We start from the raw sequence: 121,896 nt of genomic DNA, 5'->3' as shown, positions 1-121,896 counted from the left end.
TTCTTTATTTTTATTTGTTTCTACATTGTAGATTAATATTGAAGACATCCAAACTATGAAGGAACACATATGGAATTATGTGGTAAACAACCAAATGCTCAACAAACCAGAATATGTTTTATATTTTACATTCTTCAGAGTAGTTGAATGAGAAGGTGTGTCCAAACTTTTGACTGGTACTGTATAAATATATATATATATATATATATATATATATATATATATATATATATATATATATATATATATATATATATATACATACAAAAAAAAATATGCAGGTTCCTCCTCTTTTTTCACTCTAAGAAGTCAAATTAGGTCAGAACAAAAAGCTCAAAATGGATTGGTAAAATTTTTTTTTTTTTTAAATACTAATTAATTGAACATTCTTCAACATGGTAGGTCTCTTCAAAGCCTTATAAGATTTAAATTATGAAGGCCCTTCACAGCTTCCATACATTTTGAGACCACTTACTGAGTAACAAGGACGTTTCCTTCTAGATAATCACTTTTACTTTGCCCAGAAATACAATAACAAAGTGGTCATTAGCTGTGAACCTTTTAAGATGCAAACCACCATTATATCTCACTGAACAGGAGCGTGCAGCGCAGTACTCTGTGTGTGTGTGTGTGTGTGTGTGTGTGTGTGTGTGTGTGTGTGTGGGGAGTGGGAGTCGACTCTCCACACTGTAGGAGGGTTGGACCCGGCCCAGCGCGTCTACTCCGCGGATCCGGTAAGTCGTAACTCCGCCCCCCCCCCTGCTCCTCCGTGGAGCTTGCTCTCAAGGATGTTGGGAGAGAGAGAGAGAGAGAGAGAGAGAGACACAGGGAAGTGGTACACAGTAGCGTACAGTATCGCTGTACTTCGGACGTATGCGCTCTGCCAATGAATAACGACACACTTGTTTCTTCCTGGAGGTGAGTGGAAAACACTATTTGCACCTTTTTTTAAAAAAATTATTTTGAATGGTTAAAAGTCAAACTTAAAAGTATTTGAGTGAACGACCATTATAGAAGTTTTTAAAAAAAATAAAAACATATTAAATGAAGTGTCAGTATTTTAGTGTGAACTCGAGCTTTGTTTGGAGGAAGAAACGCGCATTTGGTGACAGCGCGCACGGCGGGCGCGTTCTCGTCCGACAGAGAGCGTGCCTCGACAAGCCCTTTGTTGCGCTGCCCGCCGGGACAAATATACACGAATACCAAGATCCATCTCAAGTTTCACCTCTTGTTATCCCTGCGAAGTTTAATTATAGTCCCCATGTGCATACGAATTCATTTGTTGTGTGTGTGTGTGTGTGTGTGTGTGTGTGTGTGTGTTCCCCCCCCTCTACCCTCCCATTTGTTTTCCAAAGAATGTAGGAGGGTGCGTTCACGCACACGAGGAACTACCCGAACCGAAACCGACGTCTACGTCTGGAACGGGAACAGGTCACCCAATTAGAAAGAAGGTACATGTTATTCAAATTCTGGTGCAGGTATGCTTATCTTTATGACAGTTGTATCTTTTTTTTTTTTTTTTAATATAGTGGAGAGACTATATAAGTCAGTCATTAAAAATGCTGCTTTATAAAAAGTTAGTGCAGGTAGAAAATGTATAACTGAGTGTTGCATCTCTTCCTGCAGAGAGTAGAGATACGTCAGTCATCATTGTCTTTCAGCAGATCTTCACAAACCTCATCAGATGTTTTGATCTGACTCAGGAATATGTGTTGGATAAAACCTTTTTTTTTTTTTTTTTTTTTTAAATAAACAATCTCATTAGATTATTGGAATTGTCTGTTCATTTCCTAACAGAGTACATTGGGTGTCAAATGTAGGTCAGTGTAGCTCAGTGTGTGGGTTTGTCAGTTTACCTCTCTTGTAGTTACATGTGATTGCGGAAGTGTTGGATAATGTCTTGTAGTTAAACTCAGTAGTGCACATCAGTTTAGGTGCCAATGCTGAGAACTGGCAGTTTTCAACCACCACTGATGTATAGATAGTTGCTTTTATGAGCATGTGGTTATTACCAAAAACCATGCGGTACTGCAGGCCCTCAGAGAAGTGGATGACGTAGACACATTCTTTATTTATTGCAATAACTATCGCAGCGTTTCTCCAGTGTTTGTCCTTTTATTCCAGTTACTCTCGGGAAACACAAATGGAGAGGCAGACTGAAGGTGCCACTCATACGTTGCCAGTGAATAGAGCCATGTCTTGTTATATAACTGCATCATGGGAAACATAGAGTGTGTACAAAGGCAGTATTGTGTATACAGATCAGTTAATACACTACATTACATTTTGGGGGGGGAAAAAAACTGCTTTTAAGAGAACATTAACATTTATGTATTTAGTAACACTTTTTATACTTCTTTTTACATTTATTAAGCTGTTGTTTTGTTTACAAGGTGATCATTTTATACTTTATATTAAAAAGTACTTCAGAAGCCCTGTCTGCACACTCGGTTTTGCTGTTATAATTGCACTATGCTGTAGTATTCATGAGGATTGCAGTGCAGAAAAAATGTAAATATATATCGTCTGAGCATAGAAGGCATGCTGTTTGCTGTACAGCAAGCAGCTAAGCAACAGCTGCATCTGCATGGTTGAGCTGGAACGGCGGTCACACCACCTGCGCACCTGTCAGTTACTGAGTAAACGAAAACTGTGACCTAGTGCGAATAAGAAAGTTTACACTTCGAGGAAACATGAGTTCAGGTCACACACGTCGTTAGAATCAGCACCCAAGCTCTGTCTTTTATTTTAAACAAGCCATGTGACATAGATATATTTGGGCAGCCTGTTTGTTGATCTTCTGGAAATTGGATGTGGTTTGTTGTTGAAGCTTGTTTTAAACAGATGTAGTAGATTTCTCCAGTGGTTTAGAAATGGGGCATCTTCAGGGTTCTTGAGTGAAGTGGTTAACATTCACAAGCAGTAACGGAGAACGCATCTGCTCATAGGTTTCCATTGCTTCATTGTAACTTCCTCATCCACACTGCACCACTGTCCATTTTAAACTAACAAGAATGTTATTCATGAAGAATGTCTTATGCCCCATGCTCTAATAATTTGGAGTTTGGAAAAAAAAACTTGGCTTTTCCACTTGCGTTCAGGGTCTTCACAGTCTATCACAGTGCCACAACCAAATCCTGTCATCGCTTCCCTCTAGGGGCTTTCATTCCATGATCTTATCTGTTTTTAGCAGCTGGGCCTTAACACAGCAAGTAAACAGTGTGCCTTTTCCCCCTCTTTTTTTATAATAACAACCCACTAAAATAACAGGAGTGTTGAGCTGCTGGATAGGCTGTTGGAATTCTTTCCCGCACTCCCGTGCCAACATTATCTCAAAATATGAGGACACTCCGTAAATGCTGTGAAACCCTAAGACTCATAACCTTTAAAAGGATTATTTGGATACTCTGGCTTTGCTATAAAGCTCTCAGCCGTGCAGATAGGCTAAATCAACCATTTGCACAGGAACTGCTCATTTCCCTCTGTTTCTCGTGAGATCCACAAGCAGGCTAAATGTCTTCGCTCACATTCTTTCTGGCACCCCAGCTTTGTGACAGCGAGTGAGAGTACACTACTTTGTCCTTCTCAGTTTTCACAGCCATGCTTTCTCTGACAAAACCCTCAGAAGTTAGCTGTTTTTGGGTGACTCATTGCAACATACACAAGTTTGAACACACTGGGTGCAGCGATGACAGAGAGAAAAACACGACAGGGTAGCAATACCTTGTTTTTATGTGTACACCCGCTGTTTGAACACTAGTCCAGTTATGTCGGTTACATCTTAAGGGTTGTGAGGAGCTCTTTCACTGGCAACCAGGCTGAGGCATTGCATAGCATGCAGGTTTGAACATGCAGACTCTTGTAAAATGGTGCAATGTTTTAAACTGTCTCTGGAACGGCTAAGGTGAAGCCGAGGTCCTTTTCCAAACTGAACGCCTCGATGGTGAACTTCTAATAGCTTTTGAAATGGAACTATTGATTTGCGTGAGGCACTAAAGTGTTCTTGTTATCAGCCAAAGATGAGTGTAATTTGATACGTAAACCAAGGTGTTGTATACAAAGGCATCATCATGAGATATTGTGGTTGGAAGTGAAGAATGAGTGGGCAGTTTCGATTGTTGCTGTGTTTGGCAGCACACGCACACACACACACACACACACACACACACACACACACACACACACAGACGCCACTGAAACTCACACACTCTCCTACGCCTTGAGTAGCGTTCAACTAATTGGTGTTTGCTCAGAAATGATGAGAACTTCACACACATAGCAACGGGGCAGGCAGACCAAACCAAGCAGGTTGTATGTATGAAGTTAAATCAGTATGACGTCATTCCATTGCTGCCTGCCATCTTAAAAAGGTCTTGTTAGAGTCGAGCACTCCTCTTCTTTTCCGTGGCATTGTGCCAGCTGGCTGCTGGCCAATGTTCACTTTAGGCACCTTTACACTCGGTCCTTTCTGGTCATCCATTTACAGCATGGGACTTGTCCAAAAGGTCAGTTTGTTAAGATGGATAGGCTACATTAGGAAAAAATTGGTTTGTTGAACATGGAAACGGGAGAGAACGTTTGTTGCTGTTTGCGTGGATTCATATTTGAAAATTCAGAGAACCTCATAGCCACTATGGCTGATTGTTTTTTTTACAGTAACGCACTGTTCACATAAACAGATGCAGTTTTACATACATTGCTGGTCAAAATAGATTGACCACTTTAGGTTGTAGCTTTGTGACAGATGAGAAAGAAATGACTGTTGGTAATGTTATGAATTTAATCGACAATGAATGCTATCTTATCTCAGGTTTGGCGCCTTCCGCAGACAACCCACACAGTTCTCCCTCTAACTCTTCCTGTTTCACCATCAATCTGAGGTGGCATTCAAAAAAGAGGAATAATTGGGGTAATGCAAAAATAACTACAGCATGATTTGTACGCCTCAAGACAAAGCGGACGTTAGAATGGAGACCAGAACTTGAAAATGAAAATTGAGAACTTACAATGTTGAACTGGTGATGGCAAGATAAGGGTCAGTGAATCAACAAGATATTATAATTCATCGTTTTGTATAGAACATTTTGACCTGACAGTGGTCTTACTCTTGAATCATCCTCTGGAGATGATGAATATCTATACCTAATTTAATGGCAGCCTGGCCAGTGTTTGTTCCAGAGAAGATGTCTCTAGATATGTCAATAGATATCTAGATATGGGTAAAAAATTCTCATTGTACAATATCTTGGCACTAGATAAGTGTTAGATCGGGCATATACACCAAGGCCATTGTTCACCAACATTTCTAGATGACCTTTAAAAAGTTCCTTTTTTATATTCCTTTTCTTTCTTTTTTTCTTTAATTTGCAACTGTTTGATATTGGTTCACTTTTGGGAAATTGACCGGCAGTGTAAATACACAATATCTCCTCATGCTACTATTCTAGCTCACACTGTTAGTGTAGTGAAGTCCCACACACAAATTAGCACTTGACGCAGTTGTCCACACACTTACTGACTGTGTCAGACGTGGAATCTGTGGGAAGATGTGAACGTTGTCTGAACATCATCACTCGTACTCCATGCTGTCCTCAGTCTTAATAATGAAATAATTACAAATCCCACAAATATTCGTCCCCCAGTCCTCGTTCATTTTAATCACACTTGTTCTATATACGCCTCTGAGTAATTACATGTGTGAAGTTATCTTTAATGGTTTTCTGGATTTAAAAATGTGCTTTTTTGGTGTTTTGAGCACTTGCAGCATTTAAAAAGCTTTACAGGACTTAATGCAGCTTAAAGTTTATGGCGGAATATGAAATTAACACTTCCGATAAAGAAACTGTTCAGGAACTAAAATGAAAACTTGGTTGGTTTTAACAAGATAAAGTGAAAAGGCAGTTTTCTGAAGATCAGTTCCTCATTTAGGCCCCAAAGAGTTTCATAATCATTCCAATAACAGCACCGGCCACAGCAGCTATTTCTGCGCTGTCCATGTATACTGTAGTTTGAGAATGTGTAAATATGCAAAGCCTCAAGTTTCTGCCACAAAAGGAAGGATGTAGTTATGCAACGTTGTCTGGAGTCCAGATCTCCGTTATCACACATTTACACCTGTGTCGGAAAAGGGCCACCAAAGGATCACTGCCTGACTCGACGTTATTATTGCTTTTATTACCTCTGACGACGATAGATCGTTCTGCTAATGCTAACACTTGTTAATATCGTCTTCTTTCACCCCGTGAAATAGATCCAAAGTTTTCTGGACTACTACAAGTTGCTCTGGCGAGTCATCTGAATGCTTAAAATGGAAAAGTAGAAAAAAAACACAAGCCTTTAGTTCAGTGAGACTCTCTTTTCCCCACACAGTGAGCAGCATCAACAAGATTTATTTTTTCTGCGGAGGCACATGGTGTATTTTCTCAACAATTCCCCTTGGCTCAGATGTCAGAAGAATGCCAAAAATATACAGCGAGTGAAAGAGTTTGGTTGCTTTCTAAGTAGGCATCATGTTTTCATGTGATGAACTGAAATGAATGAGGTTGTAGCTCAACCTGCAGCTTCTATGATATTAATAGTTTCAAACCCCGGAAGAAATATCTGATCATGGTGTTTTAAAGTCAGCACATGTTTCTACACTATATACTACATAACTTTGTAAATTGTTAGACAATACAACTGCATTTTAAGCTCATTTTAATAAGCTTATGAATCGTGTATACCCTCGTCAAGGGCTGCCTATACTTCACATAAGTCATCATATATGCGTTTTGACAAGTGGAGTAGTTCAGCTGCTGCGTGTAGTGAGTCCGGCAGAGAATGAAACATGATATCGTTCCTACACCCCTGCGTGCGGGTCGACTCATGTGAGCGGTTTATAAGATATGTGACTGTTTGTCCCGACATGTGACACGTGCATCCAGAACTACAGCGCTCTGAGCCCGTCTCCATGTTTCACGGGGATAACACCGCCTCGAGCATCAGTCAAACGGGAATACTATCAAACAAAGAAACACTGATACACACAGGGGGAAGGGACTGAACCATGGTGACACACACTCAAGGGGAACACGTGGTTTCACCGCACACACACACTGACGGTACAGTCTGACTAATTAATAACGGCCACGTCATGCACCGCTGAGATGAACCAGCGAATTGTTAGACGCACAGACAACAAGGATGTGGTACTTTCCCTGTCATGTGATGACATTAGCAATAGTCCATGTCATCATGGACATTCTCCTTGCTCTTGGGATCTGAGACAGCAGTGCTGACAGGTTCATCCGGCATATCTGAGGATTGGGGATCTCTCATTGAATTGTTTTTCCTAAACCTTTAAATACTTTATTGAAACTTTTCCTTGTCTTCTTCTCAGCAAGCCTGAACTTGACTTTGGTGTTCATCTTTCATTTTTTGTCATACCATCCATGGTTGTAGAAACACAGGTGGAGCGTTACATACTGTATGTAACTTGCCCTAAAATCACATTGGTTCATTTTTGAAAATGAAACCTCACACGAGCAAGGGGGTGGAGAGTACGTGAAAGAGTGTGCACTAATGGTTAATGTTTAGAGAAACCATCCATGTTTATTTAGCAAACATGCCCTTATGGTGCCACTGTCTGCTGACGTTCCACCATTCCCAGACTCGGCTGGGGGGAAAATGATGGTTATGGATTCAGTAAAAATAAACAAATTCTTAAGATATTTTTTTCTTTCTGGCGTTATCAAGAATCTGTCAGAACAGGTTTTCTGCTTTATTTTTATTGATTTATTTATTCTGCCTGTGTTGTGAAGCCTTTTAATAATTGTTGTCTCATTTGTCAACACCTCCGTGTTCATTGAGCAAATCAGAATATAAAAGTAGCTCAACGAGAACTAGTCCTCAGTGAAATTAACTTAGAGTGGTGCCATATACCAGTAGATTCTATTTATACACACTCATAATGGAGATTCATGCTGTTTATTGAATTCACCTCCATGCTCTGTATCAGCAGTCTCAAACTCAATTTGCTGGAGGCCACATCATTCTCTCCTTGGGGGACCGCTTGAACACTCTGAGAAAATCAAACCTCGTTGTTTTTGTTTGTGCCTTTCAACAATTAATTTTAACGTTTGAAACGCAGCAGGAAGAGCTACTCATGGTTCCCTCTCTCCTCCCTCTTACCTAGCTCTGTATGTTTGGTAGAGCAAAGCCACTTGAGATTGTATTCCTACAGAACGGCAGCTTTCTGCTTGCAGATAAGACCGGATGCAGGCTGTTTAAACTTGCTGAAAAATAAACAATTGTCCAGCTAATTTTATGCTAAATGTCAAATAAAAGAAGAAGAGTATAATGCCATCTAAGCATGGTTGGATGTTATAAGATGGTGTTTCAGGGATCTGGGCCCTGGGTCTGGTAGTTTGAGACCCATAATTCATACCATGCCTCTTGTTATTGTAATTTTCTTAGAAAAAAAAAAATAACTCTTAGGTTGCCCTGATATTGTATCAAAATGTATAACTTCTAAATGGCTAAGTATTAATATATTTACATCTGTTGTTAAAATCTTGTCAAACAATATCATGAAAATATCCCCTGTCCCAGGTTGCCTCATATCCTGTAGGTTTCTATCTCTGTTATCTTTCCTCTAGAGATAAAAGTTGTTGTCCATTGACTGTCTACATTCATAGCCTTTGGTCAGCAGCAGTCTCTCCGCCACTGCGGCACTCTGTCCATTAGTGTAATTCTTAGCTATTTCATTATCTAAGTGGGTGGGTTTCATCCCGATGCCCGCCACTCCATGAAACCACAGGCTTGATGGTCTGCAGCCTCCTCTCAGTCTCAAGAGGACTGAATTAGGCTTTCTGCCCGAGCTTGAAATATTCATCACACATAATTGAAGAATTGAAATATATACACCCCTATTACATTAAAGGCATTATAGAAAATGTGTTTTTTCTTTGGGGGGGGGGGTGGTGGCAGAGTAAGTGACATGAACAATATGTAAAGCCCTGTCTAACTGTGTCCTGGCTCTGTAGTGGAAACTAAGCTATTGACTGAGCTGGTGTCAGATTTCCCTGCTGCTGCCATTCCTGCCGCAGACACCGAGGGTCTCGCATTGATTTTTTTTTATAAACCAGGGTTCCAGGACAACTTCAAGGCTTTCAGGACCATAATGACATAATGGATGTGTTGGCCAAGGCTTGTAACAACACAAGCAATGGGTTTATGTCTGGAATGCCTTTGCTTTCTCTGTAAATATCCAGTGTAATGCTTCGAGACATTCTGAGCGCCAGGAATAGACTGGCTGCCTGTTTCGCTGTTGGCTGTGATTGGTAAAGACTGGAAGACAGAGATAAGTAAGTTTAAGGTTGTTATTTAGTTTAGTTTAGTTTAGTTTACTATTAATTATCAGAAAGAGAGACTGGTTATGAATCTTATTACATCAACTCAAGTGACAAGTCTGCAGATGTGATTCATGTGTCATTTTTGTAGTTGAAGTGTGCAGCATTTGCACACATGCGATGTAGTTTATATGTTTTGTTTGTACACACTGACTGAAAGACGGTGATCTTGATGTGCGAGACAACAACTGATGATCTCATTCAGAGCAACTCATAATGATTATTGAAGTAGAAGAAGCTCCAACGACTACGTCACCATTATTTCATGCAATCAATGAATAGGATTTTTAAGGCGGTTTTCGGTTCAAGCCTACAGAAGGATCTGTATTACCAAGCACCTGGAGGATGCACGAGGATTTGAGAGCACTATTGATCGCTGTCATCTGATGTCATCGGGTTTAGCTCCCAACAGCTCAACAGCTGGTGTATCAGTTGCTTTTTCATTAGTGGTCCGAGTACGTCGATAGGTGCTGCAGAATTGATTTCTGATTTATTTAGTTGGCGGACAATGTCCCTTGAATTCATTTTGAATTTGAAATTGTGAAGTGAGTGAAACATCTCTTTTCCTTTCCTCCCGCCTCTTCCTTTATATTTACTTAAATCAATTAAACTAAGCGCTGTGTAGCAAGACACGCTCGCTATCCTTCATGTTACACCATTTCTCATATGCTGGAAGTGATTGCGGAGCTTTTTAAGGATCACTTAAGAAATTGCCTGTGAAGGTAATCACACAGCAAGGGAAGTTGTCAATAATCTTTAGAGCATATTGAACTGGAGGGGAGCCAGCTGCAGCTAAGTAGACTGTTTGAATAGACTGTGGGTGAATTATTGTTGGCCTATAAGTACAGCTGTAATGCACACATTCGCCACAAGAAAGACTTGATGCACACATATTAAATTATCCAAAGCTGAACATTTTGTGCTTTCTTTTTTGGCTCTTATTTCTTGAGTTTGTTTAAAAATGTCCACCCTGCCCCAGAGATGCAGTTCACATAGCATAGGTTATACCATATCATCATGCAATCACTATTAGAGATAGGCTGCATTTAAGCAATGGTTTCTGAGGTCATATTTATTTGTAGAATATTTAATGCCATCCGCTATCATAATAGATTATAGTCACAGCTTTTGTCTCATCTTCCAAAAGGTTGTGTATGGATATGCTGTATTTTGTCTTATAATTGACATATTGGTTATGTGTGTTTCAATTATGTTTTTAAATGACATCCATTATGATTTTCTCATCTCCAGCACTCTGACAGGATGGAACCACAGGAGGGGGAGGAGTCTCCTCTAAACGGAGGTCAGTCAGATAGCCGTCTAAAGAGCAAGAAGCCGCCCAGCCTTGTCATAGCCATCCCTCCACCTGAGGAGATGATGGCCCACAATCCTGCAAAACAGGTAGGCTGACCTCTTGGGGAAGATTGTCACTTAGAAGATGTGTTATCCCAAAGACTGACCACTTCCTCTAGTAGCCTGTGTGTTGAATTCATAAAATAGTTTCCATAAGTAACCCAAGGCTGCAATCTCTATTAGACAAGGTACTATTTGCTGTCAAATATTGTGAATTAACAAGAAGAATAGTGTTTTATTTACATTGATTTCCCCAAAGAGCTGCACCCTTTTCTTTTTTCTTTCACCTCTGCAAGACAGTTTAGAAGGCATTGCTTTGGTGTACAGTGTAGTGCTTTTTTGTTGTTATTCAAAACCAAAAAGGTTGAAATCCATTGGGGTCCTAATAAGCTGGAGAAAGTCTCAGTATGTTGATTTAGGGGACAATCAGAAGGTTGAATTTGGATTAAAACATGCTTAGTCAGCAGTGATTGCGGGAACTTCAGTTCTGTTTTATTGGAGACTACCGTAATCTCCACAAGGCTTTTGATATTCCCCTACATCCTTACCGCAGTAATTGCCAGTCATTAAGGTCACTCAGGTTGACTGACTCTTTTGAGGGAGATGCCATGCCCAATTATTTGACTCAGACTTTTTATATATAAATGGAAAGGACAAAAAAGACTTGTGTACTTTATTTTTAAAAGTTCAAAGGGATTAAACAACCCTAATGACGGTAGAATGCTCTCCCTCTTTTCAAATTCAGAGGAACAGAGGAACAGCTGTCTTGTAAATTCTAGGCACAAAGCCATACATTTCCCCCTGTGGACCCCATGCCTGGAATACAAACGATGGCATTGCAGCTACACAGAGTAGTAGGCAGTTAGAGTTTAATTGTGCATGCTACCGTTAAACTGTTCCCAAAATGTGTAATATACATGCAAATAAAGTGTGAAACTCGTTCACCATTAAATAGAACTTTGTTTTTGCAAGACAAAAAAGAAGAAGTAGAAAGAGGCCACTTGCTCTAAATGCGGATATTTCCATTACTAAGACACATTTGAGCAATAGCTCATTAGAAATGCTTTGACATTTGAAAACCTGGGTCATGAGGTCATTACACATTACATTTAGATTCATTATCTGTTCAACCTTAGACATAAAACCTTGTTCTATGTCTACTGTTATTGTCAGTTGTTGACAACAAGTCAGTCTACCGCACCAAATACTCATAATTAACTGATAATAATATATATTGTTAATCCTGGCTCTTTTCTGCCAGACCTGTAGAGAGATTTAGATGCACAATTCCTGCATAAAGTGTCCGAGAATCGTAGCAACTCTTGTTTTCTCTGATAGTGGCTCTACAGGCCATAAAACCGTGTATCCCCCTATCTCACCAAGCTGAGCCTCAACCCAAACACACTGCCCGCTTACAGCTTGCCCCGAGCCCCATTAACTCTCAGAATGACAACACCATTAGCCTCAGAGTCGCTGCTGGTTAAGATAATGGACTCTGACTGCACCCAACATGGTTGAAGAACACTATAAACAGCATACGCAAGTAGGCGTTCAAGAAAGCAGGGCCCTTTTAGCAATACCCGACCGTACAAAATATTGACTGTGTCCACAGTAAATGTGCACTTAATCCAAATGTGTCATTACTGGGATCTAGTCATTACAGGGTCCACTGACCTGATTATTGTAGTCGTTACAATAAGACCTTATTACTTTCTTAACAAACTTATGATTTAAAAATGATTCCATATGAGGGGTTCCCTGCAGTCTTGCGATAATTAATTGTGTTTTTATTCTGTTTATTGGCCACTAAAGCACTGTTGTCTTTCATGGTTATTCCCGCTGCTGCTTTATTAAGGTTATTGTGATGATACAACTGTAATTGTAACACTAATTATTTTTCTCAATTTTCCACTGTATGTAGGCATTATTTATACGTTTTGTAGCATAACAACATTACTGTATTACTGTACTGTAACCGCGTTTCTCATTTCCTCTGGTCAGCCACTGCGGTCGTCCCTGAAAAAAAGCGTCAGCGGTCAAGCACCCGTTTCTGTGTCCGAGAGCATCGGTGGAGCCAGAGATGGAGCAGGAGATGGAGGCTTCTCATTCAGAGACAGGAGGGCAAAGTTTGGAAGACAAGCGTCGCTCTCGCAAAGCATCCGCAGGCAAGATAAAGAGTTTGTGGTTTGGGTCATGTGGATGCGTTAACAGTCAGCCAGGTCATGAGCCCAAGAGCTCTTCCCCAAAGTGTGTTATATAAGAAATGCAAGCGCTGTTCCCTTACAGGTCATTCACCCTGAAGAGTCACAACGTGCATGTTCTGGTCCCCAATGCTCATTCAGCAAAAAAAACAATCCTCTTCAGGATTCCTCTAATTATTAAATAACAGACAATCATTTTTTTTTTAGCATTCATCAGCAACATATCCCAAAAGTCCCCGTGGTGGAGTGAACCACGAACAGATGAACGGATGCTATTCAATTGTACTCTGTGATACTAAAGCCGACCCTCTTCTTTCTGCACCCGTAGGAACACAGCGCAGTGGTTCGGGGTGGGGGAGGACTGTGAGACCAAGCAGCAGGTATGGCACAGGAAGAGCCTGCGCCACTGCAGCCAGCGCTACGGCAAGCTGAAGGCCCAGTACAGAGAGCCAGACACGGCCACCAGCATGGACCAGGGCCTGGACTCACCAGCAGCACACAGGATGCCCAAGGTATTCTACCAGCATAAAGACATGTGATCACTGAGGGCCTTCACACGCTAAGCCAGACGGTAATTCACATCCTGATAAAGGTTTAGTTCTAATTCATTTGTTTAGAAACATATGAATATCCTGACTCTATTACGTGAATAAACCAATGTATCCTACCATGGAAGTAAGTTACAAAGACAGCAAAAAGAAACAGAAAGAGACACACCATACTCTGAGTCATGTGGTCTTTTTTTAATCTCCACTGAATTTCACAAGAAGCAAACGAGTAATCATTTATAGTAATCATTTTCCAACCTGTATGATGACACTGAGAGGCTTCTCCGGAAGGACAGGAGATGGTGAGGGAAAGGGATTGTGAGGAGAGAGGGAAAAATGTGTCTGACTTTGATAAAGCAGAGTGCTGCGCAGTGACAGACGTGGACCATCTGTGCCCCAGATGACTCGTGTGACTCCCTTCAGTCCGTGTTAGACAGCTCTACTCCTCTACCCGCCATCCAGTATTTTGTTCATCTTCTTTTGCTATCTAATCTGGAGGACAAGTCATTCAAACGTCCATCTAGCAGCAATGTTTTTTTTAATTTACACACAGAAAACTCAAAGTGTCAAACGCAGATATTAAGAAAGTTATTTTGCCACGTTTGTTTTAATGCCATGGTAAAAATATTTGTCTGGTTGACCGTAATCTCTGTTTCTGCTAGATTGTGGATCCCCTGGCCCGGGGGCGAGCCTTCCGTTGCCCAGATGAGGTGGACATGCGCTCCCCCAGGACGCCACACACCACTGACGGGGGGCCCGTCACCCCGGGCGTCACCTCGCTCAGCTCCTTCACCAGCCAACGCTCCGGGTACAGCCGCTTCCCCCGGCGCAAGAGGGAGTCTGTCGCCCGCATGAGCATCCGAGCGGCATCCAACCTGCTGAAGGTGGGTCTGGTACCAGAACACCTCTGTGTGTGTCAGGATGTATTCTAGAAAGGGAGGGGACAGTTGTTTTACTTATTCTGAAGCCACAACTTTACCTTTTTAATGCTTTAAAAATGGTATCTTATTTCTTAGTAGAGCAGAACTGATCTTAGAAACATTTTGAATGTGTAAAATAACCTATCGTGTTCTACTTTTGTTGTTCAGGGTCGCAGCGGCTTGGCAGGGTCCCAGACAGGTCGCAGTTTCCCCAAGAGGAGCTTTGCCAGGCCCAGCTGGATGGACGAGGACACCGTGGACTCAGCGGACACGTCCAAGTCGCTCTTCTTCAGCAAGGTCAGCTGTCACTCCCTCTACCTCCCTGTCAGTTCTTTGGCAGCAACTTCAACTCTTTGCTGCAACTTTCTTTTTTTTTTGTTTGTTACATTTCTAAATCTTACTTCCTTTCCTTCCCTGCGTGTGTCAGCAGTCACACTTCCACGTTCACTGCTAATCTCTCATCAGGCTCCTTTCTTCAGCAACCACTAGCTTCTTCATTAAACATCCTTTCCTTCCTTCCACACACCCATATCTAATACGCATGTATTTGTCAAGCTTTCTATAACCTTCTACATGTAAAACTTACTTAATGTGGTTTGATGTTTGGCAGATTTATCTATATCCATCATACATCATCTCAGCTGTATCTGTACATCAGGATCCTATTGTCTAAACACATATGAGGCCTGGCAGTTAATAATGACCTTCCTCCATTTTCCCTCCATTTCCTCCTCTGTGACCTCTACTACCTCTTCTGTGTAGGTTGATGCCCATGATGAGATGTACTCTATGGCTGATGACGTTTTTGAATCGCCTCCCATGTCTGCAGCTTTCGCTCCCTGCGAGCAGCCGGACCAGAAGTTCCCAAGCCTGTGAGTAAATACGCAACCAAAAGCATTTAAAACACTTTTAGAAAGTCACTGAACTGGTGCCACTGATGTTCCTGTAGTCCTGAGAGGAAGAACATTCAATAATCCTTATTTTTTTCTCCACAGAATCCATCATTAAATAGGCTTTCTTAATTTCCTTTTATATTAATCGTCTCATTTTTATACACCTTCATTGTTCTTTATCTGTCCTAACTCGCACCTTTCTGCTTCCTCCACCACTCTTGCCTCTCCTGCCCTCTCACCCTTTCTCCATTTCTTTCATGCCTTTCACCCGAACCCCAGTAAGGACGTATCTCGAACGCCACGGACACCAACAGTGGGCCCTGAAAAGAGCAATCCTCGTCGGGGTGGTCGCATCGCCTCCCAAGTCAAGCACTTTGCATTCGACAAACGCAAGCGCCAGTACGGCATGGGCGTTGTGGGGAAGTGGCTGAACCGGCACTACAGACGCAGCCTCAGCAGCAACATCCAGAAGAAGCTGGACAACTTCCACAGCCACAGGTCAGGAATGAGTAGATGCTTCTGTGTACGGACTTGACCCCAGGACTGACTGTATTTGTTGGCTGGTCATGATTTTCATCTGATTTACAGTGGTTCTCTGCTGTGTATTTTAGGCCCTACTTTGCCTACTGGATCACGTTTGTTCATGTCGTAATCACTCTGCTGGCCTGTTGCACGTACGGTTTTGCCCCCGTGGGGTTCGCACAACATTCTATGTCTGAACTGGTGAGTGAAGCCCAAAACTTACTGACTGAATTAGATATTTTTTTTTACAGGATTGGTTGCACTTATTGTAAGTCGCTTTGGATAAAAGCGTCTGCCAAATGACTGTAATGTAATTTTACTACCAAGAGGACATAAACATCTATCTGCTCTATGTAGTTTATTGTTTTTTGTGTAGGAATCTATGCTTTCGGGATGCACTTACATAATCAGCTCAATCAATACATGGCCGAAAGCATGAGAAGTTGAAAGCGACATTTATTTATCCAAGCAAAGAATTTTTAAATGACCCCTCACTCAGAAATCTTTGGCATATTTTACACTCAGCAGATCATTTCCAAACTGTGTCCCTCTGTCTCCCTCTGTAGGTGCTGAAGAACAAAGGTATTTATGAGAGTGTCAAGTTCATCCAACAGGAGAACTTCTGGATTGGTCCTAGCTCGGTGAGTCACTTGCTGTGTTTCACCACTCTATGTTTTGCACTTTCAACGGTGATGGAAACTCGCAACAGATGTTTGTCTTGGTTTATAAAACGTAGGTGAACTGTTCCCTAACATGAAGTACACAGATCCTAAAATGAACGGAGCTGGATTGTGAATGTTAATACAGGATATTCACCTTTCTCTACTATCTCACAGCCTGACATATCATTGGGTGTCACCAGACACTTTTTGCCTCGGCCTCGGCCTCGTTTGTGACTTTAACACTTACTGCATTTCCTGTGAACTACTGGTGCTCTCATCAAGCTCTATATAGCAAGTTCCTTCCATAAAAATGTGAGATAGATTCACACTTGTCAAAGTGTCAGTATTTTGAACACACATGTACAACTTGTTGAAAGACAAGGAAACACAATCTACATCCAGAAATAAGGCATGTGAGGTATAGATTTTGAGTTTTTCTTCTCCGTAGACCACTTCACTATGTGTGGGTAGCCAGGTTTCTTGTATCTTAACAATTATTTCCTCCACTTTTCAGGATGACTTAATCCATCTGGGGGCCAAGTTCTCACCGTGCATCCGTAAGGACACACAGATAGTCAGTCTGATCCAGAGGGCCAAAGACCTGGAGAGAGGGTCCGGCTGCTGCGTTCAGAATGACAACTCCGGATGTGTGCAGACCCACAGCTCCGACTGCTCCGTAAGCCATTTATCCTGCACCTTCATGCTTAGTTTATTATCTTATCATCATAAGAAACCGTGCTTAAATTTGAGAAAGAAGTCAAGCAAAGACACTTCGATAAATATGCACCAGAAATTGCAACTGAAAACCTCATATGGCGATTCAATCTGCTTAAGTTACAAACACCTATAGCCACAAACTAGAAACAGCACACACGCCTACACAAATACTCCCATGTGAGATTATAATCTGTAAACATATAATCACCGTTTTTACGCATACTTGCACATTCTTGCGAATACTTTCGCATAGTTGTTGCCATTACAATTACATTTGTCAAGGAAGAGTAAATTCAACAAGATTAAAATGTAAGAAATGCAAAGATATGTTTTGGATTAACATTCTTAAAATCATTTGACTGAATTTTCTATATTTTTTGTGTGTTCAAGATGCACACTTTGTACTAATTTGTTTATTTTTCAATTGCCTTGTTATTCTAAGAAACAAATACTAAAATTGAATGCAAAAATAACTGTAAATGCAGGAGACGCTGGCCACCTTTATTAAATGGAAGAATGAGTCCGTGGACATCATCAGGTCCTCTGGTTCTGTCTGTCACCAGGATCCCCGGTGAGAATGTGCATGTGATCATTGTGCCACATGACATGTAGAACACCAAGAAGTATCAAGTTGTCATTATGGATTTGTAAGTGAATTAAGTGCCCAAATTTGCTTTGTCATTTCAAATCTTCTTTTCTCCGTGTGTTGCATGTTTTGACCAGAGTGTGTGAAGAGCCTGCCTCTGCAGAGCCTCATATATGGAATGATGACATCACCCAGTGGCCGGTAAGGGTTTTTCATTAAATGTTACCACGAGGAACTTTTAACTGGTTATGAAACAGTATCAATGTATTATGGATGTCTCTATATGACCTCCTGGCAGCCAACAGGGACGCCACGCTGGAGGGAAGGGAGGCACGGGAGAACCAGAACCAGGACTGAGTGGGTTAAACTGTCAGACCATGCTTTTAAAGCTAGTCTGCCACCTACAGATCTTTAATACACGGGCTCACATAAACACTACCACTTTTGTCCACGGGGGGGGGGAGGCGCCAAAATCATAACAACAAGAAAGTTCCTCGTAGTAACTAAACAAAGTATTTTTCTCTGTGCTACTCTCTGTGTCTAAGATCGACAACAGGAAATAAAGTTAAGGCAAAGATTATTGTACAGAGTGTCTGTGTAACGGCTCATTGCTTGTCCTTCCCCAGGTGTGTACCTTTCCCAAGAAGTGGAACCACACAGGCTACAGACACATGGACTGTAACATCAAGGGACGACCTTGCTGCATAGGAACTAAGGGCAGGTGAGACATGTGTGCTGTCTTCTGACTTCTAGACATGCCAATATCAACTTGATCTACGCTTCCACTTCTTAAGCAGCTACATTGTCAGGTCATCTGCAGAAGATTTGATTTGGGTTTTGCTTGTCCCTCCTGTAGATGTGAGATCACGACCAGAGAGTACTGCTCTTTCATGCATGGTTACTTCCACGAGGAGGCCACACTCTGCTCACAGGTATTGTGTGTGTGTGTGTGTGTGCGCAAAACTTGTGTGTGTGTGTATTTCTGTCATTGTGTGAGTACATTTCTGAAACCATGCACTGCTCTTACACAGATCCACTGTCTGGATGATGTGTGCGGCTTGCTGCCCTTCCTCAACCCCGATGTTCCTGATCAGTTCTACCGTCTCTGGCTCTCTCTCTTCCTCCATGCTGGGTAAGCAATCACAAACCTCCTACGAAAACGATTTAGTTCTTCCTAAAGTAAACATTTAAAAATATATACTTCATTTAATATATCTTAATTTTCACATTTTTCTTCCTTCTTCTTTTGCTTGTTTTCTGGGTTCCAGCTGAGTCAGCTATCCAAGAACAGATGTAGCTACTGCAAAAGTAACACTTCATATCTGCTAAATAGCATTGAGAGAGTGTTTAATGTGCTTTAGTAAAGTGTTAAGCCTATTACGCTGAGTCAATCAGCCGTTCCAGTCGTTTGCTATGAATGATGACTGAGCGTGGTTTCATTGTCAGCATCCTTATGGGATTGAATCTTAATGACATATTTCCAAATGAGGCCCCAGTGCTCGTGAGCTGCTCACTCACATGAATACTGATACTTAGTGCTAATACTAGGCACATGGGAAATCTCTTGGGTCTGCTTTTTGACACAAACAAGCCAACGAGGCTAAATGGAAAAAGTGCAGATGTTTGCAGATGTTTGCATTTATGATACAATGCACTGGTTGAAATACCAGAAGACTGCACATATGCATCATTCTCTGACTGGTGTGTGTGTGCGTGTGTGTGTTGGTGTAGGTTGTTGCACTGCTTGGTGTCGGTGGTGTTCCAGATGACCATACTGAGAGACCTGGAGAAGCTGGCTGGTTGGGTCCGCATCTCCATCATCTATGTCCTCAGTGGTATCACTGGAAACCTGGCGTCCGCCCTGTTCCTGCCCTACAGAGCTGAGGTGAGTTCTTCACATAAACACAGGCATGAAGAGACATAAAATGCACATAGAGTGAACTCGTATACAACAGACTCGGTGGGACTACTTTTTTCTGAGAGATTTCCAAGGGAAGCTGATTTATTTCTTGTACTTAGGCACTCACACGTGCCATGCACAGACACACTCACGTATTCACTCAGTCAAATACACACATGTCATGTTGTTCTCTGAGGTGGAGAGTGTGTGACAGATGTGAGATATGGACCTATGGTCTTTATCTCCAAAATCATTTAACATTCCCTGAATGAATTAAAGACCCAGAGCTGCTGCCCTCAGCAATTTGTCACACTGTTGTACTTGATGCATTGTTCTCTGCCTCCTCCTTTGGGCCACCTCTATATTTAGACCTAATAGCTGCTAAATATGGTCTGAATGTGAACTAAGAAAGCTTTTACTGTTCATGTAGCAGCAGTTTTTGATGCTATTGTAAAATATTTATCGGAAGGTCAAAACCCCCATTGTAACCATAGTTTGTTTGTCTGATATTACCACTCACTGGCTTACCTCAGCTCACCCTCGCTCACTTACTGGAGGGGGGTTTCTCATACTGGGGATTATCAGAGCAGACCGGACTGCCCCCATCTAGAGAGGTCTGCAGGTGGGGGGGGGGGGGGCACAGGAAACACTTCATGGTGTTAACTGTGCAAGTGCCTGGAGAAACTGAGTTTAGTGTAAGTGGATAACACCATATGAGACTGCTGTACTGTGGCTGAGTCATTCCTATGAAGAGATCAGTGCCATCCAACCAAGTGTCAGAGTACTGCTCATCATGTGTTGTTGGATTTAGGCTTCAGCAAGTCTCTAATCATCTCTTAAAAAATAAAACATGTGTTTCAGAAATATGTGGATCATCTAAAGAAAAACCTGTACTGACATTTACAAAGACAGACCAAAGCTTTGAAGTTGAGCGTGTTGAGAAGGGTTAATCAAAAATACAAATAGATATTTTAACCCTAATTTTGGGGCAACAGGTGAAAGTTGCATATTGTTAATTGGATACACCTGTCCCCAGTAAAAAGACAATTCCTAAAGAGACAAAGATAACGTGCTCAATATACATCGAAAAGGTAAAAACATGAAAAGTGGTGACTTTGTGAAGTTCAAGTGTTGACTTTTTAATGTTGGAGGCGTCACACACATGATGATTATCGCTGGCACACACCTGCAGGATGAGGCTTCATCTGTTGTTACTGTACTTAATCCACACCATAGTGTCCTGTCCGATGTGCTGATGGAAGGTTGAAGCAATCCTCTTGGCACACGAGTTAAAGTTGGTGTGTCTCTGAGAGAGAGAGAGAGAGAGAGAGAAAGAGAGGTTGCTGAGTCAACGTCCACTAATTAGGTGATGTGTGCAAACACTTTTTATGCCACACACAGGGAGAAATATGAGCATGAACCAGGATATCTGATATTTAAAACACACACATATTTATTTGCAGTCATTTCCAAAAGCACAGCAAGAAACTGCAACAATGCCTCCCTCTCTCTTTTTTTTGGAGTAGTTCTACTCTTATAGAAGTTGGTAAATCTTTGCAAAAACAAAGTGCTGATCCGTGCAAATCACTCTGTGTGTGTGAAAAGAACACAGTCCGGATGACCTACATTTTACTGGCACGTCTGTTCTCTTCGGTGTGTCTGTAAAGCCCACTTTCCCCTTTAACAGATTAGTCTAATGCCATTGTGTGGGTGCTGCAGTACTTAGTGAATGGGATCACATTTTTGTCTTTCAAACCAAAACAATTGTTGCAAAAGGCTTGACTTGTCTGGTGACGATTCACAAAAGCTTCCTCCTGGCTTGCTCCTTGTCCTTTGTAATTATAAAGTCTGTTATCGTCTTCATAAGCCGACTCCAGTTGCTCTCACCTGATATTTGCGTGGCTCGACATGAGGTGACTCTCGGTATGACGTAGCGTGACGTGAGAGACAAAAATCCCACCGTCCAGCTCACAGGTCTTCACACACCAGGAATAACCAGAGGAAGCACATGCAAGGCACAACTCAGGACGGCCAAGACGCTTAAGGAGGCAGTTTAAGTGGATTATCCCTTAACTGTTGAGTTCAGGAGACCCTGTGGCAGCTGTGACTGGAATAATGAGAATTCTCACAAGCTCAGCTGATCTAAAGAATTGGGAAAGTTCAACAACTTTAGCTGCTACTCCTTAAACTCTGCAGAGAGATGAGAAAAAGACAACATCAGTTTCCTCTTATCAGATAGCTTTACTGCCTCACTATATGGAAAGTTATAATTTGCAGCTTTAACCTATGAAAAAAATGGTATTTTTTTTTATCTGCCTTTAATTAGATAAGGTGTTACACTTGACATTGTGATGGCTGAATGCATTAAGTCCAGACATGATCAGCTTTAAAAGGTTTGAAAGGATCCAACTGACAAACAATGCACATATTACAATATACACACATAGTGTTGTAGTTGACTTTTTGCTGATCAGATCTGTAATCCTGTACCTTCACCTGGAAGTGTAGATGGAGATTATACATGTGTCACTTGCCAGGAAGAATTAGGATGATGAGGACAGTCAGTCTGGTTTTAGTGTTGTGAGCTGATCCTGGGGCCTGAACCACGAAACAAGTTCAACATACCCAGGGTGTCTGTTGGTTATCTGTCTTAACTAACCCTAACAACAGTGATCCCGCTAAGCGCTCCCACAAAGCTGGTTATGAACTAGTTAAATCAACCCAGGGTTTCTCAATCTGGCTGTGAAGGCATTCACAGAAAGAGGCGGTGCTTACGACCAATCGCAACTATGGATTAACTGATTTATAATATCACTGCTTCATATAGGGCACGATAGATCCGACTATAATTACATGTGTGTATTCTACTATGTGAATGTGATACCTAGATGTGTTCTTATGGGCGGCGCCATGCTCCTTTTCCTGTTAGTGGAAGTTTAACGTCTTCACAGATTAGCCATCTGCCTGTGACCGGGCCAAGCCTTCAGACTCTGCTCTGACGTCACTCTAATCTGCTCACCTTTACTGCCTGACCCGGGGCTCGAACTGCTGCTCTACCACAGAACTAGACCTAAAACTAAGAGAGAGCTTGACCCTCCTAGAGATGGTCACAGTGAGTCTGCAGCAGTGTGCAAACAACATAAGCACACATCAAAGTTATATCGTCTTCTGCTGACGGGAAACTAGTATATAACATCACAAACATGATCTGTTGTACATTATTGATAACTCGAGGAACAAAATCCTGTGTAACACATTTTAGCTTCAATCTATGCAACCCACTTGTATGACGCTCTGTTACCAAATAGTAGTTCAGTACTCACTGTTTAAAAGACAAATTGCTGTTATTTGAATCAAATCTAAATGCTGTAAACTAACGTCCACGTCATTTAAAATCCCGGCGCCACCAGTGAGCAAGATGTAAGCGTTTCATCTCGGTACACATCAGAGATGATGCTAGTAGATGATGCTAGTATCCAGTGCTCAGTCATACAAGCATACGAAGTGCTGTTTTTTTCCTATGTGAGTAGGAGTATAGAGGACCTCTTTCCTCTTTGTGTCGGAACTAAACCTTCCTTTGTTTGGTTTTAACTGAATTGTGGGATAGTTTTTTTTACTTGTCCTCCTCTCTTGTCCTCTCCCTCCAGGTGGGTCCAGCAGGGTCTCAGTTCGGACTCCTCGCCTGCCTGTTTGTCGAGCTGTTTCAAGGTTGGCAGATACTGGAGAAGCCGTGGAAGGCCTTCCTCAAGCTGGTGTGCATCGTCCTCTTCCTCTTCCTGTGCGGCCTCCTGCCGTGGATCGACAACATCGCCCACATCTTCGGCTTCCTCAGCGGCTTGCTGCTCTCCTTCGCCTTCCTGCCCTACATCACCTTCGGGACCTTCGACAAGTACCGCAAGCGCATCCTCATCGCCGTCTCCATGGTGACCTACATCGGGCTGTTCTCCTCGCTCATCGTTTGGTTCTACATTTACCCGATTAACTGGCACTGGCTGGAGCATCTCACCTGCCTGCCCTTCACAAACAAGTTCTGTGAGCGGTACGACATAGACCATGACATTAACGATGTGGTGCACTGATCTCTGGGCTACTGATGATGTAACTCTGAAACTGATCCACTATCTTCTGGCCAATGGCCGGGTCAGCTGTTTCCAGGTCAACTTCAGCGGCCTTTTAAGAACGAGTCAAACATGTTTTTTTATTATTCGCTCATCAAAGGAACTGATCAAAGTCCATGTGAAGGGAATTGAATAACTCTCTATTTGTCAGCTTTCACCTCCCTGTACTTTTTAGTCCTCAGTCAAGTCTGGCGCTAGCTAGCATGTTATTGTGCTAATGGGCTAGTAATCGGAGGACACAGAAAGATACTCAGGACATCAAAACTCCTGGGAGCTGGGTTGGACATAAAGAAAAAGATCTACAGAGCGAGAGACTGTCTGAGTCCTTCAGCTCAGAGTCAGATGAATCTAAAGAAGCCAAATGAATCACCTCGGGCTTACAGTGACGTTTCCCTTTATCCCTACGGACGACAAGCAGCTGAGATGAAGAGGAGGCCTGATGTGATGGTGGGTCATCAGGTCTCTTGTGGCCCAGTGAACTGAGACACATCAGATGCCGCCTGCCGTTTAATTCATAATGCCAGTCACACTGGGTTTAACACTACAAACGCTGCCATTCTGTCCGGCTCCTTCTTTATGTTTTAACAGTCGTGGGTGTCGAGGCATGTCGATATTGTTTGGAGCAGTGAAATGTTGTGCTAAAGGTGTTCCAAGTATTAACTGTGCAGCTGGAAGAGTTCACGTGAAATGTCAGTGGTCAGCTAAGGTAAGATTTCTATCTGAAAACCACTTGTTGCCTTAAACAGACTATGCCATTTTTTTCAAAGATGCCTCATTTTGCTTTTGCATACCACTCGTGATCACCTCGCAGAATGCTGATGAACACATCACGAAAGCAACTACGTGTGCTGCATATATATGCATGTTGTTCACCCCAACCACCCTGTTTTTTTATGCACGTCACTGCTACGAACTCAAAGTCCTCAGTCAAGCTTAAATTATGAAGTCTCATATTTGGTCATATTTGTCCGCTACCACAGTGGTGCCTAAACCGTTTTTTGTAGATTTACTCAGAAAACAATCTTGACAAAATGATTTTTTTTCCAAGAGCGATAATCTAAACCGGCATTTTTGTTATATCAAAGTATGTTTTGTACTGTATTTGTTTGTCTCTGTGAACCAAACAGTCATAGAATCACAAGATGTCATTTACGTTCCACCGGAGCCTTAATGTGTTTGTGAAATATACCGGAAGAGGCGTTCTGTTTACCATTCACCGTTGACAAAAACAATGGAGGAACGTCCCCTAGGTATTCACTGTGTGTCACACATTTCTGTTTGTCTTGACATTAGCAGCTGAGTGACCCACAAGTCATTGCACCTGAGGTGAAAGATATCTCCAGTCTTTTGTCTCTGATCTAGTTTGTTGTTGTCTGTGATTGTGGCATGTCTTGACCCCAGCTGATAGGAAAGCCACCGTGAAGCCTGTTGTGTGGAGGATTATGCGAGTTACTAAGTGAGTTAGGAGATTACGTCAGGTTGTCAGTGGGGCTGACTCACTGATAATCTGCTGTTGTTGAGAAAATGAGCTGTCACACGCAATCTGTTTTTCAAACATACTGTAACGTCAGTGTGAGCTCTTTTTAGGAAACCTCTTCACTGTGCCTTCTGACATGTGAGTGTTTTGATCTGAACCCACAACAACCCACGTCTTCAGTCAGGACCGTATGCTGCAGATTCACTGCTGTGTGTTTGCTTTGGGACCAAATACTTTCACTTTTTTTCTATTTATTGGAATAAAAAGGGAATGTTTCAAATAAATTTCAGGTCGAGGTATTGTTCTGTTTTGCGTCAATTTTACATGTGAAAATCTACTTAATCCATGACTAACACAGTCGTGTCAAAATGAATGAGACACTAATAATAATGAGGTTCTGTGTGTTAGAGGAGGTTTGTATCTGTCATCAATTACTCTACATCATCTGTACTTCTGGCGCCACACCAGTGAGAGCTTTCAGAGAACTTATTTACATTTTTATTTTTTTTACATCAAAGTGAGAATAACTGCAAATTATATTTTCATGGATCTAAAGTACATTTAGCAATATCAAAAATTCCTGGAACACAACTATTAAAAATCCTGCGATGTCATCGAAAGCTCCAGAACTGTTAAAATGAATGATAGACCTCAAAGCGGACGTGCTAGAAAATCTAACTTTAATTATTTGAAGAACAAACGCTGTAAGAAAAACAACGTATTTGTCTTGATTCAAGACTTTGGGAGGCAGAGGTGGTGATTTTCTACAAGGTGAAGGGTGAGAAGAGACATTTCGAAACCCCATATATTTAGGAAACATACTGACGTACTAAATATACATCTGTGATTTTCTGTGTTCACACAACAATCACTGATTGAGACAGACGGGTCAACTCAAATCTTAATATGAAACAACAGATATGCATGTTCATGTTAACACATTAAATTATTATCTGATGTTTGATTGCTGATTTCCCCTCACTTTGTGTTTTTATTCCACAGTCCTTAAAGGTTAGCTGTTTACTTTGGCATATTACTTTATAGTCGTACCGTCATCATAGTTAAACAAAGTGTCACATTAACAGTAATCTTCTAAGGCAAACTGTTTATACAAAACTAAACAAGTCAGACAAGACTGTGACTCTGACTAACAAATCAGCTTCATAGAGAGCCAGACACAATGTTAGATTGGCTAAAAAAGAAAGAAGGCAGCTGCGTTCTATCGAATACAGTAATGTTTTAAAAATCAGTTTTATACAAAAGTTGATTTGAAATAAGTGCTTACATTCTTTCAGTACTTGGCTCTAATGATTTGCTTTTAAACTACAGATCAATATATTTGTAGTTTCCGACCACTTTTCCAAGCAGCTGTTGCTGACAGCTGGATGGCGGCTCTTTGTTCTGGGCCGTCTGCAGACTCGCAGTCAGAACGCTGTCCTCGCCCCCCCCCGCTGACCGGGTCTCTCCCACAGTGATGCTCACAAACACTGCGCTGGTGGCTGGCGTTCCACAGAGCTGCTCACACGCCCTCTCATTCTGTTTCCAAGAAGGGGAGGCGTCCCGTCCCCGCTGAAAGCCAGGGACATAGTCCCTCTGTCCTCAAACGCCGCTGTTCCGACGCATGAAGGCGTGGCCCCGGACCGGGTACAGCATCTCGATGAAGGCGAGGGGCCCCACTGTGATCTGGCTGGGGCCCTGCACCTTGAAACCCGACTTCCGGTAGAAGGGAACCAGGAAGTCCTCGCACATGAGCACTGCGCGGCGGACGTAGGGCAGGCAGCGGAGGTACTGCAGGTAGCGCCACATCAGGATGGAGCCTTTGCCCTGCTGGCGGAAGGTCCGGTGGACGGCCAGGACGTGGATGTGGACGGTGGTCCCGTGAGGCTTATGGAGAGTGAGGGCATCCTGGGAAACGGAGAGGGAGGGGAGAGGTGTGAGAACAGGTACATGCTGCCCTGTTGAGAAACCTGCTGGGCTTCAGATGGCAACGTTTTAACTTTAAAAAAAAAAAAAGTCCATGTTTAATCCAGCTGTCTTTATGCTGTTTGTGGAGTCAGATGGTTTTTCATTAGTCTGCTGACTTTATTTATGATTCTTCTCTATTGTTACACTAGCATTCTCTGTCATCCTAAAGTTACTCCACTTCAGCGGCCGCTGTTCAGCAAAGTTTTCACTTTCTGCTCTGGTTCATGATTTCCTGTGAGAAGTCCAGTGTCGGTGCTGGCCAGCAAAATCACATTTGGGAAATTGGGGCAAATAAAGTTGACACACAGATCTTTGGAGCTTCAAGGATTGAGTCAAAAAACCTGGTCCTAACAATAAAAAAGTAGAATTTTAATTTGATATACTGTCAAACCTCTATATCATTGGCTTCATTGTCTTCAGAGCTCTATATGGTTCAGCTTGTCTTCTTCTAATCCTTTGTATTGTTCTGAACATTTGTATGTTTGCTCTTGAGTATGTTCACATTTTCATTGCACAGTTTGCCTTACAACTGTGACATTAAGATTTGTGTTTACTGAAAAAGTTCACCACATTTTAATGCTTAATTGCATGTGTTTATAATGATCTATATCAAAAGAAATTCTATTTGTAATTCATGCTTTGAACACTTATTTCTAAGTATTATTCTTTATTGCTCATACACTTGAATGATATTGAAGGAGCATGTTAGAAATCCAACTTTTGAATCTATCAACCATTTTCAGATCAGTAGAATTATAAAATGCAGAAACATTTTTCATGAGGGCTCTTCATCCCGCTTCAGGTGGTATTTAAATGTGAGGCCATGATCATGCTGAAGCTTGGGCTACTCCCATACATGTGCAGTATTTATCTTCAGACACTGAATTTCCCAAAGAAATCCCACAATAAATATGCCTTTAAAATCTTTTCTGTTAATCTGTTTTGAACCTTGTTTTGCAGTCAGCCTGACGTAAATCACTGTCCAGGTGTCCTCCGCTCTGTCTTACCGTGGTAAGCCTGTCCTGGTCCCACAGTGAGCCGATGATGAAAGCCACCAGACGTCCCTCCTCGAACCAGCCAAGAGACAGCTCAGGGCACAGGGTGAGGAAGTGACGCACCTCGTCCAGGTGAAGAGGACACTCACCGGAGACAGAGATGAAGGCTGTGGGGAGGAGGAGGAGGAGGAGGAGGAAGAGAGGAAGAGGAAGAAGGAGGAGGAGGAGGAGGAGGAGGAGGAAATTAGATATCAGGACACCTTGATGACAGAATAGACATAATGCTCTCTACTGTACTGACTATTGTGATGAGGAGATACTGTATCACAATCTGTAGAGTTATGCAGGTTAAAGACACCTGAACTCACATCACCTGCATAGAGTTAAATCACCATGGTAACTTCATTTTGTAGTGGGTCACACATAAAAAAAATAGTAAAGTATTATCTTCTGTAAATGTAATATGTGTTAAAAAATGGAAGTTATTCTTCCCATAGAGTTATCATCAGAGTGAAAACATGAACCCAGGCTGCTGCTGCTGCTCCTGTTTTCCCTTTACATGAAGAAAAACAACCTTCCTGTGCGTAACTGTGCCGTCCTGAAACCATTAAGACAGCTTTAATAAGTGCTGTAGGCCTGTTTCAGTTGAGCATTAAGAGCCTGCTTACCTTCTCTCTCGATCTCGAACACGCTGATGGCGTCCTCCGGGCTCAGGGAGCGGAACTCGCTGGCCGGCAGCGTGTGTCTGCGGCCCTGCGGCCCCGGAGAGCGCGCAGGGAGCGGCCTCATGAACGGCACTGCGCTCCCCACCGGCATGCTCTCCTGGCTCCTGGCTTCTTTTTAAGACAACCTTTTTTTTTTTTTTGCAAAGTAAAGCAAAGCAAAGCAGGCTGTCTGACTTGTATGCTGCCTGTCTAAGAAGCCTGATCCGTGCGTAAAGGGACTGCGCGTAAAGACTGCGTAAAGTGCGGCGCGCCTGCTGTATTTATACCCTCGGGGTGGTGGGGGCAGGGGCGCCGCTAGGGATTTTGGGCCCCATGAAAAGAATCTTTACAGGGCCCCCAACACAGCGGCAAATTTTTTTGATGCTATTTTACATACAATTATGCATTTTAATGGTATTTTTGTTATATGTTAGTTAATAACTTAGTGTCATTATTTTTTCTGTATTATAATTTCATCATCATTAGGGGCCTCTCTGGGCCCCCTCCATCATGGGCCCCTAGAATCCGTCTCCTTTACCCCCCTTTTCGGCGCCCCTGGGTGGGGGGGGGGTTATAATCCTGAAGCGGGATGGATGACCAAACCCCTCCAATCACCCGTGATCAAGATCAACAACAAACATATTTAGTCGGGATCAGGAGGGAGAATGATCCTCGTCATGCCACCGACCATCAGACCCGCTGCAGATTTGGATTTCACTGATCATGTGTTGGAGGCAGGGGCGCCGCTAGGGATTTTGGGCCCCATGAAAAGAATCTTTACAGGGCCCCCAACACAGCGGCAAAATTTTTTGATGCTATTTTACATACAATTATGCATTTTAATGGTATTTTTGACTATCATTACCATATTTGTGAAAGAAGAACAGCATGACAGTTGACATGTACAGTTTAGGGGGGGGAAGAAGAAAACTGAGCACCTGAATAAAACTAACTCAGTTAACTCTGAATTTTTTTTCTGTATTATAATTTCATCATCATTAGGGGCCTCTCTGGGCCCCCCTCCATCATGGGCCCCTAGAATCCGTCTCCTTTACCCCCCCTTTTCGGCGCCCCTGGTTGGAGGTCTCATACCGACATGTTACCAAGCCACTAACAGCTCAGGAGTAACAGTCACTCACCTGTGGGACAGAGTGGAAGACAGTCCCACAGACTGAAAAAGTTTTTAATGCTTAATTGCATGTGTTTATAATGATCTATATCAAAAAAATCTATTTGTAATTCATGCTTTGAACACTTATTTCTAAGTATTATTCTTTATTGCTCATACACTCGAATGATATTGAAGGAGCATGTTAGAAATCCAACTTTTGAATCTATCAACCATTTTCAGATCAGTAGAATTATAAAATGCAGAAACATTTTTCATGAGGGCTCTTCATCCCGCTTCAGGTGGTATTTAAATGTGAGGCCATGATCATGCTGAAGCTTGGGCTACTCCCACACATGTGCAGTATTTATCTTTCCCAAAGAAATCCCACAATAAATATGCCTTTAAAATATTTTCTGTTAATCTGTTTTGAACCTTGTTTTTGCATTTCCCTAGCCAGTCAGCCTGACGTAAGATGAATAAAGGTATGATCCATTCTGATTGGTTAACCATTCATGTCGGTGTCGTGTAGTGTTGTCGCACTGGGAGGATGGAGTTCTTCCTGTGGATTAGACCATCTTAAGGACTCGGTTTACCACTCTTCATGTGATTTCTCGGAGGCAGACTTTCCATTGTCCCTTTAAGTCGAGCTCACGGTTTTTTCCACGCTGTATTTTCCAGATCCGTAAGAGGATTATGGGCAGTGTAGTTTGTTTGTCACCTCTTCAGCGTTAATCAAGCTGTGTATGTGAAGAATCCAGCAGGAGCGGTCCTCCCTCTCCTCCCTCTCCTCCCTCTCCTCCACGGGACTTTCCCACAATGTGGAACCGCACGTTTGGTAATCACACACAGCTTAGCAGCAGAGCTTTTCAATGCTTTACAGTCAAATGTTATTTTGAATTTGGGAAAGGTTTTAATGAACACAAACTGACACACAGAGCAGATGTACTCCCTGTTAGGGTCACATGGCTGAGAGTCATCTCCATCTCCAGATAAACATCGAGCTTAAAAGGTATGCACTGTTTTATATTTTAAGGTATGAGAGGTTTCAAATATTGTTGGGATTAATGTTTAATCAGGAGTCCAAACATGTTGCCCTCAAGAATTCTGATTCTCATGTTTTCTTGGTGGGGCCTAAAATATATATATATATATATATATATATAAAAATGTTTAGCTTAAATCCACTGTTCATGAGATTAAAGTTAAATTGTTGAATTTCGTATTATCACCTTTGTGTTTACCACCTTTTTGTTGTCACTTATTTTAGCTGTTAGTGTAAACAGCAGCTGTGTGTAGATACATAATAAAGTAAAAGATTGCCGCATTTTTTTCTTTATGAATCAGAGAGTGTGAAAGAAGATGATGTTTAAAGTCTCCCTAAATGTAAAGAATGTATTCCTTTAAAACAGTACACTTTAAATATAGATAGATAGATATAGATGGATAAACATATTAACCCAAGGAGATATATATATATATCTTTTAAGAATACGCAGCATACAGAATATATTACTATACACTGTAAATATACCAAACTACTACAACTAAAATATAAAATATAGGATTTTTTATTTTGGGGTGGGGACTTCCCTTTAAACACACACACACACACACACACACACACACACACACACACACACACACACACACACACACACACACACACACACACACACGCTGCTCAGTTGTTGTTTTTTTCTTCCATTTATTTCACATTATCAACATACATTACTGGGCAAAAAAAACCTAATTCAAATAAACAGTATATATGAGGGATAAGACACATAAACATAACATATATATTTAATGTAATAAAAAACAACAATAAACTAAATAAAAATCGTTTTTTTTTTAACCAATAAAAGGAGATTAATAACAAAACAATGAGTTACAAATAAACATAAACTTGTTTATAATTGCTCAGGGGACTCAGCTAATAACTCTTCATAATACATTCATGTACAGTACCAGTCAAAAGTTTGGACACACCTTCTCATTCAATGGTTTTTCTTTATTTTTATTTTTTCTACATTGTAGATTAATATTGAATGAACACATATGGAATTATGTGGTAAACAAACAAATGCTCAACAAACCAGAATATGTTTTATATTTTACATTCTTCAGAGTAGTTGAATGAGAAGGTGTGTCCACACTTATGACTGCTACTGTACACATTCTTTGTTTGTGGTAAGTTTTAATGAAAGTATGTGAAAAACCTAAACACGTCCATTAATCCTCCTCTTATATAAACTTACTGACCCGCGGCCTCACAGCGCCGCCCCGCGGTGACAGAGCGCGCTGCGCGGCGACGCGTCCCCGCCGCGCTCGTTTACGCAGCGCTGCGTAATGACGTCACACGTGCGCTCCGCCGCTTCCAGGTTACATTTTTTTCCACTCCACCGTCATCCTCGCGCTCTAGCATCACTCCCTGATAACAGCAGCGATGGCGGAGCCCGGAGCAGCCACGACGGACGCAGCGGGAGAGGAGGCGTCCCCGTCCCCGAACCCGACCCCGAACCCGAACCCGAACCCGGGCCTCTCGCCCTTAGCCAGCCCGGGCTCGGAGCCTCCATCCATGGCTCTGTCCCCCACGGCGGACGGCTCCCAGCGGCTGCTCTTCTCCCACGACCTGGTGTCCGGACGGTACCGCGGCTCGGTCCGGTTTGGCCTCGTGCGGATGATCCACGGAGAGGAGGAGTTCAACTCGGACTCGGACCTCGACGATGGCGGAGGGAGAGGAGGAGGTGGTGGAGGAGGAGGAGGAGGTGGAGGACGGGTTGGGTCGGACACGGAGAGCGCAGTGGACACCCCGAGTCGGCCTCTCTGTCGGGGGTTCGTCCGCGTGCAGTGGTACCCTGAAGGAGGCAAGCAGGACATCAAGGAGACAAAGGTACCTCCGCCGGGTCACGTGTTGATGTTGACACTGAGGCCGGGCCCGACACGAGGGCTGCTCGTCCATTACGCACGCGATGGGCAGCCCACCGCCTCATGGCTCTCTGGTCCCACCTGGCTGCACCCAGCCGTGAATAAATCAAACGCACCGGCCAGGTAGAGCGCGTCTGTGTGACCACACAGGTGTTTGCAGGTGCAGGAGCCTCACACCTATTGATTATTGATTATCCCCCCCATGGCTCCATGCAGATCCTCACTGCAGGGTGTGACTTGTGGCCACAGAGCAGGCGTTGTCCCACACTGTAAGAACAGAGGTGTTTCAGATCTGTCTCACCTGCTGCTGAGGAGGAGAACAGCTCTCATGGGATTCACTGTCAACTCGATACACCACTAGTGTCCACATCTGAGCTGAAGCTGTCGACTTATAAGATCATTGATTAGTCAATCAGCAACAACAAAAAAAACAAAAACAAATAATTGGCCACTATTTTGCTAGTTGATTAATCTGTGTTGTCATTTTAAGTTGCTTGCTCCCTTCTCATCAGCTGCAGGAAGTGGCCTCTTGTCTCTGTCATTGTCATTTGAATATGTTTGAATATGGGGCTGTTGGTCAGATGAACTACGGATCATCCGTTGCAGTCCTAATCCAGATAATATCTTCACCCTGTCCCAGTTTAGGGTCTTGTGTTCTTTTATGTTTTCCAGAGCTGCAACTAATTAATATTTGTATAAATTAAGTCCAAATGCATTGATTTTTACTTTAACAGCAGACTTGCAAAAACAGCAAATATTCACATTTAAGGAGCTGGAACCAGTGAATGTTTTTCGGCATGTTTTCTTCACACATTGCAGGTGATGGTGGTGGTGGTGGTGGTAGTATATGTAAGCTGCACACACCGCTAGTTATTAAGGTAACTGAGTAAAACCAGAAGCCCCTTAAGTCTGGACTATAGACATGATGTTTAAAGAGCCATCCAGGGTTTTACTGTATTATAGAGATACTTGGTTAACCTGCCTCTTGGATCAGTCTTCAGATGGAGCACGTTCTGCCAGTGCAATCTCAGCGACTTTGATTTACTTCACAAACGAACACCACAGGCATCAATAATTAAGACCGTGTTAAAAGGGAGTGTCGAGGTTTTAAGGGTGATTGCTGGTAGAAGACATCATCACCATCATCCGGCCTCAGTCCACTTATGGACACAGTTTGGTGAACATCTGTTGTCCATGGACGTTTCATTTAGCACCACACCTCGTGTTATAGCTGTTTTTTTCTTTTTACATTCTTCAACCAAATAATTGAATGTCGAATTAATAAAGAGGTGGAGAAATCTGCCGTCATCTATATTCTCCAGGGCGTCTCTAGATTTCTCCTGGGCTTTGTGAAAAAGGGTCAGAGGGTTTAAAAGAGGACTGATCTGGAATCAGCTCATACAGGCTTGTTTCAGAGAGACAGGATGGGACCAGAGGAAACCTATTTTAGGGCCTGCTGTTGCCTTGCTTTTGTCTTTTGTGCTAAATGAGTAAAGTTCTGGTCTGAGTGTCATTCTGCCTCCACAAAGGCTCAGTTTAACAATGACACCGATGTTCACCCAACTCATAGACTGGTAACGCTGTGTCATTCGGGGTCAACGTCCCCCAAAGGATCCAGTGTGTGCTGGTGTTTACGTGTATGGATTTCTCTTGTTTATGTTCGATGTAGCCTCGTTGTTGATTTCTCGTTGGGTTATCTGCATCCAGCACATGTACAGTCTCAGCGGGCTCCGTCCTGGTTGAGCGTATCCTTCGAGCGTGAATCAATAATTTATGATAATTTCCTGCTGGAATGCAAAGTTGAACATCTTCAAGATTATATTATTAAAGAATGTTTTGACTTGTATTTATTCAACACTTGAATAAATCAGTAGAGGGGAAAACTGGTGCATCAAATCTGGCACTCTTTACCTGAGATAGAGAATAGAATCTTAAATTTTACAGTTAAAATGTCTCCCTCCCTTCTAATGTTTTATTTTACCTTTTCACATTTCATTGTCTTTATGTCTCCCTGGCACCAGAAGGATTTGTGAACAAACGTACTCATAAAGTCGCCTTTTGTATTTCATAACAACGCGGACCGTTTGACCAGATTTTCTAGAAGCGGTACGAGAATAGAGCGAGAAGCTTCATGATGCCTCATCAGCATGTTTGGTGCTGAGGCGACCTCGTTCAAAAGGTGTGTGACCAAGCGTTGCTGACAAAGACGTTTATCTGCATCTTGCATTCTCCCCAAAAACACCTCCATCAGTACATTACACCACAATCACACTACACTCACCCCCTTTTTTTAGATAGTCTGTACCTGAAAGGCAGTGGACATGATGATCTGCAAAATGTGTTGCATGAAAGTTTTAATGTAAAATCTCACTACTGCGAAAGGAAAAATGTTGCTAAATGAGCAGCTATAAGTAATGTAAACAAATGAGATTATGCTTTAGCAGACTAAGAGAATAATCGTCCCCGTAATGTATTTTAACCTATTTTTCAGGTAGCTTATTGTTGTGTTTTGAAACCTTTTTTTTTTTTTTTTTTTTTTTTTTTTTTTTTTTAGAATGACGGAGGCCATTTTGAAAACCCTGCTAGGAGCAAAGACACTCCCATTGGTATAACTCTTTCTGACTGTTTCTCTATTGATTTTCCAGTAAACGTAGTATTAAAGGGGGCTTTGTTGACACGAAAGTTTCAAGAAACCGTGTTGCAAAAGCATCAAAATACAGTTTGTCAAAAATACTTTGGACAGAACAGAATAGTAATCCATCCCAATAAATATCGCCAGCATATTGTAAATTAACTCCAGAACTACTTCTGTGATCAAATGGAGTACTTTAAATGAAATCTCTGGTCACTTCCTATGGATTCAGTCGTCGACTCTCAGACCAGCTTCCATCAGCAGCCTGTAAAGTGTGAGAGGCTGGAGTTCCACCAGTAGCCTTGGAACACGTCTGCAGCTCACTACTTCCTCCCAACACATCGCATTTTTTCTGCACCCTATGAAATCTTAATACCGCTCTCCAGAGGAGGTCCTGGGGCTTAGATTGTGTATCTCGGTGCAGGTATGAACAGGGACACCTCGGGTTGTTGTCAGCACTGCCTGTAGTTTCACTGTGAGTCAGTCAGGAGCACGGCTGACTTATTTCCATAGCCTGAAAGGCTTCAAAGTGGAAGCAGAGCGAGTCTGAACCAGCATACAGAGTGGTTCCCTTTTCTTTTTTACCACTGTGGTGCACTTGCAGTATATTGTCTGATTTACTTGAGTGATTTGCAGACGATTCGCCTTAACTTTCTGCTGCAAAGGCAACCAGATGATCAATAGATCTGAGCCTCTTTTGTTTTTAATATGAAGGTGCATGAATAGATAAATAAGGACACAGGCTGTGCTTTATGAGCAGTTCAGTGCTTTGACTGTATTTCAGATGATTATTACAACTATAGTTACAGTGGGTGCAGGTTACTGGAGGGTCTGTTACTGTTGTTGACTTCACACTGACCCCAATTTACACCTTTTTACTAGATAGCGGAGAAACAGGAAATGTGATGTGTTTGATTACGCTCTCTTGCAGTGAAATGCCTGAAAGTTTAAGAATCGGTTAATCATCAGATGAGCATGCAGGTTTTGTAGCTTTAACATCTGGAGGTGTTGATGAACTTGACATTGTGGCCAGATGTGTTTGTGCTACATGCTCATGTAGGTAGCAGGAGTTCTTTAACATGCAGCATGTGTAGCGAAGGATTTTCTTCACTTTTTGAGCATCGCAGGGCTTTGGTTACCACGGCAACCGATTTTAGATTTTCTTTTTTCTCGCTGGGGATTTTGATGCTCATTTACAGTCAGTTATCTTGATTCAAAGGGGGTTCATTTTGTTATTGTTTAATAAGTCCACAGTCTGCACACACACACACACACACACACACACACACACACACACACACACACACACACACACACACACACACATACACACACACACACACACAGCCCTGTTGCTGCAGCGCAACCTTGAAATTTCCATCCAAGGACAGAAGTGCACCGCAGCAGCAGGTATCTATCGGAGGGAACAGCAGTGCAGCGCGTGTCTGAGACGTCCGCGAATCCATCAATGATTTGGTAATCGAGACCTTCTTCTCTGAGACCCCCAAAAGTGTTGCAAGAGTAACTCCCGCCATGCACGGTTTTGGTGAAGCAGCAAGCCTCCTCCGCTGGTCTGTTTGAGGGTAATTAATGCTCGCAGACCGACCTGACTGTGGGGGTGGAGGCGGTGGAGCGCAAGAAGGGGTCAGGTGGGGTCATTTGTCGACCTCAGATGACAGGGAGGGTGCAGCATGGCTGACTGGCTGCTGACTGTACTGCAGAGAGAGACATGGTGAATGGAGCGAGGAAAAAGTGAGGAAGCAGGGGAAAGAATGTAAAAGTTGATGGAGACGATGTGGGGGGGGAGGGGGAGTATTGAATACCAATTGGAAAAACGTCACATTATGATCAAAACCATAAGGTGAAAATGACATGAAATTGGGCACAAAATCTTGACAGGAATGGATGTAAAGGGACAGACGGACAGCTTGGTACCAGATGGCTGTTAGTGGTAATGTGAAGGGTTTTAGACCCTTGGAATGGTGCGACCCCACCTTCTGCTCTCTGAGCCGTTTCAAACTGCCAGCCTCCTCTGGCGTGCGGTCTGAGGCAGAGCACCAGAACTATTTCATCCTGTTGCCCCATACCCGACTGTATCATTTGAGGAAAAAGCTTAAAAAACCCCCCCACTAAGTTTTGTACTCATTCAGTTGCAACTGACACAGGAAGTCATGGACAGGTGGTTTTATTTGGTTGCATGATTTTATACTTGAGGGTTTAAAAATATGACATTATGAAACCTATTGAGTCTAGCACTTTATGAAGTGAACAAGGACACTCCTGGGCTTTCTGTTGCTTTTTGTCTTTCTCTTTTATTGTGCTGATGTCTTTGATTTTGTTTTAGCGACACCAGCTCAGCTAGTCGGATGTAAATGCATCATTGAGGGAAGCTTGTATGTATATATAGAGTGTGTGTGTGCACAACCAAAGAACTAGAAAACATTAAATGTCGGTGGCCGGTTTCTTTTTACGCTGGGGTCAAATCTTTGCTCGAGCTAAAACAAAACTTTATTGCTCTTGCAGCAGTTACATGGTTAGTTTTCCTGATTATCTGCTGATAATTAAAGGGAGGGGTTGAGACAACTCCTACCCAGGCATCCCCAAGCACTTAGTAAATGAATTGATTATAATAGTTAATTATTGTAGGCATGGAGTTGCCTTTAAAGTACCATAAGGAAAATAACACTATTACCATGAATATACAATGGCTTTTTAATTACAACAGGAATGTGTATCATTAGCCTGCATCCTGTAGCTCTTCATCTCCACTCAGATATCGCCTCCATGTGTAGCTTACAAATGAGCCACCACAGTTGGCGTGCGGTTTGAAATGGCCTGCAGCGGTGTGCAGTAGCTCCAGCCGTTCTCTACTGAGCAGACTGCAGTGATCACATTAGCTATTTCTATATATTAAGTTTAAGCACGCTAATTACCTCGGCGCCTAAACCGTTTACTGTGTTCGATTCAATCTGCAAACTATTCTCTTTTTTTATAATAATCATATTTATCTTTTGTATGGTTTTGGTAACTTCCAGGCTGTGCCGTCGGATCAGAATGAGTTCTAAAATGAACCTGACCCGAGTGGCTGAGAGTCAAAAACAAAGTCACCCATAGATATTTAAAACTGTGCATTCTGCTCTACGTTTTCCACGCTGACGCCCTCCGATAAGGGTACATTTGTTCACGCGCATCCTTCGGGCGCCGTTTGCTCGGGAGCCGTCTGCAGGTGCTCGAGGTAGGCTGGCAGACGTTGGTGTAATCTGGGACACGAGGCTGCTGCCAAGGCCCACCCAACAGAGCACAGCCATAGTTATGGGTTTCAGCAGGTGCCAGGCAGGAAGAAACACACACACACACACACACACACACACACACACACACACACACACACACACACACACACACACACACACACACACACACACACACACACACACCAGGTTTTGTCATCGAACACTGAGGTTCTGTATGCTTCCTCTAAAAAAAAAAAACCTGCTCTGGTGCTGCATTACTTTTGTTTTCTCATATCTGATGGAAGAGTCAGATTGTTTTCATGGCTTATATTGAATCGGTGTATATCAGGACTTTTTCCAGAAACTCTCATTAGTGGCTCAAAGACATTGACATGCATTTTGACATCCAGGTCTCCTCATGTGTTTGTTTTATTAATATGTATTACGGATTATTGGTCCCTGGTTGGTTCTGGGCCCCTGACAGTGGACTCCATGATGGCTGCATGTGTTGATTGATACACATCTGCAGCATCATGTCGGACAAATCCGAGGGTGCGAGATAAATTCCCAGTAGCACCCCTTCTAGTTACAACATGGTGGATGATGTCAGCAGCTTGTATTTACAGGAAATCTGATACGACACTGACACAGCATGACCCTCCACAGTCTCCACCCTTTAGGTTTCTCTCTCCGCTCTCTCCTCATCATCTCCCCCCCCCCCGTCCTCCTTTCCTACCCTGCTTTCTCTCTTTTCTCCCCCTCCCCCACTCTTCCACTCCTCCCCTCCTAACTCATCCTGTTCGCCTCCTCCTCCCCCCCTGCCTTCACCTCCTTCCTCTCCTCCCCTTCAGCGTCCCAGCAGACCCGTGTTGGAGAATGTTGACGTAATGTGGATGGTGGTCCAGCTCCTGCCCTGAGATAATGGATCTAATTTGATCCTCTCTTTCTCTGCATAGACCACACACACACACACACACACACACACACACACACACACACACACACACACACACACACACACACACACACACACACACACACACACACAGAGATTCTGAAGTGACTTGCCTAGCTGCATCCATCCCACCAGCCCTCTTTCCTCCCATCTCTTATTTCTCTCTCTCGCTCTCTTCCTCCCTCATCTTCTCATCCTCCCTTTTTTCCTCTGCAGTATTGGCCCTGCCCAGTGGGGAGACTGTTTCCCTCCCTCCCTCCCTCCCTCCCTCCTCCCTCACCGCTGTGTTTGCTGTGCTCTCGTCTATTTCTGGCTCTCGCTTTTTCTTGTTTCCTCACTCTTTCTTGCCTCTCCCCTGGGATCCGTCTCGATCCCCCACTTGTTGGGCTGACTCTTCCTCCTCTGTGCCTCGTTCACCGCTCGTCTTCAATTTTCGCCCCGACGCACCCGGCCCGCCACTCCCTGCACCCTCCTCCCCTCCCCATCTTCCCCATCCGACTTTTTTTCTCCATCCGTTTCCTCATCTCCGTGATCGACTCGAGTATTCTCCGTCCCATCCTTCACCTCCCACTCTGCCTCCATCCTACAGTCTCTCCCCCTCTGTGACTGTCTCTCCCTTTTCAGATTCTGCTTACTTGCGCTCATTTCCTTCCTTCTAATGTACAGTTCTGTGTCCTTCCGCCCTCAGTGCCTCCCCCCTTTCTGCATCTCTTATTGTCTTCCTGTTCTTGGTGCTTTTTTTAAATTTTTTTTACTTCATCTGTGAAACTACAGCGTAAGAAGATTGCTCTGTGATAGCTACTGTGTGCCATTAGTCTGCTTGTCATTCCCTTGTGGTCTCCGTGGGTAAAAAGGCCCTGTATCTGCTCTCTTTTTAATAGAGCTGTGCACCCTTCCTGTGTGTCTCAATCAATAGTCAGACAGCACTGTCCGGCAGCGAGGAGGGCGTGAGGATTGATCGATGATTCAGTCGTTTATTGCCATCTCATCCGAGGTTGAAAGGACTTGTTGTTATTGTTTTGTTTGCCTCATCTCATCGAAGCCTATATATGTTTTTCTTATACTTTTGGTCAAATTGAGATGGATATGTAGCAAAACAGGACATCTGGCTTATTTTGCAAATTTATCCTCCATATAAATAATCATAAAGATCTCTGTCCTTGCTTCAGTAAGTCACTTTGCAGTGTGACAACTTCATGCTTTATTTTGTTCAGGAAGTGCAGCGTGAGGAAGTTGTGACAGAGCAGATCTTTTGACCAATGGGAGAGCAGGAGTTTGGTGCTCTTAACATGCGCAAACCAACCAGAAACCCTGAGATGTTTTGTGAATATAAATAAATAAATGAAATGGCAGCTCGGTATTTAAACATATTGCTTTGAATGTGTGGAGCGTAGTGAGCAAACAGATGGACCACAGAGAAGATTATTCATTTTCTATTGTTTTTTTAACGTCTGCGTTCACATCACGTGTGACTGCGAGTATTTCGATTGCCTCTCCACGTGGCTACGCCCGAGCCGGCGACTCGCTGCTAACAGTGCGAACGACAGCAGAAGTGCTGACGGAGCTAACAGTGTTCACATGAGGGCAAACCCAAGGGAGGGTCATTGACTTTGGCGACAAGGCTGTGGTCGGTGTAATCCGCTGTGACCGCTGTATGACGGCAGTGCAGAGAGGCAACTGTGAGCGATCCGGAGGGCCATGTAGACATTACCCCTCTACAGCTTCACATAGACGATAGTTCTTTGCTGCTCTGCTCTGAATACCATGTGCATTGCATATTTAAGCTACCGCCCTGCTTTTCGCTCAATCTCCTGTTCACTTCAATTAGAGATTGCACAACAAATTACCCGGTACATCACCACGTGTAATACACACCCTAAACTACCAGACTACAAGCTGCAGCTGCAGCATCACTCAGAGTGTGTGTGCGTGTGTGTGTGTGTGTGTGTGTGATAGACACATCAAAACAACACAATGACCACCAAAATCATTACACAGTGTTATAATAATTGCAGGAGAGCAGGCAGCAATTAGGGGGGGGGGGGGACACAAAAGGCTCCACAGAATAAAGGATGTGGATCCATAAGAGTCTGTTCACCTCCTCCTGGAGAACGCTGAATTACATTTAACTCTAATGATGGAGCAGAACGGTGTTTGTCCTGAGGCTGAAGGTTGAGGTGGAGGATGCAGCGCTGTGTGATGATGGCTGCACCTTCGTTTTTCACAGATCAATATTTAACGGAATCTGGGTGTTATTTCAGTTCAGGCAGATGTGTTTGTGGAGAGAAATACAGAACATGCACCTGTTGTAACTACTACTACTACTACTACTACTACAACCTGTGTTCATTCGTGTCTTGTGGATCAGATGGCTTGTTGGTGTGGAGATGAAACTGAAATACGAGATAGCGTGGCGTAGAAGACTGTCCGTCAAAGTGGAGAGAACAGGCGTGGCCCCGAGCTGCAGTCCTCTGCAGTGTCTCCCCCCCTCCTCCTCCTTGTACGGCACCTGAATAATGACTTGTGTTAATTAGGCCGGGAAGTCAAAGCAAATACGGTCCTCCATCGATCTCTGTAATCAATCCGGTCCCTTCTACCTCATCAGCCTGGACGGAGAGGCAGCCAAGGTTGTCCTCTATTCAGAGCCACTCGCACGTTTCTCCATTGGTGCAAATGAGCATGTCTTTTTCTTTTGTTGTCTGGGTCCACCACCACCACCACCACCACCACCACCACGGTCCCGCCTCACTTCTCATCATCGCTGCACGAGCCATAGCAACAGTCAGCTGCTTTGTTGTAACCTGGCGGTCTAGTGTTCTGCAGAACGTGTTTGCATTAATGCAGTGAATATCTGCGACTTGGTATATATGGGAAGGGAAAGGGTTTTTAATTGGTGCCATGGATATAAAATATATATCATATTAATAATGATATGTATTGGGTTTGCCTGTATCTGAAACCAAACATGCAAGAATCACTACTGCAGGTATACAGGACTGTATGCTCGTCTGTTATTGTTAAAGGATTCAAATGTGGGTCAAAGAAACAACTTTCTCATTGTGGTGTAGCGTCATGTGACCTGAGTGACATCGAGAAGCCCCCCCCCTCCCCTGCAGAGAGCAGCCATCTGCTTCATTTGCAGACTTTACAAAGTGATAACTTAAAGTAGTTTGGTATTTGCTTGACCTCCAAACAAACCACAAAGTCGCAGAACCCTGCCTGTTTATGTAAAACGGTATCAGTCGTGATGTATGGTAGTTAGTTTTAAGCAAATAAAGGCAGAATTGTGTGAGACTCGAGTAAACAAATAACAATTAAAAACACACAAATGTTTAATTTTTCCCCAGAACAATTTGCACTGTCTAAGCCTGAGTCGTTGCTTAACTAAACTAACACTGACCCTACGGGAAAACAATGATTTTTATCACTGACTTTTTGGCATGCTGCCATATTATTAGGCTTGATGAACAACTGTCTTAACACCATCCTAACTTCAGTAAATAATGAAAAAAGCTGCATAAATAGTCAACAGTACAATTGCAAATTTAAAAAAAAAAATGTATTGACCAGAAATGTAGAATCTGAATCCTCTCTTTTCCCCGGCTCGAGGTTTAATATCAGTGTATTCTTGTATAAGATATTTTAATAATTTACAGATTTTTTGTTATAGCTCAATGGACTTTCTTTTTTGCATTTATTTAAGCTTTTCTTCCGACCATTTAAAGCGCTTTACACTAAATGGCAGCATTTACCCGTCTCACTCACTCACTCACTCACTCACTCACTCACTCACTCACTCACTCACTCACTCACTCACTCACTCACTCACTCACTCACACAACAGCAACAGAGACTGCCATTCACGTTACCACCATCAGGATCTCCTCTTAATGCTCTTTCTAACAGACGCAGACTGGAGGAGCCCGGGATCGAACCCCTGGTTGTATGTCTGTGCATGTAAGCATAACAGAAACACATACGCCCTCCCCAAACACCGTAGAATGTAGACTCTTGATTCAGATTTCTGTTCATTGTCTACCATGTTGGCAAGTGCTCAGCTGGAGTTACATTTGTATTTAGTCAACATTTAGTATGGTGAGTCTAAAGTAGGACTCTAGTGTGCATGTTAACACACTCACTCACTCCTGTCGTCATTTGTTCAAGCATCATATCAGGGAATCATGTTTCTATTCTTCTCCTTAACACAACGAAACAGTGAGATAGCATTATCCTCTCTACCTTCTCTGGTTTCTTCCTGGAAAACAAATCCCTCCCAGTGCAGGGAAGTGATGATCTGGAGCAGATATTGGGAGCAGAGGTGTCTCTTACGACAAAGGTGTTTATACCTTTGTCAACCAGTTGCTTCATAATTACTGGTTGATTAGAGAATTGACATGCTGGTCATCATTGGTAATGGGAGCAAAGGTCTTCAGTAGACAGTGGGCAGTGTGACCTACGGTGTTGTGTTGCTGTCTCTCTCACTGGGCTAAATGGTATTGATTTTTAAACAGTGTTTTTAAAACTGGGGAGGAAATCGGTTGCTACAGTAGCGCACTGCAGCATGATGCACTGAGAGAATATTAATGAAGAAGAGCTGTGTATGTGTGTCTGTCTCAAAAAGATGTGTTTTGTACTTGAGCTTCTCTCAGCTGAAAGGTTTAGAGATGTGTGCGTGTGCGTGTGTGTGTGTGTGTGCGTGTGTGTGTGTGTGCGTGTGTGTGTCAGGCTGCTGTTTAACAGATTACAAGGGAACATTGCGACCCAGCGATCGTATCCCCTCCGCAAACGCACAGCAAATAAAAGGGAAATTCTGTTATATTTCAACTTTCCTCTTATTTTAATTTGGTAAATGATGGCCCCCTTTGTCTTTGGGTCATGCTAACTTTACACTCGTCACCTCTGTTGCCATGGAAATATAAGCTCTATGCAGTTACCTACCAAAGCTCACCTGTTGGCTCCCTCTCTGTGGTTACTTTTGGTTGCTGTCAGAGACGATAGGTAAAATATTAGTTGATTTCACAGTTTTATGAGGCAAAATACGCATGACCAATAGCCAGAACGACCACAGTTATGAGAATAAGACTCAGGTTGAAAAATCATTCAAATCAAAAGATGGATTGGATATTTTGGTTGATATTTAATAAAAAAAAAAAATAGTGGAAAGTGAATTTAATTGATTGCCCTCACAAGTATATTAAGTACAGTTCAATATTCCCCTTCTTATGTATTCTGTTCATGAAGCGGTATTATTGATCTGTATTTAAGCATCTGACCTATTTATGCAAATCAAGTTATGCACCTAAACGCAGGTATTTTCTCTGATTTAATAGGTCACAAGCTGTCGGTCAATAAATACTCAAGTAACAGTACAGTAATACTATAATGCTTATAATCATTAATAAACACATCTGAAGCATTAAAGTGTTGCATAAACTTGGAAACACAGGAATTAGATTTCCTCACGTTGGTTCTAATGAAACAGGATGACTATCTCCAAAACTGTCCAATTAACAAGTTGCCTTTCAGTCTGTATACCTTCATGTTTACTCCCCTTTGTTCAATTTAAAAAAGTAAGTGTGAAGAGGAAAAGGATCAGAACTCAAATGCAACAATATATCACTTTTTCCCCCAAATGAACCACACTACAGCTTTAAACCGCTCTGAGATAACGGCCCTCCCTCCAGTCAATACTTAACATGCAGCAGGCCTCCGCGTTTTTAAATTTCTTTGCCCTCTTTACTCCTAATTGCTTTTTCCTTCTCTACTTCCATCTGTCTCTGCCCAAACTCAGAGGCTCTGTCTGGTGGTTTGCTGCCACTTTGCTGTGTCCTTACTGCCAGTAGAGCAGCTGGTGTTGTAGCTTGTCAACTATGAGACAAGACTTTTTCATAAGCAAAGTTTGTTTTCCTAACTTTCTGCCACACAGATGTGTTGTGGCTTCATTCAGATCAGCATATGTTACATAGGCACACACTAGGATTCGCTGATTTGACATTTTGTCAGTTTGACGATGCTTTCTCAGTTCACAGTCGATGACGTGAAGTGGAAATCCAAACTTTTCTGTTTTAACAGTTTCAGAAGAAGAAGTTTCAGTTTCTTCAGTTGTGGTTTGAAAGTTACCAAGTTAACAAAAAAAGTAACTTGTGTTATTTCCAGGTGGCCGTGTCTGAAAAGTGACGCCAATGAGGAAGTGCCTTAAATCTGCATTTCTAACAGCCATCAGGGGGCGCTCCTCTGGTTTTTAAATGGAAGTCTATATGAAAATAATAACCCTACTTCTAACTAGATTTATTACCTAAGTAAACACTGTAAACATGAGTGCATCGTCTCTATTGCTAGTTTCAAGTCTTCTTCAATACAGCATGATGGTCATTTAATAAATGATTGAGAGTAAATTTGACCATAAAACAGGGTATGATTTGGGCGGGGCCGGTCTGGGTGTTATCTGTGTTTTTGTCTTAGAACTTAAACCCTTTAACAGTTTGTTTTCAGTTCGTAAAAGTTAATTGTAACATTTTGGTTGCCCAAAAAATGTCTAATTCAGCGTTCTGTTGTACTTGCTCCACCCTGTCGAGTCACTTCTGGTTGCTTAAAAGAAGATGGAGACAACCAAAATGTCAAACTTAAAGCTTCAAAATCCAATGTGGGACATCACGGTTACACATTGTGTTACTCTAAGCCCACAAAAGTCAATTTCACTACTTTTTATTTCCCTTCGGTAAAAGTAAAGAAAACACCCACACACTGTTTTGCTTCCTCCTGGTCTATTTAGCAATTGTTTTGTATACTTTTTGTTATTTTCTTGAATCCACAGTGTAGATGATGAAGGCTGAGGAGCTGCAGAGATGCTGTGAGGAATAGAGAGCAGCAGCTACTCGCCCTGAATAGTTAATGGATCATATTGGTGCAAATGTTGGCGGATTGATTGTCTGTCTGTGTTGTAGTGCAGAGTGCTTCATAAAACTTTGAGCTGTTCTTTGTAAGGATAAATCCTGCAGTTCATAAAAAATCATATTTATACCTCACAACATTTTATCTAATGGTGTAAGAAAGACTTTAGACCCGGGGCTCCATTTTTTTTTTTATTGCCTGACTCATTGTTTGAGAATCGAAGCTGTGGTGTGAAATTCTGCCCACACTCTGTCTTAATTTCAACGAGGTCAAGTTAAGTAGACGGGGGTGCATTCATCATACTGTTTCCTCAGTTTGAGAGATGATACAGATGAAGGCACAGAGGAGGAGGAAGGCAGGATTGCTGCGCTGATTCATGGTTTTGGAAGGTAACCGTACTAAAGTAGCATTTAGTTAAGTCTTCTATAGATCCGAGCAAAGTATGAAAAACAGTATTTTATAGCTTTATTTATTAGATGACCATGAAAGTTAATTCTTGACTTTGGAAACGGAGGTTTCAGATAGTTCAGTTGTCATCACATGACCCGAAGCCCCTAAATGAACAGGGTTTCTCTAAAATATGAGATACCAACCACATATCCACTACCTGCTAGTTCCAGGTCGATTGCTTTGTAACTCTATCCCAGATTTCTGATGTTCATATGGGGAATGTTGCACGATGGATAAAATGCTAATTGTTGTAAAATCTGCTTTTATTCTGTAGTTATAAAACACTGTTTTGCTCTCTGATGAGCCTCCAATTTCATGGATCTGTTACTCAAACTGGCCTTCCTGGATCAGATTGAATCATCTCACCTCTCAGCCCTTTAATTCAGGGCTATTTTCGGTCTGAAAACCCGTTAACAGGCATAGAGTGACACGGCGAGATGTAGCCCAAGGGAACAAGGTTTCCCACTGCGACTCTGGGAGCTGAGCTTGTGCCAAGTTTAGACCAGCAGCTCCTGTTTTCCTAACCCGGTTCTCTCCGGGCTCGTAGTTCCTGATCAACGCTGTGTTGCTTCCATCTGGCCGTCAAGCTGTTTGGCTCTGAAGTTGTAAAACCACATCGTTTTAAAAGCCCTATTTTTATTTCAGTGTTTGGATTAATAATTGATGGTCACGGTGCGTTTGATGACTCCTTCAGTGTTCTCACACCAGAGGCTTGTGCCAGCTCAGTGAAATGCGTCTCTCTGTTTGGATGGCAAAATAATTAGATCTGCTCTCCGGGGGCGTTGCAGCTCTGCTTACTGTGCGTGTTTCAGTCTTCATGGCTGTGAGCGGGGACAAGACAAGGTAGTGACGAGTCCCATCAGTACTGTCCTCGTTGGGTCATTTCAAAGTTCTTCTCCAGAGTTCGTCACGGGGTCATTGATGTGAACAGTTCTCCTCTTATGAGAAAGAGAGGATCTAGTTTCAGCAACAGATTGTCGGTTCGTGTAGCCAACATTTTCCTAAACCTGTTTGTCTTTCTCTTACAGCTGAAACTTGAAGATCGATCCATCGTCATCAGAGACATTGTGCGAAGAAATAATTCTAATGTAAGTGGAGATTATTATTATTTTTTTTTACTCTGTCTGTAGCTCTCCCTTTTCACTTCACCTCCATCTTTCTAGCTTTCTTTCAATCACGTCTCTCTCTTTGTTAGTCATGGCACTGTTCACCGCTCTGTTCCATTTGCTGCATCAGACATGACTGGAATATCACTGCAGGTCGACACGTACAAAAACACTAGGAGGAGGCTTTCTCTGTTAAAGAGTGCAACAACTCCCAAATCTGAATAAACCACTTTTTCTTTTGGTTGAAATGAAGTGTTTTCTTGTTCACAAAGCATCAATCCAGTGATGCTTGTGGACCTCAGGAATGTTGAAAAAGCTTAAAAGCAATAGCCAGGTGCTCCTGTCGATGAACAGGATACTGTAGCGGTGATGGTAATGGATATGATGATACAGTGAACTTGTATTTGTTTCATTACAGGACAACCAGTGTGGTATTGTGACCAACATTGACATCGAGTGTGCAGTGAAACTAGTGGGAACCAACTGTGTTCTGTATCCAGTTAACAGCAAAGACCTGCAGCACATCTGGGTAAGGCAGGTCACTGATGGGTCATACTCATAAACAGGATCTTCAAATACATTTATGGTAACGCTTAATATTACAGGTCCGTAATTTCCTGGAAATATCTAGGTCATTTAGAACTAATTGTATCTCTACTCGTACATTAAAAGGGATATTTGCTCACCTGTGTAAAGACAGGTCATGATAAAAAAACTGCTTCCACAAGCTGTCAACATTTTTAAGTTTAAGAACAGCAACAGTAACTTATGCCTGATGACGGTCTCTGTACTGAAATCATTATTATATATTTTCTGATGATTAAAACCAAACGATTTAATATTTCTTGGGAAATTATGAGCAAATGACAACCCTACAAAATAAAGCATTGTCCATATTTTTCTCAGATATTACAATACTTTGTCTCACACACATCTACCAATAATAAATAGTATCATATGCAATTAAAAATGTCCCTGTAGTGTTTTTATAGTCAGCGATTTAAGATGATGAAAGTGTGACAAAGAATCTTTGATAAACTTTGATAAAATAGTTTTCTTATTGTCGTTGTGTTCTCTCCAGTCTTTTATGTACGGCGACTACATCGCCTACGACTTCTGGCTGGGGAAAGTGTACGACCTGACTAATCACATCATCCTCAAGCTCTCCAATGGAGCCAGGTAGACTGTGTGTGTGAATGTGTGTGTGTGTGTGTGTGTGTGTGTATGTGTGATTAAACAGCGTGTACTGTGACCCTGTTGCAGTCTGTCGGCATCACGCTGGCACACATTCATCAGTGCCAAATCCAGTCAACGTCAACCGATTGTCTGTCTCTCTCTCTCTCTCTCTCTCTCTCTCCCTCCCCCTCCCTCCCTCCCTCCAGGTGCTCCATGAGTGTGGAGGACGGTGCCAAGCTTTACGACGTCTGTCCACATGTCAGCGATTCGGTATGTAGCCGCGAGCTCTTATCTGTCACCTGATCAGGTACATCCATCCAGAGCTTAGCAGGCTGATGGACATCAGCGCTGGGAGCTTGGATTTAGTACCTCACATCCGTATCAAGAACTTGTTCATTCCAGGCACAGCAGTTTCTCCTCAATGTCCAACTTTTCCATAATTATATTTTTCCAGAAATGGAATTGTGTTGGGTGTCATAACTTAAGTGGCACTATTGAAATAATTAGGAGCTTTTTACTAGTCATTAAACCGTCTCAATGTGTTACCGATGTCCCTGTATGACCTACTTAGGCAAACCAGACAATCAGCTTAACGATTGGCTATTTCAAAATAGTTATTGACGCTTTTTTTGTTGCCACCACGACATCATGCATGTTCACCAGAAACTCCTTCAGGTCAGACTCCAGCGAGGCCTCCAGCAACAACCTGTTAGAGGGAATACGCTGCTTGGAAACATTATGACTTTTGTCCACAGGCAGCGACAAATCAACACAAAATGAAAGTTCCTTGTAGTAGCTTTGAATACAAATTTGCTAAATTGTATCTCAAACCTCAATGTGAATTTGTTTCATTAGCCGGTGTCGGCTCTAACGTCGGCATCACGTTCTCAGTTCTAAGTGACATCGCATCATTGTTGCTGTGTTTGTTCTTCAGGGTCTGTTCTTCGACGAGGCGTATGGTTTCTACCCAGGCCAGGTCCTGATTGGTCCGGCCAAGGTCTTCTCTAACGTCCAGTGGCTGTCGGGGGTCAAACCTGTCCTCAGCAGGAAGTGCAAGTTCAGGGTGGTGGTAGAGGAGGTGAGACCATGATGACGACTTTCCTCTCATTTCTCCTTTTTAACAGCCAACTGTATTTGAGTCATATAATTGAATGTAATTAAATTGCCTCCATGGCGTCTTCCCGCCCTCCTCAGGTGAAAGTGGTCGAGCTGAAGGTGACGTGGATCACGAAGAGCTACTCTCCCAAAGGCTCAGACAGCGTGTACCCGCCTCCCTCCACCATCACACAGGAAAATCTCTGCACGTCAGTCTGAATATTCATCAATATGACCTCACACAGATTTCTGTTTGCAGAACGGATACAAACTGAAACTGTATCTCGTTGCTGCTTCGCTTGTTGGGTTTAGGGTGAAGCGTCTAGGATACTACGACCACACCCAGAGGCAGCTGGGAGAGAGGGCCCTTTATGTTTTCCCTGCCAAGGGGGACGCCACGCGCATCACCTGTGAAGGACCCGAGGGTGCCCCCGTCCTGCCTGAAGACCCTGTGGCCAGAAAGGTGATCATAAAATGCGTTTATTTATTCCTATATGTCAGAGTATAGATTGAATTGTGCTGAGGAACTTGTTACCTGTTGTAATAAATGTAGGTTGATACAGCCTGTTAGTCCCTCCGGAGCTTGTTAACAATTATATCACCTGTTTTTGGAGGATCACTATGCAGGATGTATTTAAAGGAAAGTAGTCCTCGGTAATACAGAGACTGTCAGTACTGCGAGGCATTTATTTGATCATCTTGAACCTCACTCTCTCTCTCTCTCTCTGTGTCTGTGTGTGTGTGTGCGTGTGTTCTGCAGTTGAAAAGAATGTTCAAGAAGGATTTGGGAAAGAAGACGGAGAACGCCGACGCACAAGGTGTCAAACAACACTCTGCAGAGAAAACACCGTATCCAGAGGAACATAGAGCACACACACACACACACACACACACACACACACACACACACACACACACACACACACACACACACACACTTCTGCTCTCTAGTTTCGTCAGTGATGCCTCTATTATGAACTCAGCAAGACTCTGATGTTGAAGAATTTCACTAGCCTAAAAATAGACCTGTGCTACACACTTCACCGTGTTAAGTAGATCCTGACTGATGCGTAGGCTGGCAAGATATTAATTGGAAGATTTTTGCTCATCACGCATTGAAAAGGTTGTTGCTCTCAGATATAGAACAATATTGTTCTCCATTATTGAGTTCCAGATTCTTTAAACTTTTGACTGATCTGCCTCAAAAAGGCAGCAGTGGTTGGTTATTTAATATGATTTAATCTAGTAACACTCTCTGGTCCAACTACTAACCGTTAATCATTAGTCAAAAACAGGATCAGGTTCAGTATTCTGTCATTACTGTAAGCAGTCAGCATTTACGATTAGCAGAAAGACAGAAGTGAGAGCAGATGAATTTCTGGTTTTATATGAACGGTAAATGGGAACATGTAAATGTGAAACAATAAGCGTTAGAAATATACTTCCTCTCTCACAAACGCACTCGTAGCGCTTAATCCTTTTCAGAAAAGGGTGCATTATTTTTTGCTTCCATTCTCCCTAAAATAGCAGAGAACTAATTGTCTCCATGCAAAGCAGAGTCAGAATGATTTAAAGTTCCTTTGAGACTTCAGCCCGTCCTTTCCACAAATGGGGCTCGGCACAGAAGGAACACACTAAGTGGAAATCGTGCTGAAGTGCAGAACACTTCAGCTCTGAAACATACTGCATCTGTCTGCGTGAACCAGGAAAATAGAGGAAGACCATGTCTCTCTCTCTTTGTAAAGCCATAGCACAGTAAAAGCAGTTGTCATTGGTTTGCCGCAGGGACTGATAAAGAAATCTAATATGCCTTCGCTTCGCTTAATCTCCTGTTTTTAAATTGAAATTCCCTTCAACTGAAATCCTAATGTGTGCTTTTATCTCTCACCAGGGGAGCACAGGTCAGAGACGACAGACCCGTCTCATCCCAACAACAACAACAACGGCCCTGTGGCGCCAGTCCAGGACTCCCAGAACACCAACGACCCCTCGGCTGAACACGGGGAGCAGGACGCTGACGACGAGGCCGCGGAGGACACTGATGATACCAGGTCTGTTAACGTCTACACATTCACACGGACATGTTGTGCTTCTCTTCAGGTACCGAAGATACTTTTATTAGGTTTATTCTAGAAGATGCTACAATGTAAAAAAAACAACACATTTTTCCTTGTTGCCGTGAACAGACACAAAGGTGCACACTCACTCACTCACAGATGCGCACACACACACACACACACACACACACACACACACACACACACACACACACACACACGCATAATTGCATAATTATCTGGCAGAGATAATTACTGTAAACAATATAGTGCTGCTAAAAGATCTCTGCTTTAGAGAGTTATATGTGAAGACCAGCTGTTTTTTGCTGTGCTGTAAATGAAATGAACAATTAATCAGTTAATCCATTAGTTTATTGGAAAAAAAACTAATCCGCTGCAATATTGAAGAGCTTCAGTGTTGCTGTCTTTTTTTTTTTTTATTTATTTTTTTATTTTTTCAGCAAAGCCGCCTTAAACTCTTTAGTCTGGTGAATAGTTCCATCTGTTCTTGGGTTTTGGACTGTGAAGAACTTTGTTTTTACTATTTTCTGACTTCTTCTGACCAATCAATAAGAGAATATCTATCCTGTGTATGTCCGTGTGTACAGTTTGTATGATTTTAAAAGGGACGTTAACCTGTGACTTGTATCCTGGTTGCAGCTCTCTGACGTCCTCGGCCAGCTCCACAGCCTCCTCTCAGAGCGGCGGTCTGGGAGCCAACCGCAAGAAGAGCATCCCGCTCTCCATCCGTAACCTGAAGAGGAAGCACAAGAAGAAGAGGACCAAGTTCTCCCGCGAGTTCAAGCCTGGTGACCGGTGGGTCAACGGCACTGAGCAACACTCCAGCATTTTTGTCTTTTTCCTTCTCCGCTGTAGTTGCACCGCTTTTTTCTTTTCTTTGTTTCATTCATTCATTCTTCTTCTTCTTCATCCATTCATACTGTCTTCATTCATTACTGCCCGTGTGTCTGCCCAACTACTGGTGAACCTTTCTGTCGATTCAGTGACTCATCAGACCACTTTCTCAAAAGTGACCTGTGATTGATGCGGTTTCTTTTTTTATTTTAAGTCTTGGGAACAACTAAAGTGTTTTGACATTTGACAAATCCATAAGGCTGAACATTCAGTTCCCTTCTCAGCTGTATCAAGACTTTGGTGTGAAAACAAAACCAGTGACATCATCAGTTAACAGCTGCTGACCCTGAAGAGCTGACAGCAGAGTGTTTGTGTGCCGCTCCAGCCTCTCTGTTGTTTGTCAAAGGGCTCGTGTCTCGATCTGTCTGACGGTGACACTGGAGCTCCACAGCGGCCTCACACAGGAAGTCTTTCAGTGCCGACAAACGACAGTGTCGTTTCCTCACAGCCCTCGTCCTCAGTTTATAGAACATGTTTCACTTTCTCTCTCTCTCTTTTGCTTTTTCTACTTCACCAAACAAAACGCAACACTGCAGGTGGTCTGTTCTTTCCCATTTAGTTTCACATTAATATTCATGTCAACCAAAGCAGAACCTTTTCAGTGTCAGTTAAACGACCTCTAGTGGGGGGGGGATAAAGGTGACAGATTAGTTACCGTAGCATGATTCTGTGTTTTGTATTTATTTATAAGGTGTTTGGGGCAGTTTTTACTAATCAGTGGGGCTCATCTGTTTAAGGAAGTGGATGGTATTGAGACAGGACAAAATGATGAGAGGAAGAACTATAGAAAAATAAATAATGAGAGAGGAAATTGTAACACAATAAGTTACATTTAGAAACTCGCAAAAAGCAACTCCATTATCATTTGAGAAAACTTTATTACTTAAAAGTAGGTAACCACAAGAGAGAAATTGTCCTTTCTAAAAGTGTTAACATTTACCTTTGTGTTTTTGTACAGGGTCGCAGTGGAGGTTGTGTCGACAAACACCACGGCTGACGTGATGTGGAAGGACGGGCGGACGGAGAAGGGGATCCGATCAAACGACCTCATCCCCATCCAGCACCTCGACAGCCATGAGTTTTGTCCCGGGGACTTCGTAGTGGACAAACGACGTGAGGAAAACTAGTTTGATTAAAAAAAATGTTTTAATGACAAATTTTATTGTTTTATTTTACGATGTTCCTTTTCGCTTCTTCCAACCTCTTAACACGCAGCTTGTGTCCCTGTGGACGGTGATGAGATTATTCTTATATAGGCCACTCTGCCACTAGTACCTACAGTAACTAGGTCATTTCCTGAAACTATGCCAAGTTTCTGTGTCTGTAATATGGACTGAAAAAACAGGGACGTACCTTCAAGGCTGTAATGTTACAGCAAACGGCAAAGTTTCCCTCTCGAATACATTTTTTGTTATAAATCATTGAATTTGGAGGTTTGAAGTGTTTTATGTTTTGTGTTCTTTGTTTTGCTCTCTAATCTGTGTCTGCTTGTTGTTTGTGTGCTCTCTCAGCTCAAGCCCTCCAGGACCCGGGAGTGTACGGTGTGATCCAGTCTGGTGACCACAGGGGCAGAACTTGTGTCGTCAAGTGGATCAAACTGAACTCCAGCAGCGACGACGTGGAGGTCGGTCTGGAACAAAGGACGGAACAGTCTGTGTTTTACAGAATGTGACAAAGAGAGATATTTGTGTGAAAATTGAAAAAGAGATTGGTAGTATAACAGAGGAAGGAGAGGGTCTTAATGCAGGTATGGAGTTAGGCCCTCTCCTCCCTAAGAAAGATGCATTTGTTTTTTTACAATCAACACTCCTTCATACACTGTTAGCAGATGTTCTCATGTTGTGATGCCACGCTGATGTACGCGACTCTTCATCTTTATAGCAGAAATGAAATAGTCCCGGTAATTATAATTATTTGGCTTTATTCCAGGTTTTCGGTATGGAGGAGGATGTCAGCGTGTACGACATCGCAGATCACCCAGACTTCCATTTCCGCACCACCGACATCGTCATCAGAATATGGAACTCAGAGAACGGACACAACGACTGCGAAAACGAGGTGAGAACGATCATATGCATCACACTATATCTACTCTGCTTTAATGAACATATATGTGGTGGCCAAAACAATAAAATCCCCTCTCAGTATAACGCAATAAACTTCACAACCCCAAAACAACAGTTTAAACAAATACTGAACATTCATGAAGGGAGCATTTACTGCATTTATCTGTATCGGACTGCACTAGTTTAGCTAATAAACACCCAACTGAGCTTGTTACGATTGCTCTGCAGGTGTACAGCTTACCAGGAAACATACTGGGAAAATTAAAGCTACCCAAAATAAAACCTTTTTTCTGTTTAGGACACTCGGTGAGCTTTTCTCAACACAAACTATTAAATATTCCAACTGGTAAAACACATATATGCCTCCAAAAGTACAGAATGTTCTCATTTTAATGACCTCCTGGTAAATTGAGTCATAAACACTGCTGCCTGTCGGTTCTGCTAGTGAGGCTTTTGTTCTTTTAGTTCAGTTATAATTCTTTTACAAAACAATAAGTTTGCAATCTGTGTAACACACATTATCCCCTTATACCCCATTAGTCTTGTTTTCATACTGTGTAACGTGTTGCTGGCTGTTGATGATGGGTTGCATCTCTTCATCCACCTTCCCTCAGACGTCGGTCGGCCAGGTGTCCAGGGTGGATGTGAGCAGCAAAGTGGAGGTGGTGTGGGCGGATAACTCCATGACCATCGTCCTGCCTCAGGTAAACGTGTTTCCTGAACGACACTGAATGACATGCATGACATTAAAAAGGGAGGCGCTGATAGTCTCCTTTTTATAATCACTCACACAGCACCTCTACAACGTGGAGTCTGAGATCGAGGAGACCGACTACGACTCGGTGGAGGAGACGAGCAGCGTCCTGTCCACCGAGGAGTGGGAGGACGAGAGCGACAGCTGGGAGACGGACAACGGCCTCACCACTGAGGACGACGGCCACGTCAACAACGCCGATGTCGCCGAGGGGGCGACCCCGACCCCCACGGGCTCCACCCCGTTTATCATCCCCCCTCAAGAGGGCAGCAAAGCGGGGGTCACCAGCCCCACGAAAGGAGCCGCTGGGGAGGAGGGAGAAGCCGCTGTGGCTGCTGCCAGCCTGGCTTCTGGAGGAGGTGGGGAGCTTTTATTACAACATATATATTTTTATTTGTTTCAAAGGAGTAGTGTTTACTCTCCTCTACAGGACAAAAAGATCTTAAATCCCCTTTTTGTCTTCAGGAACTAGGAACCAAATCAAGATAAAGATAATAAAGTTAAAACAATTAAAAGTCAGGCTTTGATCTTGGCTTCCTGATTTATTTAAAAAAAAGAATAAAGACAGAGAGAAGAAAGGAGACAGAGATGTCAAAAGCGTCAGAGTGGTAGAAGAGAGCGAGGCTGCGGTGCTGTGAATGAGCGATTGTTTCACGGTGGTTACGTTCTAATGCACAAATATATAACCATCAAACACCCTACAGATGATTTACTGTGGAGACAAACGCTTTTAGTTTCATGTTCCTCGTCTCCATTTCATTCATTACATCTATCATTCATTAGTTAATACTATGCAGCAGTAAATGTTGGAATGAGACAACAATTTTTTTTTCCCAAAAAATGTATTGGATGAAATGGGGGCAGGCACGCTGATCTGCCCTCCTCAGTCTCCAGATCTTTAGACTTTTTTCAAAACACAAAAAGTTGATTAATAAGGTTCCTGCAGTCGAAAAAAGGGGCTAAAACAATATCTTTGATTACTGAAACAGAATGCGAATTCAAACTTTTATATCACAGAAAACGTTCTCCCTGTTTCCAGTTTGACATGTCTCTAATTTGTTTGCAAGAATTTCTTATACTCTTATAAATTCTGCCTGCTTAGGAACGACTCCAGGAGCAGTGAATGGAGCGGAGAAGCCCAGTAAAGAAGGTGCCTCTCGGGGCTTCAGGGAGTTGAAGGAGGCCCTGAAGATCCTGGAGAGCCTGAAGAACATGACCGTGGAGCAGCTCTGGACCGGCGGTTCTCCAACCTCCCCGACCTCCTGCGAACCCGCCTCCGCGACAAACGTAGCGAGTTCGCTGACGCCCGTGGCCCCGGAGAAACCGACGAAGGAGAAACGCTTCCTGGACGACATCAAGAAGCTGCAGGAGAACCTGAGGAAGACGCTGGACAACGTGGCCATCGTGGAGGAGGAGAAGATGGAGGCTGTGGTGGAGGCAGGGGGGAGTGGAGGAGCAGGGTCAGAGGTAGGTGTTAAATGATTTGGGGTTCAAACAGAAGTGCCCATAAATAAGTATCTTACTAGCTGCTCTGTTACTGTTCAGGTAGAGAGAGCCGGAGAGGAAAAGCCCCAGCAGGACCCACAGACACCAGTTGGTGGACAAGAGTGGCCCAGTGAGTTCCTCAGCGAGACGCCAGTGCTGTGCCAACAGAGTGGAGGCAAACCGGGCGTCACCTTCACCAGTGCCAAGGGAGAGGTGTTCTCTGTGCTGGAGTGGTCTCCAGGTGAGACGCGTAGAGAGAGTTTACCTGAAACAACAGACCCCCTTCCTTTAGATTGATGACTCCCCTTCTCTCACAGGCTAAGCTGTCTTCGTTAATGTCTATTTCTTTCTGTATTGCTATTTCTTTTTAGACACGCACTCATTTAAGAAAATGGAGTTCCAGCCAGCGGAGGCAAAGAAGTTCTTCAGCACAGTGAGGAAGGAAATGGCTCTTCTTGCAACGTCACTGCCGGATGGCATCATGGTCAAAACATTTGAAGATCGCATGGTGGGTTTCCTGTCGTTAATGACGCGGTTAAAAAGATAGATCTGTTTAATTTATGTTTAAAAAGTATCAATATTATCACCATCTTGAAATATATCATAGCCCTGATTCATTTTCAACGATAAGTATTCTTATTATTAAAAACAAAGGCAGGTTTTATCCATATTTGTAGAAAATCTGCTGTCTCACTTATCATTTGTGTGGTCATAGTTCACTGCACGATTACTGTTGCAAAGGGCTGATATTAATGTCTCAAAAATCATCAAGATTTCAAGCTTGTGAGAAAATAATTTCAAAGCCTGTGCTTCTTTGTCACCCTTTTTAGACCTGAAAACAAACTTTACATTAAAAATGTAACATGTATATATATATATATATATATATATATATATATATATAAAAGCAGACAGCAAAAGTTTCAAATGCACAGAGATTCACAAACACTCACATTTACAAATCTAACACTCGTTACTTTAATTTGTGTGTGCACAAAGTTGAATTTCTCATGCAGAGATCTTCACTAATCAGGTGATATACAAGCACAGACTTTGAAATAAATCCTTAGCATCATTCCACAAGCTCAAATTCTTACTGACCTTTTGTAATAGCCCATATGTGAGTAAAATTTGCTTTTTTTTTCTTGGTCTTTTAAACAACAACAACAACAACAGGGAGGAGAAAGTCTCCATGTTAAGAAAGCTGCACGGCTTTATGGGAAACATGTTGATACATAAAAACAAATGACAACCTTAAGTCCTTAATGTCATTATTTCATTTGAGCTATGACCTCCGACAGTAACCTCCGATGTCAAACAGTCTAGATCGTCATAAAGGTCTTTGCTTTTCTTGGACACAGGACCTGTTCTCAGCTCTGATCAAAGGGCCGACCCGGACGCCCTACGAGGACGGTCTCTTCCTGTTTGACATCCAGCTGCCCAACATCTACCCGTCTGTGCCGCCTCTGTTTCGCTACCTGTCGCAGTGCAGCGGCCGCCTCAATCCCAACCTCTACGACAACGGCAAGGTCTGCGTCAGCCTGCTGGGCACCTGGATCGGCAAGGTGAGCGCTGCTCTACAGGTTTTACAGTTTACGTAAGAGAGACAACGACAGCGTGCAGACTACTGTGATTGTTAAACAGAAAGTCTTTGGGCTTTAGACTGCTGGTTAGACAAAACAAGATATTTGGAGACTATTTCGAAGACTCTTTCGAACGTTGTAAAGGCTTAAAAAAAAAAAGAACCCATTTAAAATCAAGTATGAATCAATAATGTAAATGTCTCATGCTTTTTGTGGTGATGTCATCCACAGGGCAACGAGAGATGGACCAGCAAGTCCAGTCTGCTGCAAGTCCTCATCTCCATACAAGGTTAGGACACACACACACACACACACACACACACACACACACACACACACACACACACACACACACACACACACACACACACACACACTCTCTTCCATCCCCCCTTCTCTTCTCTGCAGCACAAAAATGTTTTGTTCATTTGCTCAGAAGCCTGTGCAGCGTCTTCACCCTCACTAACTGTATCTGTAACACACAGACATTACACCACCTCCATAAGTCTTATGTGGCCGGACAAACTAATATAAAGTTACAATGAACTTAATTTTCCTTTTGCACACGTGTATCCTTCTGCAGGCCTTATCCTGGTCAATGAGCCGTACTATAACGAGGCTGGCTTCGACAGCGACCGCGGCCTCCAGGAGGGGTATGAGAACAGCCGCTGCTATAACGAGATGGCCCTGATCAAGATGGTCCAGTCCATGACGCTGCTGCTACAACACCCCGTGGAGGTCTTCAAGCAGGAGATCCAGGAGCACTTTGCTTCCAACGGCTGGCGGCTCGTCCACCGCCTGGACGCGTGGCTGGAGCTGAACGAAGGCGCCGAGAGGGGCCAGGCGGCGCACGCGTCCTCCAGGGCTCACCACCCCAGGGACCGACCCTCGGCCGTGGAGACTCTGGACGAGCAGGGGCCCGTGGCGGTGGCTCACAGCAGCCCCAGTAAGCCTGGAGAGGAGGGGGTCACAGGATCAGGCGTTCCCAGTATTATGGAGGAGGAGCTGGAGGACTCAGGGCTGAGTCCCTCCACCACAGCGGCCCCTCAGCAGGAGATGAGCCAGAACTCGGACTGCGACAGCACCCATGGGAGCGCCTCTCTGGCTGGAGAAAACAGGGGGGGCCCTGCAGTCGCCGGCTCTGTAGTCCGCGGCGGGGCGGCGGAATCGGGTTCTTCAGTCGTGGTTAGCGGAGGAGGGGCGGGCCCCACGGGGAGCCAGCCGGTGGTGCGACCAAAGAAACGGAGAAAGAGCTACCGGAGCTTCCTCCCGGAGGGCAGCGGATACCCGGACATCGGCTTCCCTCTCTTCCCGCTCTCCAAGGGGTTCGTGAAGAGCGTTCGAGGGGTGCTGCTGCAGTACCGAGCCGCGCTGGCCGCCGCTGCCATCCCTGATTACATAGAGGACAAGTAAGTGCCTCCTCGCCGTTTCCCCCGACACACCTCTGCACTGTTTCCTGCTCTTTCGCTCCTCCTCTTCTACCTTTTTCATCCGCCTCAAGCTGTAGAGGAGGATTCATTACTTGTAGCCTGGGAGGGGGGGGGCTGTAGTCTTCTGAACCTCTATCCAGAGCTGCACTGGTCCCCCAGCACTGCCCACATTTTTGTCCTCCATTTCTAAGTCTGTACTGCTCCTGCTGACCCAAAACTCCGTCGTCATTTTTATTTATTTTTTCCTTACCCATAATCCCTCTGGACTGCAGGAGAACAGCACCTTCGATCAGGCGAGTGAGCAGCCTCAGGGTTTGAATGCAACTTGATAATGTCTTTGTTCTCCTTCAGTGTCTCTTCAGATGAGTGCGATGGATAAAGTGTGAGAGTGTGGACCTCACATGCGCTCACCCTTTTGCACAAACGTACGGGAGCTACGCGGCCACACAGGAACCCTCATCTGTTCATGGACGCAGGAAAACAACACCGAGGATTTTACTGGAGGCCGTCACAGACTCTCTCTTGGCCTCAGCAGGACTTTGACTTTAGTGGAGGTGGTGTGGATGCAAAAAAAGAACTGAATGAGATAATAAAATCAGTGCCATGAACCCTCATCCGCCCCCCTCATCCACCGAGCCTCCAGCAGCACCCACCATACTGGCGGGGATTTTTCTGGATGAACCACTCAAGCCGACTCAATCAGCCTGAGAAATGTGAAGCGGACTCGTGATCGTCGCTGCATTTCGGACGAGGTCAAAGGTGGCTGGAAAAACTGCTTCCTGTAGCACTACTGATAAACACACCGACCAGGAGGATTCTTTAAGAATGGAAACCACTGGTTGTAACGCTTTCTGCCAAAATTCTCTCTGTCACACACACACACACACACAAAATATTCAAGTAGAACGTACTGAATGTCAGTTAAACTGCCAAACACCACAGCTTCACCACTTCCTTCCACTCTACTGTACTTGCTGGTATTTTTCCTTCGCCCAGTCACTCGCACAGAACCACGCAGCCAACACCGAGTGAAAACGTTTACATACGAGTCTCCCCCGGAGGTCGGACCGCTGTAGCCGTTTGGGTTGTGTAGAGAAGCCAGCCAGGCACGGGACGACAGGAAGGTGGCGCTATGCTCCAATGTCCAGGTGAGCGCGCTCCAGTCAAAGCTTAACACAGCTGCCGCCTCCACATACAAAACGTTCGATTCACTTTCTGTAGAATTTAGCAAAAGCTGTTCGCTCAGCGAAATGGAGCTTGTGCTTTTTGGTGTTTTCTTGCATTTTAAGTTTGTTTTACTAAGAGAGGCTGAAGTGACGGTTTCAGAGCGAAGCTTTACCCACAATGCTCCACTTTTTCCTGTGCCGGAGATGAACCCCACATCACATGCGAATGACTAAACTTAGAGAATAAATAGGAAAAACACATAGAGCATCCATTCCCTCATATCATGTCAACATGTTGCCTTACTTGAATATTTCTTAATAATCTCAGATCATGGTGATTGTGTAGTTCTTTAAACAAACAGGCCTAGACACACACTGACAACCACTAAAACCCTGATCCAGTGTTTTCCTCCTCAATAGTGCAGATCTCTGATCAGTTTTCTTTTTTTTTTTTCTTTCAGTTCTTGAACATGAGCCTTCACACTGCGGGCTTCAGCCGTATTCATTTCTTTTTTTCCCTCTCCAAATTGCACGTGCAGAGTTAATTAACATCAGAATACAAACTACAGTAAGTGTGATACTGATGGTTTGTTGATATTATATATATATTTTTTTGCTTTAATGTATTTATTTTCTGTTTATCCCGTGCTGCACTTGACCTGAGCGTCTAATCCCACGAAGGCGACTGCCGTCCCCGCAGCCCAATCACACATGTTAAGGCATGCAGACAAAACTTAAACTTAAACTGATAATTTGTCTGCGATCTACTTTTCCCTCTTCAATCTGGATGAAAGAAATCAAGATTTTAATCCCCAAGTAAAACTCTTTGCTTTGCCACAGATTGAGCTGCACTTAAGTGAAAGAAAGTGAAACTCCCCTTTGGGTCCAATCGTGCTTCCTGGGGAACACAGAGCAGTCTTTGTTTACATCTTTTTGAAATAACTTCATCTCATCTTTAACACCATGCTCTTTTTTTTTTCTTTTTCTTTTTTTCCTCAAGATATTACTATTCTCATATTATTGTGATTATGATTATAATACAGGTCAGACAAACCCCTTGTGCTTGCTATAACCTGTGAATTAAACAAAGAGTGTGCTGGCTGTCTGGTATTTTACTTGAACAAAGAACCTTGATGGTAAGAAGTGTTTCTGAATGATTGAGCACATTGTGAAACTACGAGTGAGCCGAGGGTTGCTGTGTTTTAAAGAGACTTAACAAAATAAAAAAGGTCATGAATGAGGGTATTTTGTTTTTGCTTTGTCTTCCATTCCTCTCAACCCCACCCCGCGACTCTTGCTGCTGTTTGTAAAAAAAATAAAAATGTCCCCTTAATGATTCCTTGGAGCAAAGTTTCTTCAATGGTCTGAAAACAAAACGATTTTTGGAACTTGGTTATCGAGTTGTGACATCACTGCTCCATCGGTTCAAACCGTTTTGTCGTCGGTCGCAGAAACGGAAAAATGTGAAGCTGTCTCTGTAGATCTCGAGGCAAGAATCTGGCAGGATATCAAGCACATGATGTACAATTTTCTGTGTATGTGTGTATATTATTCAAATTTAAAAAACCATTGTTCCTATTATGACTGCGAGAAGTTTGTTTTCCAGCCAAAGCATGTAACATGTTGCTTTAAGCCTTTTGAACGGGCTACACACAAGACTTGACTGTACGATGTCTACATTTCCACAGTGGCCTGTTATTGATATACTAAAAAAAAAAAAAAGGAAAAAAAGAACTAATAAAGTTATGATTTGTAGCCTGATTCCCTCTGTACAGCCGTCATGACTATATTGAAATATATAAATACAAGCGGTATATATTTAACACACCCCTGAGTTCTGACGAGTCACGTGGATGCTTGGGGCATATGTGTACAAAATGCTGAGTATTGTATTTATGATTTCATTTTTTTAATGGTTTACTTTTGTTGCATTAAGAACAACTGTATAGTGATGTATTAAACTTTGCAAGCAGTACTATAGTGACATTGTGGCTTATATTTATTTGGATCGCTGTTGTGAGCCTTTTATTAATATTAACAAATCTAAAAACACCAAAACCAACAATGATTGGGTCCTGTTAACAAGTAGTTCCTCTACAAACACACACATTTCATTTTAAGTCAATACCATGTTTGGATCTGCTGGTACAAATACTAATAAGGGCACCAAATGTGTATTAATCCACGGCTGAAAATAGTCCCCAACAAATACACTATTTCCTCCTGTTTGAGTAACATTTCCCCAAAACAACAGTGCCCAGCTGTTTTAGGAAGCTACTGAGCTTTTTTTTGGTAATGAAGCTCTGTATATTTGTAACCTGTTGATGAAGATCTATATCTTCATCAGGAACTGATGTGCTGGAGGCTTTGTGTCAAACACAAAGTGGGACGTTCAGAGAGTATGGAGGGACAAACTAACACATTGTTGGTTTTGGGTTTTTTTAAGGATTTGTTTGCAAAGATGGAAAAAAACTGAATAATGCCACCTTAAGGGTGTGATGGCTGTTGTCATTGTTCTCATTTTTCTTTAAAGACGGCGCCTAATAGAACTCTATATTAAGGTCATTCAAACTGTTAAATATAAAATATAATGTGTTGTGTCAGGATGCTTTGGACAGCGCCAACTAAACGCTGAACTTCAAGCGCAGTTTTGAACCAACAACCACTCCATCCATGATTATGCTTCATTCTTTTTTTTATTTTTTATTATGAGTTTATGCCGAAAGGTTATCTTCTGGTACAGAATATACATTCACTGGAAAATATGTATTCTGAAATTCAAAAAAGTTTAACTGTTATTAGTGCCTTATTTTAGTCATTCATTGTCTTACCTGTTCTCCTGCACCTGATAAACATAAAGCATGTAACTACCAGTCTGCACCTTTTTAACTCCAATGTTTAAGTGAGGACAATTATAAACTGTCTGAAGTTTGGTGAGTTAAATTGTGGCTTCTTGACCAAAAAACAACTGTTCTGCCATATGCCAAAAAATATACTCCACATTCGAGTCCCTAAATCAGATGCAACCAATGTTTCACAAACCAAATCTCAGACATGTTTGTCATTATTTATTTTTATTTTTACCCAATCAAAAACACCCAGCAGAATGTTTGATTCAATCATAGAAAAGTTACAGACATTTGTCTAATGGAAAAATAGATCTCTCTCTGTGAATAAAGAATTAATCATTCAATGTGTGCAAGAAAAAAATTAAAATGACTAATTTCCCTTCACCATAAATATTTAAACACACAAGACGACGGCTGAGAAGCAGCAGGTAAAGACGTAAACAGCAAATCAACAGTCACACAAAGTCAGTTTCTTTCTGCTGTCGTGCTGACAGAATGAAACATCAGGTCCTTCGTCATCTGATGCTTAAACTCATTTAGATTTTCAATCACACTTGGACTCTCCATTTTCTTCTACTTAGTGAAAAGCTGAATATTTCCAGATCTCCCTAGTAGTAATTGATGAAGAAACGGCACCATGGCAAACATTAACAGTTTCTAAAGTCAAAACAACACTGTGCCACAATTACACTTATTTTACTGACATATGGACAGATGTCAAATGTGTCCCTTCCTCTCAGTTTTTTTTAAATGGTGATGAGAAAAACCAAAGTGAGAAATCAGTGAATGCACCACCGCGTTCAAACCACCAGGAGGCAGCACAATCAAGGCACATCAAACAGTTAAAGGACCGCTGCATCGCTCACATAAACCCCGCCTTGCATAGAAAATAAAATGTGTAAAGAGGTCTGGGTCAGTAGCACTCTGTGGTGTCAAAATATTATTCTTATTCATATATTATATCTGTGGTTCCCAACAAAAAATAATCTGAGGGGTCATAAATAAACAAAAAAATATATATTTATCACAAAATTATGTTTCTAGCTTTTACTTTATTCAGTCCATGTCTTTTGTATCATTAATTGCCGGATAATTTTATATCTTAAGGCCTCTAAATCTGTCTCAGCAGGAACAAATTGGTCCGGTCGACATACTGGCTTCATGTTAAGAGGTCACAAGACATGAAGGTTGGGAAACACAGTGTAAATTGTACATTTAACAGTCAATAACCAGACCTCAGGTTTTAGTGCGACCGACTACATCTGTCCCCTGAAACAAGCACGTCTTCAAGTACTGTTCCCCCTGTGCTTAAAGCTGGTCAGCTGGATTCCTGCTGCAAAGTCCTTCATGAGTAAACAGAATCAAGAACAGCTAAAGGACAGAAAATCAACCTCGATGTCTCATGAAGGCTTCAAACAGCGTTGGCAACATTTTTACATTGTGCAAAAAACACGAATAGAAGAATATCTCTCTGGAATAAATTCATTTTGGTCTTTCTCAAGTCAATTCTTTACAGTGTCGAACGTAGACGTGGCGTGCTGATGAAAACAACAAACATTCAATTATTAGTCATGTTTAAAATGACAAGTCAGTATAACGGTTTGATTATGTTGGTGCCACTGTTATACGGTTACTGTGTGTGTGTGTGTGTGTGTGTGTGTGTGTGTGTGTGTGGGTGTTGGCTCTCTTTCTCTCGGCGTCAGGACAGTTTGCTAATGCTCCCAAATGATTTCTTGCGGCAAACAGGAAGAATTAGGGCGCCCTGTCAGGAACACAACGCCGCCTACCTCATGCAGCATTTAACAAGTCGATATCTCCCCCTCCTCCTCCTCCTCCTCCTCCTCCTTCTCCTCCTCATCCTCCCTACTCTAAACCAAAGTGCTGTTTAAACCAGCTTGAATCCCCCAAAGCCCTTTTTTAACTCTGAGTTCATTTCACTTCCACTCAGACAAAGAAGTACTGATTTCTTTGAAAAAATAAATGAAACGTACATCTGAGGAGATTTGGATCACGATTTAAAAAAATCTGACTTTACTGTAGTGAAGGACGAAGCCTCAGTCATCACTTCCTCTTTACGACTTAAAGCTCAATGGTAAGGACACCTAGGTGATGATGATTAGTAGATCTCCCATAGGGGCTGTGTTGTGTGTGTGTGTGTGTGTGTGTGTGTGTGTGTGTGTGTGTGTGTGTGTGTGTGTGTGTGTGTGTGTGTGTGTGTCTGTCTGTCTGTCTGTCTGTCTGAATAGCAGCTGGGGCCAGAGACACTAAAGCCTGGGACTGCCGTGCTTAAAGCATCAGATGAATGGATGAAAACGTGAGGAAGAAGAAGAAGAAGAAGAGTGGTGTTTAGGGATGAAGGATGCAGTGTTGGAGAGAACTGAGGCACTAAAACACATCACTCACCCGTCCAGAACCGGAGTGCTGCAGGAGACACTGAACACTTTTACTCCGTTATCATCAGTCTGTGGTGTTCAGATGGTTCCAGGAGGTATTTCTGTAATTTACTTTTTCAGTTTTCTCAACTCCCTGCCAGTAAACTCAAAGGTGATTTATTCACATGAACGGTTCAAATCACCCCAAATATGCTGCTTTGTGGTCAGTTCAGCCATATTACAAGTAAATAAACCCCAGTGTTTCCTCTTTGACCTCTAGTGGGATCTAGACATGCAGATAGTTTTGGTTGTATTTGATGTCATTAATGTCTATGAGATTTCTGCATTAATAGCAACAAGGTGGTCAATGGTATTTTGTTTGTGATGCAAATGATAATAATAATAATACATGTTTAAAAAAAACACACACAAACACACACATACACACACACACACACACACACACACACACCACACACAGACATACACACTGTCTCCAACGTGCTGCAGAGGAGCCATGAAGGCATAAATCCCACCCTGCCATAATTCATGTTGATACATCAGCTTCAGCACAGAGAGGAAATCCTCTCCATGCAGCGATAAACTAGATGAAATACTGGAGGCTGAAGATGTGGGTGGACTTACTTCCAAACACTTCATCATGAGATGATGAAACGTGTGTCTGACTGTGTTTGATCTCTGAAGTGAAGCAGACATGTCTGCAGAAAGTTCAACCGCGGCTACGCAGTCCAAAAGTGTTCAATATTCAATAAATACACTGAAACTATTCAATACATTTTAAACCTCAGTGCATTATTGTGAAATTCGATCCTGTTTATTCTCACAATAAGAGTTTATTGCAGGCCATTTTCGCTTTATTCCTGCAGGTTTTTTATTTTTTATTAATAATGTTTTTCAAAAGCCTGTTTAAAAGTACAGAGCCCCTGCAATCCTGAAAGATGGCATCTTATTTTGTGGACACCATAAAATAATATCTTTTTCAGGAGGGTTCCTTGTTAAGTCTTTATCTCTTAATCGTGTGTGGAAAAGGGACCGCTTAAAATAAAAGTCTGTCAAAAAGCCTCTTATTGTGAAAAGAAGCAGGATGAAAGAATAATTTGTAAAAGTACTAATAACAACTTCATGGTTATATTTTCTATCTTGTATGCATTGATGAATCTGATTATTCATTTCAGGATGCCTTACTATTTATTTAATATTGAACACTTTGGGTCTCCATAAAAAGCTCTCTGTCTTAATAGTGCATGATTTCCTTCTGAAACATGTGTTGTCTATGTACCGATGGGAGGCTATAACGTTGTGGGTAACGGTGAATGAGTCTTACATTCATTGCTTTGCTCCTACATTTCTGATTTGAAATGCTAAACTGTGTTTATTGGGCCTCTAACAGCAGCCGTGATGTTAGTTCATCCAGTGATTAACCTCGCCAGGCCTCTGTGTACCTCTGCTTGCACCGGTCCGTAGTCCACCACTTCTCCATCTACTGTTATTATCCCTTTGGGTGAAAGTGGCTCCAGCCTGAGCGCCCGCACCTTAGCGTGCACCAGATGTTGACAGTTAGTAACCATATGTGTCCCCTTCTCCATAGCCAGGAACAGCTTCAGCAGCGCTGCGCGTGAAATCCCCGCCCTGACGTAGAAAAGATGGATGACTCCGTCGTCCGAGGTGGCTTCCGGTGCTGCGAACAGGTCCTCCGCCAGGTGGGACTGGTACATGGCCAGCATGAGGACAAATTCTTCCTCCTCCACCACCACCCAGTCGCTGGGCACCGGCTGGTCCAGAGGAGGCAGCAGGGAGTCATGCGGGCCGGCGTTGGCTTCGGAGGCGCTTCGACAAGGCGTGCTCTCCGTCCTCCTCGCCTTCAGGGAGTTGTTGGAGTGGCAGGAGTTGTGGAAGGTGTTCTGGCAGGGAGAGTCTCTGGACGGAGCCAGGGAGGAAGCCTGACTGTTGCAATGCAGCGTCATGGTATTTCCTGAACCCTCGTCCTTGCTGTAGTCGTCCTCGGTGGCGAGCAGGTAGGCCATCTTGCCCTTGTAGACGCGGAGAGAAGCCAGCCTCACCAGCGTGCCGACGGTGAACCGGGCGGCTCCGACGTGACGGTACTTCTCGCTCTCTATGTCCACGTCGGCCACGAAGCCCCAGGCCAGCGACAGGAAGGAGAAGAGACGAGGGCCGGAGGAGAGCTGGATGGAGATCAGGTCCATGTGGGCCACGAGGCCCTGACAGAGCAGGAAACCACAGCTGATCAGGAGCTCCTCAGTGGACACCAGGGAGGCTCTGGAGGAACCAAGGAGGAGACATGAGGAGTTAGTCAGAGCTGGACATCCTGGAAACATCGGAGACCATCAGCCTTCTAGTGAGATCTGACCTACAGAGTTAAGAAGCTGTGCTCATATGAATTACATGGGAAGGGTGTTTGAATTGCCATAATATGAATCATTAACCCTTTCATGCATAGAGGTCACTACAGTGGACGGCTATTCAAATGTTGTGTTCTTGTATATTCATGGGTTTTGATGGCGTAGTTGCACATCAGCCACTACAACAGCGCTCACTGTAGTGGCTGATGTGCAACTATGCCATCAAAACCACTACAAGACAACATTTGAATAGCCGTCCACTGTAGTGACCTCTATGCATGAAAGGGTTAAATCATAATTAATCATAAAATCCATTGTTTTCGCCAATTCTGTCTCGTAAAGGAAAATTACCTATTTTAAGAGACTTTCTTTTTAAATAAATTCTAAAATAAAATAAAAGGTTATTCATATGAGTGACTGGGTGAGATGAGGTGTATTATCAAAGGAATACTTTACCCTTTAAATGACCATTTGCGCATGCGTAATCAGGCGGAAGTGATTTACATTGCAAGATATTTGCGGAAATAGGTGTTTGTGAAGCACCGAGCAGACAGCTGGGTTATACTCCACCTGTTGTGTGTGGGTTTGTTTATTTGTCACATAGTTATGCTTTTGTTAAACCTTTTACTTCAATTAATCAAGATTTTAGTCGGTTTTCGGGGTTTGCGGATTATCCTGGAGGCAACGAGCGGTGAGTGACGTTAATTGATTAACACGTGGTCATTGTGTGCATGAAGACAATATCAATGTCTCTATCACGTGATTTAAAGTTATATATTTTTTTGACATTTACCAGAGAAACGTGAGCACTTTGGCTTGAATGGGTTAAATGGAAAAAAAGTTAAAGTTTGTTAATATTCCCCAAATCTAAGGCACCGAAAAAGTTCAAAATGATATCTTAAAAAGGGCAAAACATCAGTTCAGAATCTCACCAACATATTAATATAACTTATATTGTTTTAAAAGTGCGTGACAGTATTAAAACCCGCATCATTACTGGACCAGACATGCGCGTGTCCGTGCGGAGCGCGCAGTCCAGTCTCTACCCGGTATAAACATTATTCATAACATGAGGTCGATTTGCAGTCTGATAATTATAGCAATGCCTCTAATCTGTTATTTCTCATTGAGCTCTTCATATCACCCCAAAAAACAAAAATACACATCAGAAGCAGTAAAACGCTGCATATGTAACAGAGTCAATTTCACTGTTAAAATGTTGTATTTTAATGACACAAAATATATGTAAATAGTCATAACCTGACATGTTATAGATCCACTATTTAATAAGTGGAACGGTTTAGACTCCAGTGTTATTCCCCCAGTTTCTTTGCCCCCCCCCCCCCATATCTGCTGTCCCCTGCCCTCACCTCTCCCCTTGTGTTGATATAATGCATTGGAGAGATCTGCCAGTTTGGCATAAAGACAATAAACGGAGACCGCCTGCAAAGGGTGTCCAGTCTCGGGTCTCTTCCTTCTCCAACACAACGCAGACAACACCGCTTACACATAGACTTCTGATTTGATATCCTCACGTGGATCCTGAGGATGCAGGATGTTACTCGGGATGTCAGTCTGGTCAATTTTGAGATTTAGGGCTACTGTGCTTCCATAACATCCAAAATACAACTCAGGGTTTACTTTACTACTTTGTCTATTTTGGACAGAAGATTTCTCCTGAATTCTCCTAAAGTGAGCAGATGATAAATAATGCATTATTTGCAGTATTACACATAACATTTCAGGAAATTCGTAATACAAACAAATATGTTGTGTTAAAGTTAGAAATCAACTGGGGAAGTTTCATGGCGATATTTTTTAGTTAAATGTTTTACTCTACTCCCCTGAGGTGGCTCCACTTGTTTACTCCTCTTGGTTCCTTTGTAAAAAGTCTGAGTGAAAAGGAAACTAACCAGAACTAAAATGCAATAATATATAATTTATTCCCTTCTGTGTGTTTCTGGTAAGACAATGTTTACAAAGCTCACAACCTCTGCATGTCCCACTTGATTACATGAAGAGAACCAAATTCTGCAGAGTTCTGCTGCAGCTCACAAAGTGAAGTGAGGTCTGATTTCTAAAACAAAACAACAGCCTTCACCCAACAACCTTTACTTTAAGTTGATGTTTACGACCAAATGCACTTGACAGTGTGACAGGCTGTGTTTACAGCTTTCAGACTTTAACTGGTCTTCAAGGCAGCAGCGGATCTAATTAAATGGTGTAAAGTTAATTCTCCTTTACTGTGCAGAGATGCACCAGATCCAAAATCGACCCCAGTCAAGGGCTTAAACTGATGGTTATTTTCAGTATTGATATATATTTCAGTCAAGATGTCAGGAAATGGTGATAGATGATCATGTAGCCAAAGGTCATGTGGCTAAATAACATATTTTGTCCGATCATCAGCCCGTAAACCATTTTTATTTCTCAGTTATACAAAACAGAGAGTAGCGGCAAGTTCCTCAATAAACAATGGATCAGACAATCATTTCAGCCCTCTGGCAGTTCTCCAGAAGGAGCCACAATTAAGAATCTAGCTTCAAAAATCAGATGCAGACACCAAAAATAAAACCGCTTAATGTTTTGGGTTAGGAAATGGGTCGTGGCTCGTGTGTGTGTGTGATGTACGATGTACGAGGAGTGTTATACAATATTGGGGTAACTGTGACCTTATTGTATGATCAGAAAAATAACCCAGAGAGGGTAGATAAGCAGGGAGGAGGCCCTTTGAGATATGACGGGAGTGGGGTGAAGGTGGGGGAGTATAGGGAGAGACGGGGGGGGATTTCAGTTAACCAGTAGTCTCAGCGGCAAATGTTAGAGGTGGGACAGAATCAGCTTATGGGCCTTCAGACATGACAGGCCGGTCAGACAACAAAGACAGCCCCATCTGGAACAACGGAGACAGAGGTGGAAGGTCATGATAACACCCCCAAAACACACACACACACACACACACACACACACACACACACACACACACACACACACACACACACACACACACACACACACAGACAGATTAGCCTGCTGGTACCACCCACAGCCAATTACAGTGATGACTGGATGTCTCAGTGGAGTTCACTAGCAGTGGCCCTGCAGATACGTATCTCCATATTCATCATCCTGAATTTATTTACCAGTCCGACAATCCAAACAGTCTCCTCTCCATTTCCTACGGCTCTGTTTCTATCTGATCATTTGAATCATTGGTAAAACGCTCAAGAAATAACAAGATGTACAACTCGCCTGCTGCACCTGAGAATCAGTGCTGGAAAGCATTATTCTTATGTACAATGTTAAGGTACGAGTACTTTTAGTTGAGCGTTTCCATTTTCCGCTACAAATGCTTACAATTTGGATTTTTACAGTTTGTCTAGCCTGTTAGCATACTAACCATTGAAATACTCTATTTCTATGATGCTAACATCCGTTTATTAGCACATCACAAAGTACAGCTAAGGGGTTTTATGAATGCCATACATTTTGCATGTATTTAGTTATAAAGCAAACATGTTAGACTACTGAAACTTTGACCTGATGGTGGCGCTAGGTGAGTCTAAGGATCACTTAAGCACAAACACAATTCATCCTGAGGGGGACATGAATGTCGGTACCAATGTTTTTAGCATTCCATCCAACAGTTAGAATGGTAGAAAAGTTATAAACACACAGCACACTGTTAAATATTTAAGGTGTAGTTTCCAAACCGTCTTTGGTCCGTGACCTCAGCGTCTATTTGGGGCCTCTTGCCGTATATTTCAGATGTCTAAGAGTTCCTCCGAAGACTTATTTCCCTAATTTATGTTCCCAGATGATACATCAATACAAATCTGTGTAGCCTGGCTTCTTTCTTTTGTTTCGTCCTCTTTACTACCTCATTAATCCTCTCAGGACCGCTCAGATTTACTTTGGTATCCTTAAGACTAAACTAACTAACTGTATATAAATAAGTCGTAAAGTTTAAAACCAGCTATAACTATAAAATGATGTCTAATAAAACAATATATTAGTCACAGGGGCCACCTTTCAGCTAAATTAAACTTTCAACAGCGTGACCTTTTATGAAGGTTTGATTTACTGTAGGAGTGATCTATTGGACTGCATTTTTTTTTTGTTGAGGGTGTATCTAATAAAGCAGCAACTGGGTTTAAATAAGCTCCTCATTTGTACAGATCCCTTCCTTCTATTTAAAGCTCCTTATGCAGTATCTATGAGCCACCAGAGGAGGGAGACTCTCACTCACATCAAAGCATCACATCTGTCAGCGTTCAGATGATGTTCCAGCTTGTGCTCATCATGTTTGCGTACAGAAAACATATTAAACTCTCACTCAGCGAACCTGTTCACAGCTATGCATAATACCAAATATGTTCTAGCTGCCACTCAGCAGGGAATAATACCAAGCACACTCTGGCCACTGCAGGACGGCCTGCAGCAGAGAGAGAGAGAGGGGGGGAGAGATGTTCTGGATGTGTGAGAGGAGAGCAAACAATACAGAGTCTGGTCTCTTCCTCTCATTGTTGCTGCCGCTCTGGATGGAAGAGCATTGTTTGATGAGAAGCTGATCGGCAGATGCAGTCGAAGTGATGTATGAATGTGGCTCTTTGGTGAAGACGGAACCATCAGCGTACGGTGTTTTGTTTATTTAAATTGTATAGTGACTTTAACATTAATTTATCCTTTGTTTGGTCAGGAATCCCACTGAGAAAAGAAAGCCCAAACTGCAGCACAAAGGCTAACGCAAAGGTTGCTACCAAGCAAAAAAGAAAATATACCAAATACAGAATGACAGATTAGGAAAAATAAATAAAATGGTAAAAGGGCAAGATAAAGCTTAGTGACCTACTAACAGTAGGAGCAGCTTAAAAAGGAAGAGCCCCAAAGCATTTCGTGAGGTTTTATAAATTCCACCAGGTGACTTCAGAGCAGAAAGGGCAGAGTGTTTGGAACACAAACAACAGAGCAGTGAAGTAATATAATATTCCATCATACAGTCCCGACACAGAACATTTCCTGCACCACAAACTGTGGCGCCATCAGAGGTGTCACAGCAGATATAAAGGTAAAGAGATAGACGGATATTAAACATGTTTAGCCTTTTACAACTCGTGCTCTCTTTTATGTGTTCAGTTTTTTGGGGCTCTATGGACGCTTTCTTTGTTTCAGTCTGGACTATTTTGGGAAATATTTCCGTGACAAAATTGATGACTCCTAATGATTCTGGTGATCCCTGACATTTCCTCCGGCGCAGTCATCCAGTCAACATTTCAGTTTATCCTGTACTTTCATTTACGAGCTGTAAAACTAACAACATTCCTGCAGCCTTAGGTACTTTGTGCTTAGTGCAAATTAGCAAATGCTAGCATGCCAACACACTAAACTACTGTATGTTGCAATGCTGACGTTAGCATTTATCCCAGAACTTAGGCTAAATTTCGTACAAATGTTTGATATGTCATCTTCACTCACTACTGAGTAAACTAGTACTAATGCTGAGTAATAGTGACTGTGGGATCTCTGACGAGGCAGACGTTTTCTTCACCTCTGAACCTGATCTGTTGCTATTGTTGATCTTTGGTTTATTCCTGCTTTTTTTTTTTCTTTCTGTCCTTCAACTTCTCCCTTCTGTTCTTTGTTCTGGCTGAATGAACTCCAAACAATCACTCAAATGAGCAAATCATTAATAATTGATAGATGAGTGTGTTTTAGACTGAAAAAGCCCCAGAAGGCTGGCCCATGCAGCTCAGTAAAACAAAGGATAAAAACACTACAGATTATTGTTTTAATCGTTACAGCTTCAGTAGCTGTCCTCAGAGCTTAACTTTACATTCTGCACGTGAGAATAAAAACAGACAGAACTACTTTTATTGGCCACATTAGTTTCCTTTGTCTGGTTCAGAGGGTGGATAAACTGACGTATCTTCAGAACACTAATCACATTGTTTGTTCAGAAACACTACCCATTGCGTAATCTGATTTAAACTGGATTTATCTGCACGCTGTGTATTCGTACTATGCCTACTCATGCCAATGAAACCCAGCACTGCGCCTGCTATGATGTGGCCCAGATATGCTACCTCACTGGTTAGACTGGTTTCTGTAGAGCACTATGTTGTGGGTTAATCATGCCGATATGTAGATTTCCCCAAAGCTTCAACACTTGTATTGTTCTTATCTACAGACAAGAGCTGCAACTACTCATTATTTTAATTGTTGATCAATCTACTATTTATTTTCTTGATTAACTGATTAATCATTAAGTTTATTCAATATCAAAAGTATTGTTTACTCAAACAACAGTCCAAAATATTCAAACTTACTATCATGTAAGACAAAAATAATAACACAAATTTAGGAAGCTGGAACCAGCAAAAGTTCGGAATGTTTGCTTGAAAAATGATTTAAACAATTATTTGCAATTAACTAGTAAACATTTTGTTTACTGAAGCTCTACTACAGTAAATCATTTGGTGTGCGTGTGCAGCAATGAGAGAGACATTATCATAACCGCAGCACGGCAAAGTATTTCTGCAGTACAATGGTGCTTTTGTTCATTATTCTTCATGTTGCTCACCCAGAGTAGTGATGTACGGATGCAGCCAGTGCGTTGCCTGATCCTCCAGGTAGGATACCCAGCGGGATCCGGATCGCCTCCTCCCAGTCTGGTCTCTCCAGCAGACCATTTATCACCTGACAAACACAGAGCACACAGCTTTGATCAGGCAGACAGAAAGAAATAGATACTAAGTAGTGAATGTTTTCTAGCACAAAGGGCTGTGTATCAAACATCAATGCTTTTATGACACTGTTGTTAACTTATCTTTTGAAAACCATTTTATTTTTGGAATTTTTAGACTATTTATTCGTGCAATGTTCATGTACCGCTGCTTGTTTTTATACAAAACCCTTTTTTCATTCATCAAAAGAAGCAGTAGACGCTTTAGTTTTTAAACTCAAGTATAGAAGAAATGAAAATTTAAAATGTATTAAAAATTCAAATGATATCCAGCCCAGTTTGGTCTATAAAATGTCATAAAATGGGGAAAAGTTCCCGGCACAATTTCAAAATCCCCGAAGTGATCATTGTGTCCGAACCAGCAGACTTCCTTGAGGTTTTAAGTAATTTAATATTTTTACCTCATATATATTTCACAGACAAACACGAGCAACGCTGTAAAAACTGAATATATTTCCATGAGTTTCATTCAGTGTTAAAATGTCACTTTTAAAGATGGAAATATGTGCTTGTTGTAAAGCAACTTTGTTAAACAAAAGAATTCTGTTGAATCAAGAGATTTGGCTTCAGATAAAATTAACCTAAAACACTATTTGATGCAAATTTAAAATTGGAAACTGCACTGGAAGCACGTGAAACATTTGATTTGTCTCAGAGGCATTTCTTTCTGAAAACGTTTTATAATTGATCATTATCATCCTGATACACAGTAGGAGCTTTCTAATGATGACAGAAGTGTTGACTTTTAGCGTGCTGCACTAATGTAAACCCCCTCAGTGTGTGAGGATGTGAATATAGCGAACGTGACTCTCTTTACCTCAAACAGAAGTCCGTCTCCAGACATGATCACCAAAGCGTCCCACTGCGACAGGTCGGCCTCCTTCACCAGCTCTCTGGCGTGGTTCTGCCGCTCTGCAAACATGAACACACACACATTAATGTAAAGTGTGTTTTCGATTTTTTTTTATATTTAAGAAAGTAAAAGAGAACATTGTCCTGTCAGCGTCCTCCACAGAAAGGTCAAAGGTCAAGGTCAGCTCTGGTGAGAGAGGCATTCGGTGTCTCACCCGAGGACATCGCAGGTGTTTGATATCAGCAGCTCAAGTTGCACTTGACAATAATACGTACTTCTTATTTGAACAATGGCGTCAACCAATGAATCAAGAACTCTATTGTCCTTGTCCAAGCACGAGGAAATTTAAGTTGCGTCTACCTGAAATGCTGCATTGTGTTGAAAAACTTCACACATATTGAATGAGATGAAAGATTAGGATCTCGAGTCCTAGTCCTAATTGCCAAAGCGAGTGTCACCGTGGGAGTGAAAGCTGATACATGGTCTTAAATGAAGCGTCGACCACGCTGCCAATTAGATCAGAACAACTAAATTACCCAGGAGCACTCCGTCAAATTAACCTGAGGCTCATTGATCTGATGAAGTGGGGATTTGGTGACAGGGCTTCCTCCTAAAGTCATCAGTGTGCGCAGGGACTATTAAACATAGACGGTTATTAAAAACACAGAGGAGTAAATGTTAAAAGTATTTTGGCAGAACATTTCCTCTATATTATTTATTCACTTTACGGGTCTGTAATTTCCTAGAAGTTTCCCGGAAAGAACTTTGTTATTTTGTACTAATTAAAGAGAGAGTCTTTAATTGGTTCACTTTCAATTAATTAGTCCCAACTAATTGCTTGAATCTCCTAGAGAATCTTCTACTCAGTGGACAGCAGGTCAGCTGAACACGCGCAAAAAAAAAAAAAAAAAAAAAAAAAAAAGAATATTTACTCGGGTTTCAAGGAAATACATTTACATTTTATATTTTCTTCCAGGAACCTTCCTCAGAAATAATTAGGAAATAACGGACTAGGAAAATAACATGTTACCAAAGTCACTGTAGAGAAACCTTCATAAGGTTGCCTGTTTTTTTTTGGAGATGGTTGAGCTTAAGCAGGGGTTGATAATGATCTGACTCCTGCCTAACTGGCTTTTCTGAAGGCTAACTGATGAACCTTCTAACTGTATGTGAGGCTCAGTTGAATCCGGCGTACACATTTTGCGGTCTGTTTTCATGTGTGTGGAGGGATGCATCTGTCCGTCTGCCTGTCCTCCGTCTGCAGGTGAAAGGGCAGGAGGAGCGCTGTGAGGTGTGAACAAAGTCGGTGAAGCGTTTCAGACTATCACAACTTCAGTCACCCCCCCCCCACTCCACCTGCTGAGGCTCAGCAACACTGGAAGCTTTATCCCTCTGTCTCAACTCTCTCACATCATTCTTCTTCATTTTTATCTCACTTTTAAAAACAGCCTTCATTCTGATCTGTGATGGAATATTGATATTATTCTTTATCATATGGCAGATGCAGCATACTTGACGTGCACAGCTGGGTGCTTTTTCTTTGCCGTGTTAAAAATGTATAACCAAGGCCCTGAAGCATTTGACATGTTTCTTTAAAGACTATATCAGCCGTTACCACAGCCTCTAAGAGAATGAGAAAAAGGACCATAAATTAATTGATTATCGTCTGTAGAGCTGCCGCAAGGGGAATTAATACCAGTCCCCTAATAAAAAGTGTTTTATCTCAGCAAAGAGGAGTCAGTAAAATGTCCTCTTGCTCCTCGCTGTAATGACTGTTTTTCATGCAGTATGTATGACTTTTATTTTCGTCCAATGGTAACCCGGTGCTGGAATCACGATTTGTATGTAGCCAGGTTGAGCAGATATTTCTGCTGCAGGTATATTTGATGAGTCTGAGCTGAACATCTGGTTTTTCAGACATGGAATTTGTTAAAGGTTGAGCAACAAAAACGTTTAGACAGCCTAACTATCATCCTGCAGGAAGAGAACAGGGCTCCTAATCATCCCAGCTATAGCAACAGTTAATAATGCAACCCTACACAGAAAGATACAGCAGATCTGCCCTGAGGAAGCTCTTAGCTACAGTACGTTACTAATCAATACATAGTGTAGTGTTAGCCATATTGGTTCAGGCAGCTACAATATTGGACATGGAGTAACACTGAACCTGTCCTGGTGGGAGATAAAAACCCAACAGGTCTAGAAAATAATATTCTATTACCTTTTATTTATATAAATTACTTTTGAAAGGTTCTACATTTTTAAAGGCCCACAAATCATCCAGACTTTACAGGGATCGTCCTCACACACACACACACACACACACACACACACACACACACACACACACACACACACACACACACACACACACTCCAGAGTCCTCTGGAGAGGGATCTGATTTCTCAAACTGTCTTCTTCCCTTCCCTTCTCCGAAACTCTGCAGAATAAAGGAATCAATTCCTCTTTATCAGTCCAGTCACATCACATTTCCTTATCTATGCAGAGGCTGTAAAGTAAAAGGGATTGAAAGGCCCAAAGTTGTAGAGCAGTGACACTGCAGTGTGTTGGGAGGAGGAGAGCTGAGAGCAGCTTTAGTATGCAGCTCCCCTCATCAGACAGATTGATAATGTCAAAACGACGCAGTGAGGTAAAACACATACCGGGGACGCAGATAAGTGATGTAGCTGAGGTAAGAAAAGGAGAGGAGTGCGGTAGAGTCTCTCTCTGTGGGTAGAGGCAGTGGATGGTGACTAACTCATTACAGTCATACAGACCTCTGCTGGCCTCTGGTCACAGCCTGGACTGTGATGATGCACAGTTTTAGAAGTATACAAAGATGAGTAAGCTCCTGTGGGGATAAGTGAAACTGCTCTTCTTCTTTCCAACGTGTATAAATATCTGACCATTTGCAAGCAGCATTGTTCACTTACTTGCCTTTTTATTTAGAGGATTAAAAACTACAACCTAAAGCATTTATTTAGGCTTCAAGTCTATTTTTTTTAACAACACACTTGAAAATGTGAGGTTGATGCCCACTAAAAAGCCACAGAATAACTGCGTCTGGCCGCAGAGCAGCAGCTGAGCGGCGGTAATGCGGTCAGCTGTGTGTGTGTAGTTCCATTAGCAGTTAGCCAAACACACTGGCCAAAACAATATAAGTGGGAAAACTGTTTTCCCCAAAGACATACAGTCTATGGTTTCCCCCCACTGTGTCTCAGCCGGGGGCCAATCAAGCATAGGGAGTATAGGGAGGCAGCATAAAAGAGGCAACTAAAGGTGCTTGTAGAAAGTGTGAGTCACTGCAACCATAAGAGGTCCTTGAACATGCAGTTATAATTGGCCAACCAAAAATATTAAGCAGTTTGCTGCAGCAGAATGCCAGATTTGCTGTGGACAGACACAAAGATACTCACTCACGGACACACGCGCGCATACTCATGAGCGATCCCATTATTTCCTGGAGTAGATAATAACTATTTCTAATGTCAGCATGTGTTTATTTTTCAATCTTGCAATGCCTGATTTTTAAACAAAAATAAGAATTTTTGGGGGGGTTATTTACACATCGAGCAGATATCGAGCAATAATAATAATTTATTTGGATGAGCTGAAACTTGCTGCGAAGCTCCTTAAAGCCGAGGGGAGGTGCAGAGTCGGGTGATAACTTTCTCACGTTGTGATGGTTTAGGAGCACGCATGCTAACTGAAGCTCTGTCCTCTAGCGAACCTTGTATCCTTGAATTTCCCCCATGGGGATCAATAAAGGAATATAATAATCCTCCCACTAAACTTCTGCAGCTCCAGATGAATCTCCTCCCCGCTGTCACACACATCCTGACTGCAGCTCCCTTCAAACAGCACCGCCTAATAACTGCAGAGCTAAATGACAGCAGGTGGTGATAGTTTAAAAAACATTGCCTTTTCGTCGTGTGCGTGCGTGTGGCTGGCTTCGGGACGAATGAGTGTAAACGACAGGTCGGTCAGCTGCCAGGAGGTGCCTGAGGGAGCAGCAACACAGAGAAGGACACACACTTGTACATGCAAAGCACACACACAATCTAGCTTGCAGTGTCGCTCTCAAACACACACACGCACACAAGGGAGCGCCTCAGGTGGGACTGTGCTAATTTTTACTCTGACATTTTTAATGACTTTTTTGGTGTGATATTTTCCCCTGACAAGACCTTGATGCCAGCGTGTCACCATCGCCACCTGTAGTTGAGTCCTGAAGCTGGACTAACTGATCATTTACATCATGCAGGTGACAGCAGATGCCACTAAATAGCTGTGGACTGGCTGTATATGCCATGTTTGCATAGTCAAAATGATTGGTCAACAGCCAATTAAAAGACATAGAAATACAATATATGAAAATTTACAATAAAATTTGGTAAACAATCAAATAAGAGTATGTTAAAACAAGTATGTTATCAAAGTGTCAAGTGTTTATTAATAGAAAAGAGTTGTGCAAGGGTGTGTAACTGCAAGTTATTGTTCTAAGGTGGAGGTTTTACTTTTACCCCACTGTCCTCAAACATGTGACCAAGTTTAAGTGTTTTTTTTCCCAGTGTGCAGTTGCACAGACAGTAATAGACACACGCCTCATCACAGATCCAGAGAGACTGGAATGGGTTGTACCAAAGGCTACAGGCGCTGAAAGACACTTCCTCAGCCACGCCTGAACCGGGATCAGCTAAGACTTTAAACATGGGAAATCTGTTGTGGTCTGCCAGGCAGGAAAAAAAAACTAACTAAATTAAGCGACAATCAAGATATAGTTCAACTTTAGAAAGTGTATTTACAACAAGCAGCAATTATGTGAAGTGGTAACAACCACGTTAAACGAGTACAATCCTGGAAATGATTGCTTTTGAGTCACATAGTCATGGTGGGGAGACTTGTCTACAGTTTAGTGATTTACTAAAGTCACACATGAGAAAAGACGGATACAGTCAAAACATGGGACGGACCTGTTCAGGATCCCTCTCTCTTAGATCCATCTTTTCTGCCGGTTTCCAGTCAGATGAAGTAAAAAAAAAAAAAAAAAAAAAAACTTTCACTTTCACAGAAAAGTCAAAAAGTCACCGAAAGGGAATGTGAAATATTTTGCCTCCCTGTTTTCCTCTGATATTCTCTAAAAGGATACTCTGAAAACGTACCTGGCCTATTGTACGCTCATAACATTTGGGTACTTGCAAAAGACAAACCACAACACAAAAACAATATTCAAATTTGAACCAGCAGCGGCAGAGATATCCTAACGTTTGGTTCCTAGTGTGAGCAAAGCACCAAAAAACGTTGCGCCCTACATTTGCTATGATGCAAACATATTTCCTTATTTAGTAGTATCTTTTTCAAAGATTGCGGTCTTCCTTGTTCAAACGATAGTTGCTATTGTTCCTAAATGAGCTCCAACACCTTGTTAAATGAGCCATGATGTTCTTTATGAGAGAATGTGGATGGTTGCCATTTAAAAAAAAAAAAGAAAAGAGAAATAGAAGAGAAAAAAATGAGCAGCAGAAAAAAGGTTGTTCAAGGAGATATCTGTCTCCTCTGGTAAATATTTGTAATTCGTACTGAGCAGATGAGGCCGAGAACGAGAGGAAGACGAGCATGTTGCTGTCGTTTAATTAATACTGTGTGACAGACATCTCAGGATGCCCGAGCAGCGAGGGAGACCGCCTGAGAGGATTCAGTGTGCCGTCTTTACCACCACATAGACACATATAGATGCTCACTATAACAAACTCTCTCTCTCTCTGGATCGGACTCCCACAGCAGTGCAGTCATCCTTCATCTGTCCTCCACCCCTGGCAGTGCCCACAGCTGCTACACAGCCAAGGATCCCATAATGAGTGAGTCTACTTTGGTTAGCATCGACATACAAGGCGTCCGGCCGAAGGCAGTGATGCACAAGAACAGATAGACATGCTGTTAAGCAAGCGTTATGGCCAAACATATTAGCATAAAACACATGTTTTCAGTAGTCAATTGGGTGTGTTTCAGTTATTCGCTAAAAGCTTACCCAAAAAAACAAATGTGAAATAATAGCTGAGCAAATGATCTTCATGAGATCCTAGTCTGAGACATAGGCCTACTACTGACTTAAGAGGGTTGTTTTGTCTCTTACATTTTTTTTTTTAAACGAGTGAAAATGTGAGGAGTCGATTTAACAGTTTGTCTGTATTCTCTAAAGTAAGCAGCTAATGTTAAAATGTCGTCTGGCTAACTAGTTTACAAGCTAGTAGGAATGTAGCGTTAGCCCCCATACTTTATTCTTCTACTCAACTGTATTTCAAAGGGCCATATTGGACTTATTACTCCATTACATTTATTTTAAAGCTACAGTAACTTTGCATATCAAGATTTCACATGCCAAACATTGGATTCATTTTCTAAATATGATGCATTTTTTTATTTCTTAATTAATGGATGACCTTAAACTGCTAGAACATTAAAATGCAGCTTACATGTTAATGTATCAGTTTTATTAATCCAATAATCCAATAATATACAGTAACACTGAGGGCCCTGATGGTGTGCTACTGATATTTTCAATAGTACACATCTGAATGGCATTATGCATTGTAGCTCGATGTAAAAGTAAGGGGTTAAAACAAAACTAAAAGTTAGTTTGATGAAAAATAATTCAGGAAGGCATTTAAACTGAAAGATTTTTTTATTTTTATTAAAGAAATAATTAAATTGGGCATAAACGAGGTAAGACGTAAATAGTTGAAGAAGTAGTTATAATGAACAGTTCAACAACATTGAATGCAAACAGTGGGGTAAAGTAAATATAGAAAACACAGATTGTGCCTTTAGTTTCAGCTCTTGTGTTTGATTGGTCAATATAAGTCTCAGTAATTAAAATTGAAGCTACTACTGTACAGCACCTTTGTGTGTTTCTGCTCTGTTGAGGATGATGGTGGTAAAAGTTGCCAAAGAAACATGGAAAGGATTTTAATTGTGTGTGTTAATATTTAGGTACCAGCAAATTTAGTTTTGCATATTGTTTGAAAGTTATTAACTGACTTGCTAGTTTTAATACCGATAATCTTATTTAGTTTTCCAGAGGTTATTTGTTATTTTAAAGGAGTTTAAAATGTGTCATTTGTGTTTTTATCTCCTTTCAACTGAAGAGGTAAATAACACTTGTAAACTTTTCCTTTTCAGTTCATATACTTGTCATGTGTTATTTGAAATAGAGCGTGGTCAATTTGAATAGATCTAGTGCTTACTTTGACAGTTTGTTTGTTTAGTCGTAGGGATTTATATATATTTAGATTTATTTCACCCTAAACAGGTAAACCTTTGTAGTAACTAACCTAAGAAAACAAACCCAAACACCTCATCCTTCCAGTCTAAAGTTAGTTGGTATAGATTGTTGAGTTGCTCAGCTATACTTTCCTATCCTGCTGTAGTATGACACAGCTCCACCGACGATCCACCTGTGAGTTTGGCTTTGTCGTCACTGCCAACACCGTTACATATGTAAATGCATCAGGGAGTGATAGTTAAACTGTCTCTTATCTGAAGTATATTGATGCTGTGGCTTGAGACGGATGAAGAAGCCCCTGGAGAAAAGCAGTGTGTGATCACATGCAGTTGCAAAGTAATCATTCAATCTGAACACCGGAGAAGTCTGTCTCATTAAAGGCAATGGAGATTTCTTGCAAATTATAATCTGTTCATGTTTGCTCATTGTGGGAAGGTGCCACATTGCTTGATTTTGAATGAATGCAGCCGAGGGGCACGCTTCATGTCGACTCTGCTTCTATGTGTGAACAAACGCACAGCCAGTCAGACTCTGCACACAGCGGAGGAGACGGAGAGGAGCAGAGGAAAACACAGCGATGTAACAACACCTTCTCATCCGTCAGATACGTCCGCTTTGTATCTGACAGAGCTAAATGGGGACTTGTGCCTCAGTATCAGACTCCCAGGGGCGTGATGAGATCGCTATTTGACAACCTATACGAACTGCACACTGTTGTGCATGCTGTTATTGGCTGGGGGGGGGGGGGGCTCTCTGCAGATGACTAGAAACGTCACCAATACAGCAAAATCAGAAGAAAAGAGGAAATGCAAGCAGAGGACAGGGTCTCTGTAGATACAGACACCGCCACACGCTTCTCCTGGCACATAAGTGAAGATTTAGAGGGATTTAGTTTTTTAGGAAACTCCTGCATATTATATGTTTTCAATAAATCATTTACCATATCAAGTCATTAGTTACAACATCGACACTTAAGTGATACAAACTTTTCTTAAGATTCACAATAAAATGTGTAGCTTCTCTCACTCCGTTTTCACTGACTGATCAGGTGAACTCACTGTCAACTAAAAATATATATTTAGAGTTTACAGACTCTTAGTGTTAGACCTCACTAATACAGAGACCTAATAATGTACTATTAATTAAAAACATCACATGTTTATTCGATTATTCGAGTCCAGTGAAATATGTAAATAGGATTGTTTCTCGTACCATGGAGCTCTATTATAATTGTTGAGGAATTACTAGACTGCATGTAAAAAACAAAAAACCTAATACTCCTCTGCTGAGGCATCATTCCGGGCCATCTCAGAGGGATCAGAGTCAAAGTTTTATTTTAGAAGTCTTATCTGTCAAAGAGATTTTCTATCACTGCGGTATCAACATTTCTCTTTCAGTAGCCATGCTTTTTCATGTAGATGTAGGTTTGGGGATTACATCTATTATGTATTCGCCGGGATTAACTTGTCAAAAAGTACATCTCAGAAATCGCAAAAAGCTCAGTTTTTGTGTGTTTTCCACGGCACAGTACCAGTAAGATGATTTATCATGCCTCTCTGCCTGTCTGCCCTCTTTTCTCTATCTATGCACCCCACGCTGTGATGAAAGACGTTTTTTTGCCTGTTACCCGACACTGCACTGATTAATGAACAAACCCAGTCAGAGGATGAAACTCAAAATAAAAGACCAGGGAAAACTCCAGCAATAACTGAAATGATCAGGCTGAGAGCATGACACAGTATAGGATGAGTGAGCGAGTGTAATACTGCACTATGTAATCACTACCGCCCAGTGTAGATTATGGTGATGATTATGAATGCATCAAGGTATCAAATCATGGCAAACGGGGATTTTGTGCGATTTGTGTGTGTGTGTGTGTGTATGTATCATGTGCATGTTTTTATCCATATGTGTGTCTCACTGTGTACACATATTTATTACATAACACATCTGTATGCATATAGGTCAGAGCCTCTTGATCAGCATAATGATGGTGACAGCATGAAAACACGAAGAGGATTTAAACTAGAGGCGGGTACTGGGACAGAGGCAGAGACATGGAGGGAGGTGATAGTGTTGTTGTTGTTGTTGTTGTTGTTGTTGTTGTTGGCCTCTGCTGAGCTGTGTGTATGATTGTGCAAGTGTTTGGAGATTTGTCAGCGCCGATTGTGGGCGGGGCTGTATTATGCGTTGGTCAGATAAGATTCAACGTGTTAATGATGATGTTGAGGAGATAAAAATGATAAGATTACAATTTCAAGAGTGTGTAATTAAGTAATATAAACATCTAGTTTATTAATTATTTTTGCCAATCATCAAGAATTATTGTGCAGGAGGATAACTCCTTCTTTGATGTTTCCTTTTTATGGTTTCATCCAATCCAGGGGAGGAGGTAGTGATTACATTCCTTGCTCAAGGACACTTGCGCAAGTGTGGAATTAAGCCCGGCCCCTTGGGATGGATTGACTTTCACTAGTTCATCCTGCAGCTCCCACACACAGACAACGCATGTAATTCTGTTTTTGGCTCATTGCCAAAGGCCATTAAAAAAATAGTAAAAACTGTTTCCAAATAAAACATTTCTCTTTGAATTAGGGCTGGGCAATATATTGATGTTATATTGATATTGTGATATGAGACTGGCTATTGTCTTAGATTTTGGATTTATCGTAATACTGCATTAGTGTTGTCTTTTCCTGGTGGTAAACGCTGCATTACAGTTAAGTTATGCAATTTCTGAATTCTGCATTCTATCTTTTTGTCATTACCAACTTAATCATTATATCCACATTACAGCAACAATAATCAACCCCACAATATTATCGCAATATCTGTATCAAGGTATCTGGTCAAAAAAATTGTCATATTCATAATTTGGATAAGTGCTTACAGCTTATATATATATATATATATATATATATATATATATATATAATTGTTATATTTTATATATATATATGCATAATTGTATATTCTCATGCTGTGCTTTCTATCTTACTCACCGGTGATGAACAGAGTGTGTGTGACTCCCGCCTCGTTGAGCATTCGTTGGATGTGGTTGTTGTAGAGAGTCAGCGCCTGTCCTTTGCCGCTCTGTGGGTTCACCAGCAGCATCATCCGGCTCGGACGAGACAATGTGCTCATCACCGAGCTCATCAACACCCCTGCAGAGCACAGAGAAGACAAGGTCACTTCACCACTACACAAAACCTTATTTTCAAATCAAGGCTGGTTTATAATATGACACTGTAGCCTGGGAGCCTGGAAAGTTTTAGTTTGTTTGTTCTTCAGAAGATTTGGAGTGATGATGCAGTGATTGGACAGACTTATGACTCTCTAATTACAGCCTCCTGTTCAGTTTTGGAAACCTTAATCTCAAACCTATTTATTCCCAGTCCTAATTTTAGTTGCACTTATATATTTTGATACAAAGAAGCACAACTATCAGTTCATTATTTTTCCTTTCATCTTGCTGCACTGCTGTGGAAGCCATACGTACTCCGTCTTCCTCAAGCACATGCACTCCTTTAGAAACCCTTATGTTCTTACAAGGACAAGAAATCAAGTTTCTCCAGGAAAACCTGACTATATCTACCTGATTCTTTTTTATTTTCTTATCACAATTACAGAATCAGGCTTTTTAGGTAAGAAACACAAGAACCGCAGCAAAGGAACATTTCTACAGCGGAGATGAGCAGGAGGGACACATGTGAATCTGTGAACTGGGATGCTTTGGAGACGAACACACACAAATTGCACCCTTATCTCTCCTAACAGACCTTGGCGAGGCTTCTGTAAAGGAGAAGTTGGAGGTGCCCAATGATTTTTGGGGCTGAAATGCTGAATATATTCAACAATAAGGAAGGAACCACTGCAGTACAAGACCGACACAGGAGAGAAGAGGTAATGATGTCTATTGCAATGGAAACCCTCACATACTAATATACAGTATATCCCAGAGCATATACTGTCTGTCTGTATGTCATACACATTAACAATGTGTTGCCTCATTGGATAATGGCCATTAATTATACATTTAATATACACATTTGGTCTCCCACAGCTGATTGTGTGAACACTTTAATCTTTGAATCCGTTCATGAAAACAGTGTTTTTATATATTGAGTGTATTTTCTCATGTCAGAGACCAACATAAACCCATTTAGTTATTTTAAGGGGGGATATGGGGAACTTTAGGGAGGGATGGCAAGTCAACAGTATATGAAACTTAGAAGTGGTATACTTCATCTGAAAGCTTGGAACCTAATGAAGAATTTAAGACTCAGCGCTGCGTGTCAAGTTCTAATCAGGAATGAATAAACTAATTCATTAATTGATTTAATTAAATTGTGAGAGAGCATAAGGGCTTACTCATCAATTATAGATGGAAGTATTTGGCCATTTCCATGCTCGCTTGTTTCTCATAAGTTGTTTAAGACATTTTTGGGTTGATACCATTGATTACACAGATTTGCTGCTAAACTTAACCCCTTGTCTTTGGGGTCAATTTGACCCCATTCAATGTTTAACGTCTCTAAATAAATGATTGACATCATTTTTTTTGCTTCATATTTAATGACTTTTCCTAATTTAATGTGGACAACTGGGTAAACATAAAATTAACATGATATGTTTTCAATGTCCTGTACACATGATGTACGCATCGGTATTCTTTGGGGTCAATTTGACCCCAGGCTGTTTTTAGCTGTATAAAACCTATAAGAAATATCAACATTTTACACACATTTCTTTTGGTTGTTTTGGATGATATTGAGGTCACTATAACATGCAGTTTTATAATCTTCAAAAAGCTTTAGGGCCCTAACCTAACATAACCATAACTGTAGTAGTGCGAGAACCACTGATGGTTCACACAACATAGGGGTGGAGCAAACGTATAAAAGCTTGCACAGCAGCCTTCTCTCTCAACTGAAAATGACTTCTAAGGAAAGGTTTTCTGTCAATGAGGTGTTGTCACATCTCTTTGACCATGAGAGTGACATAGAGGAGAATGTGTCTGAGACAGAGGATGATGTTGAGGAGGACACTGATTATGAGGCATCCTCCTCTGATGAGAATGAGACCCTCAGTGTTGACCCTCCTGTTGTCTCTCAACCACCAGCAAACACACTACCTTCCAAAAATGGAAAGTTATTATGGTCCACCTCCCCACTTGAACAACAGGGTAGACTTAGTGCTGCTAATGTCTTCAAAATGGTTCCAGGCCCCACCAGATGCGCTGTCAGCCATGTCCAAGACATAAAATCAGCATTTGAGCTCTCCATAACACCATCAATCGAAAATTGATATACTTGAGATGACAAATTTAGAGGGGAGGTGCGTGTATGGGGACAGTTGGAAAGACTTGGATGTGACCCACTTGCACGCCTACATTGGGTTGCTCATTTTGGCAGGAGTGGATAGGTCAAAAGGTGAAGCAACAGTAAGCCTTTGGGCTGCTGACACTGGAAGGGCAATATTTCCAGCCACCATGTCTCTAAACACATTCCATGTTTTCTCCCGTGTCATACGCTGTGATGACAGAGAAACAAGGCAGGGCCGACGAGAGCGTGACACACTCGCAGCAATACGGGATGTATGGGACAAGTGGGTTCAACGATTACCCTTTCTTTACAATCCAGGCCCCCACGTGGCTGTGGATGAATGTCTGGTTGCATTTCGTGGGCGCTGTCCCTTCAGACGATACATGCCGAGCAAACCGGCCAAATACGGTATCCAAATATGGGCAGCATGTGATGCACAGTCCAGCTATGACTGGAATATGCAGGTGTACACTGGTAAATCCCCGGGGGAAGCACCTGAAAAAAATCAGGGCATGAGGGTGGTACTTGACATGGCTGAAGGACTGAATGGTCATAACATTACATGTGATCACTTTTTCCATCGTACGCCGTGGTGTACATACGCCCTGTTTGTTTTTCCTGAACATAATACATGTTACTATTCTTGATAACAGAAATTGTTTTTCATTCCAAATGTTATAGATAACAAAAATATGTACTTAGAAATAATATAAAGTTATTAAAGCACCAAAAAGATATCTCTTTCCAATTTTAGGTCAGTCAGTGAGATTTTATGGTGATCTGCATATTTCTCCATAGTCGCGTAACAGGTATTCTGGATGTATAAGGGGGGTGGGTGGGGGAGGGGTTGTTTTATTTTAAGGGCTATTTAGGTAGTCAACAAGTTCCTGACACATGCACTTGGGTAACAATTTTAATAATAATCATTTTCTGGAGGTTTAAATTGCCAAGGATAAAAGATGTTAGTAAATTTGAAGGTAACCGGAGGGTTAACAGCCATGAATTTTTGCCTCTCGAGAATTGATTGAAAAATGGTTGTTTTAAAAATCCCTCACTCAAACCACATTAAGAAACCAAGACCTTGAAAAACTTTAGACATTTTTCGGAGATTGGATGGGGAGCACTTCTTGTGTGGAAACTGCTCAAAACCTCCTTATTGTCACTAAACATAAGAACGCCATACATCCTCTGAATGCCCTGGTTCTCTAGTTCGTGGTTGGTAAAGTTTCATGAGGCTGTGATTTTCCTAAAGGTCACAATAGGTCATTTTATACAGTGCCATCAAGTTTCAGAAAATGCCCTCATTACAATGAAATGGCTACTTAGGGGACTAATATCCCAACACATGAATACAATTTAGCTCATTGGATCCACAAGATTCTCAGCTTTCCAGTCATACCCAATTTATGCAATCGCAAGACTGTTTAGTTTAGAAATATTCAAAAACAACATTTTGTTAGAATAGACTAATATAACATATTTATACTGCCAGATTTTTACCCCAAACTGCATGTGATTAGTATAAAGTGAGCATGTTTGTAAAGGGGAGACTCATGGGTACCCAGAGAACCCATTTCATCCTGATATCTTGAGGTGAGAGGTCAAGGTCTTCCTGTATCTTCACCGTAGCTGTAAAACTAAGCCCGCTACAGCCTGTGACAGACAGTAATGTTGTCGGGTGTCTGTAGATCATATTAACTGTTGCCATGAACCAGGTGGTGTTTCATCTGATTTGTGGATACAAGCATTAACAAAGGTCCGTTACACACAACGTCCACGCATCCACGTACACACTGCTTTCTTATGGACGAAAAAAAAAAGTAGCAGTCTCTTTGGTAACTTTTTAACTGCAGGGTTGATGCAAATTAGTGTTCAAAATATGTTGTGTATCAAACAGATGTTGGGGAGTTACACTGATCTTGCACACACGCATCCCAAATATTTTTAGGGATATGATCTCAGCGCAGCATGTTGCTGAAGAAGGGAGGAACTGGAAGGAGCTGGTTTTGGACTTTTATTCCTCACCGCCTGAGGAGGATTAATTAAATACTGCAAGGAAAAGACTGTGCTGTGCTAAAACGATTAGATTATCATTCTATACCTCAGACTAAATGGGGAGAACTACATAGAAATATAGAAATGACGGAGGTCAGGGTTGATAAAAACTGTTCATGTTAATCATGGATTCCTGTAAAGAAAAAAAAATCTAATCTGGAGCAAACTACTCTTAATTTTCTCTCCTTTTCCCATCTCCCTTAAAATATGTGTCTGTAACGTCTCAGCTGGGGGAGAAGTCAAACAAAAGGAGAGGTGTGACGGGGAGCAATCAGCCACCGAAGAAACGCTGCAGCTGTGCTATAACTTTTCAGGTAGGTACATACCGGCACGCTTTCCTGTATCCCGCCTTGTCAACACACACACCAACCCAAACAAACTGTCAGCGAAGCAGCCTGACAGGCAGAAACCCCGCAGTGAGAGGAATCTCACTTTGTTTTGCAGTCTGCTATGATTTAAAGAAAAAAAAAAAAAAAAAAAAAAAAAAGATCAAAACATTGTGAGCGTGGAGGGAGCGGAACCATCCAAACAAGTCTGACAGCTGTTACGATCGGGCGGGAACAACTGAAGTGCAGGGATGAGCACATCTAACTGGTTCAAAACCTAATTAGCAGGTTTGGTTTCGATTGATACTGCCCTTCCAGTGGATTCACAGTGATCCTACTGGAACGCAGAGAAACGGGTCACAAATATGTTAACACGTTGACACACCTTAACCTTTTCCTCATTAACATCGGTCTCTGGAGTTTCACCTGAGGTAAACTCATCAGTCTCCCAACAAGGAAGGAAGGAAGGAAGGTAAATACTGTGTATACTTTAAAACACCATTTTGAAACAACCACTTCCCATTTCCCGTGACAGGTTCATAAAGGCGCAGCCACTTTCGTTGTAGGATGAATGTTTCTCTGGAGTCATCTCCTAATCATAACAACTGGACTCCTGAGGGAAAGCCACAGCGGTGCCCTCATGAATCAACTGGCATGACAGCTGGCACTGAAGGCCCTGACCTTGTTGTCTGTGTGGCCCGACACCCACATGGAGCTTGTTGACTACATCTAGCCCCACGCCACTTCCTGTGTGCCACCCCTCCCCTTCTCCAAACATTCAAGAGGACACTATCTATATACTCATCTCTTTTTCCTCTTCTGTCATTAGCTCGGCCTCAGCCTCGTCTTGGCCTGGAGCCAAAGTGTGACATGCATATGATAAGGAGCACTCAAATCTACAGAAATATATATTTTACAACCCTCCCCAATCTGTTATCAAACTTTATCCAGCATGCTGGACGTTCTGCAGTAGATTATTATGGAGGTGTTTATTAATCTTCATTGAGGACAGGTGGTTTATGACAGCAGATAATGTGTCTGGTTTGTTTGTATAGGAATGGGAGTACTGACAAGTGATGATAAACATAAAAGGTCAAAGCCAAATCATTTTGTCCAATCATGTGGTCTGTTTCTGGATAGTGAAGTTATCCATTTGTTAACTGAACCACACATTATGAGTTTTAATGGGCATAACTACCTCCATAAAACAATTTGAATGACGAAACAAGTGAATGACTGTCCTGGATGAGGTTATAGTGGATGACTCTACTGCAACCAGACTGAATTATCATCCTCACAAACAGCAGCCGAGATGAAAAAGATAAATCACAACATCAACAAATCTCTGCTCTGCATCTCAACAACATTCACTTCATCTGTGATTACAGACGTCTGCTCTGCTCTTTTCAGACCAAGAGCATGGGAACTGTCCCAGATCTTAATGGAATAATCACTACTGAGGTATTCGCCATAGGAAATGACAGCCAAAATGAAAGGGAAAAACCCATGAGCCGGAAAAACACATTTTCCGGCGAGGTTCCCTATAATAGCTATCTGGCTGCATATGGAGTCTGAGAAAAAAAGACAGCTTTCTTAGCTTGATGTCCAGACATTTTACATGAATTGAGGCTAAAATGCTAACATGACTCAGCATGTTGCGTCCTCGTGATTTGCTTGGATGACTAAATGAATCCATGACCTTACATGGTCATCGTTGTTTGACGACTCATGCTGACAAATTTTGATGACCTGTCAATGCGTCAGTCAGTCAGTCGTACTGGTGTCTCACTCGACTTCCTTAAAATCTGCTCCCCATCAGCAGTGAAGCATGACGAAGCATTAACCGTCTGCGATTAAGGAAGAAAGTAGCAGTCTTGATTTCATCACACTTAGCTGAGCCCACAAAACACCACTCAGCTGGCATAAATTTGCAACTCAGATGGGGCCGGTCCCACTCTGTCCAGATTTAGTGTCATTGGGGAGCTAAAGGGGGAGAGGAGACATCAGGACACGTTCTGCTTTGAAAGTGCATTTCATTAGTAGGAAAAGACAAAGCCCTTTTTTCCATGTTCAGCCCAAATCAATCTGACCATATTAACAAGAAGCGTTCACGTCACCCTAAAGAATATCTTACAGCGACAATACCTCTCACTTAATGAAATGAACTACAGACGTGTCAACAAACGGCTGGCAACATGGCTGCAAATCCACCAGCACTGACGGTTACACCTAAATAATAATCCAATAACAACGCTAATACCATGAATACAACTACTTCGAAAAGGAACCATACATGTTAAACAAAACCTTGCCTACTCGAGCTTGAACAAACCGCCCCAAGTAACACAGCAAAAGTATCTCATCTAGACTATTTCAATGGCGTGACTACACTTACACAACAATCTCCGATTAATGCATGAGAGATCCCAAGTTGAGATAATGGGCGGTAAACCTGTCCCTCCCGTTCTGCAGACATTTCTTAAAAGCAGTATTAAAAGTGTCCTGCTTCACATTAGCATAAATGTCAACCAATAACAGCAGGACATGGACACTAGACTGACAATAAGAGGTTTTAACTGTTTTTTTCAAAATGTGCGTTTGTATTAAAGTATATTTCTTATTACAGACCAAGAGCATGATGACAGAGGACCCTCATCCAACGCCGTCGGCCCACCAACAGGTTTGTGTCCCCCTCCTCTTGCATCTCTGTCTCAGTGGGGATGTGGGCTCTAAGCCTTTTACAAACACCCATTAGGAGGGAATCCAGTTTCCACATTAAAGGATTAATGGATTAACATGTGTTTGACCTGTTACTGTACTTATACCCTGTGATATTGCAGATATATCCAATCTGACTAAATGCTAGCTTTTGTCCCAGGTCAACTGAGGGCTTTCTTATGTGCGTGTATGGTAGTCTGTATCTCATGTAGCCTGATGTATCTAGAGCACAAAAACAAAACATTTTAGCCGCCAATCAAAGGCTAAAGCCGACTCAAACTGACTACACACAAACCGAAACTGTTGGGAGATGATTTTATGTTGCGTCCGTGTCACCTTTGAGCTCTGAGCAGCTGAATCCAGCCAGCTGAAATTCTGAAAAACATCCTTTTTGAAGTTATGAGATTGTCATTTGATCTGTTCAGCCTCTAAACCGAGCTTCATACTTCAGTTAACTACATACCAACTGTAACCTCATGGAGGCAATTTAGAGGTGCAACACAATGCCTGGGACGTATCCATCATGATTAGAGGTTCAGTTCAGCTGTGAGTCATCTCAGATATCATTCACAGTGACGGTCTTTATTTGGAATCCCGACTGAACTGCAGGTCCCTGTGCTTTTCTTTATTTAAAGACCCTTTTTAAAGCACAAAAAAAGATTAAAAGGCAGCAAAACTACTTTTATTTAATATTTTATTTAGTGGACCTTTTTTAATTAACAAGTTTGAATATTCCAGTTTATTGTATTCTCAGTGTTGGAAAATAACTATGATATGTATATCAACTTAAGTACTGTATTGTAGTACGATTTTGAGGTACTATAATTATCTTTAGTCTTTCCATTGTATTCTACTTTGTACTGTGCCACTTCATTTTGGAGGAGAATATTGCCCTACATATTGATAATACAGGCATGTTTATTATACTTATATATATTTGACAGCTGCAGTTACTGTTTAATGTACAGATTTTACACACAAATGATCACTATATAAAAGACTCATTGTCACAGATTAAAATACCCAACAAAATAAAAAAATATGATAAATTGATATTTTCTTTGCACTATAAGTACTCGGTACATTATGCTGATAATACTTTTTTCAGGACTTTTTCTTCTTATAACATATAATCCTTGTTAACCCATAACCGGCCTCACTGCAGTAACATTTAGGTGCAGTGAAGTGATGACTCTTGTCCATAATGCTGTCTCTAAATCAAAGAGAAAAAGCTGCACACAGCAGATTTTTGCCGAGCCATAAACCACAAAGGGTGTGGAAGGAGGAGGAGGTGGTGGCAGTGGTTTGCATGCTGTAGGTCTATATTAGGAAAGGCAGAGTTTACAACTTTTTGGTTTTTATTAAAATCATCCTGCACCGTCTGTCAACCACGTCTTTATACTGTTCCCTCTGCATTGTTACGAGACAGAGAAGCGGGTCGGTAATGCAGAGAGAGGATGTAACCCCCGTCTGTCTCTTTATTATGAGCATTTCAGGCTGCAGGGTCGGATTAGGGAGAGGAGGTTAGGTTGCTGCATGAAAACAAACTTGCCAAAAGTCACTCGGTTACATTCCCACTAATGCAATGTTTAGTTTAAGTTTTGTTTTAATGCTGGGGCTTCAATTATTAATTAACTCCAGCTCAGTTGACACTAAGTTTGACCGTATGTTCACTTTCTGCAACTATTAGCCAGTTGGAAATAAAAACATGAGACATGAGAGCAAAACATTACATTACTGCAAACTAAAAAAAACAGCTAAATGCATATTAAACGTGCTGTGTGACAGCGTACGGAGGAAATGGACTTCCCACCATTAAAAAAAGCCCATAACCACATGTTCTTTTACCAGGCGAAGGCAGACTTTCTCTGAGGTGAACCAGCTGCTCTGTAGGCTGAATGGTCAATTAGTGGTTGTTGTTGTCGGCGTATCATGAATTGACTCGAGAGGCCGTTTCTGAGAATAGCAAACTGGGTGAGCACCGAATGCTTTTTACGTTTGGTGGTATAATGTTGTAGTTTGAGATGTAAATATTCTGCAACAGCGGCAGGAACAAAGTTTGATGGGGTTGACTCTGGAGTGTATTATGCCAAATTTCACGGGCCTCCTCCGTCATTTAGAGTTGCTTGTGGTAGGAGAGAGAGAGGGCAGAACACTGTCATTACAGACTCGGAGCTGCTGTGAGCCCCCAGAGCCGGAGGAAGCTCCGGAGACACGGAATCAGAGGTCTCGACAGCACGTCAAGATCTATTGCAGCATATATCCAATGAGGAGGAGTCCTCGGGGAGAGGCCTGCTGCTACCACTGCTGTCTGACAACACACACACACACACACACACACACACACACACACACACACACACACACACACACACACACACACACACACACAAAAACCTCTAATATTCCTGAGAAATCCTTTTTTTCTCTTTACTACTATAGTAGTAGTATAGTAGTGGTTTCTGTTGTAAGAGGATCAGGAAGTTACATCATTCTTGTCCATTCAAGACCGATTAATCACAAGGGTGTATCCGCGATGGGATCAGTGTTTTCTTTACAACGTCTTAAGAAAATTATTTCACAACTCAGGTGGTTGACAGTGACTTAAATATCAGTAGCTAGTCACTGATTGAAAGCAGTATTATAGTGTTATACAGTAACCATCAAAATCCTCGGCATGTTTTCTGGATGATTTACTGTCTAATTGGGCTGCAACTGACCATTACTTTCACAATCGATCTATCTGTTGATAATCTTGTGGATTTATCTATGAAAAATGCATATTATAATTTCCTAGAGACCGAGGCTCGATTTGTCTGACCAAAAGTCCAAAATCCAAAGATAATTCGTTCACGAAGCCTAAACCATTTTTTAACCTTTATTTTGGTCCTCCGGGTCTACTTTTGTAATAATGCATGTAGAACCTCAAACTGTAAAGCACAAACATGTCAGCGAAGGCCATCTAACGTAAGTGTCTAGAATGCAGCGTTTCAGAGATATTCTAAATATAGTTCAAAAAGGTCAACTAAAGCTTTTTTTGGTCGTACACGACATAGCCAAGGCATTCTGAAAAGAGTTAGCAGAGAAGCTGGAAGCACTATCTGTTGAACAATAGACCAAAATGTCTTCTGCAGTAAATTCCAGAGATGTAACTACATCAGGACAAGCCTGTTCTGTTTCTCTCATGCATAACCTCGGGGTCTGCCTGGAGACTGGGTTGGCCAGACCATTAGTTTGAGCTTCCGTTACTTTCCCACCTTCCCAATTAGTTTTTGCAAAATGTTGGTATGTCTTTGCTTAGAGTGACGGGCTGCCCTACAGTAACCATTCATTTATTGGATCAATCATTCTGAAATATGATCTGATAGAAACTATTAAATGTAAAACAACTTCAGAACACGACATTGCCTTCTCCTTTTTGCTTTCAAACAAACATATAAAACTATGTTTTCACACACAAAGACCTAGGTTGATTATTTTGTAATCCAGGAAAAATGGATCTTAAAATATCTTAAATCCCAGTTGTAAAACAGGATGTAGAATTTGCCATTTCTCCTTTTTACATCAGAAAGGAATCGCATGATTACATAATTTACCATAAACCTTTGTTTTGCTTGCGTGTTTGAAATCGTGCGTAATAGAGCACACAAACCATCGTCCCAGCTTCAACTCTGTCTCGGCCAGAGGTAATGTATTAGTAATAGAATTGACTGGTTGAGTGAGGCCTGGATTTTGCTGCTAAAAGGAGCATCGGCCCCTGAGACGGTTGAATAAGGTGCTTCTGACTTTCCATCAATGGGTTTCTATGGTTTCACACGTATACTAACAGCCTTATTCAGATATAATGCCTTTACACATGATCCCTGTGATGATAAAGTTTCCCGACACAATTATCAGTATTTCTTAAATTAATCTAACAATTTCGCTCTCAGCCAGTTTTAGAATAATTTAAAATAATTCAGATCATAGTTATATTAACGCTTATCATACCTCTACTGAGTTAATAAAAATATAAGTTACACAACACATCGGCATTGTAATAAAATTGATCTGGCCATATATCACGAGCGCTACACATTTAAAATGTTACGGTGTTTGACCCAGATACAGTTTCTGAAAACTAGAAAAGGTCTGTCCACAGTGCCGTGGAGCCTGTATCTGCTGTGTCACGGTGTGTAAATCACACGGGTAAATTGAACAGCGGCTCAAGTGCTCAAGCCAGATGACAACACAGAGTGATTGATTTTAATCGATGCTAGTAACCCCTCTGCCTTTTGCCACCACCTGACTCATTATAATGACAATGCTGTCCACAGCTGAATTTAATCCATTTATTGATAACGTAGGATCAATACTATTTAGGAGATACTTGGCAATGCATCTGAACTGTCAGTTGCGGTTGTCAGAGCAGGGAGGAAATGTATGAGGATATTGAGTCAGTGAACCGATTCACAAAGAAATAGTGCCAACAGAGACCGATGTGTCGACTCTCTTCTTCTGTTAAACGTCTCACAGAGCCAACAGCTAGCCGACCGTAACATCCAGTATAATCTGCACTTCCTTCCTGCTGTGAGGAAATAACTAGTCCGTAATCCAGCAGGATTAAATCATTAAAGAAAGACAAAGAAATCAAACGAGTAATTAACATATTCACATTGATTAATCAGTTGGCTCAGAATACAAGTTGACAACAGTGCTGGAACATTTTCCCATGCTTTGAACCGGCATTGTCTGAGCTCTGTGAGCTGTCAGACGGCTCTCTCTACAACTGCCACAAATACCAAAAAGTGAACTCCAAAGAGTTGGCCTTTTTGGTGAAACGGTATCTACCTGTCAGAGGTAAACGGATCTGGAGAAAACAGTTGCTTTCTGCGAACGATCATGTGAGAACGCTGGAGGTCAGGCCAACAGCGTCCGTACCAATATTGATGACGAGGTCAGACAGGCAGCTCTGACCTCATTCAGACAAATGGTTTGGATGCAGAGCTCCTGAACATGATTTACTACGGTTCGTACGGTTCACAAGGCCGTTGGCGTAATGAGTAACTCCCTGCAGACTGCCTTTCAGACGGGAATCCTGTCTTCACATTCCAGAAATACCAAAGACCCCTTCAGCCTGAGTGAGGTTTGAAATGTATGCTAGTGACCTCAGAAATATGACCCTTCTGCATGTAGCCCAGCAGGTATACATGCAGCCCACATTTCTGCTCCTAACATCTGGTCCTCTTTGACTCAATCACTTCTGGACTGCCAACCCTTCTTAAAATATGTACCTCAAAGGTTTTCAGTTGCAGTTAATCATTATTTTCATCATTGATTAATCTGCCAGTTAATCAAATAATAGTGAAAAATTGTTTGTTTATCCAACCGACCAGCACAATCATTTTACTAATCTCTAAGACAAAGCAGCATGTCTTCACATTTGAGGATGTGGAACCAGCAAGTGTTTGTTGTTTTGACCTGAAAACTTGTTTTAAAAAGTGATTAATCAATTGTTTGAATTGTTACAGATTAATCTCCTGTTCATTGACTAATTCAGCATCCGCTAAATCCCTCCTCCAATCAGCAACGCAACCATGACTAGGTACAACAGGTCTGTCAAGCTTTGAATTTTCTTCTCCACGTGACAATAATGGTTTTAAATATGGTGGATAATGGTGCACATCTTCACACTGTCGCTCCTACATTGGAGAGCATTCATAGGGTTGCACTCGGTAGTTCACATGAATAGTGACTGAAGAAAACTAAAAAAGAAAATTTAACCTAGCTCGCTTTCTCACATTTGCAGAGTTGTGAATGAATCACGGCATGAAGTGGGTTTGAAAGTTCGATTGTCGGTTTCTGAAAGTTACAGAAATCGAAGACTGAGTGATCGGAGCTACTGGACCATTTGAAGAGCAGTAGTGATGAATTATACTGGTGATCGTTTAGTCTTCATCCTCAAAGCCTTTGCTCTGAATAAATATAACATATTGTTCAATAATACAAGTCAGCATGGAGACATGACTCAGTATTTTAGAGTTTTCAAACAAGCTAACTACAGACGATTAAATCTGATAGCTACAGTCGCAAAATAGCGGTCGGCTAGAAATCATGTCAAGCAATCCTGCTTTAGTTTACTTCTGTGTGAAATGAAGGAGCCGCTGTTACAGTTACATTTGTAAATTACAATTCATTTTTCTTCCATTGTAAACTGCATATGTGCCATGCAAGAACGGAAAGCTCGACAGGTGAAGCAACGGTAACTAAGCTTAGTTATCAGTTAGTTTTTTAGCTCTAGTATCCAATGTTCCACTTTGCATTCTTGTTAGGATTAAACTAAGTTCATGAGAACATGATATACAATTGGGTCTGTAAAAATTGCTCAAGATGCAGCAGGTGTTTCAAAGTGTGTATAGACTGGGTGGAGGCAGAGGTGTATTTCATTACTACAGAACCGGTGAGGCCATTTGTGTTTGTTTCCCTGTCCCAAGGTAGAACAATTGTTAGGTCACCGTCTCAGGTTCAGCTCCAGGCAGTGGACTGACAATGTGTTTCAGAGGAAATAATGGTGTCTTTTCAGCTGCTAAAAGTCTGATCTTTCCTCTTCTGACAGGCAGAATAGAATTGCAGCATATTTTGTCTCGTTAAAAATACATTTGTGCATTTGGGGGAACGCTATCTGGGTCACAGAGTGCCAGTGATAGCATGGCTGTGTGGAGGAAAATATAACAAAAAAATCTTAAGAAATCTCTAATTAAAGAATGTTTCCCAGAGGAGTAATTACACCTCTTAGCATTACATGAACACAATAGTATTTCACTCACTCCCGTTTCTCAGGTGTCTTTTATGTTAATATGCTTTGTTTGCAGTCTGTGGTTACTGTGATGTATCTCTCCATGCCACACCAGTCCTATTGTTTTATTCATACCAGTAGGTTAAAGGTACAGGTATATCCTGTGACAGATAAGAAACTGGTTCTATGCCAGACATGCATATTAACATGTCATGACATGGTGTTTTGTTTGAATTCTGTAACTGAACCGTGACTCTGTACCAGACCAGTTGTTTTCTTTATTTATTTGACTGATAGGAATAATAGCCTTTAGCTAGAGCTGATGAAGTGACAAGAACCCACTTCTGGACAGCAAATAATAAATAATCCTCTTAGCTATTTAGATAGCTGTAGGGCAAACTGATAAGATGAACGATCATCATTCATTTTAAAATGTATGTCTTTAAGTGACATGGTAATTGACAATTTCATAAAGCTTTGTTTGTTTGTTTGAACAAGTTAAAGGAGAATCTGATTTTAAAAAAACAAAAAAAACAACAAAAAAAACAAAGGTTGATAGTTAGTCCAAAAAATGAGTGCTGTTCCTATCACTGCCTTTTTAAAAACAATGGCTGTAATAATAAGGGAGAAATCCTGGGACGTGTCCTCACTACAGGTCAGGGAGGTCGTTTCCCTAAAGTGACTAATGAAACAGCAGAGCTGAAAGGATTAATCTATGAATCCATCATCAGATAATCAATGGCTATTTTGATGATTGCTTGAAAAAAACAAACAATGAAAGGATCAGATAAAGTGCCAAGCATTCTTGGATTCCAGCTTTTCCTTTGTCAGGATGATGAAATGACTGGTAGCGTAGAGAAGCCAGATCTAGAATGTATTCCTTCTGTAGCATACAGTAGCAGTCAAAGGTTTGGACGCACCTTCTCATTCAACTACTCTGAAGAATGTAAAATATAAAACATATTCTGGTTTGTTGAGCATTTGTTTGTTTACCACATAATTCCATATGTGTTCCTTCATAGTTTGGATGTCTTCAATATTAATCTACAATGTAGAAAAAAAAAAAATAAAGAAAAACCATTGAATGAGAAGTTGTGTCCAAACTTTTGACTGGTACTGTATGTTGACCAAAGTACCCTATTTTTTTCTGTTTTCCATAAAGTATATGAGCTGTACTTAATTACATTAATATATAATATAACCCTATTTAATCATCTACTGTTATTTTCTTAATTTATGTACTTTATTTGAATATTCTTTCTATTTAATTTGCCCTGTGCCACATGTCACCACACTATTTAGAATATTCTAGACAGATATACAACGTAAGACATAAATATATGGTCTTATACAGTACCAGTCAAAAGTTTGGACACACCTTCTCATTCAACTACTTTGAAGAATGTAAAATATAAAACATATTCTGGTTTGTTGAGCATTTGTTTGTTTACCACATAATTCCATATGTGTTCCTTCATAGTTTGGATGTCTTCAATATTAATCTACAATGTAGAAAAAAATAAAAAAAACATTGAATGAGAAGGTGTGTCCAAACCTTTGACTTGTACTGTAAGTATTGTACTTTTATGAAGGTTTTATAACCAAGTCACCACAAACTAATTATCTTGATCAATCATGTCACCTCATGCACACACATGTATCCGTCCATGTGCTGGTGGTACACAGCCTCCAGTCACACAGTTTAATCAGCATCACCCTGCACACATCTGCAGTGTGAGGTAAACTTTCCCCTCCGGTGGTCGCGGCTCACTCACCGTCTCTCCTTAAAGCCTGCTGCCGGGCTGCGCGCTCTCGGACCGCGCGGACCCACTTCTCCGCCTCCTCCAGGTTGGCGCGCGGGTCCTGGAGCGCGGCGAACCGAAAGCACTGCTCCGCTCTCTGCCGCGACGCTCCGGAGCTCATCCAGCGGCGCCGGAGCGCGTAAAAGTACGCAGCGAAGTACGCGGCCGGGTCCGAGCCGTCCTCTCCCCGGTACGCCCGGCACCCGACGCAGTCCTTCAGGCTGAGCACCACCTTGTTCCGCCCGACAGGTGCGGAGCTGAGCCTCTGGACGATGAGGTCTCTCTCGGTCAGGCTCACGGCGCATCGGTCTTTTCGGTTCCCGGTGACCGTGAACTCCCCGTACAGCGAAACCGGGCCGGTGCTGGTGTTGCAGTCCTGTTCGGCTCTCCTCTGGTCCATCCTGAGCGGACTGGGGAGAGCGAGAGGCGGGGGGTCCGGGATGGAGCTGCGGCCGCTCTGGCACATCGCTACCGCGCAAGTGGAGAGTGTCCGACTGCGTCTGACAGCCTGCTGCTGCCCGGGCTGCTGTGACGAGACTGTTACGCACCGATCAGCTCCATTTCAAAATAAGACCCACACCTGGTCCACACCAATGTGTGTTTTACCACCACAACAAACAAAAAAAAAAGAGAGAACACTGAAGCCTTATTTCTCAAAAGAAATATCTAAGAAACCTGAAGGGAGTTTATATTCTGTACACCAGGCTGGCAATTGTAGTATTTTTATACTCGGCTCATTCACATTTTTTGGACACAGAAATTAAATAGATTGCGGAGAGGGCTTTGATGAAACATTTATAATTCAGCAAAAAAAAAATAGTTGCCAAACCAAAAGTAACAAATTAGATATGTACAATTTGGAAAAAAATAAAAAAAATACGATTTTTGGATATCTCTAGGGCTTCGGCCCTCATACCAAAGCAATGCTTTTTTATGTCACTTTAAACCACCCATTTGGTCCTTATATTGTCATAATCAATGTACACCAGGTTGGCAATTGTAGTATTTTTATACTCAAATGTTTTGGACACAGAAATGAAATAGATTGCAGAGAGGGCTTTGAAGCAACATTTAGAATTTAGCAAAATAATTGCCAAACCAAAAGTTACAAATTAGATATGTACAATCTGAAAATAAAAAAATTTGATATCTCCAGGGCTTCGACCCTCATACCAAAGCATTGCTTTTTTAATGTAATTTTAAACCACCCATTTAGTCCTTATATTGTCATAATTAATGTACACCAGGTTGGCAATTGTAGGATTTTTATACTCAGCATATTAACATTTTTTGGACACAGAAATGAAATAGATTGCAGAGAGGGCTTTGATGCAACATTTATAATTTAGCAAAAAAAATTGCCAAACCAAAAGTTACAAATTAGATATGTACAATTTGAAAACAAAAAATAACATTTTGATATCTCCAGGGCTTCGACCCTCATACCAAAGCAATGCTTTTTTTGTGTCTTAGCTTTCCCCCACTTTCTATGTAATATTGTTTCTGCACTGTACTTTTGCTCTGGTTTATGCTTTTAGATGCTTGTTTAAGAAAGGAGATGCACTTATGACTTCTGGTGACTAGTAGTTCTCTTGAATACCTATGTTGAATACACTTATTGTAAGTCACTTTGGATAAAAGCTTCTGCTAAATGACTGTAATGTAATGTGTACATTTATGTCAGGTATTGTAATTAGGTGGTGTATGTTCCCGAACAAAATTCCAATTAATTTAGCACAAACCAGGTGAGGCTCAGTTAGTCTGTGAGCTAGCAGGGCCCTAGAGAGGTGGCCCACTTTGCCCCGTGGGAGCATAACCATGGAGTGTGTAGTTTCCATTCATAATCTAATCAGCCTGTGATGTTGAGTTATAATGAAGAAGGTGATAGATAACCATTAGTAGCCTAGTTTGAGTCTTAAACCAGACAGTGAAACATTTTTTTCATTGGTATTACAGGAGAATGTCATTTTTATGTAATGGTACATGTCTAACCAGTCATTTTAAAACACCCATTTAGTCCTTATATTGTCATAATCAATGGACAAATCCACACTTTTATTTTGTAAGGTCATAACCGCCCGTTTTCTCCCAGTTGTTGTGGGTGTCTGTGCTGACTTGACTCATCTCTAGCCAGCTGCAGTTTAAGTTCAACTTTGCTGTTCAGATTTTATGGCCCTAAAAAGAGGAGATCTGCTGCCCCCTAGTGGAACAATCAGGGCAATACAGGGAAAAACTTAATATAGTAAGGTATTAACTCTACTTATTAAATTAAAAACATAATGTACTCAGAAAATGGACTGAGAAGATGTTCTGTAACTCATGAAGTGAGATGTTGGGTTGCAGTGGTCCTACTCATAACACTAAAATGGGCTGTGCTCTTTTCATGAGTCCCAATAAGTCATGGCAGTATGACAGTGATCCAGCATGAACAGTACCACGACCCTGAAAAATGAATGAAATTTAATTTTATTATTTTCACCAGTTCTTTCCTACTATGACATGTCAAAATGACATGAAAAAGGCCTATTGACAACTGTTTACCTACTGTGTAGTATATTACAAAGATAGTATCCAGACATCAACAGTTGTATTATTGTTTATGCTCCCTCAAATACATTACACAGATATATTTGCATATTTGACGATTGTACAAATTATTGCTATGAATCAATTTGTTCTAACACTTTTTTTATACTGTATGTTACATATTGCACACATTTCAGTATCCCCTAAATGTAACAAAATACACTTTGATTCACCATCTCTAAAAATAGTTTTTCTTTGAAAGCTTTAACATTCATTTATGTTATAAATTGGTACAGTAAAAATAAATAAAATCAATTACAGAAATTAAAAACAAACGCCTCTACAAGTAATTTCTCTGTCTTTTGATAATGGATTTTGTCTCCCATGATTGAACATTAATGCAGCACCAAATGTCTTCAGATGATAAGAAACGGAGAGTGTAGCACTCTGTGTTTAATTAGGTTTCTCACATGCATACAAATGCACTTTAATTAGTGATAACTGGAACCAAACGGATGTTTTGATGAGCAAAATAACCCCCCCAAAAAATCAGTAATTAAAAATGGGCATTTCATTGTCTCCGTGTCCTTAAACATCATCAGTGAAAGTCTGTAGACACACTTCCAGATAAGGATGACTGCAAATGGAGAAAATGACATTGATTCATTTTTCAAATTATAATTTATTTAATTCATATATTTAATTATGGTTAAAAATGATTTCAGTTAAGTTTAGCTGATAATACTTTCAATGACTCACTTGTCTATTATGCATTCTAAACATGCGTATAATCTGAATAAAGTACTGGATAATTATAGTTATAATCAGTGTTATAATGCATCATAATGTATATAAGTTACTGCAGGTTGTCATTGTTTGCTTTAAGTAAAGTACACATTCAATTTACAATATTTTGTGTTTTTCTTGCATAGGTTTTTTTCACCTCACTTAACGCAAACAGTGACTACTTAGAGTAACTTATATTCACATTGTAATATATATAAAAGATTATAATGTATTAAAACTATGGGAATTATAATACAGTATTATCCTTAAAAAAAATGTCAGTAAGTGACCAGCAATTATGAGCTATTAGATACTTGACCTTATATATTATTATAAAATGCTATGTTATGAAGCATTATGAATATGTATGAGTGCTTATAGCTATTAATATACAGTGCTATAAGAAGATTACAAATATGTTTGTAATGCATCATAGAAAGTGATGCCGTTTAGCTTCATTCCGTTGGATGGGGATGATGATAATTGTGTTGGGAGCAACTGTGGATGAATGACAAATGATTGAGAGAAATATCAACTCTACAGAACAAATGTATTTTAATGAATCCCAAAATCATAGAAAAGGCCACTATAGTGGTGTAAAAACTGAGTGTCTTTACTCAACTACTGTACATGCTGTATTTTTGATTGTTTCCTTTTTATGCTACTTTATGCTACTTCTACTTCACTAGATTTGTCTGCAGCTACTTGTGTCTATATATATATAGATTCAGGTTTCAAATGAAAAACATATGATGATGTTGCTATTAAATTATGTTCTTATATTTAAAACTACCAGACAGCGTACTGCAAATAGTTACAATTAGCTCCACTAAGTATATTTTGCTGACAACATTTCTCCTTTGAATGCAGGACTTTTGGACTCCATTGTGGCATTTAGACTTATAAACATGTATGTCACCATACTGTATCGTACAAGAGGGTTATTATATCAATATGCATATTGTATGCATTCTATCATAACATTTAGGAGAAAAACAATCCCGATGGCCTAAATAAATGAACTTTGTGTACACTTTTTAAAGGTTTGCTTTAGTAGCAATGATCATTTTTATCCCTTTTATGTTTAAGTACTCTTAGTAATACTGAATTGATTTACATGTATAAACTGAATTACATTTTGGATTTCTGAAAAGGTGGCATATACAATGATGTCCATGAGGAAGATGTTATGTAGTACCACAGTGATTATGTTGTGTATTTTAGTGATTCTGATGATAATATACAATAATAAAGTATTCTAAACAGTTTTTGAAACAGTTTTTCAACTCCAGAATGGAGCAGTTACTTCGGTCAAACAGCAGATGGCGGTGTTGGATTGAGAAAGAGGCAGCTGAGCGTCACCATGCCACAATGCATTTGGTTTTGAAAGCCTGTCTCAGTACAGTTCAAAATAAACTGCAGACTGAGCTGTACTGCACTAACGAAAATATTGTTTATGGTATTTTTACAAAGAAGTGGAGAGTAAAGTATGTTTTAAATGAACTATAAGATACATAAACAAAATATACGCTTGATTGAAAAAGGGATATAACATCTCATGAAATCATTTATGGTTTGTTTACATGGTAGATATTGACAAGGAACATGGAGGACAGTCTCACACAACCCAAAGCAAGATTAACAAGCATGTAATAGTGGAGAAAAGTAGATAATTGAAGTTTAATGTGGTTTTAGATAAATCAGTAAGAAACCTTCAGATCTTTTTAAACTGTAAATGCCTATTCCTGAGCAACTCTGTCAGGGTATTAATCAGCTACCGTTTGACTGAAGGGACCCCCTTCTTCCTCCTAACAGGTTTTTGTTGTATCTAAGCCGTTATTGTGTCTTAACTGTACATTATGTGTTACTATGGAAATCCTCCTCAAAGTGAAAGATTCGAGTCCTTTTCCAGAACTGGTAGAGTGGCACTGCTGCCATACCTTCATATATTGCCATCAGCACCACTATAAAATCCATTACTGGCAACGTACTCCATCTTCATCGCTGCATCAGTGATGTGTCTGAGGAACTATATTGCTTTGAGAAAATATAATTAAGAAGTTGTCTGACTTCCTCCTTGGTCAAATCAAAGTCATTCTTGCGTTCTTGTTCTGCCTGCAGGCACCGATACACAGAGAGGAGGAAGCGGGAGAGAAGTAGAGGTGGTAGGAGGAGAAGGTAAGAATATATGCAGATGGGAATTATTGGTGGTTCCAGTAAACACCTGGAGCCAGAGGGGGAACTAGATGATCTTATTCACATGCAAGTCTCGTGCCGCACTGCTGCTAAAACGCACCACTTTTCCTCCACTTTGCAGCAGAAGATAGGTAGGCACCACCTTAATTCCTACTTTGACTGTGAAAGCCGCTCCCCCCCCCATTCAGCCTTTACTTTGAACATGAACATATTATGTAATTTGCTGCAACTGGGGAGAAACCGCCTCTGAAAAAACATGCATGTTTCTTCAGGGTGAGATCATTATACACACTACGGGCCCTGCGACAAAAGGGGCCTTTCATTTCAAACCGCCGCGTAGATGCTGATTTCCTAAAAAGCTATTGATTGAAAATGGCACAGCTGAGGAGCGGGAGAGGAGCCATGAATGGAGACAGTAGATCCTCACTTCCACCGTTCTCCAGCTGTGAGCTCTATTGCTGCCTGGCCTTGAAGGGGGGGAAGAGGGCCGCCCTGCATATGGTGTGTTTAAAAAAAAAAAAAAAAAAAAAAAAAAAAAAAAAAAAAAAAAATCTTATGGGATTTATGACACCGTGCTGTTAATACCCAATATGTGCTTGTATAGTTTTGAGAGGTTTCATCTCAAAAGGGCGATGAAAACAACCGCGTTCTCTCTGCATACTTTCTGCACACATGCCCCAGTTTGCACTAATTGCCCTAAACTGGCATTCCTCGCCATCTGGTTTCATCTCCTCAACACGAGACCATTGACATAAGCTTAATAACTGATACGCATCCATTATCTGTTGTGTGGGCAACGCAGCACAGATGTCAGTGCATATCAATATGGTCAATACATTAACTTAATTATAGCTTATATAACATACACTGAGCACTGAGGGATAACTGAGTGGGAGGAAGGAATGTCATATAGCTCAGCATTTAGTTAGCATTGGCATCCAACATGACAGATTCCCTGTCTGGGTGGCTTAGCACTGATGGCTTGCAGAAAGGGTTCGCCTGTCTGCCAGGCTCTCCTTCACTTGCCCCTTCATTCTGCTCTGTTTCTTCAGATGCCCCCCCCCCCCCCCCACCCCCCCCCTTTTGTCAAGGCACTGCCATAATTATATAAGAGTTATGCAAACCTGTCTCTCGCCCCGGAAAACAATGAAGCATTTCGAGCTCCGTGATGACAATACATAACCGTGAGAAATATACGGCCACTTATTGTGAAATTTATCATTTAAAACGAATAAAGTCGTGGCTGCCTGGATGCTGTGTGGGGGATCATCATTTAGAATAATTTCATGAAAAATCAATCTCAATGCTCCATATTGGCTTTTGTGAAAACAAAAAATGGGATTTTAAAAAGTACCATCATTTGTTTTACAAACATATGGTGACGGGCGAGCTCTAGCTGTGCCGCCTGTATAGACTTGGTTTGTAACCACAGAGATCAGAGACACCAGATACAGTACGTCAGGCTGAATTTATTATTTATTTCATTATTCTCCAATGCATAAAGGTTACATTGTCAACTATGGTTTTCAGTTTTACAACAAGCTGAACACATGTGAATACACGTCAGTGTGGAGACGAAACTGGATAATGAAGGGTTAAAGTAAATTGGATTCTGTATGAGCTTTTTTTAGCTTTCCATAATTCATTCATGCCTAGTATTTTGTTATGTTTAGGGCTGCCACCAACAAGTGTTTTCCTTGTTGATTAAATTAGATGGGAACATTGACATCACTCGTTTGCGTGGTTAATGTAAAATAGGATGTGAACAGCTGATAAAGGAAACAGCTGGGTCCGTCCAATGGTAACAAAACCTGCCTACCCGCACTGCTTTGTTTAAGCTGTTTAACATGTTGTATCTCATTTAAATCTGAAGTGCAAAAACAATTTGTAGTTATCACGCAGGGATATGTGCATTAACTTCTGGAAGTCTCTGCTGGTTGCCTGGTAACTTTACAGTGATGTCTGGACTACTATCGTTGATTAAAAAAAGATATAAAATTTAGACTCAAATATCAGAATAGTGAAGAATGCCCATTATAATTTCACAGAGCCGACGCTGACATATCTATAATCCTCGTTTTGCCAACAGTCCAGAGACAAAAATATGTTCAATATCAAAATCAAATATTCACATTCAATCTGCTGCAACCAGTCAATGTTTGCTTCTTTGGCTTAAAAAATGACGCAAATGATTTGGAGGGCTCACCAGGCCATCTTTAATTCAACTCAGCTGCCACCTGGCAGCCATGGGGCATCCAAAGGGCTGAGTCACTCGCCGAACTGAAGCTATGCCAAGAAGAACAGACAGGGGGAAAGCCCAGGCCTCTCCCTCTGCAGCGGGGAATCACTCCTCATTACATGTGGTCATGGTTTATTGGGTCACCTCAATTCTCGTGGCCTGCTCTTTGGAGCATGGTGGAGGGGGAGGCAGCTGGATGAGCACGATGATGTGAGCACACTGAGTCACCGGGGGGGGATGTACAGTCTTTCAAAACGACTGAACCAACTTGCCCGACTCGATTAGAGGGAGTCCACGTTACTCTTGAAATGCAGCTTTGTGTTAGAAATGCATTTAATATCGCGGCCAGTGGGCGTCACTGACATGTCCTGGGGGTGCGTTCACTGAGAGTCATGGGTGCTGTTGATGTAGTAATCTGTTGGCAGGCAGCAGTCAAACCTCTGCATGGTCACTTTCAGATCTAGGAATTAATCTAGTATTTAGTATCGTTAAGATACTCTGGTTGATAATATAGATTGGCAGTACATGTGCCGTATCTCACGGCACACGTACTGCCAATCTCACAGTTTTATGGCAACGACTTCTCTCAGGCTGCTCACTGCAGCTGTTCTCCATCATCTCATTTCCTCCATCGCCGTGCTCATACGTGACCTGACCTATTAGGAGGAAGCTCCTCTGTATGTCGCTGCTCATTTCCTGGAGTGGCACCCCGATGGTGCTGAGAGAAGGGAACAAACATATCATGCCTGCTGAAGGGACACCTTGCTGTTCTCACAACCTCTCCAGCCCCCTGACAAAAACACAACCTATAAACCAGTGGAGAGAGAGCGTAGGCGTTTTCAGCTGTGTGCATCTGAGGGGTTCGGTTAAGAGTTTTGAGGAGCGATATTGTTGCTGCAGTGTGTTAATTGCCTGTGAGTGGCATCTTATCAGACTTTTGCTCTCACTGCAGGAAGCGGCAGCTCGCTGTATCAACCTGATTATTAGGTGTTCTCGTCACCACAGAAGCACATTTATGTGCAGGCACTTCTGGGGAAAATATAAATATAATATAGAAATATATATCATTTATTTTATTCTACATAGAAAAATGATATTCCTCCAGTTAACCGGAAATTGTACACCTATTTGTACATATAGATGAGCTTTGATAGTGGTTCATGATATACATGTGAAGATGTTCAATTACTTGATATCACATCAACATTAAAGGAAACGTACAGTTAAATGCATACACAGTTTACACTTTACACCAGCATGTGTTAGGTACAAAACACATGCTGGTGTTAGGTGTCACTGTGTTACCGTGTGTCACCATAGGTGCCTCCACCCTGAAGCCCATGAAGAAAGGTCTGTCTCCAGAAATGATTATTCTGGTATAGGAAAAAATACTTTTTTAAAATTTCTTTAAAAACGTCCAAATTGTTCCCTGTCCTATGAATAAAATAAATAATACATACTTAAAACGTTTAAGTCTGTGTTTCTATCGTGCCTGCAGGACTCCCTTATGAATAATGTTGAGAAAACTGGCCTGTGGTTGAACCTTAGTTCTGACCCGTGTTTATCCTATAGTAACATGTATGCATACTTTAAACAAAGCCTGCAGGCTACTGTGATAGATTGATTCAAAACAGGTCACAATACTGATGTTGGAATCTACTGCATCTTTTTACTGCCAACAGTCAACGCCACAACGATAATCAGCTTCTCAAGAGCCAATAAGGTTCTCATCTGCTCCTTTTGATTCCTTCCGGTCCTCGCTTGGGTTTTTTCTATATTGAATCTCAAAGTCTTTTTAGTAAATCTTGAAGTAGATTTTGAATACAGTCAACATTAATGAACAATCCAATTTTCAAAACGGATGATAAACAACCTTAGTTGTTTACTGATCTCTCGTCTTCAACTGAAAACACACTGCTGTTTCCTCAAACCTGCCAAAAATTCATGAATCTTCTGTTCTCAGTTGTCCTTGCAAGTTATGTTGTTTTTTTGCTATGAAGTATCTGATAGTGGTGCCACATAATATCTTCCTTGAGCACTGAAAGGTGCTGTGAACACAACGAGCACACTTTCTTCACATTTACTGTCCCTCTGTAAAGAAATAGGAACTGGTTCATTTTTCCAGACACTCTTGGTCTTCTTTTTCCTTTTTGACATTTTCCACCACCAGCTCCTGCATGGACAGTAGCTTATGCTTGTCAGTGTTGTGGGCCTGCTACTGTTCTAAGGACAGTTTGACCAGATGACAAATGGGTAGATTTGTTGAAAAATTGGAATTAATGACCTCCCTGCTATTTTGACGGTTCTGGCCCTCGGGCTTGAAAGGCGGCCCCAATGGCAGGCTGCTACGCAGGCGGCATCCTCCGGGTCTGAAGAGTTAAACCAATGCAGAAGTGCCTTAAACTTGCATTCTTTCTAATGGCCATCATAGGGCGACTCCTCTGATTCCAAAAATAAGTCACTAAACATTGTAAACATGAGTTTATGGTCTCAATCTCTAGTTTCAAGTCTTCTTCAATACAGCATGATGTTCATTTAATAAATGATTGTCCCATTTAGAGTGAAACAAACCATAAAGCAGGGTATGCTTTAGGTTGGGGCTTCCTTGTGATTTACAGGTCGCTATCAGCTTTTCAGCTATTCTTTTACTGTGTTTAGTTGTACTTAGCTCCATCCGTTCATGCCACTTCTAGTTCCAAAAAAACCAAAATTGCCAAACTGCCAAATTCAAGCATTAAAAACTGTAGTCCACAAACCATTGGGTGACGTCACGGTGACTACGTCCACTTCTTATGTACAGTCTATGCTCAAGTCATCCAGTGAGTTTGACAAAGTAATGCCAAACAAATGCAGATTTATCTGGATGTGGATTTAATGATTGAATTAATACAGGATCATTAATTTCTGCTGTTCACCATTAAGCCGTGTTTAGGTCACTTTGTGATTTGTTAACACTTTAAGATACAACAAGGAACTTTCATCTTTGTGTATATTTTTCCGAGCTCCAGAGTCCTTTTTAGAAAACCTCTCATTTAACAGCAGAAGGGTTCTGAAAGTCCACTCTGCTCAGTTCTGGTTCTGGTTCTCCTGTGCTTCCCTTCCCTCCCTCTGGCCCAGCAATGTGGCCTGGGTCTCCAGCAGCCTGGTGTCGATGTTGGCTCCAAGCGGGGACTGCAAGGGCTCGGCTTCGACTGCAGGTTGAAGGCAGCACCGAAGCCAGATTTGGGTTTTAATCGTGGTGGTCTGGTCACTGCCACAGTCCCTGCTAGAGTGTGAGCTGAAGGGGTTTCTGGTGAACCTGCTTGATGTGGAACAGATGACAAGCATTAAGAACAACCATGTAGAAATAGACAATCCTCTAGCTGATGGTCTCATTTATTTATGAAGGTCAAATGGCATCAGTATTTATTTGAGACTGTTGCATAACAATCAGTGATTGTTGTCCCACAGTTACTTCATACATTAATGGAAATGACACTGAATTAGAGGTAATGACAGAATTATGCTGTTCTTAATCAGGCTAATGTCGTGGCTCTTGGGGCGGCGTTGTCTGTCTGTTGGTCATGGATTGCCATAAAAGTTTTTGCAGACATTTTTGGTTCCCAGATGAGGAATCCTACTGACTTTGGTGATCCCTTGGCTTTTCCGCTAGCGCCACCATTAGGTTGACATTTGTGGTTTTGTTTTATACTATTGAATAGTTTGGCATGAAATTTGGATTGTTAGAAATTTGATGATTGACTTGTCATCAAGGTCAAAAATAACAATTAACTTTAACTCTGCTTTCTGGTTAATGACCAAATACCTGAAAAACTGATAACCTTCCCAACAGCTTCAGCTGTACCATGTTGTTAGCATGCTAGCATGTTAAACGAAGATGCTGAACGTGGTAAACTTGCTTAGCTAGTTAGCTACTCTTAGTCTTATCGCTAAGTCAACAGCAATAAAAACTGTACTTTCACTCAGCCACAACTGAAGCAGGCCTCGTGTCCATTACATTAATTTGCCAATCTTGTAGTGCGACACAGAATGTACATTCTTCATTGTTTGCCAAATGAATATTAACTTCAGCTTCTGCATTCACTGGAAATTGCGAAAAATGATATCAGCCCTCGGATACAAACCAACACCAACAGTTATATAAATTAATTTATTCCTATGAATAAAATAAATAATACATACTTAAAACGTTTAGGTCTGTGTTTCTATCGTGCCTGCAGGACTCCCTTATGAATAATGTTGAGAAAACTGGCCTGTGGTTGAACCTTAGTTCTGACCCGTGTTTATCCTATAGTAACATGTATGCATACTTTAAACATAGCCTGCAGGCTATTGTGATAGATTGATTCAAAACAGGTCACAATACTGATGTTGGAATCTACTGCATCTTTTTACTGCCAACAGTCAACGCCACAACGATAATCAGCTTCTCAAGAGCCAATAAGGTTCTCATCTGCTCCTTTTGATTCCTTCCGGTCCTCGCTTGGGTTTTTTCTATATTGAATCTCAAAGTCTGGAGACTTGATTAGGTCTGCAGTACAAGTGCGCTGCCCCAGTGATTGGGGAAGAAAGGGGCCCTGTATTGGAGTCTCCATCAGTCCCTACCTCTATGTTTCTACCTCTCTCTCTTTCTCTGAGCCCATTAGGAATCATGGCTCTCTTCCCTCATCATTAGATTAACTCCCATGGTCTGCCAGAGTGCGCAGGAAGACCACACTCATTACCCAAGCTGCTCTACTTAACCGAGCTCACTAAAACCCCGCTTTCACCTTGTAATTTGAGTCAGACGGGCTCATCAGGGCAGGAGGCAACAGCGAGATATGGAAGAGCTGCCGCTGTTATCTGCAGATATGCGTGTCCTATACCGCCTTGATTACACAGGCGGATTCAGAGTGCACGCTTGGCAGAGGCGACATTCGTGGCGAGTTATTTGGCACATTAGTTCCCCGAATAGTGTACCACGGATGGAGGGATTTGGTACACAGTTGTCACAATTGCAAACAGAGACATTTATGATAATAGAGCTCTTAATGGAGTAGATGCATAACACTCTGCCATCTCCCTTTCACAGCGGTGGTTTTGGTCCCTTTTCAAAACAACTCTGTGGCCTGTTGGTCCCAGCGGAGCTTAAATTGAATGAACACTGGTATCCACGGGACAACAAACAGGAAAACAGCCTTAATATCAACAAGGATTCAATCATTTATGTAATCAGAGAGGAAATAAGATCTCGTCTGTGGCCAAAGGAAATGGACCAGCTAATAAAAGATGAAAAACAGCATTAATTGCTGAGATCCTGTACATACCAAGGCTTAAATAGTTATTTTATGTGATTTGTTAATTATTCCACATGCTTGAGAATCCACGTGCAGAGAGTAAAATATCTAATGATTCAAAAGAATAACCCTGGTAGCTTGTCTCTATGGGTGTGGATCCCCCCCTTCAAATAAAGACAACAGGATGAAGAGAAAACACTCGTTTATTTCTAGTAAATCATTAGCAGAGTAATAAAGACAAAAAGTTAGCAGTCATTCCAGGTGAACCTCAAGTTGGAAACTACTTTTCGCCGCTTTCGGGACAGTTGAGTAAAGATAAACCGATGTGTGAAATGACTTTTCTCTCCTGAATGTCAAATAACAGCTTATGAGAAGAGATCATTGCATCAGTGATTGAAGCGCTCAGGTTTGTGAGCGCTTCAGACACGGCGTTGTGATCTCAACTGTTAATGTTTATAACAATCGATAGGAATGGTTTAAAGTCTGGCTGAAATGTGTGATTTGTTCTGCCTCCAAACAATTTAAGAACATCTAAAGCCGCCTCCGTGGATCAGCTGGTTGACTGCAGAGAGACCTGCTGTGGTTCAAAGAAGATGGTGGACGACACTCTGGGCTGGTTCCACTTCTGCAACGAGGATATTTCTCCAGCGAAGCATTCTGGGAACAGGTTAGTTAGTTTGACACTTCACTGCCCACAATGAGCTGCAGACGGCCACATTCAAAAACACAACAATCATTTAGAAACATCATATCAACTTTGTAGATAATTGAATAATAAATTTAGTCATATTACTACACGCGGTATTCTTTAAACAAATGACTCACCAGCTGTTTCTCCATGGACCGGAGGACACCTTCCACATCTGCCACCCACATCTGTGTGGAAATGAGAGAGAGAGTGACAAGTGAAGTATTTCATCATCTAGAGAGAGTTGTTGCAAAGTGGAATTGGGTCTTGCACCTTTTGATAACAGCAGACCCCCCCTCTGAGCGAACAGAGTAGTTTCATATTTAAGTCGATGGAATATCAAGAGAGCTACAGGAACCACCTTACTGGACTTCTACCAGACGGGTTGTTTAGTTTTGGTTGCAAAGAACAGTTCTCAGTGATCAATGCAAAAGCTATCAAAGGCACAGACTCAGCCTTGACGACACATTTTCTTACATTTTTGGACAAATGTTTAAAAAGAACCCTAAATTATATTGAATAAAAGGCCCTTAAGCGTATTATCTTCAGTCATGAGGTCCTACATGAAGACTATATTTTCAGAACTAATGAGATGTGTCTGTATTTGTGTTATCGTCTCTGCTCTTTTCACTGGTTTAAAGGAAAAAGGTGATCATTGAGAGTTTGGCGACGTCATTTGGAATAACCTCTTTTATTTTTTTCATCAGCTGTATCTGTGAAGATTTTCTATTATTTTGGAAACATCTAACTGTTTTGCATTAATTAGATAACAAAAATCTGCATTTCTATTCATTTAATCTTATTGGCCAAATTTCTTCAAAGAGACAAAAATTACGGGTAAAAAGCCTTGATTTTGAAGACGTCTTGATTTATCGAGTACACTGACGCAAATTGTGTTTCTATTAAACCTTTTGTACTCTAGGCCTCTGGCTCAGGCTCCCACTCAACAATTAATTAAGTGTATCTCTGCAACTAAAAAGTCTATTTTAATAATCTTGGTATCATAACAAAGTTTACACTATATTTATGATATTTCTGCAGAGGTGAAAGCTTCATCATATGTGTTCCTGGGTCAGAGTGAATGAAGATGTAACAAAGCATAAATGAAAAAGTTCATTTCCACCTAACTAAACTGCACAATTTCCCTTTTGCAAGATGCAGTCACAGCCTAAAACCTCTAGCAAACCAAATCACAACATCTGAACATTGGCTGTGCACAGACTGATGCTAACACAGTGAAGCAGAGCAGAGTTGGACATCTTTTAATAGAGGCATGTGTGTGTGTGTCTTTTCACATGGAAGGCTGATGATAGGCTGTTGGATGCTGGAGGAAGGCAGAGTGTAAATGCTGAGCTGGAGAGTATTTATAATTGAAATAAAAGAAAAGCAGGCGTTTGATTGACAGATGGTTCATGCAATCACCTGCCAAGTATTTAATGAAAGGGCCTGCCCTTTTTCAAACAGTTTTCAATGACGGCTTCTCAGATAGTTCTGTGTAACAAATCCATCTGGCGGGTCCGGTTAATGCACGCAAACACGGCATGTTTTTGCTACGTGCTCATTTAGATGTTCGTGTTGGAATTGTGTTTCGTTTAATTAAAAATGGTTATCATGAGCTTTTAGCTGAACTTCTTCTCGTTAGACGGGTATGCATGATGAATATGTTGCTACATGTTTAACATGTCCTTATCTGGTGTTCTCGGGTGTTGTGGCCCTCGGTTTCTTAATCCTTCATTTCTGAAACGGCTGTAAAATATAGTTTTTTGTTTCAAAGCCTCATATGAATTGTAACTCCCTATCTTACTAATTGTAACTTCTATTGAGGGAAAAAGCTTCCAATTTAGACTAATTAGACAATTTGAATTGCTTTATCCAGAGATGAGATCCAGTTTTTCCTTTTCAGACGTGTTCTTCCAACATTCGGAAAGACGATGTGCTGATGTAAACTTTTAAGAGAGGCCTAAACTTATTATGTGTCAGAACCTAAATGCAAAAAATCCACTGCCATCAATTTTATTATTAATTAATCCCAAATTATACTACTTCCTGCACTAAAATCTGCCAGTGAACTATGTAGGGCTGCCCCCTCTAGTCATCTGGTGGTTTTGGTCTTAAGCAGACTAAGATTTCTTTAGTTGATCAGTAGTTTTTTCCCCATGCCTTTTTCATGATGAAATTACTTATTTGCAAGATATTTCTGAACACATCTCTGGTAATATTTAAGGTGGTGCTTTTGTGTGATTCTTTGTGGAGAAACTCGCGTTAAAGGTTCTGTCCTGCGACCTTTTTGGAAGGTGGCAAACAAAAACAAAATTAGTATTGACAATAATGGCTTTGTGTTTATTTGACAGACATCTTCTAGTGAATGACGGCTGTCTGTCAGGCTCTCGGGTGGATAGTTATTAAGTTTATGTTGGATATTTACTTTCCAGATAAATGAAAAATTCACACACAGCTGGGGACAAGTTTGTGCCGACAGCACTGGGAGCACAGCTTGATTTGATGGTGCTTCATAATGACTGTTCTGTAACGCGCCTGTTTTAATGACTTCATTAAGGAGCTAATTAATACAGTAATTATTACGGATGGTAATATATTTAGTCTACCAAAAAGCATTAATGATGAGATGCAGATCACCTGGCCTGCAGGGACAACCACTGGGGTCAAAGTCTTTTAATGTGGCATCCTTACATGATGTCCCACACGCTACATATGAAGGGCCAGGCAATACATGAGCAAATGTATACAAACACCAACAAGCTCCATGCATAAAGTGCTGATGACACTTTATTGATGTTTTTCTTTGTAACTCAACTCAGTAATGATTTTCATTTTTGTAAAACAACTCGAACCTAAACAGTCATGGAGCGATTACACAAGAGATGCAGCACAGTTTAGAGATGAGTAAAGGAGCGCTGACATTGATTGATCTGCTGGACATCACCCAGAGGCATCGAACAAAGAGAACATAAAAGACCGTCTGAATGACTTAGTATTGACTACACCGGGAGACAACGGGCAGCGCTGAGTTCAGTTTGATGTACAAGAGCTGTAAGAAAGACCGTTGTTAGAAAACAAGACCACACCAGAGAGCAGGACAGAAACGGTTCAGATGTCAGAGACGCTCTTACTCTGTGGTTTTGTCTTTTCTCTATGCTCCAGTCTCGCACATCCCTCCAGTGCTCTGGCAAACACGCATCCGTTGCCCAGCCGTTTCCCCTCCCAGCCATGATGTCCCCTCCACACAGTGTGTCAGCAACTCGAGTGCCGGGTCACTGAACTGCCCCCTCGAGGGTCCAACACAGTTCCCTTCAATGTAACATGAGCCTAGAAACTGATACTCTTCAACACAGAGCGAGTGTGCGGCAGGATCTATTCTGCTACTAAGGTATAGTGTGTAGATGTAGGGGTCACACTACAGTCCCATTATCAGGCCAATAAAAGCTGATAAAACACACATCTTTGAAGGCTGGATTACCTTTCACTGCAGTGTTTCTGATTGACGGTGAATGTTCCAGCTGGCATTGTGTTGAATACATTAGAGGACACCAGTGCGGCCGGCACAGGTTTGGTTATATGTGGCAGTCAGAATAATGAACAGGTACCTATTGAGTCTGATCTCCCTGCAGGAGGCTGAAAAACTGCAGAGAGACAAAACACATTCATGTTTTAGACAAAGTACAGTTTCAGGAGATGAATATTAGTCTGTTGTTATCAGTGTGCAGACTGGTATTTCACCAAACATTTCAGATGTTGACATGACAGAGACAATTGTAATATGGGTGGATAAAAATAACAGAAACACTTAAAAATGCTGTCCAGTTCAAATCCAGTTTCCGTTCATGAAGTATATAAAAACTCAATTGCCAAACTAAACCTAATAAACTGGTAATCCAGTGTAAAGACATTTTATCCACCCATTGGATAATATTACTGTGTCAACTGTATAGACTCATTATTGTATTGTTGCCCAGACTAAAATGAGGGTGAAATAAGAATGACAATAGTCCTATTGTCTCATTTTCTGTCACTGTAAGACAATGAGGGAAGACTGCTGTAATTAGCTTCATCAACATCTTGACATATTCAGAGTCTTATACAAACTGCCAAAGAAGATTTATGAATCACTCCACCTTCTTGGAAAACGGGGAAAGTCTAAATGTTAAGGCGTTGACTACATGTCCTTTAATTCATTAGCAGTAATTCAGAGCAGTGATTAAAACTGTTGGTGCTGTCAAGACTTTGATCCTGCTCACAAAGGCTCTGATAACATCACCTGACCTGGCCATGGAAGGGATTGGTGACACACGACAACAGTATGTTTATCATTGTTTACCTGAGGAGGATGCCTGGTAACACACTGAGCCTCACTCCTCTAGTGAGTCTTTGCCGCTCTGCATGCAGGGCGCCTCATTCTCCCCCGAGTCCTTGGGAAAGCTGAGAGGAGGAAGAGACAGAGGAGGTCAGATTGGGGAGAACTGTGTGTTATCCTTGGACTAAGATTAGTATTGATTTAGATGAAGAAGAGAGTGATGAGAAACACTTGTGAAGGGATGGTGGTGAGATGGCGGTTACCTTTTCAAGTCAGGGAAAGCAATCTGCTGCCAAATAGAGGGAGTGGGGTTACGCCTCACACAGTCTCAGGCAAACAGAGAAGTGTTGGTCAGTGTGTGTGTTGTGTGTGAGTCTAATTTTTATTTTAGCATCCCTTCAACACAGCCTT

The 121,896-nt window shown here is 41.6% G+C and overlaps 4 protein-coding genes across 6 annotated transcripts; 2 read left to right on the top strand and 2 right to left on the bottom strand.

Annotated features, from left to right (window-relative positions):
• Positions 1-801: 801 nt before the first annotated feature.
• Positions 802-25,585, top strand: LOC129095287 (inactive rhomboid protein 2-like). 2 transcript variants are annotated; one of them, XM_054603672.1, is made up of 19 exons: positions 802-918; positions 1,356-1,451; positions 10,641-10,790; positions 12,744-12,907; positions 13,272-13,455; positions 14,154-14,375; positions 14,580-14,708; positions 15,174-15,283; positions 15,584-15,802; positions 15,916-16,027; positions 16,393-16,467; positions 17,003-17,164; positions 17,691-17,776; positions 17,929-17,992; positions 18,418-18,512; positions 18,648-18,723; positions 18,823-18,923; positions 19,523-19,676; positions 23,339-25,585. In XM_054603672.1, the coding sequence occupies exons 3-19, from the start codon at positions 10,653-10,655 to the stop codon at positions 23,768-23,770; spliced, it is 2,523 nt and encodes an 840-aa protein (XP_054459647.1). In that variant the 5' UTR covers positions 802-918; positions 1,356-1,451; positions 10,641-10,652; the 3' UTR covers positions 23,771-25,585. The 2 variants fall into 2 exon arrangements, with proteins under 2 accessions (XP_054459647.1, XP_054459648.1); XM_054603673.1 differs by lacking the exon at positions 1,356-1,451.
• Positions 25,586-25,781: 196 nt separating this feature from the next.
• aanat1 (arylalkylamine N-acetyltransferase 1) lies at positions 25,782-29,062 on the bottom strand. Its single transcript, XM_054603674.1, has 3 exons — positions 28,915-29,062; positions 28,259-28,413; positions 25,782-27,191 (listed from the first exon to the last, which is right to left on the bottom strand). The coding sequence occupies exons 1-3, from the start codon at positions 29,060-29,062 to the stop codon at positions 26,886-26,888; spliced, it is 609 nt and encodes a 202-aa protein (XP_054459649.1). The 3' UTR covers positions 25,782-26,885.
• A 3,242-nt stretch (positions 29,063-32,304) lies between these two features.
• ube2o (ubiquitin-conjugating enzyme E2O) lies at positions 32,305-66,963 on the top strand. 2 transcript variants are annotated; one of them, XM_054604052.1, is made up of 23 exons: positions 32,305-32,954; positions 48,179-48,238; positions 48,675-48,785; positions 49,338-49,435; positions 49,639-49,702; positions 50,367-50,510; positions 50,627-50,736; positions 50,840-50,990; positions 51,288-51,345; positions 52,419-52,578; positions 53,245-53,400; positions 54,458-54,612; positions 55,011-55,123; positions 55,429-55,557; positions 56,180-56,269; positions 56,360-56,678; positions 57,422-57,790; positions 57,869-58,045; positions 58,176-58,312; positions 59,166-59,369; positions 59,619-59,676; positions 59,971-60,796; positions 61,169-66,963. In XM_054604052.1, the coding sequence occupies exons 1-23, from the start codon at positions 32,508-32,510 to the stop codon at positions 61,194-61,196; spliced, it is 4,164 nt and encodes a 1,387-aa protein (XP_054460027.1). In that variant the 5' UTR covers positions 32,305-32,507; the 3' UTR covers positions 61,197-66,963. The 2 variants fall into 2 exon arrangements, with proteins under 2 accessions (XP_054460027.1, XP_054460028.1); XM_054604053.1 differs by having other exon boundaries at positions 59,971-66,963.
• Positions 66,964-68,520: 1,557 nt separating this feature from the next.
• On the bottom strand, positions 68,521-87,643 carry LOC129096202 (sphingosine kinase 2-like). The gene is made up of 5 exons (XM_054604908.1): positions 87,465-87,643; positions 77,145-77,239; positions 76,166-76,281; positions 69,235-69,502; positions 68,521-69,084 (listed from the first exon to the last, which is right to left on the bottom strand). Exons 1-5 carry the CDS (start codon positions 87,616-87,618, stop codon positions 68,632-68,634), a joined length of 1,086 nt encoding a protein of 361 aa, XP_054460883.1. The 5' UTR covers positions 87,619-87,643; the 3' UTR covers positions 68,521-68,631.
• Between the last annotated feature and the right edge of the window lie 34,253 nt (positions 87,644-121,896).

This window comes from Anoplopoma fimbria, chromosome 9 (assembly GCF_027596085.1).
Source record: "Anoplopoma fimbria isolate UVic2021 breed Golden Eagle Sablefish chromosome 9, Afim_UVic_2022, whole genome shotgun sequence".
Taxonomy (NCBI): domain Eukaryota; kingdom Metazoa; phylum Chordata; class Actinopteri; order Perciformes; family Anoplopomatidae; genus Anoplopoma; species Anoplopoma fimbria.
Note: the sequence above shows the minus strand (reverse complement) of the source record. Positions and strands in the feature narration are given on the sequence as shown.

Bases quoted from the DNA above. Each gene is read 5' to 3' on its own strand.
- LOC129095287 (XM_054603673.1), top strand. From the start codon at position 10,653: ATGGAACCACAGGAGGGGGAGGAGTCTCCTCTAAACGGAGGTCAGTCA. The intron at 17,777-17,928 runs GTGAGAATGTGC...TGTTTTGACCAG, and splicing joins GTCTGTCACCAGGATCCCCG to AGTGTGTGAAGAGCCTGCCT. The intron at 18,513-18,647 runs GTGAGACATGTG...TCCCTCCTGTAG, and splicing joins TGCATAGGAACTAAGGGCAG to ATGTGAGATCACGACCAGAG.
- aanat1 (XM_054603674.1), bottom strand. From the start codon at position 29,062: ATGCCGGTGGGGAGCGCAGTGCCGTTCATGAGGCCGCTCCCTGCGCGC. The intron at 28,414-28,914 runs GTAAGCAGGCTC...TCCTCCCCACAG, and splicing joins GTTCGAGATCGAGAGAGAAG to CCTTCATCTCTGTCTCCGGT. The intron at 27,192-28,258 runs GTAAGACAGAGC...TCCGTTTCCCAG, and splicing joins ACCAGGACAGGCTTACCACG to GATGCCCTCACTCTCCATAA.
- ube2o (XM_054604052.1), top strand. From the start codon at position 32,508: ATGGCGGAGCCCGGAGCAGCCACGACGGACGCAGCGGGAGAGGAGGCG. The intron at 48,786-49,337 runs GTAAGGCAGGTC...TGTTCTCTCCAG, and splicing joins AAGACCTGCAGCACATCTGG to TCTTTTATGTACGGCGACTA. The intron at 52,579-53,244 runs GTCTGTTAACGT...TCCTGGTTGCAG, and splicing joins GAGGACACTGATGATACCAG to CTCTCTGACGTCCTCGGCCA.
- LOC129096202 (XM_054604908.1), bottom strand. From the start codon at position 87,618: ATGAGCTCGGTGATGAGCACATTGTCTCGTCCGAGCCGGATGATGCTG. The intron at 77,240-87,464 runs GTGAGTAAGATA...TCATGTTTGCAG, and splicing joins ACACACTCTGTTCATCACCG to AGCGGCAGAACCACGCCAGA. The intron at 76,282-77,144 runs GTAAAGAGAGTC...TGTGTTTGTCAG, and splicing joins GAGACGGACTTCTGTTTGAG to GTGATAAATGGTCTGCTGGA.